Source organism: Schistocerca piceifrons, chromosome 3 (genome assembly GCF_021461385.2).
Source record: "Schistocerca piceifrons isolate TAMUIC-IGC-003096 chromosome 3, iqSchPice1.1, whole genome shotgun sequence".
NCBI lineage: Eukaryota > Metazoa > Arthropoda > Insecta > Orthoptera > Acrididae > Schistocerca > Schistocerca piceifrons.
Genome location: NC_060140.1, coordinates 649,621,139 through 649,759,737, shown reverse-complemented (window position 1 = coordinate 649,759,737; position 138,599 = coordinate 649,621,139). Strand labels below are relative to the sequence as shown.

Sequence of the window (138,599 nt, the reverse complement as noted above, 5' to 3'; positions counted from 1 at the left end):
TTTTCGAAATACGTGAAACTGTATGCCTCAAAAACAACCGCAGCTAAGCCTATTATTAGACGTATGCTAAATAACTACTTTCCGTCTGTTGGGAAATCGCAGGCGATCTTATCAGATAATGCAACCAATTTTACATGCCATGCTTGGAAACAATTTCTATAAGAGCAGCAGGTGAAACAAATTTTGATATCCAAATATAGCCCACAATCCAACCCGATAGGAAGAGTTTTTCGTGAATTGAACATGTTTATGAGGAAGTATGTAGCCAACAAACCGTCTAAGTGGATTGAATACTTAAACGTTTTTGAAAAGGTAGTAAATAATCTTCCGATTTACGAAACAACAGTTACACCGTCGGAATTAATATATAATTGGAAAGAAAACAATGAAAGGGGTTAACCCCATCTCATCTGTTCCAAGACAACCAGAAGATTTAAATGAAAAGGTAAGACAGGTATTGATCTCTATTACAGAACAAGCTCAACGCTGTAGGAAACATTTTGACAAACGGCTACATGGTGTTACCAGATTTGTGGTTAGAGAAATAGTATTACTTAAGACCCACTTGAAATAATCTCTATCAGCCAAAAATAACATTAAGTGGCAAATAAGATATACTGATCCGTATATTATTGTACGTATTCCTTATGACAGATGTTATTTACTTGCATATCCTCACAATGGTAAAATCAAAGGACTCTATACACATACCATGTTTAAGTATCACACTTTATATCTATCTATGCACACGAGTGGAATAAGTAAACTATGGTAAAAAGAAGAAATACAATTAGGTTAAAGTAGGTATATCTTCCTATGCAGCTACGTGAATCAGAGCATTTCACTACTTCTGTTTACATTTGTCAGTGATTGTGGACTCAATACACAAGCAAGCTAGGATATACACGTCAACTGATGACTAGCAATGTCAACATGGGATGTAGCCTTTTTTTTTTTTTTTTTCCACTTGTGTTTCAACATTATAAGGTACAGGGTAAGTTACAGAAAATATTGGACTCTCTAAGGTACATAAGTATACGGTCACACAAGTACATGCCATGTTGCAGAGTGAATTTTTTTTTTTTTTTGACGTGTCCACACCACTAGGATTTATTTATGAATATATCGAGTAATACGATATTAAATTTTTTTTCATTCTCTGATGATGATAAGACTTCTGGTTGCTAAACTCCCATGAACCATGGACCTTGCCGTTGGTGGGGAGGCTTGCGTGCATCAGCGATACAGATAGCCGTACTGTAGGTGCAACCACAACGGAGGGGTATCTGTTGAGAGGCCAGACAAACATGTGGTTCCTGAAGAGGGGCAGCAGCCTTTTCAGTAGTTGCAGGGGCAACAGTCTGGATGATTGACTGATCTGGCCTTGTAACACTAACCAAAACGACCTTGCTGTGCTGGTACTGCGAACGGTTGAAAGCAAAGGGAAACTACAGCCGTAATTTTTCCTGAGGGCATGCAGCTTTAGTGTATGGTTAATGATGACAGCGTCCTCTTGGGTAAAATATTCCGGAGGTAAAATAGTCCCCCATTCAGATCTCCGGGTGGGGACTACTCAAGAGGACGTCGTTATCAGGAGAAAGAAAACTGGCGTTCTACGGATCGCAGCGTGGAATGTCAGATCCCTTAATCGGGTAGGTAGGTTAGAAAATGTAAAAATGGAAATGGATTGGTTAAAGTTAGATATAGTGGGAATTAGTGAATTACGGTGGCAGGAGGAACAAGACTTTTGGTCAGGTGAATACAGGGTTATAAATACAAAATCAAATAGGGGTAATGCAGGAGCAGGTTTAATAATGAATAAAAAAAATAGGAATCCGAGTAAGCTACTACAAACAGCATAGTGAACGCATTATTGTGGCCAAGATAGACACGAAGTCCACGCCTACTACAGTAGTACAAGTTTATATGCCAACCAGCTCTGCAGATGATGAAGAAATTGAAGAAATGTATGATGAAATAAAAGAAATTATTCAGATAGTGAAGGGAGACGAAAATTTAACAGTCATGGGTGACTGGAATTCGGTGGTAGGAAAAGGGAGAGAAGGAAACATAGTAGGTGAATATGGATTGGGGGTAAGAAATGAAAGAGGAAGCCGCCTGGTAGAATTTTGCACAGAGCACAACTTAATCATAGCTAACACTTGGTTCAAGAATCATGAAACAAGGTTGTATACATGGAAGAAGCCTGGAGATACTGACAGATTTCAGATAGATTATATAATGGTAAGAAAGAGATTTAGGAAGCAGATTTTAAATTGTAAGACATTTCCAGGGGCAGATGTCGACTCTGACCACAATCTATTGGTTATGAACTGTAGATTAAAACTTAAGAAACTGCAAAAAGGTGGGAATTTAAGGAGATGGGACCTGGATAAACTGACTAAACCAGAGGTTGTACAGAGTTTCAGGGAGAGTGTAAGGGAACATATGGCAGGAATGGGGGAAAGAAATACAGTAGAAGAAAAATGGGTAGCTTTGAGGGACGAAGTAGTGAAGGCAGCAAAGGATCAAGTAGGTAAAAAGACGAGGGCTAGTAGAAATCCTTGAGTAACAGAAGAAATATTGATTTTAATTGATGAAACGAGAAAATATAAAAATGCAGTAAATGAAGCAGGCAAAAAGGAATACAAACGTCTCAAAAATGAGATCGACAGGAAGTGCAAAATGGCTAAGCAGGGATGGCTAGAGGATAAATGTAAGGATGTAGAGGCTTATCTCGCTAGGGGTAAGATAGATACTACCTACAGGAAAATTAAAGAGACCATTGGAGAAAAGAGAACCACTTGTATGAGTATCAAGAGCTCAGATGGAAACCCAGTTCTAAGCAAAGAAGGGAAAGCAGACAGGTGGAAGGAGTGTATAGGGCGATGTACTTGAGGACAATATTATGGAAATGGCAGAGGATTTAGATGAAGACAAAATGGGAGATATGATACTGCGTGATGAGGTTGACAGAGCACTGAAAGACCTGAGTTGAAACAAGGCCCCGGGAGTAGACAACATTCCGTTAGAACTACTGACGGCCTTGGGAGAGCCAGTCCTGACAAAACTCTACAATCTGGTGAGCAAGATGTATGAAACAGGTGAAATACCCTCAGACTTCAAGAAGAATATAATAATTCCAATCCCAAAATAAGTAGGTGTTGACAGATGTGTAAATAAGTCACGGCTGCAAAATACTAATGCGAATTCTTTACAGACGAATGGAAAAACTAGTAGAAGCTGACCTTGGGGGAAGATCAGTTTGGATTCCGTAGAAATATTGGAACACTTGAGGTAATACTGACCTTACGGCTTATCTTAGAAGCTAGATTAAGGAAAGGCAAACCTACGTTTCTAGCGTTTGTAGACTTAGAGAAAGCTTTTGACAATGTTGACTGGAATATTCTCTTTCAAATTCTGAAGGTGGCAGGCGTAAAATACAGGGAACGAAAGGCTATTTACAATTTGAAAAGAAACCAAATGGCAGTTATAAGAGTTGAGGGGCATGGAAGGGAAGCAGAGGTTGGGAAGGTATTACCACTACAGCTCATGATTTACGTTCCACGTTACAAAACAAAATATAAAAAACGACACCCATGTTCATTGAACAGTACCCATGTTTGTGTATATGTTAGTGTTAAGCAAGAATAAGTACTAATCTGTATATTGAGCAAGCAGTGAAGGAAACAAAAGAAAAATTCGGAGTAGGTATTAAAATCCATTGAGAAGAAATAAAAACTTTGAGGTTCGCCGATGACATTGTAATTCTGTCATTCTGTTGTGATGCCTTGTGTAAGGAGCATAAATGCGTACCATCACGTTTCCGACTTTGATAAAGGCCGGATTGTAGCCCATCGTGATTGCAGTTTATCGTATCGCGACATTGCTGCTTGCGTTGGTCGAGATCCAATGACTGTTAGCAGAATATGGAATTGGTGGGTTCGGGAGGGTAACACAGAACGCCGTGCTGGATCCCAACGGCCTCGTATCACTAGCAGTCGAGATGACAGGCATCTTATCCGCATGGCTGTAATGGATCATGCAGCCACGTTTCGATCCCTGAGTCAACAGATGGGGACATTTGCAAGACAACAACCATCTGCACGAACAGTTCGACGATGTTTGTAGCAGCATGGACTATCAGCTCGGAGACCATGGCTCGGGTTACCCTTGACGCTGCATCACAGAGAGGAGTGCCTGCGATGGGTGCACGAATGGCAAAACGTCATTTTTTTGGATGAATCCAGGTTCTCTTTACAGCATCATGATGGTCGCATCCGTGTTTGGCGACATCGCGGTTAATGCGCATTGGAAGCGTGTATTCGTCATCGCCATACTGGCGTATCACATGGTGTGATGGTATGGGGTGCCATGAGTTACACGTCTCGGTCACCTCTTGTTCACATTGACGGCACTTTGAACAGTGGACGTTACATTTCAGATGTGTTGCGACCCGTGACTCTACCCTTCATTTGATCCCTACATTTCAGCAGGATAATGCACGACCGCATGTTGCAGGTCCTGTACGGACCTTTCTGGATAAAGAAAATGTTCGACTGCTGCCCTGGCCAGCACATTCTCCAGATCTCTCACCAACTGAAAACGTCTGGTCAATGGTGGCTGAGCAACTGGCTCGTCACAATACGCCAGTCACTACTCTTGATGAACTGTGGTATCGTGTTGAAGCTGCATGGGCAGCTGTACCTGTACACGCCATCCAAACTCTGTGTACGATGGGTGGAAGCAGATGCAGTAGTTTCGTAAACGCTACGAACGCTGCACAAAACACTTCACGGAAATGTATTGATCGGCACGTGCGACGTCGCTATCCGGCGGTGTTTGCATGACTACTGGACTCCAAACGGCGCATAGCGTGCCGCCAGCCAGACTCATTGTTGAGCGTGCGGTTGCTTGTAACTGACACATTATTGACTGGCGGCGTGAAGCTGGAAGGCAATTTGAATAGGAAGCAAAAATCTATGTTCAAATGGACGCTCACCATAGTGCAAAGAGGCGTAGAGACTCGATTTCCTGACCTACTAAACAAAGTCTTACTACTACAGCTCATGATTTACGTTCCACGTTACAAAACAAAATATAAAAAACGACACCCATGTTCATTGAACAGTACCCATGTTTGTGTATATGTTAGTGTTAAGCAAGAATAAGTACTAATCTCTGTGAATTTCATTTGTTACATGTTTATCTTGCCCATGATGAGACAAATATGAAACCCAGAAAGAACATTATCAAATAGATCCTGGTGTAAAAGAGGAAGGAAATGGAGAGCATAAGCAACTATAAGGAAGAATTTCTCCCACTTCCTACCCCAGATACCCTTGCAGCCATACAGCCTGGATCGATACACTAAAATATACGACGTTCTTGTGAAACTTTCTTGTTTTCAGCAAAAATGTAACTGCAAAATCATAGAAAAGACTTGTGAAATGTAATGTTATTGTCAACGTGTGATTGAAGATTTTTTTGTATGTAGGAACAATGACACTGTGAATCGTCGTAAAGAACTGAACTATAAATTTGATCTAAAAGACGATGTAATGTAATATCCATGTACTCAATCTAAAAAACAATGTAATGTAATGTCAATGTGTTTGATCTAAAAGGCGATGTAATGTAACATCCATGTATTTGATGTAAAAGATGATGCAATGTAATATCCATGTATTTAATGTAAAGGACGATGTAGTAATTTTTGTATCTATTATGTAAGTATTTTGTGTGGCCTAGTGTGTACGTTTTGCTTACCTTGTTAAGAACCAGTGCCAGCACCAGAACTATATAAACTAAGTGATGAAGAGAACTCCATTAAAGAAATGAACAATGCCATTTAAGTACGTGTGTGGAGGAGTCAAGAATTACCAGTGTGTAAAGTGGTTGGGCTCTTTGCCCAGATTTTGACATTTCTTCGGACAGTTCACCCAAGGGGGCAATGTAAAGGAATTATATAAAAAAATTTTATGAACATATAGAAACTAGTTCAACTGCCAGAGATTAATGCGTAAAGCAGTTGCTGAACAAAAGAAGCTTTACGCCCTTCGTTTATTAGTTTTAGAATAAGTTACCTTTCGCTGTTATCCTGTGCTATAATTTAGTGACAAGACGTGTTGTGCCATTTCTTACTGATAAAATTGGGTTAACTAATGAAAGTGATTTTGAAGCAGAGCAATTGCGTCTTTTGTGATGCCATGGGTCCCAGCTCCTGAAATTCTGGAAAATTATTACTATTATTTTAATTTTATGCAGAGAATTTGGATGGAGGCGACGATCTTCACGGCGACGCTGCTCAACAGTAGAGGTAGCCGTACGTGAATGTGTTCATCTTTTTCCTTTCGTGGCCGCTATCGTCAATTTAAATATATTTACTGCGACATTCAGAACCTGCTGTCTTTCTTTTCATTTAATTTAGAAGCCCACGCATTTACGTTCTGAGATGAATAAATGCATTTAACTGTAATTCTTTTTATCCAGACCACGGGGGATGATTGCACTCAAAATGTACGTGCCTCCATCCCGTTCATATGTTCGCATACATTTGAGTGTGTATAAGCTTAACTATATTTAAGACTCATTTCCTACTCAGTATTAACGCTTTTTTTTACCTCTCATTCGCGAATGTACGTGCCCTCTTATTTGATGTAGTCAGTAGGCCGTATTCTTTAATAACATTATTTGTAATATTCAGTGGCTCTAGTGTAGCAGGGGATACAACCTGTCGGCTTTGAACAATGACGTCACAAGTCGCCAGAGTTCATGTATTACAAAGATGAAAGAGCTGAGGAGAATGTTGAGAAACAAAGGAGGGTTGTATCCCCTGCTACACTAGACCCGTTTATTTCGTCTCCGCTATTACTAACATATAGTAGTATCAGTTTATTCTATCTCGTGAGATTTTTTTTTAAAAAGCCAAAAAACACTTATCAGCTACTGAAGCATCTGTATCTTCTAATGGGTGCGGGAGTTCCGACTCCTGGGGAGGTGGGTGGGTGTGAGTCGGAACTCCCGCATCCATTAGAAGATACGGGTCTAGTGCAGCAGGGGATACAACCCGTCGGCTTTGAACAATGACGTCATTCCTTAGTCATAGATCGTGATGTCTTCACTTCGAGGCATAGATAATAAAGCAGTTCTGTGTTCTAATAAGCACTATCATTAAAATAATTGAATGTTAATGTAAAAGCGATCGCTTGATATTCGGTACATCATTAAACGTGTGATTTAATTAACTTAATTGTTTGTTTTTTATTCGGCCGGTACTTAATATTTTTCGTAATGATATTGAGGTAATGTGGATTGTGTTTTTTGGCTTTAAAAAAAAAAAAAATCTCACGAGATAGAATAAACTGATCCTACTTTATTCAGCAATCAATAAAAAAACTAAACTAACACATAACAGCTTTTGCTGTTATCTTTCCATTTCGTTTTTTTACTGATTGCTTAATAAAGTAGGATCAGTTTATTCTATCTCGTGAGATTTTTTTTTTAAAAAAGCCAAAAAACACTTATTAGCTACTGAAGGGAGCTACAACACTAAGAAGAATCGCTTCTCGGCTTTTGACAAGATCAATGTTTATCTGTCTCGCATTCCTTTGTTTCTCAACATTCTCCTCACCTCTTTCATCTTTGTAATACATGGTCTCTGGCGACTTGTGACGTCATTGTTCAAAGCCGACGGGTTGTATCCCCTGCTGCACTAGACCCGAAGATACAGATGCTTCAGTAGCTGATAAGTGTTTTTTGGCTTAAAAAAAAAAAATCTCACGAGATAGAATCAACTGATCCTAAGATACAGATGCTTCAGTAGCTGATAAGAGTTTTTTGGCTTTAAAAAAAAAAAATCTCACGAGATAGAATAAACTGATCCTACTTACGAATAGGTGGAAATACACGTACGTTACATTTGCAACCTGTTTCATTATATGTTTTGATTGTTTATTTAACCTTTGTGTTTCACTTGTCTTTTGCTGTTATATTTTAGTTTAGTTTTTTTATTGATTGCTTAATAAAGTAGGATCAGTTTATTCTATCTCGTGAGATTTTTTTTTAATAAGCCAAAAAACACTTATCAGCTACTGAAGCATATTGGTGGAATAAGAAAGTGAAAAATGGTAAAATAGTGAAATATAGATAAACGATCGCTTTTAGATTCACATTCAATTATTTTAATGATAGCGCTTATTAGAACACAGAACTGCTTTATTATCTATGCCTCGAAGTGAAGACATTACTATCTACGACTAAGGAATGACGTCATTGTTCAAAGCCGACGGGTTGTATCCCCTGCTACACTAGATCCTATTCAGTGGTTTAGTTTCCACAATTGATCTTTGCCTGTGTCGCAACAGCGCTTCACGCGAAATATTTATTACGCAACATCCAGAATAAGTTTTATTTCAAAAATTCGACAACCGACTGAATAAAATTTTTTCTAACAATAACAATAGCAAAACATAATACGCATTACAGGTGCAAGAAATTAGTATTCATATGGAGGCTTTTAAACAGCAAAACAATAATATAAGAGGACATGTTACAGCTGCAAGAAATTAGGATTCATATGGAGGCTTTTAAACAGTTTTTTTCCTTTGTTTTGTTTATGAGCGAACAGGAGAGGAAATTACTAGTAGGGGTACAAGTTACCCCCAACCATGCACTATACAGTGGCTTGTCAAGTATGTTTATAGATGTAGATTTAAAGGTGGCACTGATGGTGTCATTGAACTGGGGCCCTTAGAGAGACCCTTTGCTATTTTATTCAATGTTTCAATGTTCCATTCCCCTGTACTCGTGCCACAGGAGAGCACAAAAAAGGAAGGATGAAAAAATATTAACAACTTTACCTGCTTTGGATGATGTTCAAATTTTGCCAAACGGTTTTGAACAGTCCCTAGTGATTCCACCCTGTATGCCAAAGCAAACCCTGCAGTCATGCTACATTGCAAAGGGGTAAGATCATGTTCAATGTGTTTGCAGCCCTGTAATGTCCTTAGAAAAGTGTTGAATAATTAGGGGGTGTCAGCAGTGGTAATATTTGTCAAGAACATCATTCTGTTGTTCATCACATTGCAAACAGTCATTTTCAAATAAAAAATGTGTGAAAATACCAGTTAGATTTTACACAGAGTACGCGATGGAACTTGCCGCCCTTCTTGCAGCGGTGTACTGTAGGTCTCTAGAAGAGCGTAGCGTTCCAAAGGATTGGAAAAGGGCACAGGTCATCCCCGTATTCAAGAAGGGACGTCGAACAGATGTGCAGAACTATAGACCTATATCTCTAACGTCGATCAGTTGTAGAATTTTGGAACACGTATTATGTTCGAGTATAATGACTTTTCTGGAGACTAGAAATCTACTCTGTAGGAATCAGCGTGGGTTTAGAAAAAGACGGTCGTGTGAAACCCAGCTTGCGCTATTTGCCCACGAGACTCAGAGGGCCATAGACACGGGTTCACAGGTAGATGCCGTGTTTCTTGACTTCTGCAAGGCGTTCGATACAGTTCCCAACAGTCATTTAATGAACAAAGTAAGAGCATATGGACTATCAGAACAATTGTGTGATTGGATTGAAGAGTTCCTAGATAACAGAACACAGCATGTCATTCTCAATGGAGAGAAGTCTTCCGAAGTAAGAGTGATTTCAGGTGTGCCGCAGGAGAGTGTCTTAGGACCATTGCTATTCACAATATACATAAATGACCTTGTGGATGACATCAGAAGTTCACTGTGGCTTTTTGCAGATGATGCTGTGGTGTATCGAGAGGTTGTAACAATGGAAAATTGTACTGAAATGCAGGAGGATCTGCAGCAAATTGACACTTGGTGCAGGGAATGGCAACTGAATCTCAATGTAGACAAGTGTAATGTGCTGCGAATACATAGAAAGATAGATCCCTTATCATTTAGCTACAAAATAGCAGGTCAGCAACTGGAAGCAGTTAATTCCATAAATTATCTGGGAGGACGCATTAGGAGTGATTTAAAATGGAATGATCATATAAAGCTGATCGTCGGTAAAGCAGATGCCAGACTGAGATTCATTGGAAGAATCCTTAGGAAATGCAATCCGAAAACAAAGGAAGTAGGTTACAGTACGCTTGTTCGCCCACTACTTGAATACTGTTCAGCAGTGTGGGATCCATACCAGATAGGGTTGATAGAAGACCTAGAGAAGATCCAATGGAGAGCAGCGCGCTTCGTTACAGGAACATTTAGTAATCGCGAAAGCGTTACAGAGATGATAGATAAACTCCAGTGGAAGACTCTGCAGGAGAGATGCTCAGCAGCTCGGTACATGCTTTTGGTAAAGTTTCGAGAACATACCTTCACCGAAGAGTCAAGCAGTATATTGCTCCCTCCTACGTATATCTCGCGAAGAGACCATGAGGATAAAATCAGAGAGATTAGAGCCCACACAGAAGCATACTGACAATCCTTCTTTCCACGAACAATACAAGACTGGAATAGAAGGGAGAACCGATAGAGGTAGTCAGGGTACCCTCCGCCACACACTGTCAGGTGGCTTGCGGAGTATGGATGTAGATGTAGATGAAAATGAATGCCCAGAGAAGGGGTGGTTTCATTGATGCCCTTTATGCTACTTCCTGGGATCTTTCCATGTCAGTTCTGAGCAGTGTTGTGTTTGAAATGTTTCCCTCCACCATCCACGAGAAACCCATGTGATTTCAGTGCTAGGAGCCATGGTTCTGACCTCCATTCCATCATGCGACACACACCCACAGTGGCATTGGGTAGAGTTGCTGTGAAACCTGGTACCAATGTGACATTATTAACACGTCTTATAGCTCACATGAACTTCCGAGCCGTGGCCTTTTTTGCACTTGTCAACACCTTGCTGTTTGAAGTGTCACTGAGTGCAAAGGTGATGTTGCTGAGTGCCACACTTTTGCAGTATTACAAAGGAAGGCTTTAAGCAGCTCTGAACAAAATTTCAAACTTTTGCATTTTAATGGAAGACAAGTACAGGGTTTCAAAAAGTGGTCCTTTAATACTGCTGCACAATGTATACTTACTTTTACTTTCTCATTACCAAGGTATTACATACACTTTTGGAACTGTGGCTGTTAGCAATTCTCCATTATTGCTAATTCAGACTGATTGCTGGTGGGGAATCATTTCATCAACTAGCAACATTGATCATCTGATTCCAAGTTGCATCTAATAGTTACCCACCCAAAACAAACAGCTTTGAATATTTAAACTGGCTCCAACCCCTGGTTGATCAAAATTTCTCCATCACACTGTTGTGCTTTCAGACATTGGATGCCATCCACATTACACTAACATTCCATATTTCGTACTCCTTCAACAGAAATAGACATTCAAACTATGGATAGTCCAGGGTGGAGTAACAACAATATGGAAAGGATAGATTGCTTCTCACCACATAGAAAAGCATTGGGTTACAGTCAGCCGTAATGGCAAAGGCTGCTAAAATATTTAAACTTTTGAACAAAGTTTTCCTTCCAAAGCAGGAAACACATACACATTCACACAAGAGTAACTTACATGCGCATGGCAGTTGTTTCTGGGCAGGGTAGTGGGAGTAAGGAAGAGGCGAGTGGCAGGAAGTGGGAGAAATAGCAGGGAAGGCTTGTACGAAGAAGCTAGTGCTGCCTGTGGGAGCATTCAGGGATGTGGTGAGGACAGGATAGAATGTGTGTGTGTCTTTTCTACTTCAGGAGAATGACTTCCAGGTTACTCATGATAATTGGCTGCATCAGAACAATTTATTTATTTGCTAACAGTTTTGGTCAATGACCATCATCTGTCACCTGAATCAACATTAAAAAACAAAAATGACAATAAAACCTCAATGTATAAAACCATATAGACACAAAAATACAAAATGTAATATACGAAAAATTGGCTAACAGAAGTCACGCATCAATCATCTACAACCATAAAGTCACATTTGCTATCAAAATCATGAATAATAACACAGAATAACAGTATTTTCCCCACATCAGCAACCTTCATCATGGACACGCAACTGGAAACTGGACGTGTGCAGCCTTGACATAAAATGATTAACCAAAGTACACGTAGCCTCAAAGATAATATCACTGATGAAAAATATTATTTAAAGGCAAGAAAACATTTTATTAGCTTTGTAATTACACCCTGGATACGAAAAAAACACATTTACTGTAAGAAAATACACAGAACTTACACACAAGCCAAGGATAAAGATATTGACAGCAGAGTCATGGAGCAGCACATAAATATAGACGTCAAGAAATCTTTTCTTTTCTTTTAACACTTCCTCCAAAAGAAAAAATCATGAAATTATTGCTTTGTCTCTTGCATGCCAATTTCTGAACATAGAAAATTAAATCGAACTCGTTCAAGAGGTTTCGTCAAAATATCTGCCAACTGGTTGTGTCCATCAATGTGTTCCAAGAAAATCTCACTGTTCAGATATCTTTCACGAACATAGAAATGTCGGACCTCTATATGTTTAGAACATCAATGATATTCTGGATTTTTTGCCAACTTCAATGCACTAGCATTGTCAATGTAAAGAACTGGAGGCTGCCCCGACATTTCCACTAATTCTGATAGCAGACGACGTAACCATACTAACTCTTTTGCTCCTTCACTAGCTGGAATTATTTCCGCCTTGGTTGTGGATGTGGCCACTACTTTCTGCAACTGACTTGTCCATGACACTGCACCACCTGAGTACTTTGCAAGAATTCCAGTTGTTGAGCGCCTTGTCCGGTTATCACCTGCGAAATCTGCATCAGCGTAAATCTTTAACTCTTCTTTTTTATTATATACAATTCCAAAATTTAAGGTCCCTTTCAAATACCGGAAAATGCGCTTTACTCTATTCCAGTCTTCAGTGGTTGGTTTCTCCATAGCTCGAGCAGCTTTATTGACTGCAAAAGTGATGTCTGGACGAGCTACTGTTGAAAGGTACATGAGACTACCAATTGCTTCACGGTAGGGTACAGATGACGAAACTTCCTCGTTTTGATTATTGTCCTCACGTCCAATAGGAGTTGAGATTGTATTGCATTCTGCCATTCGAAATCTTTGCAGAATTTCTTCTGTGTATTTCTCTTGACTTATCATTATTGCTCCATCTTCATATTGCTTTATTTTTATGCCAAGAAAATTGTCAAGATTGCCAGTTGTTATTTCGAATTCATGTTGTAAAACATCCATAAAAACAGCAATTTCTTTCTTGTTACTGCTGACAATAAGGCCATTATCAACGTAGATTGCCACATAAAGGCTATTTCCATTTTGTCTACGATAAAATAGGCATGGGTCTGCATCACTTTTTGAAAAACCAGCTTTCTTCATGAACTCAACAAAACGTTTGTTCCAGCAACGTGGCGCTTGCTTCAACCCATAAAGACCTTTTTTTAAGAAACATACTCGGCCTGTACCATCTTCGAAACCTTCTGGTTGTTCCATATATACTTCATCTTCAAGTATTCCACTCAAAAAAGCTGTCTTTACATCGAATTGTTCTAGCAGCATTTTCTTTGAAGCAGCTACAGCCAACAGAGTTCGTATGGTGTCATAACGTGCCACAGGGCTAAAGGCGTCGTCATAATCAATTCCTGCTTTCTGAATACAGCCTTTTGCAACCAATCTGGCTTTAAAGCGAGTACCTCCATTGACTGCGACCTTTCGCCGTAGAACCCAGCGGTTTTGCAATACTTTGGCATTCTTCGGACGGTCAACCAGCACCCAGGTATTGTTTTCCTTAGGTGATTGAAGTTCTTCACTAATAGCTTGCATCCATTCTTCCTTCTCGTTTGACTGCAATATTTCTGAAAAACAGTTTGGATCTTTGTATTCAAGTGCATCAACTTTTGTTGCCATACAAAATTCACCACTTTCCATCCAGGTTGGTTTTCTTCGTTGTCTTTTATTCTTCTGTTTCTCTTCATTAGAAGATTCAGCAGCTTCTGCTTTTAGAAATTCTGTTAATTCTTTATTTTCTTCAGATTCACTCGACTCTTGACTTTCTCTAGAATTGAGAGTGCCAATTTTTTCTTGAGTTTGGCTTCCTCCAGAAGTGTACAGCCTAGGAGATTTACATTGGTCATCTTTAGATGAATTCGGATCATTAAATTCTTCCCGAGGGACTTCAAATTCAACATGATCACTATGTAAATCACAGACAATTTCTGGCTTAAATTTTACATCGTGGCTCAACACCACTTTTCTTTTAGATGGAATCCAAACTCTGAACCCATCTTTGTCATTAACATATCCAACAAGTCGTCCAAACACTGCCTTATCATCAAACTTGGAACGGAATTGTTTGTTAATGTGAACATAGCAGCCTGTACCAAAAATTCTGAGATGATCAAGTCGTCCTACTGGTCGATTAAACCATAGTTCATAAGGGGTTTTATTTTCAACTGAAGATTTTCCAGTACGATTTATTAGGTAGACTGCTGTGTTACATGCCTCTGCCCACAACCCTTTAGGTAATTTACTCGGATTTAGCATTGACCGGGCAGCTTCAACAATGGTCCTATTTTCCCGTTCAGCCACACCATTTTGTTCAGGAGTGTAAGGAGGAGGAATCAGTAGCTCCATTCCCCTGTCTGCAAGCAGTTCACTGACATTCTTATTGTTAAATTCTTTGCCACCATCACATCTAAATTGTTTGACAACATGTCCATTAGTTCGTGCTTCATTTAAAAACTGCTTAAGCACAGTACACACTTCACTTTTGTGTCTTAAAAAGAAAATTCGATGAAATTTACTAAAATCGTCTTTGAAACATACATAATAATGCTTGCCTCCAAAAGATTTCGTGCTCATTGGTCCATTTACATCCGCGTAGATTAATTCACCAGTACTGGTAGCGCGTATTGTTCGTGTTTTGAATGGCAGCCTATGCATCTTTCCAACCGCACAGCTGTCACAAAATTCACTCTTGGGATCTTCCACATTAATGTTCATTCCTTTTAAAATATTCTTCACATGTTGTTTATTCTGATGACCAAACCTTTCATGGTATACTTGCAATGTTTCAGATGAAGTCATCAAGCTCATACGATTCATTTTTGCATTTCTAACAACATGCATGTTCAACACATAAAGTCCATTTTTCACATAACCTGTCATAACAATATTGCCACTGACTTGTTTTCGAACACAGACATTATTATAACTAAAATTAGTACTGTAGCCTCTGCAGGCAATGGCTCTCACAGAGAACAGATTAGCACTTGCATTCTAGCATTGTACCATATATTGTTTCGTCGGATTTGGATGTAAACTGTTCCTTGAGGCCCAGTCGTCAGGTCCTTCAAGCTTATCAATGCTGACCTTATAATCGCCGCTAGCAGTCATGTTTCTTTACAGACATACGCTCATTTCAAATATTGTTTTAATTAAACTGTGTTGTTTGCCTTTACATGTGTACTGGGCCCATAACCTGATGAAAAATATTATTTAAAGGCAAGAAAACATTTTATTAGCTTTGTAATTACACCCTGGATACGAAAAAAATACATTTACTGTAAGAAAATACACAGAAGTTACACACAAGCCAAGGATAAAGATATTGACAGCAGAGTCATGGAGCAGCACATAAATATAGACATCAAGGAATTTTTTCTTTTCTTTTAACAATCACAAAGATGTCCAGTCAGTATTAACCATGGCACACAAAGATAAATTTAAGATAAAGCAACCATAATTACAGTTGCAATAAAGACATAAGTAATATTTGTATAAAAGGGGATAATGGTCTGACCACTTGATCTCAAGCATCAATTATCAAAAACATTTACTTTTTCATGTGCAATTAATGTTATACGCCAATCACAATGTCCTATCCGTTTCATATGCATTTATTGACAATAATGTAACCTGTGACAAAAACCTTTAAAATGTAATTAAAACAAAAGCACCAATAGCATGCATTATATATGATTTCTGAGTACAATACCTCATTATCTCATGTGTCCCAATAGACAGGGAATCAGGAACAAATGATTAAGGTTGAGTCCCAGTACATTACTGAGAAGCTATGTCATTATGGATGTAAGAAAAACCTAACTGTGGTCCAGTGTTAATCAATACAAGGCACATAGTGTTAAAACTCAACATTTTTAATAAATGGTATCTTAATGTTGGTATACAGAAAATTTGTCAATAAATTTAATGTCCATTTATAGCACATGGCTAAAATAATGTAGCACACAACATCAACCTTATAAACAACCAGGAATTATATGGAACACATATCACAAGAGGAATCCGTATACAATTCTAAAATGTGTAAGATCAACATGGAACATCAAACAAACAGCAAATGAGCTTGCAATAGTTACACAAAACTAGGGAGAACCATGGTCATCTGGTTTAGGCAATTGAACACTGTATAGAATGGGACAAAGCATGTGAACAACAAATGGATAACTTAAGTAGTGGATTTTGGGAAGTGACTATAAATTAAAAAATATAAAATCAATTTTTGACTATTACAACTCATTGATACGCTTAAATAACTAATGAACAATGTTGTGCAATGATGATGGGAGACACCATCACAGCAGAGACAAGAATCCCTCAACTCCAATAAGCCATACTGCCATCATAAAGCAATCCTATTAAATGGCATATATATACGTATAATCCCAAATTTTACAGGACTAACCAGAAGGGGTAATATAACTCATCAATATGAACTGTATATGATGGTATCAAAGTGAAATGTAACACTAAAATTACCAAATAACACATAATGGGTAGTGCACATACGTGATAATGGACCAGGCTGAATAACAACTATCACAATTCCTTGAAAGTCTCTTAGTCATGCAGCCAGATTGATTGATCATTGTAGAACTATTTTTTGGTGGCATAACATACTATCATCATCAGGTTACTCTTGCTGACTGACATCCTGGACGAGTGGATGCCATATATATACTGGGCATCTCCCCCTTCACTGACTCCATGTGTGGATCACATGATGTACCAGCCATGGTAGTGGGGGTAGCTGGCACTCAGGAGTCGAATTACGGTCATCTGTCTGCACTCCACCTTCGCCGTGCTCAGCATTCCATTTCTGCTGCATCTGAAGAATTTTAAGAGCTGGAGCCCACACCTGACTAAGTTGAAATCCATTGTCCTTGTTGATTTTGCCAGGGACTGTATAGTTTGATCTTGGTTCACACTCTTTTGCAGTGTCACACATGAGTCCTGAGGAGCAAGGAGGTCATACACAGAAAGTACTTGGGTAATGTGACAGAAGTTCACTGCACTGACGTGTGTTGGTGATGGGACAAGCATTGCCGTCTACCCCGGCGACGTGTGTGTCTGCTGTCTAAGTTTTGGAGCTCTGTGTTTCATTCATGATAAGAAAGCTGGAATAGTGTGATTTCTCCTGTGTGATGGGTTGCAGATAAGAAGACACAACACTGAACACAGCTGCAGTTAAAAGAATTTTAACAAGCCGTTTGTGATTCTCCTCACAGTCTGATCACCTCCTTTTGACTTCTTCATAAAACCATGTGATCTGTGGTACATCTAATTCCGTAGCCTGGCAGCCATGGATGTGGTACAGTTGGTTACCATAAGCAGCAATAGGGTTTGATGTCTGTGCATCTGTATTTGCCAATGGCTGTTGTGTGTATTGTGGTGCGGTACCTATGATGCCAATTATAGATTCTCTGCTGTGGTGTGTGAGGGTTACACATGTCAAATCCAGAGAGAGGTGGAAGTGGCAAAGAAAGTCTGGCCCCAAGACAGGTTCTCTGACCAAAACCCACCATGGTAAAACATCATGCAACCCTGGTTGACAGTTCAAGCGTCAGTTCCATAAATCACTAAATCATAATAAGATAATTGTTTGCACAATAAAAAGCTGGATGGCTGGTATATGCCACTCCATTGGAGGGTCCACATTGGGGAGGGGGGAGGGCGCATGGTGATCACTTCTGAACCAATGTCATCGAGAAAGAATTGGTTGGTCAAACAATCCTGTAAGTAGAGTCTGTCACCTCACACGGAATTGGGACAAAACTAGTTTCACCCACATATCATGATTTAATGATTTTAGGTGACTTGGACAAGTACTGTGATTTGGGGCACCTGTTCATCTACTGCAGATCATGTTCCAATTTTGGATGACTGCACAGTGGTGGGCAGTTGCATGCTTTGTCACCAAAGTGTGCATGGAACCAACACTGGCAAGACCTCACCTGCTTGCCTGGGTATGGATTGTTGTTCATAGCTGGAGGAATGTTCATTTTGACATCACTACTCTCATTATGGTTGTTGGTGGCATCATCCTCAGTAGTGCCTGTGACCATTTGGGTTGGCTTGACTGTCTGCAGCACTGTGCCATGGTATGATCCTCAGCTGTGGAGCTGGCTGTTATTATAATAGAGTTAAAAGCCTTTAAGGCATAATTAATTTTCATTTCATCACTTCATCCTCATGCAAAATCACAGCCATCTGTATCTCTGTATGCGTGGCAGAAGCTTGACAAGCCACACCACAGCATCCATAGTGCATCATTGGCATCAGGGTCAAGTCAGTTAATGTCTGGAGGTGTCTCCAGAGCTGAGATGTGTCTTTGGGTCTAATCATTCATTGCAAATGGCTTGACTTACTGGTAGTTACCGCTCTGGTGTCTTGGCTAATAGTCAACTGGTTGTGTCTGCATGATATCACTGATGATGAGAGATTGCTCACTTATGTGGGGCAAGTGACAAACTTGGAGTTGTCAAAAATGCTGTAGTTCTGCAGGATGCATTTGATCTGGGCAAAAATTGTGCAGTTTCAGGTGAGGTCCAGGTTGAACAAATGCTCCACAGAAATTATATTGTAGATATGGTGGCACGTGAGGTTGGAGAGCTATGGCAGATGAGCTTTCTGAGTCCAGTCTGAGAATTTTCTCATGTAAGCATGCTGGCTGGGCCACACATTACATTGTGAGAGGGCACAGGTGGAATGTTCTTGATGCAGATGGTCCACGAAAACTGGACACTGTGCCACTGTGTCTGTCTGAAACAGTCTGTGGAACCATGTATTGAGGATATGAGAATTAGTTGCAATCATTACCAAAATCATCTAGGAATGCAGCAGTCTTCACACATTGTCTACACGCACAAGGGTTGTTGTTGTTACCCACAGTATAAGATGTAAAAACACCACTTTTGTATTTCACACCTAATGGTGCCAGTTCCTGCTGGTTTGAAACACTAAAAGAAGTACCATAGACATCATTGTTTTGTAACCATAATTTATTAGGACTCTAATTGTGCGATGGCTCCATTGTTGGAACTTGAATGATGAGGTGGAGTACACTGAGTAACGATAGTAGCTGCTGATGTGCTCTGCAGTGTCATCAATGTGGTGTATCTGTATAGGATGGCAGAAAAACTAAGGCAGCTAGTGTGGATAACACACTATTTACTAGCAGCTCTGTGATACAGAGGAAAGTTAGTAAATGCACAATTTTTTTCAGAGAGAACTTACTCAGCCAAACATAGTCTCATCACAGCACTCTCATCTCCGACCAGATTTTCCTTCTCTACTGCTACCATTATTGACGTTGGAGCTGCCAAAAGCTTAATGATTGCTTGTATAGCTTGTGTTGTTCTCTGCATTATTTTTCATTTAAAGGAATCCTGGACTGAGATTATGACGCATGTGTATTTATACTTTTGATATGTATTATTTCCATCTGTGATGATATCATGATGTTTGTTTCTGATAAAGAGATTTCGTTTTAGAAATATTTATTGTTAGTCTGGCCTTATTGTATGTGTCTATGATTTTTCTCACCATGCACTCTATATTATAGTCATATGTACCCAATATAATTTGATTGTCATTGAACAGTTAGCTGGATTGTAAACCACATCATGTCTAGGCCCATTGCTTCACAATTTTTCATCCATTCCTTAACAACTTAGATAAGACACATTTTAAACAATGTAGCTGCTATGCAGCACCATAGTCTGAGGCCTTTGGTTGGTTGTGTTACTTGAGAGATTTCCTTTTCTGTGTTGATTCTCATATCTAATTCTCCATAAACTTTTTTAACTGTGGGAACATATATCTTAATTATTTACTCTCACTGAAATATCAATACAGATTATTTAATGGGATGCTGTCATATGTTTTTGTAAAGCTATGAAAATCAAGAGAAAGATTTTGGTAAACAGAAAAGATAATGAGGGTGTCATAATTCTCTATTGGTAATGTTCTTCTTATTAATACCAAAATTAAATAAGAAGAATGAGTACTATGGTTCTCCTTCCTATTGACAATGAGTTTATTAGTGATGGATAGTGGTGTGCCAAGTGTGGCATTATTTTTCCTTGGATAGTGGTGTACCAAGTGTGGCATTATTTTTCCTTTGACACTGAGGTTGGCACTACTCTGGATCGACATGTCACTGGACAGTGATGATGTGCCCTCTCTGGCAGAAGAAGTAATATCTGGTGATGCCAAGTGGGGAAAGGGAGTGGATTGTAAGCTGCGTTGCAAGTTTATCATTGATTGTGGAGGATAGCAGACTGCAGAGAAGTTTACTGCGAGCCGAAGCTGGCTTGTTGTAGGGGAGGATGGATGACTGCAGTCGAGCTGTCCTGTGGCATGGTGAGCAGAGCACAAACTTCGAGTTGTGGAATGTATGGCTCACCAAAATCATTTTAGATACAGGGTGATATGACAGGGTTGGTGTGTGATTATGAACAATTGTGCTAAGAAAGATAGTGCCTCAGCAGGTATTCATAGAAACATTGTTAAGTACAGACTTTCATACCTGATTTTGTTAATATGACTAGACAAAGAGAATGATTAGGTGAGTTTGGATACAGACTTCACATCATTGTGGTATTCAGTCCAAAGACTGGTTTGATGCAGCTCTCCATGCAGTAAACTTCTCTGCAGTCTGCTGTCCTCCACAATCAATGACAAACTTGCAACACAGCTTACAGTCCACTCCCTTTCTCCACTTGGAACCGCCAGATATTACCTCTTCTGCTAGAGAGGGCACACCAACACTGCCCAGCGACATATCAAACCAGAGTAGTGCCAACATGTGTAAGCCTCTTCATCTCAGAGTAACTACTGCAACCTACATCTTTCTGAATCTGCTTAGTGTATTCATCTCTTGGTCTCGCTCTATGAGTTTTACCCTCTACACTACCTTCCAGTACTAAATTGGTTATCCCTTGGCATCTCAGAATGTGTCCTACCAACTGATTGCTTCCTCTAGTCAACTTGTGCCACAAATTCCTCTTCTCCCCAATTCGTTTCAGTACCTCCTCATTAGATATGTGATCTACCCATCTAATCTTCAGCATTCTCCTGTAGCACCACATTTCAAAAGCTTTTATTCTCTTCTTGTCTAAACTCCTTATTGTCCATGTTTCACATCCATACATGGCTACACTCCATAAAAATACTTTCAGAAAAGACTTCCTGACACTTAAATCTATACATGATGTTAACAAACTTCTCTTCTTCAGAAATACTTTCCTTGCCATCACCAGTCTACATTTTATATCTTCTCTACTTTGACCATCCTTAGTTATTTTGATAGTCAAATGACAAAACTCATCTACTACTTTAAGTGTCTCATTTCCTAATCTAATTCTCTCAGCATCACCTGATTTAATTTGACTACATTCCATTATCCTCATTTTGCTTTGTTGATGTTCATCTTATATCATTCTTTCAGGACACTTTCCATTCCGTTCAGCTGCTCTTCCAGGTCCTTTGTTGTCTCTGACAGAATTACAATGTCATTGGCAAACCACAAAGTTTTTATTTATTCTCCATGGATTTTAATTCCTAGTCCAAATTTTTCTTTTGTTTCCTTTACACTTTGTTCGATGTACAGACTGAACAACACCGGGGATAGGCTACAATGCTGTCTCACTCCCTTCTCAACCATTTCTTCCCTTTCATGCCCCTTGATTCTTATAACTGCCTTATGGATTCTGTACAAATTATAAATAGCCTTTTTTTTCCCTGTATTTTACCGTCCACCTTCAGAATTTGAACGACAGTATTCCAGTCAACATTGTCAAAAGCTTTCTCTAAGTCTACAAATGCTAAGAATGTAGGTTCGCTTTTCCTTAACTTAGTTTTTAAGATAAGTTGTACGGTCAGTATTGCCTCAAGTATTTCTACATTTCAGTGGAATCCAAGCTGATCTTCTCTGAGGTTGGCTTCTACCAGTTTTTCCACTCATCTGTAAAGGATTTGTGTTAGTATTTTGCAATCGTGACTTATTAAACTGGTAGTTCAGTAATTTTCACATCTGTCAGCACCTGCTTTCTTTGGAATTGGAATTATTATATTCTTCTTGAAGTCTGAGGGTATTTTGCCTGTCTCATACATCCTGCTCACCAGATGGAAGAGTTTTGTCATGGCTGGCTCTCCCAAGGCTATCAGTAGTTCTAACAGCATATTGTCTACTCCCGGGCCCTTGTTTCTACTTAGGGCTTTCAGTGCTCTGTCAAATTATTGGCACAGTGTCATATCTCCCATCTCATCTTCATCTACATCCTCTTCCATTTCCATAATATTCCCCTCAAGTACATCGACCTTGTACAGACCCTCTGCAGACTCCTTCCACCTTTTGGCTTCCCTTCTTTGCTTAGGACTGGATTACCATTTGAGCTCCTGAAATTCATACAGGTGGTTCTCTTTTCTCCAAAGGGCTCTGTAATTTTTCTGTAGTTGGAATCTAACTTACTCTTAGTGATACATGCTTCTACATCCTTACACTTGTCCTCTTCTGAGCATGGTAGTGCAGTGGTTAGCACACTGGACTCGCATTCAGGAGGGTGACGGTTCAATCCCCCATCCGGCCATCCTGATTTAGGTTTTCCATGATTTCCCTAAATTGCTCCAGGCAAATTCCGGGATGGTTCCTTTGAAAGGGCACAGCCAAAACCCCTCCTCGTTCTTCCCTAATCCTATGAGACCAATGACTTTGCTGTTTGGTCTCTTCCCCCAAACAACCCAACCCAACCTTGTGCGCTAGCCATTACTGGATATCCAGCTGGAATACACTGCCGAATAACTGGCACCACACAGGGAAGCCGTACCGTACACTGCATGCAAACAAGCTCCACACATCCCTCACACAGTGAGATGATCTATGGCCAATCTCCCACTACTGTATAATGATCTTGATTGTTCCAGGAATGCAGCAGCAGCAGCAACTGGGACACATCGCCATCGCTTGTCATGGTAATGATGCAGGATACCTATACTAACAAATCCAACCTTGCATGAACTATCACAGCTAGTAAGCCACTACTGCTCTGACTACCCATCCCACTGTCGCAGAGGTTTTTTTCCCACGGCACGAGCCATGGCACTTTTTTCCCTCTGCTCTTCAAATCGCTACCCTCACTCGCATTTCGTCCACTATCTATCACCTGATGGACCATGTTAATGCGTAGCCTTACCCAGACGCACGGACAACATCACAGCCCAGCATCCTGTGATCCACTTACTAGACAACTAACATGTTTACGGAGGTGACAGTAGAACTTTTGGTTTGGTCACCACGTTGGTGCGGGCGTGGAGGGGCCCCATCTCTATAGCCATTCCTGCTTAGCCATTTTGCACCTACTGTTGATCTCATTTTTTGGATATTCATATTCCTTTTTGCCTGCTTTATTTACTGCATTTTTATATTTTCTCCTTTCATCAATTAACTTCAATATTTCTTGTGTTGCCCAAGGATCTCTACTAGCCCTCATCTTTTTACCTACTTGATCCTCTGCTTCATTCACTAGTTTGTCTCTCAAAGCTACCCATTCTTCTTATGCTGTATTCCTTTCCCCTGTTCTTGTCAATTGTTTCGTAATGCTCCCTCTGAAACTCACTACAGTCTCTAATTCGTTTGGCTTATCCAGGTCCCATCTCCTTAAATTCCTATCTTTTTGCAGTTTCTTCAGTTTTAATCTGCAGTTCATAACCATTAAGTTGCGGTCAGAGTTCACATCTGACCCTGGAAATGTCTTACGGTTTAAAAGCTAGTTCCTAAATCTCTGTCTTACCATTACATAATCAATCTGAAACCTTCAGTGTCTCCAGACTTCATAACAGACTGTTTAATGTGACTGGTCATAAAGCATGTTTGGTAAACTCTTAAATGCAGACTGTTTGTTACAGAGACTAGCCATAATACATTATTGTCTATATTCATGCTGTTGTTGTGATCTGATTCGATGAGCTATCAACACTACTCTATCCTGTGCAAGCATCTCCATTTCTGAATAACTACTGCAACATACATCCTTTTGATTTGCATCTCTTGGTCTCCCTCCACAATTTTTAACCCATTCACTTCCCACCAGCAGTAAATTGGTGATCCCTTGATGTCTCAGAATGTGCCCTATCAACTAATCTCTTCTTTTGGTCAAGTTATGCCACATTTCTTTTCTTCCAAATCCTGTTCTGTATGGTACCTGAGGACAATATTATGGAAATGGGAGAGGATGTAGATGAAGATGAAATGGGAGATACAATACTGTGTGAAGAGTTTGACAGAGCACTGAAAGACCTGAGTCAAAACAAGGCCCCGGGAGTAGACAACATTCCATTGGAACTACTGACGGCCTTGGGAGAGCCAGTCCTGACAAAACTCTACCATCTGGTGAGCAAGATGTATGAGACAGGCAAAATAACCTCAGACTTCAAGATGAATATAATAATTCCAATCCCAAAGAAAGCAGGCATTGACAGATGTGAAAATTACTGAACTATCAGTTTAATAAGTCACAGCTGCAAAATACTAAGACGAATTCTTTACAGACGAATGGAAAAACTGGTAGAAGCTGACCTCGGCGAAGATCAGTTTGGATTCCGCGGAAATGTTGGAACACGTGAGGCAATACTGACCCTAAGACTTATCTTAGAAGAAAGATTAAAGAAAAGCAAACCTACATTTCTAGCATTTGTAGAATTAGAGAAAGCTTTTGACAATGTTGACTGGAATACTCTCTTTCACATTCTAAAGGTGGCAGGGGTAAAATACAGGGAGCGAAAGGCTATTTACAATTTGTACAAAAACCAGATGACAGTTATAAGAGTCGAGGGGCATGAAAGGGAAGCAGTGGTTGGGAAGGGAGTGAGACAGGGTTGTAGCCTTTCCCTGATGTTATTCAATCTGTATATTGAGCAAGTAGTAAAGGAAACAAAAGAAAAATTCGGAGTAGGTATTAAAGTCCATGGAGAAGAAATAAAAACATTGAGGTTCGCCGATGACATTGTAATTCTGTCAGAGACAGCAAAGGACTTGGAAGAGCAGTTGTATGGAATGGACAGTGTCTTGAAAGGAGGGTATAAGACAAACATCAACAAAAGCAAAACGAGGATAATGGAATGTAGTCGAATTAAGTCGGGTGATGCTGAGGGAATTAGATTAGGAAATGAGACACTTAAAGTAGTAAAGGAGTTTTGCTATTTGGGGAGCAAAATAACTGATGATGGTCGAAGTAGAGAGGATATAAAATGTAAACTGGCAATGGCAAGGAAAGCGTTTCTGAAGAAGAGAAATTTGTTAACATCGAGTATAGATTTAAGTGTCAGGAAGTCGTTTCTGAAAGTATTTGTATGGAGTGTAGCCATGTATGGAAGTGAAACATGGGCAATAAATAGTTTGGACAAGAAGAGAATAGAAGCTTTCGAAATGTGGTGCTACAGAAGACTGCTGAAGATTAGATGGTTAGATCACATAACTAATGAGGAGGTATTGAATAGAATTGGGGAGAAGAGGAGTTTGTGGCACAACTTGACAAGAAGAAGGGACCGGTTGGTAGGACATGTTCTGAGGCATCAAGGGATCACAAATTTAGCATTGGAGGGCAGCCTGGAGGGTAAAAATCGTAGAGGGAGACCAAGAGATGAATACACTAAGCAGATTCAGAAGGATGTAGGTTACAGTAAGTACTGGGAGATGAAGAAGCTTGCACAGGATAGAGTAGCATGGAGAGCTGCATCAAACCAGTCTCAGGACTGAAGACAACAAGAACAACAACAATAATTGTACTTCCTCTTTTGTCACATAACCTACCTATCTAATTTTCGGCATTCTTCTCTAACAACTCAATTTAAAAGGTTCTATTCTGTTCTCATCTGAACTGTTATCATCCATGTTTCACTTCCATATAGGGCTACACTTCAGATAAGTACCTTCAGTAAAGACTTCCTAACACGGAAATCTATGGGGTGATTCCACAGTGATGTTGCAAACTTTCAGGGATGATGGAAAAGGACAGATGTATTAATATGTGTTAAAGGATACAGGTCTGAAAACAACCGAGTAGAAAGTTATAAGTGAAAATAGCTCTGATACCTCTGACAGTGGAGTTCATGTACAAGTACTGTTATTGCCAACACTGTTGGGTAGGCACCTTTCCGAAGTGGTAGCTCAGAAAAAAAATATCTAATAAACTTTGACTCTAAAATACATACATTAAGAGTTATGAGCACTTGTTCATGTACACTACAGTGAAACAAATCTCTTCTACTGAACAAGTGCCAATAGCTCCTAAGGTATGCATTTTAGAGTCCATATTAACTTGACTTTTTTCTTTGTTTTGATCCATAATACCACCTCTGAAAGTTGCCTACATGGCAATCTTAGCAACAACAGTACCTGTACATGTATTCCACTGACAGAGGTATTAGAGTGATTTTTAATCATAATTTTCCACTCGGTCATTTTCAGACCACAGTCCCTTAGCTCAGATTGATGCATTTATCTTCTCCATCATCCCTGAAACTTTGTAATATCACCACAGAATCACCCTGAATATTCAAAGTTATCGTATTGCTATCCTTCAGAAACACTTTTCTTGCCATTGCCAGTCTAAATTTTATATCTTCTTTATTTCAGCCACCATCAATTATTTTGCTGCCCAAATAGCAAAACTCATCTACTAATTTTAGTGTCTTGTTTCCTAATTTAATTTGCTCAGTATCACTTGATTTAATTTGACTATGTTTCACTATTCTTGCTTTGCTTTTATCAATGTTCATCTTACATCCTCCCTTCAAGACACTGTCCATTTTCTTCAACAACTCTTTCAAGTCCTTTGCTGTCTCTGAAAGAATTACAGTGCCACTGTCAAACCTTAAAGATTTTATTTGTTGTCCATGAACTTTAATTCCTTCTGCAAAATTTTCTTTGGTTTCCTTTATTGCTTGTTCAGTGAACAGATTGAATAACACCTGGGATAGGCTACAGCCTTGTCTCTCTCTCATCTCAATCATTGGTCCCCTTTCATGCCCCTCAACTCTTATAACTACCGTCAGATTTCTGTACAAATTGTATTTAACCTTTTGCTCCCTGTTACCTTCATAATTTCAAAAGATGTATTCTAATTGGCATTGTCAAAGGCTTTCTCAAAATCTGCAAAAGATATAAATGAATGTTTGCTTCTCCTTAACTGATCTTCTAAGGTAGGTCATAGGGTCAGTACTGCCTCACATGTGCCTAGATTTCTCACGCAAGGATCTCAGTAGGTCTGGGGGAATGTCATCTACTCCATGGGCCTTGTTTCGACTCAGGTCTTTCAGGGCTCTGTCAAATTCTTCTTGCAGTATCTTATCTTCTGTCTCATCTTCATTTATGTCCTCTTTCATTTTTATAATGTAACCTACAAGTTCATTTCCCCTGTTTAGTAGTCGGGCAGATAAAGCCTGGGAAGGCCACTGGAGTTGATGATACACCTGCACAACTCATCAAATCCATTGCAGAAAAATTACATGACGAATGGTTTCATGTTATACAAGTTGTATATGAAACTGGGGAGCTCCCAACAGACAATAAAAAAGTATCAAAGAAAACTTCTGCAAACAGATGTGAACAATATAGGGCCCTCAGTTTGGTAACATGCCTTGAAGATATTGACCTCTATCATTCTAAGGCAGATCGAAGGCAGGATAGATGCAATGGCCACAAATGAGCAGTTTGGTTTTAGAAGAGGTGTAGGCAATGAAAAACAATACTCTGCTTATGATTAATTCTTGAGAAAAGACTACAGAAGGCCTTCATCAACTTCAAAAATACATTTGATGGGGTTTGATTAGATTAGATTAGTTTTTCGTTCCATAGATCCGTGCTGAGGAGACCCTCGTGGATGTGGAACGTTTTTTTTTTTTTTTTTTTTTTTTTTTTCTTTTTTTTTTTTCTTTTTTTTTTAAAAAAAGCTGAAATAACAATACTAATAGTATGAATATATACAATACATCATTTGTTTCTATTAAAAAATTTGTCAATGGAGTAGAAGGAGTTGGCGACTAGTAAGTCTTTCAGGCTCCTTTTCAACTGATCTTTATTTGTAACTAAATTTTTTATGTTTGCTGGCAAATTATTGAAGATGAGTGTTCCTGAGTAGTGGACCCCTTTTTGAACTAAGTAAGTGCTTTTAAGTCCTTGTGCAGATCATTTTTGTTCCTGGTATTGTATGTATGAACTGAGCTGTTTGTTGGAAAAAGAGATATATTATTTAGGACAAATTTCATTAAGGAGTAAATATACTGAGAGGCAGTAGTTAGTATACCCAGTTCTTTGAAGAGGTTTCTACAGGACATTCGTGAATTTACTCCACAAATAATATGTATTACACGCTTTTGGACTCTGAAAACTTTTGTTTGACTTTAAGAGTTACCCCAAAATATTATACCATATGACATTATGGAATGAAAGTAGGCAAAGTATGCAAGCTTTTTCATTTTTATGTCGCCTATGTCTGCTAACACTCAAATTGCAAATACAAATTTGTTGAGGCGTTTCTGCAGTTCTGTGGTGTGCATTGGTACATTGGTGACAGCTTTTTGAGAAGCTGAGAGAGATTAGCTTAAAGTATAAGGACAGAAGAGTTATGTAGAGATTGTATAGAGAAGAGATGAGTGTGATAATATATGGAGAACATATTAAGAAGGGTGTATGGCATGGATGTTCACTCTCTCCTGTCTTGTCCAATGAATACATTCAGAGGGCAATAGATGAAGTTAGGGAGAAACTAGGAGCTATAGGAGGAATTACAATTCATGGTAAGAAAGCTGACATGCTAAGATTTCCTGATGATATCACCATATTAAATGAAGATGCACAATAATTAGAAGCAACGCTGGACCAGATGGAAATCACCCTCAACTCTTTCTAAAATATGAAAATTAATAAAGGTAAAACAAATCTTAGTGATGAGTAGACAAAATACGATTGCCCAACACTCACTCAACAATGAGCAACTGGAATCCATTGGATCTTTTGCTGACCTAGGGAGTAAAGTTACATCAACGGGAGATCAAAGAAGGATATTGCAAGCTGAATCCACCAGGAGAAAGTTGCTTTTAACAAGAGAAGAAATCTTTTCACATCAGCAGCATCATATCTCAGGAAAGACCTCTTAAAGATGTTTGTTACCACAGAAAGCTCAAGATTTGCTGGGTAGACAAGATATGAAACAAAGGGAAGCCTTGTCTGCTGAATCTCATCAAACACAAAAGGGACACACAGGTTGGCCATCCGTGAGACATGGTGATATCATCAGAAGAATGCAAGATGTTGCCTGAGACTAGAATATATCAACCACATTATGGAGGATACCAAATGCTGCTCTCAAGAGGGAGACTGAAGTCAGAAATGCATGGTGAGTTGCTGCTAACCAACCTGATGGTTGAAGACCAAATAAGAAGAAACCCCTCTAAATACTCCTTCCATCTTTCCCTTCTTTGCTCAGTACCGGTTTTCCATCTGAGCTCTTGATGTTCAAACAGCTGCACTTCTTTTCTCCAAATGTCTCTCTAATTTTCTTATAGGTGGCTTCTGTCTTTTCCGTATGGAAAATCCATGTTACATATTCTTCTATATCCTTATGTTTGTGCTCTAGCCATTCCTACTTAGTCATTTTGCATCTCTTGTCAGTTTCATTTCTTGCAAGTTTCCTTTCACCTGCTTCATTTGTTGCATTTCTTATTTCTTTCTTTCGTTACTTAAATTCAGTATTTCTTGTGATACCCAAGGACCTCTACTTTTTCTTTGTACCTATTTGATCCTCTGCTGACTCTACTATTTCATCTCTCAAAGCTATCCATTAGTCTTCTACTGTATTCCTTTCCCCAGTTTCAGTCAGTCACTGCTTAATGCTCCCCCCTGCATCTTCCAACAACCCATGGTACTTTCAACTTATCCAGGTCCCCCCCTCCTTAATTTCCCATCTTTTTGCAATTTATTCAGTTTTAATCTAGAGTTCATAACCAATGAATTGTGCTCAGAGTCTACCTCTGCTCCTGTAAACATCTTCCAATCTAAAATCTGGTTCTGGATTTTTTTTTTGTTTTTTTTTTTTTTTTTAATCATTATACAGGGTGAACAAAATTCACGCACTTGGGCTTCACAGCACAACTCCTCACAAGCCAGGGGTAAAAAAATGTCTCTCAAAAAATTTTGTGCGGCAGAAAATGGGCATTAAAGAGTGGCAATCTGGCAACACTGTAACCACACGTATGGTAACTTCTGTCAGCACATAGTCCTTGTGCTGTACAGTTGGTGCAATGGATAGAGTTTTGAGTTAGCATGCAGCAGGTCAATGATTCGATCCTGGGTTGAGGCCTATGTTTCTTATTTGGTAAATGTAGTGCAGGTGGTACGGTATCTGGCATCTTGGTCGTCAACAGCAATTGCAGCAGCTCCTCTAGAAAGCACTTGCACTTATATGCTACAATCTTAGAAATGGAAGATTGGTCAGCTTTGAAAGAAGCCCTTTTCATGTCACGGAATTTCACCATTATGTCATCCACTAGGTGTGAAACCTATTTTCTTTGTATCCTTCTCCAGTGGTCTCAGAGATTAGTAGCAACTATTATTCTTGCCTCGTTCAGGTCCATACATTTCATTAGGGCCTTATGTTACCAGTAGGACTACCAATTTTCTTTGCGAATAATGTCCAAACTCAGTTACTATTTGTGTGTGTTATCACCATGGTCCCATGCCCTTCAACACTGAGTCTGGTAAACGCATGCTGTTTAGCATGTATTTCAATGCATTATTATTATTATTATTATCATTCTATCCAATCAATTCCATATGTGGCATACAGCAGACCAGTGCTTAACAGTATTGGTTAAAAACAGTCTTGGTTGCGATTTTAGCTTTTTATTTTTCAACTACGCATTTCGCTTTATTAAGGCGTCTTCAGGTTGATCTTAATTTGGTATTTCTTAGAACAATCCTTTAGACAGTGTAGCCAAAGGGCATCGTCGAATACATCAGGCCAACATTGCCTTCGTTAAACTCAGTAAAAAATTTTCTAGAGGGATGCGAGTGACTCCAAGACCTGCATAACACGTTCCCATTGACAGGAGTGAGTGAACGGGAATGTGTTATGCAGGTCTTGGAGTCACTCGCGTCCCTCTAGAAAAGTTTTTACTGAGTTTAACGAAGGCAATGTTGGCCTGATGTGTTCGATGATGCCCTTTGGCTACACTGTCTAAATGATCGTTCTACGAAATACCAAATTAAGATCAACCTGAAGATGTCTAAATAAGGTGAAATGCGTAGTTGAAAAATAAAAAACTAAAATTGCAACCAAGACTGTTTTTAACCAGTATCATTCTATCGATGGTATTGTGGAAACATCACGTCTAATACCATTAGGGATACAGTGTAATTAGAAACAGAACATTCCACAATTCGCGATGTCGGTATGAATCATGCGGAACAATATCTGTCAGAGGGATAATGCACATTACATGGAACAGGCGCAGATTTAGCATCTCAGTATTGATATTGTTTTTGTAGTTATTCTGTCCTACGAGGGGTCATTTGCTTCAACTGTCTATTTCTTATTTGTCTAACCACGTTTTTGTTATGTTCAGAGTTACAAAATGTTTAAATTTAGTATACATGTGACCTAAGAAACAGTTTATATTACAGTATGAAATGTCAGAATGAAATTAGCAAATAAAAAAATGCACCCCAATCCAGGACTAAACCCATGACCTCCTGCATGCTAACACAAAACTCTATCCACTGCACGAACTGTGCAGCACAAATAGTATGTGAAGAAGAAGGTAGTTACCATACATGTGGTTACAGTGCTGCCAGATTGCCAATCTTTAATGTCCATTTTCTGTTGGATGCACTCACTGGACAAAGTTTTGCAACAGACATTTTTACAAAATTTTGCGACAGACATTTTGATAAAATTTTGCGACAGACATTTTTTTACCTCTGGTATGTGAGGAGTCACACTGCGAAGCCCGAGTGCATGAATTTTGCTTCACCCTGTATAGTCAATCACTACTCACTTTCCAGTGCATCCAGGTCTCTTCCATGTATACAACTTTCTTTCATGATTCTTAAACCCAATGTCAGCAATGATTAAATTATGCTTTGTGCAAAATTCTATCAGGCAGCATCTTATTTCATTCCTTTTTCTCAGTCCATAACCTCCTACTACTTTTCTTTCTCTAGCTCTTCCTACTACTGAAATCCAGTACCCCACCACACTAATATTTTCCTTTCCCTTAACTATCTGAATAATTTCTTCTATCTCATGGATATGTTCTTTCAATCCCTTCATCATCTTTGAAGCTTGTTGGCATAGATAATGCACTACTGTGATGTTGGAGCTAGTTGGCATAGATACATGCGTTACTGTGGTGTGCGTTAGCTATCTTGGCTACAATAATGCATTCCTATGCTATTCATAGTAGCTTTTCCCTATTTCTATTTTCTTATTCATTATTAAACCTGCTCCTGCATTGCCCGTATTTGATTTTGTATTTATATGTCTGTACTCACCCCATCAGAAGTCACATTCATCCTGCCACTGAACTTCACTACCGCCCACCATACCTAACTCCAACTTATCCATTTCCCTTTTTAAATTTTTAACCTACCTACTGCTCTGATTAAGGGATCTAACATTCCACAATTCAATCCATAGATTGTGTTTTGTTTTTCCTAAGTAGTCCCTACCCAGCAGTTCACATGGGGCACCATATCACCCCTGGAATATTTTACCCAAGAGGATGGCATCATCATTTAACCACACAGTTGAGCTGTATGCTCTTGGGGAAAATAAAGGCTGTTATTTCCCCTTGCTTCCAAACATTTGCAGTACCAGTGCAGTGAGGCAATGATGGCTGATGTTACAAAGCCAGATCAGTCAATCATCCACAGTGTTGTCCCTGCAGCTACTGAAAAGTCTGCTGCCCCTTTCCAGCAGCAAAACATTTATCTAGCCTCTCAGCAGATACCTTACTGTTATGGGTGCGCCTGTCCTCTCCTGAATATAGGTTTGATGGCTTCCATGATAAGATGGCGCCCGGTACACAGTGTAACGACACATCGCTCTGCCACAAAAAGGAAAAAACTATCAGTTCTTTGTGTAAACAGTGCAACAAGTGTGTAATGAAAGGTATCTTATGTGTAAAGTGCAATTTCTGGGTGCACGAAAAGTGCGCAAAAGTAAGTCTAAAACTCATAAACGACGATTCTCCGTGGACATGCCCAGTACGTTTACAAAGTGAAACAACCTACCTAGAAAATACGATCAAATCAAAGGACGAAATAATCAGACTGCTGCAAAGTGATATTAAATCGCTGAGAAGTGAAATTGTGTCTCTTAAGGAAGTAAATGCGAAGTTACAAAGTGATTTGGCACCCTGTATTTGTGGGAATCCAGTACCAAACACGGAAAAAAAACTGTGAAAATTATTGTGTGCAGTGCAATCTATGAGTCCTGAGCCTAGTGTGGAAAGGAACAGTGAAAATTATCATGGGCAAAATACAATCAAAAAAGACGCAGGGTTTTTAAACTGTGGAAAATCTGTAAGTAAATACAGCTGGAAAACAGTGACATATAATAAAAGGGTAAAACGTGAAATTGCCTCACAAAAGCAGAGTAACAAAAAGGAGATCTTTGTTATTGGCGATTCTATATTAAAAAATGCAGTTTCACGAAACTGTGAAATCGATGTTCGCCCTGGTATCCGACCTCATCAGCTCAACAAACATTTTAAAAATCTCTTAAGTGCAAAACAGTCTACAACTAAAAATGGAAACGATTCAAAGACCAATTAAAAAGGTGTTTTTATTCATTCTGGGACAAATTCAATATGAAGCAGCAGTAAGGAAGAAATTGTAAGTGAGACAAGAAACATCATTCTTTCAGCCAAAGCATTGTACACAAACTCAAGACTGGTTATAAGTGGAATTCTGCACAGAAGGTCAGTAAGCAGTTCTTATATAAGCAACATAAACAGTGCAACGAACTCGGGACAATATTCGTTGACCCCAACAAATTTTTAAGTGATAAATGCTTGGGAAAGGATGGCGTGCATTTAAACAGACTAGGCTCAATGAATTTCAGTAAAATGGCTACAGACATCTGTAAAATCATCAAGAACAAGGGAAACTGATATCGTGTGGAGGGGGTGAAAATTCAAAAATGAAAATTGAAAATAAAAAATATCTTCCAGGCAGAAATTCCAGTATAAATATAAGTACTAAGGATAGTAAGTTTCAGAACTCATGTTGAACTCCAAACCTGACGGTATTTCATCAAAATGTACAATCCCTATAAACGAATTTCAAATTTTGTTGGAAAATGACATGAAAAACACCTCTGTATTATGTTTTACTGAACATTGGCTTGACAAAGAGAAACTTCATATGCTATGCATTCCAAATTTTGTATTGGGTAGTTATTTTTGTCGTAAATTGTATAAACATGGTGGTAGTTGAATTTATGTTAAAAATAGCATAAATTTTAAATGTGTGCCGTATGTAGAAAAATTATCCATAGAGAAAGATATTGAGGTAAATAGAATTGAAATCACAGACGAAAAAATTGCTATAATTTGTCTATACAGGGCGCCAACTGGCAATATTAACATTATGTTAAAGAACCTTGAAAATATCTTCCTCAAGACTACACAAAAAAATAGAAAACTAATTATATGTGGGGATTTCAACATTGACTTTGCAAGTGAGTCTAATCAAAAAACTGCTTTACTGAACCTCTTAGCAACTTTCAATTTAAATGCTACTATAGAAATGCCAACACACATAACAAAAACCTCAACCACAATCCTTGATCAAATATTTACAAATGTGCCCTTGAAACATACAACACAAACCCACAATACAGGCTTTGGGGACCACACAGCCCTAGAAATTAGTATAAGATTAGGAAAACCGTTAGTTCAACTGAATGTCTAACTACTACATCTAGGAAGTATAATGACCCGAATATACAACATTTCCTTAACTATCTGTGTAAAGAAACTTGGGTAGACATCTATGAATGTGAAAGTACAAATGAAAAGTTCAACAAATTCCTAAATAGTTTTACTTATTATTTTGAACTTTGCTTTCCACTCCAGAAAAAGACAGTCACAAAAAAGGATCTGAAAATAAAATGGGTCACAACAGGGATACAAATATCTGTGAAGAAAAAGAGACTACTTCATGAAATATCTAGACAGCACACCACATCCCCAGTATTTGATTCCTATTCTAAGAATTACAAAAAGATTTTAACTAAAGTCATAAAAGAAGCAAAAAAAAAAAAATGGCAAATAGTTCCTTCATAGCAAATGCACATAATAAAATGAAAGCCATATGGGAGATTGTAAGACATGAAACAGGAGTAAAACGGAGAGAATACCATAATATCAAACTGAATGAAAACACTTCTGTAATATCTGATCCCCAGCAGATAGCAAATAATTTTAACTCATATTTGTCTGAAGCAGCTGAGATTCTGGTGAAGCAAAACTTTCAAAATGCTGTCACTGCAAATCAGATTAAAACTATCCCTAGTAACAAGTGTCTCTTCCTACACCCAACAGATGAACAGGAAATGCTAAACACAATAGGGGAGCTAAAATCAAAATTTTTCTCTGGTACTGACAACATACCAGACCATATCATTAAAAAATGTGCACCCTTAGTAGTTAAGCCCATGGCAGACATATGCAATAGTTCACTTTCTCAGGGAATCTTCCCAGAAAGACTAAAAATAGCTAAAGTAAAGCCATTGTTCAAAAAAGGTGAAAAAACAGATAGCCTATAACAAATTATAGGCCAGTCTCTCTACTATCTGTTTTTTCTAAAATAATTGAAAAAACCTTTTATAAAACACTCGTAGATTTCATTGAAAAAAATAAACTTTTCTCAGCTACACAGCATGGTTTCCGAAAATGTAAATCCACTGAGACAGCTATTATCAATTTCTTAAATGAAGCTTTAAATGCATTAGATAAAAAAGAACACATAGCAGCAATATTCCTAGATCTTTCAAAAGTATTTGACATCATTAACCATGGTCTATTGCTTAGAAAGTTAGAAAATGTTGGTGTCAGAGGCCCAGCCTATGAATGGGTAAAGTCATATCTACAAAACAGACACCAAATAGTTGAAGTCTTGGACAAAGAAGGAAAAAATTGAACTTCCTATCAATCAGAAAAACAGTGTGTTAAATATGGTGTGCCGTAGGGTTCTGTACTGGGACCAATCGTGTTCTTGCTGTTTGTAAATTACTTGGAACCATCCAGCCCTAACTATAAGTACATTAAATATGCCGATGATACAAATATACTTATCAAAGGAAAGACCCCAGAAGAGCTCCAAAATGAAATAAAAAAGAGCACTACACATGTATCAAAATGGTTTGCAATGAACAACTTAATAATAAACACACATAAAACAAACACTATGCATCTACACACAGTGCAGAATAAACAGCCTTTAACTGCAACCATAGAACTGTTAGATAAAAGACTTGAAATTGTAAATAGCACCAAATTTTTGGGAGTTTGGATCCAAGATGACCTAAGATGGCAGAAACACACACAGCACCTATGTAGTAAGTTAAATACAATTTGTTATAGTATAAAAATTCTTGCTGGATGCACATTTATGCAAGCCATAAAAATGTGTACTATGCCCAAGCAGAATCACTACTAAGATATGGTTTAATTTGCTGGGGAAATTCACCACCCAGCAAAAGCTGTTTTATTGCACAAAAAAGAATTATAAGAGCCATGGAAGGCTTAGCACCTCGATCTTCATGCAAACCCTCATTTAAAAATCTTCATGTTCTTCCATTACCATGCCTATATATCCTAGAAACAATAATGTTTATAAGGAAAATCGTAGATGAAAATAGCAATATTGCTCCAAAAAACCAAAATATCCATTCATACAACACAAGGAATAATCAAGATTTACATATGCAGTTTTCACATACAACACTAAAACAAAAAGGACCCTTGCAAGCAGGAAAAAAACTGTATAACAAACTACCTAAAGAAAGTAAGGCAATAACTGGCATGCATAAATTCAAAACTGCAGTGAGTGACTACTTGCTACAGAATTGCTACTATAGTGTTGATGAATTTTTATGTACAATGTAAATATGTGAAAAATTTTAATATTTTATACACTTAAGGCCAAAATAAGAAATGTGTACATGTAGATTTATTTGTGTATTATATGTGGTCTATTACATATATGTGCGTGTCTGTATAATCAAGGCCAAAAGTATGAAATGTGTGAGAGTAAAATTTATTTGTGAAATGTTATTCCCATATGTTAGTGTTATATTGCTATATATTGAAAACCATACAACAGTTTTTTCTGTTAAACTTTATTGCAAATTATTTGACTTGTCCCACATCATTATGTACCCCTGTACAGTGTATGATTCACAGGACCAATAAATATACAATAAAATACAATACATTAACTGTATTACTGAGGCACACAAACCACACCAGCATGGTGACATCCATGGTTCATGGGTCATGGTTGATGGGGTGGGGGAAGGACATTAATCTTTATACAGGATTGCTGTGTTCTGTGTCTAGTTCTGAATTGCTACAGGTAAATCACAGCTTTGTTAACTTTCATGAACACTATATGTGAGGATGTTGACTGATTGTACTGTATCAAGATGGATGTTAGTGGCAGCCAACTGAAATGGCAAACATCAATACTCTTTCTAAAAGGGAAGCTACAGTTTTTAATTGTTACAACTGTGTATGTGTAACTTTTGATCAAGGTTCAATAATAATTTTTGAAGTCTGGTTTTTGATGTTGACGTATCACTGTTTAGCTTATTTAACTGTTCTCCATTATATTATCGATTTTAAGTATGGGATTTTAATTCTTATTAACATTTTTTTAAATTCCTTTGGTATTGTCAGGAATTGGTGGACAGAAAGCCATTAATCTATAAATGTTGGAGCATAGTAGTTTGCTCACTGAGATCAATCTGTGTCTGAAAAATGTTTATCTTTTCTTACAATACTTGTAGTAAAAATAAATGTATGATTACTATTTTGGTAACTCAAACAGCTGACTATCCCATCCTTTAATCCTACTGACCAGTACCACCACAGTGTGAATACTGTGTTACTATCCAGCTGTATCAGTACCCTTACAGAACTAGGAGTATTGCTAAGAAAATAGGGGCATTCATGCATAATTGTGTGCATGTGTGTGGGGAGGGGGGAGTGCATTGTCCTTCATTTAATTGCTACATACAGAGAACTGGCGTGGATCTGATTGCCTTTGGTAAGAGACAACATGCACAACTGTCAGAAGCATCTGTCTGACCACAGCAGTATTCATTTAATCATGAAATCTCTCATGTGTAGACTATAGCTTTTATGAGTACATTATATTGAAAGATATAACTGCATTGTTTAAGTATGTACCATTGAAACAACTACTAGCAATGTGAGTCATTGTATCTTTAATATAAGTATGAAAATGAAAGAATGCTCATTTAGTATATTCCATCAAATGACACAAAGCCACACAAATAAAAAGCACTAACTTCTACACGGTACAGTCATGGTAATGTGACGACCTATCAAAAGCCTGAGTAACGGCTTTTTGCATGAAGGACAAGAGTCGATGAGGTTCTGAAGGTACCAACAAGGATGTGAAGGCATTCCAACACCAGTGCCATGGCTAGCTGCACTAGGCTTCTAGGATCCATGGTGTGAACAGCCCGATTGAGGTGGTCTGACAGATTCTTAACTTTAAATCCAGGGAGTTTGGTGGCCAAAGGAATATGGTAAATTCATCCTGGTGCTCTTTGAACCAAGCATATTTCTGTTGATCTATTGTGTCTTCCTAAATCATGAGATCACCCAGGGAATGCCACAAAACATTCCTCAGGCCATAATACTCCATCCTCTGATGTGGACCCTTCTGACAATTATTGCGGGGCCATTCAAAGCCAACGGCAATCTGTCCAGTGGAGCATGGAACATGAAACATGATTTGCCTGAAAGAACCACCTGTCACCACTCACTGCACATCTAGTTGTGGTAATGGCATGCAAATTCCAACCTTCATCCTATATGAACAGCAGTCACTATTGGTCACGAAACAGGTGTCTGCTGCGGAGACCCATATGCAGCAACGTTCACAGAAGGATCATTGAGGAGACACTGTTGGTAAACCCTTGGTTCATCTGGGTGGTCAGCTGCTCAGCAGTTGCACATCTACTCGCCTGTACACATCTCCACTACCAGTGGTTGACATCAGTTGGCGATGGGTGATGGTGGCCATTTTGGTACCCACAATTTTTGGTCAAATTGAAACGGTTCACACGTCTACAGGAACAATATCTCACCAACTGAGTACAGTTAAGTGTTCAAGGACCACAGACTAGCTTTCCAACTAGGAATAGATGTCAACAATCGATGTTGGAAGGATGCAGTTGCTGCTGTCATAAGCCATATAATCAACGGCAATTGACATTTCCCCCTATAAAATGGGTTGTGATTGCCAGAACTAAACATGGAAACGTATTAGTAAAAGGTGACATGAGCTACAGAATGGACACTGGTGAATTAAGAGGGATATATAAACATGGCAAAACCTACTTGTCCATGGAAACAAATGAGATGCCGAAGGAGAGTGTAGTTTCTCTGGCTGCAAGTTGAGGATTGATGTCCCTCATGGGTTGGGAGTTGATGCCGCCAAAATAGGTGTGGGGAAAACAACAAGAGGAGGGCCTCCAACCACCAGGAGAGATGGTGTAGCTAAGCACCCTGAGGCCCCGATGTAGAAGGCACAAACTGTTGCTGACAGGTTGATGTCATGATCGTCATCATATGTACAGGATGCAAATCATAATATTTCTTCTTGGCCTCCTAAGTAGGTCAAGAGTCCTATATTCTTGGACTTCCTTTTCTCTTTGGAAGATGATACAGTCTGGTGAACAGGGGAACTGTGTTCACCACAGTTGGCACAGACAAGAAAAGGGGCACAAGGAGCATTTTTATGCAACCAATGTCCACCATCCCTACAGGCGCAGCTGACATTATAACATGAAGAAATGTGCCCAAATCCCATGCATTTGAAGCACTGCATGGGAGGGGGGACAAACGGTTTCAGATCATATCAACACACCATCACCTTGACCGTTTCAAGTAATGAGTTGCCTTCAAAGGCCAAGATGAAGGCCCCAGTATCAAATCTGTTGTCCTTTGGTTCCCAGTGGACACGGTGGACAAAATGCATATCCCGTTGCTCCAAATTGGAGCACATAACTCGTCATCAGTTTGTAAAAGGCGGTCATGGTGGAAGACTTATAGGGGGCGGTGATAGTTACAGGTAAGTCACCCAGCATGTCATAGGCAATGTAATGGGACAAGAAGGTTCCTCAACAGCTTTCTTGGTCAGCGCAAAAGATACACAGCTGTTAAACCTTTTCTTGTTTGTGAATTGTAAGGTGTTTGTTTATCTAGTATCTTCATACTTTTTTTCTTTCTTTTTTTCCCGATGAGTGACACAGGAAGGAATAGACAATGATGGCAGCCTTCACCACCCAGTCAGCCATAAGAGTATCTGGTCAACTTCGCCATCCAGTCAGTGGCAATGGGAAGAAGACAAAGAAGAAGATGAAGAATAAGACAAACAAGACACCTTGTGCGTTGACTTCCGACTGTGATGTATTAAAGGAGAAGATGAAAAACAAGACGTCTTATATGTCATCTTCTGACTGCTACAATTTGGAAAAAAAGGGGGGGGGGGGGGAATGTCAAGTAATTTTGCATTGTATAGAGTCAGCCTATGTTTTGCTCCTAAGTCAAGATGGTTGTTATATAGTGTATTGTATGCCATGAGCAGTCATTACTTATGTTATTTGGCTCATGTTGTGTGAGGAGAATGAAATAAAATTATCAAGAAGTGTGTAGAGTTTCTATGAAGAGTTTTCACTTTTTTATGTTTGATATCATCTGAATATCTATTAAGAGGCAACAAGGTTTTTTTTTTCCAAATGTGAAGAATTTATATAAAAGTAAAGTCAATTCATTCACCATACAGTTGGCCATGAACAGCATCTTTGACATTTGTCGCAGTTTCTTTAAAATGAAATTAGCCCTTACTACTGCAGTCTGTAAAAATAGATTGCACCAGAATATTTACTTGATTGACATTTTAATTTGAAATTTAGACTGTAAGTGGCATTTGGAGAGTTTTTTTTTTTGTGTATAATAATTTTGACATATTCTGTAAACATGAAGTCCAGAGGTAGTGTAACCCGCTGATTCACTCAGGAAGAGAATTTCTGGCAGAGAGAGCTTATGCAAATGCTTGTGAAAATGGGATATTAATTAAGTCAACTGGACTTCAACAACATGTACAGTGAATGAAAATTAAAAAGAAGAAGCCCATATATACCTATGTCCCACACTATCTCGAAATATGTCTAATTATGTATGTATATTGATTTTGCTAATAGTCTGATGACTCGCTGTCGAAGATAAATATAGGTTTTGAGGTACCCATAGCACTGAAAGACATAATGTAGAAAATCTGACCTACATCACTGACGTTAAAATCATCATACTAAGCTGGAACACTTATCTCTTATCTATCCACATACAGACTGCAAAAACCCACTGAGTCTGCATAATTTAGATAAAAATTTCTTCAGAGCTAGTGTACAGTAGCCTTGTGGAGGTTTGTACTGCTGTCAAAAAGTTTATACCATATGTCACACACAACTTCTGCTAGACTTATAGAGCACATACCCCTGCAGAAAAGATCATACAACTACAGTGAGCAGTACCCACTACTGAGCAGGGGATGCAGTTTTAATCAGAATTCAACCACTTTTCATTTTTTAAATTGCTTCTACTTCCCCAAACCTGTCCTCAAAGTGTTCAATAAAGAATAATGGCTTTGTGGCCATAAAGCAGTCCAAGAGCAAACTAAGTATTGTGGGAACATTTCCCTCACTGACTCTTAGCCCTACATTCCTCCCATCATACAGCTAGGGAAAGAAACCTTGTGGGATCTTATCTCACTGCATTATAGTAATTCTTTACTTCAGAAGAGACTGCTGGGGCTGTGCAACCACCAGCACAAGAAAGTATATGCCGCCTTGGTACCACTCCCTCCAAATGAAGGCTCTTTCTATGTGTGCCACCCAACAACAGCAGCAGCAGCAACAACCTGGCACACTAAAAATTGTCGAGTCCTCATGCCCCAGCCACGACAGGCACATTCTCCTTGGCATGTGCGGAGTGCTTCCATCTAAAGCCCCCGTACTGTTACTTCGTGACCTCTGCCCTCCCCCACAATGGGATGAGTACCATGTTGGGTATTGGTTGTAATACTCTTGCCAGAAAGAAAGGGTGAAAGACAGAAAAGCACCAAAAGTGGAATATACACTGCCCTGGATGACCTTCATGATACGATCTGCGCCTAAGCAAAAATTTGGAAGAGTAACGATAGGTTAAACGGGGAGCATGTAGTGAAGGGTGAAAAGTTTTCTAAAGTGCCAAGAGCTGACCACTGAGCACCAAAGGGAGTCCCAGGCTTACACTCAACTGCTATACAGGGTGAAACAAAATTCGCACACTCAGGCTTCGCAGCGCGACTCCTCACATGCCAGTGATAAAAAAATGTCTCACACAAAATTTCATCCGGGAAGCACATCTGGCAGAAAAAGGACGTTAAAGATTGGCAATCTGGCAACACTGTAACCACAAGTACGGTAACTACCTCTGTCAGCACGAATTTGCCATCCTCTGCAGCTGGCACAGTGGATAGAGTTTTGGGTTAGCATGCAAGAGGTCAAGGGTTTGCTCCTGGGTTGGGGCACATTTTTTTATTTGCTAATTTCATTCTGACATTTCATACTGTAATATACACCGTTTCTTGGCTCATATGTATCCTAAATTTACAACATTATGTAATGCTGAACATAACAAATACGTGGTTAGACAAATAAGAAATAGACAATTGGAACAAATTACCTGCAATAGGACAGAATAACTACAGAAACTTATCAATTTCAGGATACTAAACATGCTCGTACAGTATAATATCGCAATATCTACTTGTCATTTATACTACATGTAATATGAGTGCTCAGATGTCGCACATTAGCAAACAGTGATAATAATAATGTCCATATTAATGACCACATGACCTTCACAACAGAACACGTTGCCCTCAGAACAACAGATGCTCAAAGTGACCTCCTGCAGTCCAAAACATTGTGCAGCCCACCGGATCATACAGCTCTGGACCCTTTGCACCAAAGCTGCGTCCACAGTAACAAGAGGAGCATGAACACACACTACCAATTCTTCCACATTTGTCGGCAGAGTAGAGTACACATGCTCCTTCAGGTGTCCCCACAGGAAGAAATCCAGGTCAGATGAATGCGGTGGCCACACAACTGGACCTCAACGACCGAGCCGTTTCCCTGAAATGTTCTGCCACACATTAATTCCAGAGTTGGAGGTGCAGCATCATGTTGGAACATGTAGTGGAACATCTTCCAGTGCATCAGACAGATAGTTTGAGAGGAATGCATGATACCTTTGTGCAGTCAACTGGTAAGGCAACATGTAGGGACCCAAACACGTCACCCAAAATTCAGGTCCAGACGCTGATACTAAAATGAACTTGATATCCACGGTCGCAGGTGACATGTGGGTTAACCTCTCACCAATGTTGGGCATTGTACATATTGAAGACACCCTCACGGGTGAATGCTGCTTCATCTGACCATACTACAGTGTTCACGAAGTCATCGTTGGCTTCCTGTTGTTGTTGGAACCATTCACAGAATTGCATCTACTGACGGCAATCTGCAGGATGAAGGTCTTGCATGAAAGGGGTGCAAGCCAAGCTCATGCAGAACGTTAACGACCGTCCATAGCGAGACACACAGCTGCTTTGCTACACTACATGTACTTCACTGAGGTTCTTGGTGTATGACCTCTAGAACGTCTTCCTCAGTAGCTGGAGTATGGCGAGTCCATGGATGACCTCTGTCACACGATGCTAGAAGGAGAGAACCTGACTCCTGAAGGCGCAGCTCCAGACGACGAAATACATTTTTATCTGTATTGCGTTGACGAGGATATCTAGCAGCATATTCATGAGTGGCAACACCTGCCTGGGTATCAGATGCACCAAGGACCAGAAGTATATCAACATATTCCTTGTTTCTGTATGCCATACGTCTGCCACACTGGTTTAGAGGTTTATAATAAGAAAATTCGATACATGTACGCTTGTACATTGGAGTCTGTCACTGGTGCGTTACTCCACTCGCAACTAATCCCTTTCTGGTGAACAGGACATACAGTACAAACATGCCATCAGTCCTGCGTAATGTTCCACGTGACGTTCATTACCCCTCCGACAGATACTGTTCTACATGATTCAACCCGACACCCCTAATTGTGAAATGTTTGGTTTCCAACTACACTGTTTCCCTAACAGTAATAGACGTGATGTTTCCACAATCTCATTGACAGAATAATGTTGTTGTTAAGGTCTTCAGTCCTGAGACTGGTTTGATGCAGCTCTCCATGCTACTCTATCCTGTGCAAGCTTCTTCATCTCCCAGTACCTACTGCAGGCTACATCCTTCTGAATCTGCTTAGTGTATTCATCTCATGGTCTCCCTCTATGATTTTTACCCTCCACGCTGCCCTCCAATACTAAATTGGTGATCCCTTGATGCCTCAGAACATGTCCTACCAACCGGTCCCTTCTTCTAGTCAAGTTGGGCCACAAACTCCTCTTCTCCCCAATTCTATTCAATACCTCCTCATTAATTATGTGATCTACCCATCTAATCTTCAGCATTCTTCTGTAGCACCACATGTCGAAAGCTTCTGTTCTCTTCTTGTCTAAACTATTTATCGTCCATGTTTCACTTCCATACATGGCTACCCTCCATACAAATACTTTTAGAAATGACTTCCTGACACTTAAATCTATACTCGATGTTAACAAATTTGTCTTCTTCAGAAACACTTTCCTTGCCATTGCCAGTCTACATTTTATATCCTCTCTACTTCGACCATCATCAGTTATTTTGCTCCCCAAATAGCAAAACTCCTACATTCCATTATCCTCATTTTGCTTTTGTTGATGTTCATCTTAAACCCTCCTTTCAACACACTGTCCATTCCGTTCAATTGCTCTTCCAAGTCCTTTGCTGTTTCTGACAGAATTACAATGTCATCGGTGAACCTCAAAGTTGTTATTTCTTCTCCATGGACTTTAATATCTACTCCGAATTTTTCTTTTGTTTCCTTTACTGCTTGCTCAATATACAGATTGAATAGCATCAGGGAGAGGCTACAACCCTGTCTCACTCCCTTCCCAACCACCGCTTCCCTTTCATGTCCCTCGACTCTTATGACTGTCATCTGCTTTCTGTAAAAACAGTAAATAGCCTTTCGCTCACTGTATTTTACCCCTGCCACCTTCAGAATTTGAAAGAGAGTATTCCAGTCAACATTGTCAAAAGCTTTCTCTAAGTATACAAATGCTAGAAACGTAGGTTTGCCTTTCCTTAATCTTTCTTCTAAGATAAGTCGTAGGGTCAGTATTGCCTCACATGTTCCAACATTTCTAGGGAATCCAAACTGATCTTCCCAGAGGTCAGCTTCTACCAGTTATTCCATTTGTCTGTAAAGAATTCGTGTTAGTGTTTTGCTGCTGTGACTTATTAAACTGATTGTTCGGTAATTTTCACATCTGTCAACACCGGCTTTCTTTGGGATCGGAATTATATTCTTCTTGAAGTCTGAGGGTATTTCGCCTGTCTCATACATCTTGCTCACCAGATGGTAGAGTTTTGTCAGGACTTGCTCTCCCAAGGCCGTCAGTAGTTGTAATGGAATATTGTCTACTCCCGGGGCCTTGTTTCGGTTTAGGTCTTTCAGTGCTCTGTCAAACTCTTCACACAGTATTATATCTCTCATTTTTGAGACGTTTGTATTTCTTTTTGCCTGCTTCATTTTCTGCATTTTTATATTTTCTCCTTTCATCAATTAAATTCAGTATCTCTTCTGTTACCCAAGGATCTACTAGCCCTCGTCTTTTTACCTACTTGATCCTCTGCTGCCCTCACTGTTTCATCCCTCAAAGCTACCCATTCTTCTTCTACTGTATTTCTTTACCCCATTCCTGTCAATTGTTCCCTTATGCTCTCTCTCTGAAACTCTCTACAACCTCTGGTTCTTTCAGTTTATCCAGGTCCCATCTCTTTAAATTCCCACTTTTTGCAGTTTCTTCAGATTTAATCTACAGTTCATAACCAATAGATGTGGCCAGAGTCCACATCTGCCCCTGGAAATGTCTTACAATTTAAAACCTGGTTCCTAAAGCTCTGTCTTACCATTATATAATCTATCTGAAACCTTCTAGTATCTCCAGGGTTCTTCCATGTATACAACCGTCTTTCATGATTCTTGAACCAAGTGTTAGCTATGATTAAGTTATGCTCTGTGCAAAATTCTACCAGGCAGCTTTCTCTAACATTTCTAGGCCTAATCCATATTCTCCTACTGTTTCCTTCTCTTCCTTTTCCTACTGTTGAATTCCAGTCACCCGTGACTATTAAATTTTCGTCTCCCTTCACTACCTGAATAATTTCTTTTATCTCATCATACATTTTGTCAATTTCTTCATCTGCAGAGCTAGTTGGCATATAAACTTGTACTACTGTAGTAGACGTGGGCTTCGTGTCTATCTTGGCCACTATAATGCATTCACTATGCTGTTTGTAGTAGCTTACTCACACTCCTATTTTTTTATTCATCATTAAACCTACTCCTGCATTACCCCTATTTGATTTTGTATTTATAACCTTGTATTCACCTGACCAAAAGTCTTGTTCCTCCTGCCACCAAACTTCACTAATTCCCACTATATCTAATTTTAACCTATCCATTTCCCTTTTTAAATTTTCTAATCTACCTGCCTGATTAAGGGATCTGACATTCCACGCTCCGATCCGTAGAACGCCAGTTTTCTTTCTCCTGATAACGATGTCCTTTTGAGTAGTCCCCGCCCGGAGATCCAAATGGGGGACTATTTTACCTCCAGAATATTTTACCCAAGACCATGCCATCATCATTTAATCATACAGTAAAGCTGCACGCCCTCGGGAAAAATTATGGCTGTAGTTTCCCCTTGCGTTCAGCCGTTCGCAGTACCACAACAGCAAGGCCGTTTTGGTTAGTGTTACAAGGCCAGATCAGTCAATCATCGAGACTGTTGCCCCTGCAACTACTGAAAAGGCTGCTGGCCCTTTTCCAGAACCACACGTTTGTCTGGCCTCTCAACAGATACCCCTCCGTTGTGGTTGTACCTACAGTACAGCTATCTGTATCGTTGAGGCACGCAAGCCTCCCCACCAACTGCAAGGTCCATGGTTCATTGTGAGGGGGAAGGGGGGGGCGACAGTATAATAATAATAATAATAATAATAATAATAATAATAATGCATTGAGATACATACTAAACAGTAGGTGGTTACCAGACTCAATGTTGAAAGGCATAATTAGTGGGGCCATGGTGATAACACACACAAATAGTAACTGAGTTTGGACATTATTCACAAAGCACGTTGCTAGTCCTACAGGTAACGCAAGGGCTTAACAAAATGTGATGGACCTGAACGAGGCAAGAATAACAGTTGGTACTAATGTATTGGACCATTGAAGGAAGGTACAAAGGAAACAGGTTTCGCATCTAGTAAATGAAGTGGTGTGAATAAATTGAGGCCCACGACATAGAAAGGGCTTCTTTCAAAGCTGACCAGTCTTCCATTTCAACGGTTGTAGTATGTAGGTGCAAATGTTTTGTAGAGGACCTACTGCAATCGCTGTTGACGTTTAAGATGCCAGATACCGTATCAGCTGGACTACATTTACCAAATAAAAAAAAAAAAGCCTCAACCCAGGATTGAACCATCGACCTCCTACATGCTAACCCAAAACTCTATCCAATGTACTCACTGTACAGCACGACAAACGTGTGCTGACAGAGGTACTTACCATACAAGTGGTTACGGTGTTACCAGAGTGTCACTCTGTCACTTTTTCTGCGAGATGTACTCGCTAGATGAAATTTTGTGACAGACATTTTTTTATCACTGGCATGTGAGGAGTCGTGCTGCGAAGCCTGACTGCGTGAATTTCACTTCCCCCTGTATAGTTTGGGTGCTCATTTTAAAGTTCATAAAACTTCAGATAAAGTTTTTGGCTGTTGCTACATGCCAAGCTGAGCGCTACATCATTATTGCCTACTCTACCTGCACTCTGTAGCCTATTTTTGTGCTGGGGTTACCTGAGCAGCCTACCTCGCCCTCTGACCAATATTTCTGGAATGCTTTCCGTGGTGTCTCCTTCAGTCACACCCAGACAAACATTCCTGTAAGGTAAAAACTAGTTTCTGACTTTGAAGCTTTCTGTGAATTTAGCACTTGGCACAAATCTGCACATATGTGAAGATGGCTTTTCTTTCAAAAGTTTCTGATCCAATTTTGGAAAACAATGCCAATAGTTACTAAGAATTTAAATTTTTTGGATTCAGAAGGACTATCAATTACATCTCTTATCGAAATGTACAAATGTAGTGTTAGACCTGCAGATGTAGGTGGCTTATGTCTGTTACTTTCAGAATGTGTGGAGGAGTTACCACTTACTTCAACACTGTATTCTTCATCCTCACTATAGTTGTTCATGGGTAACGCCATGATGTCTTCCTCAGCGCAACAAGACATCTCATTTTCTTTGTGGAACTGATGATGAGAGACAAACTATAATGGCAATCCTGATGAACAGTAAGGCATAAATCAAAGTCAAATACAGCAAAATGAGATCACAACTCACAAGACAGAACTGTGCAAAGCTACTGGGACACAAGGGAGAAATTCTGCTGAATGCTTAAATTCATCAAAAGCACTCATGTACCTAAGTGGTGGCACATCCATACTTATCATTAGCACTCAGGTGTCAGTGATGACACCAGAGCAAATTCATCAGCAGCAACGAAAGAAAACCCAGAGGCTGCATTTTAACTAGTCAACAGCAACTGTGGATCAGTGACGCATGTGTTAATTCATCAACAGCAGTCAAAGGGTTGAAAACATAAACAGAACTGCAGTCACCCTTGTACCTCATGAAATCTAGTACCAGTTTGCACATGATCAATAACAAGAGTGGCAGTTAGTTCCAACCCTGGGTTTGGGTCAGCAGTTGCCCCATACCAAGTGCATCTAGCACATGTCTCACACAGATTCCAAATGGCCTTGTTACTCATGGACAGTTTGTGAAAACTGGTTCATTTGAAAGGCAAGCAATGATTTAGTAGGCTGGCAAATTTGGTATGCTGGAGATATTAGACACCTGACATTACCATGAGGAGTTACTACCAGATTATTAGTAGTGCCTCCCCAGCCTTAGCACAGAGGCTCAGTGTGGGGAAGGAAAGGGGGGGGGGGGGGGGTGAGAGGCTGATCTTGCAAGCTACTGCGGGCAGCCCAACTTCTCGTGGAGGACAGTGTCACAAAGATTTTATGATATGTAGGCCTTGCCGAAATGTACAATAGGCAACCATAATCTAGACATCTTACAATAGCTTTATAAAACTGATGTCTTCCAGTTTGTGGTTTTCTGTGTAAACCCTCACCCAAGACCTGTGGCTGTTGTTTCTACAACACACTTCTCAAACTTCCTGACTGAGCTGCAACTGGTTACTTGCTGTTTTGGCATTAGAAGGAGAACGAAAAAGCTGCAAAACTGTCCACAGATAACAAGGAATGGATTGGCTCACTACTGTTGGTGTTGTGCCATTTATGGCAATGGCAGAGAGGACTTATTTAAAATACTACAGTACCTTGAGTGACAACCATTCTTCTGTCACATCAAGCAGAGTCATCTCGCATGTAAATAAATAAAAAAATAAAATAAAAAAAAAAAAAAAAAAACCACTGGGGTGGGACAAATCAAATAAACAGAAACAGCCAGCCACTGAATTACCGTTGATGGGGATAACCCTTGAGCACATGTGTGTATGTATAAAGTGCACTAAACACAAATTAAATTGTTTTGTATTGTTCCAATGTTGTTCCACAATTGCAAACCCATACCTATTTCTTCATTATTGCTTCAGTTAACATAGTGATAAACTGTGTTGTCATATATCCAAGTGAGCAGCAGCAGTACCGTATTTTACAGACTATAAGACACACTTCTTTCTTGAAAAAGTTCAGATGCTTCTTATACTCGAAATTAATATAAAAATGTCCAGTGTTTGACTTAAAATTCCTGCCAGTCTTAAAAATGGCCATATATTTGATGCTGCTGGAAATCTCTCTCTATCTGGCAACAACTGCAGTCTAAGGCACCCGAGAGCTTGAATTGAAAGTGATTTGTGTTATTGGTAACAGTACAATATTTTTGTTAGTAGGGGAAAAAATATATTTATGTGATGTGGGCTACAAATTGAAAGTAATAGCACATTCAGGACAACGTGGAAACAGACCAGCCGCGTGGCATTTCGCTCCTCCATTAACAGAAAAAAAACATTCTCAGTTGGCAGGCTTGTAAGGAAAAACTGAAAAAAAAAATGAGGAACAGTAAATGTGCAAATAGAAGATTGAATGCAAAACGGCTACAAATACTGCAATGGATTCAAGGACAACATCAAAATGGCATTGGAATTAATACAAAAATGATTCAAATACATGCTGATAAGCTAGCACTACAGTAGAATTTAACAGACTTTAAGGGTAGAGTTGACTTGTGATACAGGTTTATGAAGCGTCATGGACTTAGCATGCAAAACAAAACCAAAATATCTGAAAAAATACCACAGTAGAATTTAACAGACTTTAAGGGTAGAGTTGACTTGTGATACAGGTTTATGAAGCGTCATGGACTTAGCATGCAAAACAAAACCAAAATATCTGAGAAAATACCACATGAGTTTGAACAGAAAACATTATCTTTCCATCACTTTTATTATTGAATATTAAAAGAAAACCAGTGTGGAAGTAAGCCAAGTAGCGAATATGTACGAAACTCTTCTAACATCTGATGTGTGCCAAGTTACACAACTGTTGCAATGAAAGGTGCAAAAACGACAAATAAAAAAATAAGTGAGCATGAAAAAATGCATTACACTGTTGTCCTTTAATGTTTTGCTACCGGTACTAAACGTAATCCAATGATCATTTTCAAATGCAAAACAATGCCAAAATCTTAAGAAATACCACCAGGTGGTGATGTTCACATACATGAAAAGGGTTGTATGGGTGAGGCTCGTATAAAATTATGGATTATCAGAGTGTGGGAGAAAAGGAAAAGTGCTTTATTAAAGAAAAGTCCTATTCTTTTGCTAGACCAATTTAGCAGTCATTTGAAAAATTCTGTGAAAGAGAAACTGAGACAGGAAAATACAGAGCTTGCTGTTGTTCTGGAAGAACTTACTTTACAATTGCAACCTCTTGATTTCTCAGTAAATAAACCATTTAAAGTATATATGAGAGAAATGGAATGAATGGATGATGGAAGGAACCCAACATGAATTTACACCAAAGGGAGCTTTAAAACAACCTACAATCAAACGTGTGTCAGTGGACAAAACAGTCGTGGTCTCGAATGAGAGAAGAGATTTAACAATAATTTTTCAAGAAGTGTAGCATAAGTAAAGCTCTCAATGGCAGTGAAGATCAAGAGGACAACAATGATGACGAGGAGGAGGAGGAGGAGGAGGAGGAGGAGGAGGAAGAAGAAGAAGAATACAATCCTAGCAAGAAAATGACCCACATTACGAGCTAGCAGCTTAATCTCACAAATAGGCAGTTGTCTATGAGATAATGAGCAATTGAATAAGCAGCCAGCTTTGATCTGATGCAACTGTGCTGTTTACTGCTTCGAGTGGGTCATTACTGTGGGAAAAAAGCTTTCAATGGCAACAGAGTGAAATAATGAAAGTTTATTTCATTATTGTTTAATTAAACAACACTTTATTGTATATTATGTTAAGTTTATTTTACCATCATGTAGATCAAACAATGGCTTTCCTCTTAAACGTTTACCTTGGTGACATAGAAACAGCTATTCTTCACATGTATGCAAAGTATGCTGTGTGACCACTCACGTTATGAAAATTGCTGCCCCCCCCCCCCTCCCCCAATTGTTAAGCAAGTATAATGTGTTTCCAAGTAGGATCACATACATCTTATCTACATAAAAAAAACTATCAAATATTGTTTTTGAGCCTGTGGTATAGCAGACTCCATAAGGATCATTGATACATCCTGAGCCCACACTAAAAATAGCTGTAAGGCTTTCTGGTCTTTATTATCAAGATCATTTGCTAAAAACAAAGTTTCAGCATATATGATCATTTCCTGGTTTGAGGAGGAATATAAAAATTGCCTTCCTCCAAGAGCTGGAAAATGTAATGTCTGCCACATTTTGTTAAAAATTTGTAGACAGATTTCTTTGGGTTTGTTGTCAAGGATCTGAAGCACGTTGCACTTGATATAGCTGTGATCATGAGCAGGACCTCAAATGACAGACAGTGCTGAACCCAGCTCCCACATGGAGATAGGGCAGTTATCAGACTTACAATTGTTGAATCTGAAGGCCATCTCACCCTCTGTACATGGCAGTGTGGTACTAAATACAAGTAGGCATGGCTGCAGGTGTGGAGAAATGGACTGCCACCACCTTGCAGACATGTCTAGGTGATGCTTGGAGATAACTTTCTTTCAATACAGCTGTTATATGGACCAATTGAGTTTTCTGGAAATCCTTTTGGTGGCATCCCTTACTTGTGATGAGTTAATGGAGAAATTGATGTGGTCCAAGAATACTCATTGCTCTCTTTTACAATTCATTGGGCATTTCCGCTCGTAACCCAAAGGCTGTATAGTTCTCTGCAGTTGTTCAGATTTTGTAATGTGAACTCTTGTTGCAGTGTACAAATACATCCAATGGCTGAACAGCATCCAGCTAGTCTTGTTGTTCAACAATTTTGGCAGCTTTATTTCTGCTACTGTTCATTCTTTTACATTTACTCAGATTGGGAAATCAGCAAACGGTCACTTGAGTGCACATTATTGGTTACTTTCCATTGAACTCTCTCTCTCTCTCTCTCTCTCTCTCTCTCTCTCTCTCTCTCTCTCTCTCTCTCTCTCTCTCCAAGGATTGAAGAGAAAACTGGCAGGCCTAGGTGAACAACGTACCCATAATAGAGGTGAGAATTTATGGTGTACACTATGTTGTAGAAAAGTTTGGATTAATGTCCCATCAAGCTCAGATCAGGGTAATATGGGAAAGGAAATCAGTTGTGCACTTTTCAAAGGAACTATTCCAGCATTTAACTACTTTTTTCCTGTACTCACAAGACTGTTTTTGAAGCACAGCCCACATCATTATGGACCACCACCAGCTTGCACAGTGCCAACAAGGCCACTGTTTTCCAGCTATCTAGTGTCAAACTGATATGGTCACGAGCCCAAACACCCTCGCGTTGGTCATCTGGTGGCATAGACCATTAATCCCAAATTTTGCTGTTTTGTCCTAATGGATACATTGATCATAAGTCCCATGTTGGCACTGACAACTCTACTGAAACACCTCTGCTCTCAGTCATTAAGTGAAGGCTGTTGGCCACAGCATTGTACATAGTGAGAACTAATGCCTGACATGTGGTATTCTTGGCACACTCTTGACACTATGAATCTCAGAATATTAAACTCCCTAATGATATCCGAAATGGAATGTCCCACACATCTAGCTCCAACTACAATTCCATGTTCAAAGTCTATTAATTCCCATCATGTGGCCACAATAATGTCGGAAAGCTTTTCACAAGAATCACCAGAGTACAAATGACAGCTCTGACAATGCACTGCCCTTTTAATACCTTGTGCATACAATACCATTGCCACCTGTGAATGTGCATATCGCTATCCCACGATTTTTGTTACCTCAGAGTAAAGTAGCACAGAGAAAGAATGGGTGGTGAAGCCACACAGCTAGTTCTGTGAGAACTTCAAAGCCCAAAGTCATTAGAGGGGCAGGCATGGTGAACAATGAAGCTTCTATCCGTCTGTAGAAACTTGCAACAAAGATTGAAACTTGCAACAACAAAAACAACAAAAAATGTGATCTGGTAAAGCATGTATTTCTTAGAAGTGCACCAGTGTTCAACTACCTACCAATTCTTGATATGTTCAGAATGGCTCTATATAATGGCAAATGTTCAAAGAAAAGTAGCACAATCTGCCGCACATTTTAATGGAGTCCTAGATAAAACACAAAACTTCAGATGGAGAGCTGGAGAAAGGGCATAAGATAATTTGAGCCATATTGTTATTACAATTATGAGAACTTACTACACTGAAATGTAGTAAACATTTCTAATTTTGTTGAATGTGTAATGATAGGTTAGAAAACTTAAAAATGTGTACACAATATAGAAAACTGTATCACATACAGGCTTACAACCTTAAAGTGAATGTGTCTTTATTTTGATAGGAAACTAGAGCTTGTTGTGTAGAACACGACAGCTGTATTTATTTATTTATTTATATCCTTGTTATTCAGAAATAGCCCAGTAAATTGGCATAACAACAACATAAGTACATTTTGTATATAAAACAACAAGTAAAAGAGTAAGTACAGTTCTTTGATATATTATTAAGCACCCGACCGTTATATACTGAGATCATGAGAGATAAAGACAGTATCTTTAGTTAACATGAGGAAGAAGAAAATATGTAGAGAATCCAACTACTGGACATCCTGTCGGTTCATTTGGCAGTGAACCAGAAGAACCTGCAATGTCGACATGGGTGTACTTCATTGGCTTGTCAGAACCAATTCCATTCTGTAAAAGAAGCAACACACACTGAGTGCAATGCAAATTAAAGAAATACTACAGTACTACAGTTGTGTTATTGCTAGCATCACATTTTTATAAAGTAGCACCGTAAAAATAATTTTTAAATTATTTACATAATGTTTGTCAATTCTGTCAGAATCCATTATTCTGATCATAGTCACCTATTTTAATCATACTTCACCGCATCTGTAGTATTAATGTCTTTAGTATTAGTGTCAACATATCATATTCACAAATAAGTGTTCAAAGTGTTGCACAAGCTTTTACAGCATAGTCACTACAGTTAATTTAGCAGAAATTAAGAACATGTCACTATAAAAGCACAGAAAAAGTTTTTCATGTCTTTCTGCTTGGAACAGCAATAGTCACATCTGACTCAACACAGATAAAAATCAAAATTTTGCAGATTAAACTGCTGAAGCACTCACTTTATCAAGCCCTGACACCCTCAGAAGAAAGGCTGCTGGAAACTGATGCCCCCTTGGAGTCCGTGATGAGGGTTCATTGTTGCTCTGGAGCACATCAGCCACTTCAGCTTTATCTATATATATATCAAAAAGAAAAAAAAAATGGTGTCCATCCTTGGCATCAAGAGGAGCTGGCACTACTATCAGCTAGCATTTTAAATATGTACGGTTAGTAGTAGTAAGTATGAAACAAGCACACACTAGCAAAAGTTTAGTGTTCTAACAAATTTACATTTTTTGTTGGCTGTCCTGTAACATGAATAACTGAATAGGCTCAAACAAAACTCAAAGTTCCATAACTGATTAGTCAAAGCGTTACTTTCATCCTTGAGATATTCTCGCACAGTTCAAATAGACAGATAGTGTCTGCAAAAGCCACATATATATAAACTCCCCTCCCGCCAAGCCAGTCGACTCCCCTCCCGCCAAGCCAGTCGACGCCCCTCCCGCCAAGCCAGTCGACGCCCCTCCCGCCAAGCCAGTCGACGCCCCTCCCGCCAAGCCAGTCGACGCCCCTCCCGCCAAGCCAGTCGAGTCCCCTCCCGACAAGCCAGTCGAGTCCCCTCCCGACAAGCCAGTCGAGTCCTGCTAAGTCAGTCAAGTTGAAATTATCATGCCTGTTAAATTTAGTGAATATTATGTTAAAGGTTTCATTTCACTTACATATTTGTGGTAAAATGTATGCCTAATATTATCATTTGCTTATTTCTTTGTTTTAATTTATATGGAGAAGAGAATGGTGAAAAAATGGAAATGAAAAGACACGATAACTTCTTTATACACACATCGAAAAAAGTTTTGCATCACCCCGGTTCTCAGAGCTCCTTAAGATAGACATTGATTGTGGATATTGTATCACAGACACAGTCCCTTTGACTGTTCAGAGATGTCACTAAACCCATCCAAAGATGTAAATAACCATGCATGAGCAGCACCTATTAGACGGAGGGGGACAGCCGATCAATTCCAGTCATTCCACCAGGAAAGGGGTACACGGCTAGTGTTATCTGTAGTTCAACCATGCCTAGATGGTCAATACCGCAGTTTGATCGCGTCCGCATTGTTACTTTGTGCCAGGATGGGCTCTCAACAAGGGAAGTGTCCAAGTGTCTCAGAATGAACCAAAGCAATGTTGTTCGGACATGGAAGAGAGAGAGAGAGAGAGAGAGAGAGAGAGAGAGAGAGAGAGAGAGATAGGAACTGTCAATGACATGCCTCGTTCAGGCCGCCCAAGGTCTACTATTGCAGTGGATGACCACTACCTATGGATTATGGCTTGGAAGAACCCTGACAGCAACGCCACCATGTTGAATAATGCTTTTTGTGCAGTCACAGGATGTCATGTTATGACTCAAACTGTGCGCAACAGGCTGCATGATGCGCAACTTCACTCCCGACGTCCATGGCGAGGTCCATCTTTGCAACCACGACACCACGCAGCGCGGTACAGATGGGCCCAACAACATGCCGAATGGACCGCTCAGGACTGGCATCACATTCTCTTCACCGATGAGTGTCGCATATGCCTTCAACCAGACAATCGTAGGAGACGAGTTTGGAGGCAACCCAGTCAGGCTGAACGCCTTAGACACACCGTCCAGCGAGTGCAGCAAGGTGGAGGTTCCCTGATGTTTTGGGGTGGCATTATGTGGGGCCGACATACACTGCTGGTGGTCATGGAAGGTGCTGAAAATGCTGTACGAAACGTGAATGCCATCATGCTCATCTTGTGAATGACTTCCTTCAGGATAACGACATCAGCATGTCCTCCAGACATGAACCCTATTGAACACACCTGGGATATATTGGAAAGGGCTGTTTATGGATGACATGACACACCAACCACTGTGAGAAATCTATGCCGAATCGCCGTTGAGGAGTGGGACAATCTGGACCAACAGTGCCTTGATGAACTTGTGGATAGTATGCCATGACGAATACAGGCATGCATCAATGCTAGAGGACGTGCTACTGGGTATTAGAGATACTGGTGTGTACAGCAATTTGGACCACCACCTCTGAAGATCTCGCAGTATGGTGGTACAACATGCAATGTGTGGTTTTCATGAGCAATAAAAAGGGCAGAAATGAAGTTTACGTTGTTCTCTATTCCAATTTTCTGTACAGGTTAACTCTCGGAACCGAGGTGATGCAGAACTTCTTTTGATGTGTGTACTTTAAAGTAGGGCTTCACTGAAAAGGTGCTTTGCGAGCAGGCAGTGAGTGCAGGCCAGTGAACAGTGAGTAATGTATCCCTCCACCGTCACAGGGAATAAGGGCAGAAATCGATCCTAAGGGAAATGCTTGGAGAAATGCTAAGACTGTAACATTCAGCTGTGTGCCTGTGAGATCTACATTTTGTAGAGCCCTAGAGAATATGCAACAAATTCTTTACACAGATTTTGCAAGTTAACTCTGAATGTAGTCTCCATAACCTGTGTGTGATGCATGACTGTCATGTTTGATGAACATGAAATTGTTCTGCCTGAAGTAAATGTTAAATGTTAAGCCACAACTACCAAGTACTGTATTCTTTTATTAAATAACCATGCATTACAGGCCACAAATACATTGCTAAAAGTAGTGCAATTTTGTAGCTCATCTGAATGGTGCATTCACTTTATTTTTCTTCCCCTTCTTCCTCCTCTTAGAGAGCTTCCTTTAAATATTTGTTTACGTTTTCCATTTCCATATTCTTTGACACAGTAAGATGTGTAGTGTGTTTGTAAACTGAGCTTCCTGGAAGAATTCAGCATCTTAGAATATGCTAAACATCATGTGAACACATCTTTTGGTGTAAAAGATAATGTATCTCACACAGTGGATTGAAGAACGAAGACATTGTTGATGTTACATGATGCCAACTTGCCCTGTTGATATTCGATGGCACTGCTGTCAAAACTGAACCACCTCTACTTAGCAGTTGTTGCTAATCCTTTATTGTCAAGACAACATGATGCATGGTCATTTCCTTCACTCCCCACCATGCCGCAACTGTTCTGCTTGTGATCAAGAGGGTGAGCTGGTGCAACTACTCACACAAAAAACAGCGATTCATTAAGCCCTGTTTTACAGGATCACTTAATGACTATTTTACAGTAAACAGAAAGATCAAATAAGAAACAGAAAAATAGTTTTCAGAGACAAAGGTATATTTGCCAATCCAAAATTTAGAATCACATAGTGATGTTGCTGGGAGGGTTAAGGACAACTGGACATTCAAAAATTAATTATTCCACAAAACTAGAAGAGAAAGAGTGACATGCATTTTCCTTCTTTCTCTCCACAACATTCACCATGGTAACCTCACTTTGCACTCTTCCTCTATGTCGCAATACACACAGACTATACAGATACTTTTACTAGACTATTGAAATCTGCCCTCTTAGTGTTAATTTGCTTTGTCACAAAGCAGGATTTTTCCCGCTGCTCAAATGTATGTGTTCCAAATCTCTGATACTTCACCTGTGCTTGTGAGTAGTTCATACATATTCCCTATACAGTGAACTTTGATTTTCCTCTGAAGTTGAAATTTTTCTTCCTAGAAGTTACAACGTTTCCCTTTACAGCCACTCTGATTCATGGTAGCAATTCTGACTTATCCTATTTGATGCTCACTTTGTTTGTTGCTAATTAGTTACATCATCATTTGCATTTCTGTGTTTCCTTCTGTCATTAAATCTTTGAATTGTAACATTTACTTGATGATGATGATAGTTGGTTTGTGAGGCACTCAACTGCGTGTTTATCAGTGCCTGTACTAATTCCCAATAGTTTCACTGTCCAGTCTTGCCACTTTCTCAAATGATGATGAATTGATAAGAACAACACAAACGCCCAGTCCTCAGGCAGAGAAAATCCCCAACGCAGCTGGGAACTTAACCCGGGATCCCATGATCCAGAAGCAGCAATGTTAGCCACTAGACTCACAAGGTATAGACTCACAGTTTCGCTGTTTTACCTGTGCCTTCTTACAGCTTACATTTCAGTACATACACTCCCTGATTTTATAAAAGTGTATGCCATGTTTTGGATACATATAACTTTTAGAAATCAGAAAATTTAAAATTCAAGACAACATTTATCAGAATACTACTCTATATTATAACCTAACAGGAGCCATATTTATTTTGATTGATTTCCTATTTATTTATTTCACTAGATTATAATTTGAATCTGCACTTGCAGCTTGCTACTTTTTTATGTCTTACAAAGGGAAGCCACAACATTTGGATCATGGATTTGCTTCAAACTGCAAGAGAAGTTTTACACATCAGTAATGTACCGGTGTGTTGTGGCCCTGAGCTTGGGATAGTGGTGGCCGTGGTTAGCATTGAAGCTCCATAATCGGTGGATTGATGGATGGAATCCTGCTCACGAAGTAGTTTCATATCAGCGCACACTCCACTGTAGAGTGAAAATTTCATTCTAGTTATATATTGTCATAATACACAGAAATATATGAAATCAATGTGGTGGCTGCTCAATTTGCTTCTATCAGCCAGTCACAGCACAGGACTTGTGATATCATGGAAACATTACTATTTTGTCTCTCAAACCCACATATGCACCAGATTAAACACACACAAAACATTAAACATCTCAAGTTTAGAGCTGAAAAAATAAAAATAAAAAAATTAAGCTTGCAACCAAATTAACACACACTGCATTAAAGATTTCTCTTAAATGTGTACAGCTTGTTTTGAATAGTGTCAAATGTGACTTGGACAGATAAATGTCCTACCTGCATATCTTATCTTTCCATTAGTTTTTGTTGTTATTTAGCAGCTGGGTATGAAATGGAAAGGAGACACAGTATGTAAAGTTTTGGATACAGTGTGATGTGGGCTTCCTCACTGAAATCTTGATTTGTCTGCTCTAGGGTAGTTATGATGAGTAAATGTTGCAGCCTTCCCCAATTTGGAAACCACGAAGTGTGCCAGCCTTGAGGGGTACTATTATTTGCCCACACTGTGGTTGGAACAACTTATCAGTGCCATATTCTGTTCCTGTGTATCTGTGGCTTCACTCTCTCAGGTGTGATTTGTGTGCCAATTTGTGAAAAAATGCGATATCAGTGGGAAAGGATTGTTACCATCCATATTTAAGCCCTCCATTTAGTATGCTAAATAACAATTGCTTCTTATCACTTATTAATGCACATTTTGCTTACCTTACTTTGTTTGTTTACTGATGAAATCAGTTCATCTCCCCTTCTGTGCTTTAAATGGTCTATGATCAAGTCATCAAAAAATCTTACAGAATTGACAAAACTGGAAATGAAAAACTGTCTAAAACACCACCTAAACAAAATTAAACATTGATTAATGTTACATCAAAGCATAATAGAAATATACTGAGGCAAAGGTTTGATAGCAAAGTTTCAGCCACTCCATTTTTTCCTCTTGATGTAAGCAGCAGACTGTGAAAATAGTGTTCAAGTTGGTAGGATAACCTTAGGCTCTGCCAGTTAAGCCTTCAGGAGGCCCCATGACAGCTGCACTTTGTACAAGCCACATACCCCCAACCTCCTACTGGCATTCTAGGGCACAGTTTTAAGACTAGCTACTGCCTGTATAAGAAACATCAGCCAGTGTCAACAGTTCCAAAAATACTGACTGCCTTCCAAAACACTGACTGCCCTTATTTGTTTGAGAAATAAAGGTATACCTCGTTATGCACAGAATCATTATCTGCATTTTCATACACACACTGTTTTAGTTTTAAGTCCAGGTCTGCTATTTACTGATAGTACACGGAAGCAGTAACGCATTCACACATCATCTACTGTGTTTGTCGAAATGTGGATTGTCAGTTCAGGTCAGCAGAGCTGCGAAGTTGCACTTGACAGGGCATGTGTTTAAAGAATACAGGGTAAAAGGAAAGAAAGCGTGCCTATCGAGGAAAAGATAAGAGTACAAAGATCATTTTCATCAGAAATAAAGTTAGAAGTTTTGGGCTGCTACAGGAAAGGTGAGCATATTGTTGACATTCAGCGTGCTTTGGGACTTTGTGAATCCATTGTGGGAACTATTCGTGACAATGGGGAATCAGTTTGCTGTTAACTCTTCAAATGACTTAAGTGTGCCTAGAGTGACCAAACCTCACTCAGGGACAATGCAAATAATGGAGAAAATGTTAAACCACTGTACTGAGCACCATGACCAACAGTATATGCCTCTCCCTGGAGCTGCTATTCAAGCTAAAACCAAGCGCTTGTATGCAGATGTAACAAACCTTTCTCACTCACATCAAGTTGATTTGAACACTTCAAACATCATTTTGGATTTGACAACAATAAAATTACAGTAGAGGCAGCTATGGTAGATTAAGTTAGAGCTGAAGACTTTAAAAGGAGGTTTAAAGAAACTGCAACAGAAAAATGCTGTACTGTGATGCAGGTTCTCAACCCTGATGAAACGGGTTTATATGGAAAAGAATGCCTAGCCACACATTCATTTCTACTGATAAGAAAACAGCACTTGGATTCAAGGCTGCCAAGGACCAATGCACCCTTCTTTTTGGAGGAAATGTTGCAAAGGATTGGAAATTAAAACATCATCTGATCTATTGCTGTCAAAATCCTAGGGCAATAAAGGGCTGTGAAAAAAGCAGGCTGGAAATTCATTGAAGATGGAGTAAAAATGTTAGATGACTTCTGCTATTGTCAGTGACTATTTTTTTTAACGAACTGAATAGAGAATGATAGGTCTACTGTGAGAAAGGAAAATTCCCTTTCAAAATTCTTCTCCTCTTTGTTAATGTCTCCAGCCAGCTACATTTCATTACTGATTCAAATCAAAACACTGCCACCTGTTTCTGCCCTCAAACACTATATCTATCCTGCAACCCATGGACCAGGGAGTTATTTCTACATTCAAGGCATACTATCTAAATGAAACTTTTTCAAATTTTACAGAAGAAAGGGATTTGAGTGACGTACTTACCAACAAGTTTTTCTGGCAACATGTTAATATTAAGATGGCAACTGATGCTATTACAGATGTATGGACTGGTACCACTCGAAACTGTGTGAATGGGTTATGGAAGAAACTTTAGCCCAATGCTGTGTCAGTGCTGGAAGATGAAGTGATATCACCATTGCAGCAGGAGAAATTGCGGACGTGGCACAGCAGATTGGATTTGCTTATGTCTATGAAGAGAATGGCTGTGACCTCTGACACTTTGATTCTGAAGATATGAACAATGAAGAATTGTGTGTACAGAAATCCATTATGAAAACTGATTTGACTATAGAACCATCAGACTCTTCTGATGTAGATGATGCAGAGGCTATTTAGCTTGTAGATGGACTTAATAACAATGATTTTAGTATATTACTGCGTGTTTCAGTATTAAAATTTTACGTGTATTAATTTTGCATTATCATGTGTTTCAGAAAGATGTAATAGTTATCTCTGGTAAAAGTACTAAGAAACACTGCTATAATCTCAGCCCGCATTTTTCATTTAAAAAGACTCAGTTTACATGAACACACCCCCCCCCCCCAAATGAACCATGGACCATGCCGTTGGTGGGGAGGCTTGTGTGCCTCAACGATACAGATAGCCGTACCGTAGGTACAACCACAATGGAGGGGTACCTGTTGAGAGGCCAGACAAACGTGTGGTTCCTGAAGAGGGGCAGCAGCCTTTTCAGTAGTTGCAGGGGCAACAGTCTGGATGATTGACTGATCTGGCCCTGTAACACTAACCAAAACGACCTTGTTGTTGTGGTACTGCGAACGGCTGAAAGCAAGGGGAAACTACAGCCGTAATTTTTCCCGAGGGCATGCAGCTTTACTGTATGATTAAATGATGATGGCGTCCTCTTGAGTAAAATATTCTGGAGGTAAAATAGTCCCCCGTTTGGATCTCCGGGCGAGGACTACTCAAGAGGACATCGTTATCAGGAGAAAGAAAACTGGCGTTCTACGGATCGGAGCATGGAATGTCAGATCCCTTAATTGGGCAAGTAGGTCAGAAAATTTAAAAAGAGAAGTGGATAGGTTAAAGTTAGATATAGTGGGAATTAGTGAAGTTTGGTGGCTGGAGGAACAAGACTTTTGGTCAGGCGAATACAGGGTTATAAATACAAAATCAAATAGGGGTAATGCAAGAGTAGGTTTAATGATGAATAAAAAAATAGGAGTGTGAGTAAGCTACTACAAACAGCATAGTGAATGCATTATAGTGGCCAAGATAGACACGAAGCCCACGTCTACTACAGTAGTACAAGTTTATATGCCAACTAGCTCTGCAGATGAAGAAATTGACAAAATGTATGATGAGATAAAAGAAATTATTCAGGTAGTGAAGGGAGACGAAAATTTAATAGTCATGGGTGACTGGAATTCGGTAGTAGGAAAAGGGAGAGAAGGAAACGTAGTAGGTGAATATGGATTGCGGGTAAGAAATGAAAGAGGAAGCCGCCTGGTAGAATTTTGCACAGAGCACAACTTAATAATAGCTAACACTTGGTTCAAGAATCATGAAACAAGGTTGTATACATGGAAGAAGCCTGGAGATACTGACATATTTCAGATAGATTATATAATGGTAAGAAAGATTTAGGAAGCAGATTTTAAATTGTAAGACATTTCCAGGGGCAGATGTCGACTCTGACCACAATCTATTGGTTATGAACTGTAGATTAAAACTTAGGAAACTGCAAAAAGTGGGAATTTAAGGAGATGGGACGTGGATTAACTGACTAAACCACAGGTTGTACAGAGTTTCAGGGAGAGCATAAGGGAACAATTGACAGGAATGGGGGAAAGAAATACAGTAGAAGAATGGGTAGCTCTGAGGGATGAAGTAGTGAAGGCAGCAGAGGATCAAGTAGGTAAAAAGTCGAGGGCTAGTAGTAATCCTTGGGTAACAGAAAAGATACTGAATTTAACTGATGAAAGGAGAAAATACAAAAATGCTGGAAGTGAAGCAGGCTAAAAGGAATACAAACGTCTCAAAAATGAGATCAACAGGAAGTGCAAAATGGCTAAGCAGGGGTGGCTACATGACAAATGTAAGGATGTAGAGGCTTATCTCACTAGGGGGTAAGATAGATACTGCCTACAGGAAAATTAAAGAGACCTTTGGAGAAAAGAGAACCACTTGCATGAATATCAAGTGCTCAGATGGAAACCCAGTTCTAAGCAAAGAAGGGAAAGCAGAAAGGTGGAAGGAGTATATAGAGGGTCTATAAAGGGGCGATGTTCTTGTGGACAATATTATGGAAATGGAAGAGGAGGTAGATGAAGATGAAATGGGAGATATGATACTGCGTGAAGAGTTTGACAAAGCACTGAAAGACCTAAGTCGAAACAAGGCCCCAGGAGTAGACAACATTCTGTTAGAACTACTGATAGCCTTGGGAGAGCAAGTCCTGACAAAACTCTACTATCTGGTGAGCAAGATGTATGAGACAGGCGAAATACCCTCAGGCTTCAGGAAGAATATAATAATTCCAATCCCAAAGAAAGCAGGTGTTGACAGATGTGAAAATTACCAAACTATCAGCTTAATAAGTCACGGCTGCAAAATAATACTAACGCGAATTCTTTACAGACAAATGGAAAAACTGGTAGAAGCCAACCTCGGGGACGATCAGTTTGGATTCCGTAGAAATGTTGGAACACGTGAGGCAATACTGACCCTACAACTTATCTTAGAAGAAAGATCAAGGAAAGGCAAACCTAGCATTTGTAGACTTAGAGAAAGCTTTTGACAAGGTTGACTGGAATACTCTTCCTTCAAATTCTGAAGGTGGCAGGGGTCAAATACAGGGAGCAAAAGACTATTTACAATTTGTACAAGAACCAGGTGGCAGTTATAAGAATCAAGGGGCATGAAAGGGAAGCGGTGGTTGGGAAGAGAGATGACATTGTAATTCTGTCAGAGACAGCAAAGGACCTGGAAGAGCAGTTGAATGGAATGGACAGTGTATTGAAAGGCAGATATAAGATGAACATCAACAAAAGCAAAACGAGGATAATGGAATGTAGTCTAATTAAATCAGGTGATGCTAAGAGAAGTAGGTTAGGAAATGAGACACTTACAGTAGTAGATGAGTTTTGCTATTTGGGGAGCAAAATAACTGATGATGGTCAAAGTAGGGAGGATACAAAATGTAGACTGGCAATGGCAAGGAAAGCTTTCCTGAAGAAGACAAATTTGTTAACAACGAGTATAGATTTAAGTGTCAGGAAGTCGTTTCTGAAAGTATTTGTATGGAGTGTAGCCATGTATGGAAGTGAAACATGGGCAATAAATAGTTTGGACAAGAAGAGAATAGAATAGAGGCTTACGAAATGTGGTGCTACAGAAGAATGCTGAAGATTAGATGGGTAGATCACATAACTAATGAGGAGGTATTGAATAGGATTGGGGAGAAGAGGAGTTTGTGGCACAACTTGACTAGAAGAAGGGATCGGTTGGTAGGACATGTTCTGAGGCATCAAGGGATCACCAATTTAGTACTGGAGGGCAGCGTGGAGGGTAAAAATCGTAGAGGGAGACCAAGAGATGAATACACTAAGCAGATTCAAAAGGATGTAGGCTGCAGTATGTACTGGGAGATGAAGAAGCTTGCACAGGATAGAGTAGCATGGAGAGCTGCATCAAACCATTCTCAGGACTGAAGACCACAACAACAACAACAACAACAACAACAATACATGAACTCAGTAGTGTGGTGATTGTGCGGAATGTAACTATCATGTAAAACATGATTCACCTCTATTCAAAATGTGTCTTGATAATTCAAATTATGTAATACATTATTAAGAAATTTATTTTAATATATATTTTGGGATGACTTCGCCTCTGAGCCTTTAAATATGAGGTGTGCCTGCCCTCAGGGACATGGTAGCAAGGGATAGAAAGAAATCTAGGTACACTCACTGTGTGTTCCTGGGAAGGAAACTGCGAAGGAAACAGACTACCGCATAGTAGGTTTAAAACAAAGCAGGGCACTACAGATGTAGATATGATGAATGAAACAAATTTGGCTGTCAGCAGGGAATGCATAAAACCTTCAAGAGATTTATATAATGATCTTTCTCGAAAACCCAAAGAAATTATGGTCATTTCAAGGGCCATCAGTGGCTTTAAAATTCGTGTCCAGACACTTACTGATGAGACAGAACTGACATGAAGCAGCAAAGTACAAGAAATGCTGGACACCTTTTCCAAATATTCCTTTGCAAACGAACGTCCAGGGGTATAGTCCCAATTTAATTTATGCTCCACTCTAAAGGTGAGAGGAGTAGATATTGGTGCTAGTGGCATTGAAATGGCTGAAATCACTAAAATTGGAGACAGTTCCAGGGCCCAATGGAATGCCTATCAGATTATACACTGAATTTTCAGCTGAGTAGCTCCTCTTTTAATGATAGTGTACTGAAGATCCTCACACAAAGAGCTGTTCCCACTAATTGGAAGAAAGCATCTATCTACAAAAGGGTTAGCAGGAAGTTATTCACGAAACTACCATCAAAAATTTTTGAAATCCATTTGTTGCAGAATCTTAGAATATATTCTGAGCTGGTTCGAGTAGCACTGACAATGTCAAACCCAGCTTGAACTTTTCTCACATGGCATCCTGCAAAGCCATGGATCAAGCAAACAGGTAGATACAGTATTTCGTAATTTCCAAAAAGCATTCGACTCGGTATCAGACTACACTTATTTTCGGATGTATGATAATGTGGGGTATCTAGAGAAATTTTTGACTAGATTGAGGATTTCTTAGTAGGGAGGGTGCAGCATATTATCTTGGAGGAAGATTTAATCAAGAGATGTATACGAAACTTCAGGTGTGCCCCAAGGAAGTGTGTTGGGAGACTTCCTATTCATGTCTTATATTAATGGCCATGCACACAATATTAATAATAAACTGAGATTTATTGTAGATGATACAATTACCTATAATGAAATACTGACTGAAAAAATTTGCACAAATATTCAATCTAATCCTACACACACACACACACACACACACACACACACACACACACACACACACACACACACACAGAGAGAGAGAGAGAGAGAGAGAGAGAGAGAGAGAGAGAGAGAGAGAGAGAGACGTCTGGTGGCAAACTTAACACACACACGCGACTGCAGTCTCAGGCAACTTTAGCCACACTTCGACTAAGCATCTCCGCAATTTGGTGAGTGGTAACTTTCCTTTTCACAAAACTGTTACATTCCATCCTGGATTTTCCATTGTTGGAGTCACAATCATAGGTACTTCAAGATGTAGATGTTCAGTGGGAGATTGCTTACAAATCACTTGTGTGACCCATCCTAAATATTGCTCAAGTGTGTGGGACATGTACCAAACAGGGCTAACAAGGGTACTGGAAGCATACAAAGAAGGGCAGCATGAATAGTCACAGGTTTGTTGGAGCCTGGAAGAGTATTACTGACATGCTAAGAAAACTGAACTGGCTAATGGTTGAAGATAGATGAGAACAATCTCATGAAAGCCTAAATATGAGGTTTCAAGAACCAATTTTAAGCAGTTGCAAGTATTTCTACTCCAAACTTGGGTGCTATGCAGAGAAAGCAGCTACTCGGGTAGCAAAATAAAAGCACAAACAATGTGAAGCTCACATGTATCATGACTCTCACCCACCATGAAGTTCCAAGTGATTAAAAAATAAAATAAAATAAAATAAAAGAGCAGCTGACTCCCTTATGAAAGTATGTTAAAAGAACAGACCCACAACATTACAGATGAACATCTTAACATCCATTCGCTGCAAAATTACTGAGCACATTATAAGTTTGAATATAATAAATTTCCTTGAGAGGGATAAGTTTCTACCTGCAAATCGACATTGATTTGGAAATTGTCACTCATGGGAAACTCAACTTGCCCTTTCCTGTTAACCATGAATGATGGACAACACGCAGATTCCATACTCCTAGATTTCCACAAACTGTTTGGCACAGTGCCACACTGCAAGCTTAATGAAAATACAAGCATAGGGAATAGGTTCCCAGACCTATGAATGGCCCAAAGACTTTTTAAGCAATAGAATGTTGTCCTTGATGGTGAATTCACAAGGAACAAATACAGTGTCAGAAGTGCCGGAAGGGAGTGTGATAGCACTGCTCTTGTTCTCTATAAAAATAAAATATTTGAGAGACAGTTACTATCTGTAACTGTTTGATGTTGATGCTGTAGGGCATGAGGAAGTTTTGTCACTAGGTGAATGTAGAAGGATAAGGACGATGCGGGTAGAATATCCATTTGGTGCGAAGAATCTTAGCTCACTTTATGTGTGGGTAAAATGGAAGTAATGCAAAGTAGGAAAATAATCCTGTAATTTTCAAATGCAGTGTTAGTGGTGTGATGCTTAATATAGTCACGTCAATTAACTATCCTGGTGTAATGTTGCAAAGAGAGATGAAATGAAATGAGCACATATGGACAGTTTTAAGAAAGGTGAATGGTCGATTTTGGATTATTAGAATTCTTGGAAAGTGTGGCTTGTCTATATAGGATACTGCATATAGAACATTAGTGCAGCTCAGTCTTGAGTAATGCTCCTGTGTTTGGGGCCCCCACCAGATTGCATTAAAACATATCGAAACAATTAGGAGGCGTGTTGCTGGATTAGTTACCAGTAGGTTCAATCAAAATGTGAGTATTATGTAAATGCTCTATGAACTCAAGTGGCAACCTCTGGAGGGAAGACGACATTCATTTCGCAGAACACTATTTAGAATGATCCTACTACCATCAACATACATCTCGTGGAAGAACAACGAAGACAAGAGAAAACAGATCTTTTAAGGAAGAATATAGACAGTCATTTTTCCCTCGCTTCATTTGCGAGAGGAACAAGAAAGAGAATGATAAGCAATGGCACGAGGTGCCATGCGCCATATGGAGGCCTGTGAAATACATACAGGGTGTTTAGAACTGATGGTCAATATTCTGGGATATGACATAAATATCATTCAAAAGTAAAAAGTCAAGTAAATATGGGATTTAAAAAGCATACCTTAAGTGCTATAAGCAGTGGCAGTGAAAGAAGAGGACAGTACAATGCTCTTTGTGGAAGCACACAGGGACAAGGTGGAGAGAGGGTGGCGCAGCTAGGTGCAATTGGGAGGCTAGATGCCAGGGTGTGTGTGTGTGTGTGTGTGTGTGTGTGTGTGTGTGTGTGTGTGTGAGGGGGGGGGGGGGGGGCAGAATAGGAGAGATAAAGACTATGGGTGCACTAGTGAAGTGGAAGGCTGTGGAGTGGGAACAGGAAAGGGAATAGGTGGGTGAACGACTATGATTAATGAAGACAGGCCAGGAATATTATGGGAATGTAGGATATATTGCAGGGAGAGTTCTCATCAGCACAATTCAGAAAAGATGGTGTCGGTAAAAGGATCCACATGGCACAGGCTGTGAAACAGTCATTAAAATGTAGAATGTTGTGTTGGGCAGGTTGCTAAGCAGCTAGGTTGTCCAGTTGTTTCTTGGCCACAGTTTGTAGATGGCCATTTATGCGGACAGACAGCTTATTGGTGGTCATGCTCACATAGAACAAAGCACAGTTGTTGCAGCTTAGCTTGCAGATCACATGACTGGTTTCACAGGTAGCCCTGCCTTTGATGGGATAGGTTATGCTTGTGACCAAGGGGTGTGAGCCATGAGGAGGGAGTTTGGAGCAAAATTCATGTAGGTTCAGTGGGTGGCAGAATATGGGCTGTCCTACCTGCTATTCTCCCCACCCCTCCCACAGTGGCATTCCACTGTCCATAGAACTTACACAATATCCTCTTCCACCCCTACACAACCCCTGCTCCGAACCCCTTGTCTCATGGCTCATATATCTGAATAGACCTAGATGCAAGACCTGTCCCATACATCTTCCTACAACCACCTACTCCAGTGCGGTCACAAATCTCACCTATCCCATCAACGGCAGGGCTACATGTGCAACCAGTCATGTGATCTATAAGCTAAGCTGCAACCACTGTGCTTCATCCTACGTGGGCATGAAAACCAACAAACTGTCTTTCCACCTACAAACTATGGCCAAGAAACACCTGGAACAACGAGTTGCTGAGCAAGCTGCCCAATACAACATTCTTCGTCTTAATGACTGCTTCACAGCCTGTGCCATCTAGGTCCCTCCTACCAACACCAGTTTTTCTGAATTGCACAGGTGGGAATCTCCCTGCAATTCATCTTGTGTTCCCATAACCCTCCTTGCCTCAACCTTCATTACTCATTGTTCTTCACCTACCCATTCCCTTCCCTGTTCCCACTCCACAGCCCTCTATTCCACAAGTGCACCAACAGTCTTTTTACTGCCCTCCTTTTGCACCTCCCGCAGTCTAACCTCTTTGATTGCACCTGGCTGTCCTCCCCTCTCTCCACCTGGTCCCTGCATGCTCCCACAAAGAGCACTTTACCATCTCCCACAGGTACTTTGTTCTCCCTTCATCTCCCTGCCCCAGCTACCCCCACCACCCAAATTGCTTCCCCCATCATGTACAGCTGCTCACAGTCTGGTCCCGGCAATCAAAAGTGGTCATTTGTGTGTGAGCTGCATTTGCATAAATGTGTGTGTGTGTTTGTTGTCAATTTCAGAAGAAAGCCTTCTGACAGAAAGCTTATTTGTTCAGTAGTCTTTTGTTGTGCCTGTCTGCAACTCAGCACCTCCGCTATATGTTGAGTAGCAATCTATCATTTTCATAATATTGTCATTATCCCATCCTTTGCAATGCGATTTTTTAATAAACATCACTGTATAGAATGTTTAAAAGTGTTATTTCAACAAAGTAAATAAATACCGAATTTAGAATATTAGAAACTTTTGTCAGTTATTAAGTAATCAAGAGCCACTTATGAATTCAATTTAAATAACACCAGTATAGGATTTGCTACCAGAATGGATACCTAATTCATGTGACCAAGTGCCATTTTTAACTGAAATGTCAGGTTATCAAAACAAGATCCCAGAAAAAGACTCAGTGGCTGTAGTACTTCTAGAGCAGCTTATAAAAAAAAATAAAAAATTATTCCAATTTCTTCCCCAGAGTCTTATGTACAGCATTTTCTAAAATCCTGCTCCTTCTTAAAGCAGAGTTCTTTGGTGTACAGTGCCCGTGATTGTAGTTACTAATGACCCATAAACACACTTTGGTAGTGACTTACTGCAAAAAAGCCTTGGATGCTGTTAAATGTCCATATAAAAACTCTTCCCACATGCTACTTTTATTCTGTTTCCTTATAGATTTTTCTATTAATTCTTTGGTTTCATTAATCATATTTTCCCTCACACACTGCAGAAATATATTTACTTCTTTTTTAAATACCTTATGCTCTTGAACAAAGAAATGATGTGGGGAAAACTGCCTTGCATCACTGTACCTGTACACACTCTGATATTTTAAAAGTTTGCAGTTTTCAATTTTTCCTCTTTCTTGCTTCCTGAAGAAAAGCTAAAAGAACTTCAATGTTTCTACTACAATGTGGAGTTTCTTTCCTTGATAGCTGCCTCACAGAACTATATTTTAGTGAATTCTGTACTCTGGAGAATGTTGACTTTTGCGAGGAGCATTCCACTAAAGTACACAAAGATTTTTCACTTCATCGATCTGCCCACACAAGAAAGGCCACTACATGCTTACAACTAACAGCTGAAGCTGTACAATCATGGTACTGGCAACTTAGTATTTTGCCTACGTTTTCATTCACAACCAAAATAGTACAATACAAACTGCACCCACTTCATGTTCAGGGCATATCTTGCATTTGACAGTACGAATACCATTGTCATGATGCAACTGAACATAGCCCACAGCATCGTCTCCAGAGAATTCTCTTGAGGCCTTTTATAAGAAAAATAGAAAGTAAGACACAAATGAATTATAAACATGGGCTGTGAATGGGCATTGATTTAAATCAATGGGGAAAGTTGAAAATTTGTGCTGGACCAGAATTCGAACCCAGGTCTCCTGTTTACTAAGCAGACACACTGACCACTAAGCCATCCAGACACAATGGTCATCACAACTGCATGGACTACCCTAGCACATCTACCACCAGACTAAAATTCTCAAGTTATCCACAAACTACTACACTGTAGTGATTAGCAGTTGAGAAATCAGGTCTGACACGAGGCGTGCAGTTGCGATGACCATTATGTCCAGATGGCTTAGTGGTCAGAGCATCTGCCTAGTAAGCAGGAGACTCTGGTTCAAATCCTGGTCCAGCACAAATTTTCAGTTTTCTCCATTGATTTCAACCAATGCCCACTCACAGCCAATTCTGTAATTCCTTTGTCTCATAATTCATAGTGGATGCTGGATCAAAATGGTGTCTATTCCTTCATACAGATCCAAAAAACAGACACCTCATGTACAAAAAAGAAACATATATTGTGTTGGAGAATACATGTATTCTAAAGACATATCCATGGCATTTCAGTTTGTTACAGCTTGCTACCAATTGCATAAAAATGAAAGTATTTTCTTATTCGTGTGCTTCACGGCATAATTTGTGGACATTATATGCCACAGTACAAATAGGCAACCCACAGAATGAAAACCGAAGAGTCTAATTTCAAATTCTTCGATACATACAATAAGTAGAGAGAGGTGTTAAACCAGGAAGCTAACAACTAACAAAACAGAGTGAACAAAGAAGAGAAGCAGTGAGAGAGACCACTGGAACTGTAAGCACAGAAACGACCCTAGTAAGTAGCAACAAAAACAACTGCTCTTTACTTGTCACTTTAGAAACAATGCTTGATGAGTCAGTGCCATACCTTTAATGAATTCAAAGTCCTCCCGTCGAACAGTGCTAATTTCAATCATATCACCAACAGATTCCGATACAGCTTGCAGTTTCTGTGCTGACTGTTCTTCCCTGGCAGGTCCATTATCCACCAGAACCTAGAAATAATGTGAGACAAACTCATAGCTGCCACCTAGTGCATAGTGAGAGGAAGGCAAGAACTGACAAAAAAATGAGGATGGAGAGGAAGAGGGGGACAGGAATAAGAGCCACAAGAAATCTGCATATCTTACCAGCACTAAGATTTGTTTTGTCAGTAAATACAATTCATTTAAATGATAACACATACCGTGTAATTTTCTCCATATGTCAGAACAGCATGTCCAGTAAGAGTTGCTATTGTGAAAAGATGTGGATTCACTTCATTCATAGCTATTTCTCTCATCTGTAAAAGTAAAGCAGGAATATGTGACATTTTATCCTTTTAACATGCAGCAATATCATACTTAAAAAAAAAAAAAAAAAAAAAAAAAAAAATTATGCTTGTAACAATACTGTTCAACTTAAAAGTGAACTAGACGTAGAAAAACAGAATTGAAGATTCCAATTTCTTCTGTTCTTGATATTCCATTCTCATCTACAAACTTAATTTCACAGTTGCGACCAATAAACAAGTCCCACAGCTTTACTTTCTGTACTTTTCTGTTACCTTAAGTTCAGCTTTGATATGATAGGTAATTTTTCTTTCTAATATATGATTAACTAATATAACATTTACTGTTGTTGTGGTCCTCAGTCCAGAGTGATTTGATGCAGCTCTCCATGCTACTCTATTCTGTGCAAGCTGCTTCATCTCCCAGTATCTACTGCAAACTACACCCTTCTGAATCTGCACAGTGTATTGATCTCTTGGTCTCCTCCTACAATTTTCATCCTCCATGCTTCTATCCATTACCAAATTGGTGATCCCTTAATGCCGCAGAACATGTCCTACTAACCGATCCCTTCTTCTAGTCAAGTTGTGCCACAAATTCCTCTTCTCCCCGATTCTATTCAGTACCTCCTCATTAGTTATATGATCTACCCATCTAATCTTCAGCATTCTTCTGTAGCACCACATTTCTAAAGCTTCTAATCTCTTCTTGTCTAAACTATTTATCGTCCATGTTTCACTTCCATACATTGCTACACTCCATACAAATACTTTTAGAAAAGACTTCCTGACACTTAAATCTATACTCAATGTTAACAGTAGTTCTAACAGAATGTTTTCTACTCCCAGGGCCTTGTTTCGACTTAGGTCTTTCAGTGCTCTGTCAAATTCTTCGCTCAGTATCACATCTCCCATTTCATTTTCACTTATGTCCTCTTCCATTTCAATAACATTGCCCTAAAGTACATCACCCTTGTATAGACCCTCTATATACTCCTTCCACCTTTCTGCTTTCCCTTCTTTGCTTAGAACTGGGTTTCCATCTGAGCTCTTGATATTCATACAAGTGGTTCTCTTTTCTCCAAAGGTCTCTTTGATTTTCCTGTAGGCAGTATCTATCTTACCCCTAGTGATATATGCCTCTACGTCTTTACATTTGTCCTCTAGCCATCCCTGCTTAGCCATTTTACACTTCCTGTCGATCTCATTTTTGAGACGTTTGTATTTCTTTTTGCCTGCCTCATTTACTGCATTTTTGTATTTTCTCCTTTCATCAATTAAATTCAATATCACTTCCATTACCCAAGGATTTTGACTAGCCCCCTGCTTTTTACTTACTTGATCCTCCGCTGCCTTCACTATTTCGTCTCTCAAAGCTACCCAATCTTCTTCTACCATATTTCTTTGCCCTGTTCCTGTCAATCGTTCCCTAATGCTCTCTCTGAAACTCTCTACAACCTTGGGTTCTTTCAGTTTATCCAGGTCCCATCTTCTTAAATTCCCACCTCTTTGCAGTTTCTTCAGCTTTACTCTACAGTTCATAACCAATAGATTGCGGTCAGAGTCCACATCTGCTCCTGGAAATGTCTTACAATATAAAACCTGGTTCCTAAATCTCTGTTTATTTACCATTATATAATCTATCTGAAACCTTCCAGTGTCTCCAGGCGTCTTCCATGTATGCAACCTTCTTTCATGATTCTTAAACCAAGTGTTAGCTATGATTAAGTTATGCTCTGTGCAAAATTCTACCAGCAGCTTCCTCTTTCATTCCTTATCTCCATTCCATATTCACCTATTACGTTTCCTTCTCTTCCTTTTCCTACTATCAAATTCCAGTCCCCCATGACTATTAAATTTTTGTTTCCCTTTACTATCTGAATAATTTCTTTTATTTCATCATACATTTCTTCCATCTCTTCATCATCTGCGGAGCTAGTTGGCATATAAACTTGTACAACTGTGGTAGGTGTGGACTTCGTGTCTATCTTTGTTACAATAATGCATTCACCATGCTGTTCATAATAGCTGACCCATGCTCCTATTTTTTATTCATTATTAAACCTACTCCTGCATTATCCCTATTTGATTTTGTATTTATAACCCTGTATTCACCTGACCAAAAGTCTTGTTCCTCCTGCCACTGAACTTCACTAATTCCCACTATATCTAACTTTAATGTATCCATTTCCCTTTTTAAATTTTCTAACCTACCTGCTCGATTAAGGGATCTGACATTCCACGCTCCGATCCTTAAAACGCCAGCTTTCTTTCTCTTGATAACGACATCCTCCTGAGTAGTCCCCGCCCAGAGATCCAAATGGGGGACTATTTTACCTCCGGAATATTTTACCCAAGAGGACACCATCATCATTTAACCACACAGTAAAGCTGCATGCCCTCAGGAAAAATTATGGCTGTAGTTGCCCCTTGCTTTCAGCTGTTTGCAGTACCAGTACAGCAAGGCCATTTTGGTTAATGTTGCAAGGCCAGGTCAGTCAACCATCCACACTGTTGCCCGTGCAACATTTATTAACCATGACAAACTTACCCTACATAAAACATCTGCCATCACCATACGTCCCTCAGCATCAGTATTCCCGACACGTAAGCGAACTTTGCTCCGGGATGTTATAACCTCATCAGCTACGTAACAGTTCTCACCAACACTATTTCGTGCAAGGCAGAGTGCTCCAACAATCTTTGTAGATTTAGGTTTCAACAGTGCTGCAACCTAAAATTAAGAAGAATAAATGAATATTTTAAAATAAGTTCAACAATTATGATTTATTCCACCAAGGTATTACATTTCAGTATTTTTTTCACATCTGAATTTCAAAACACATGCAAGTTAGCTGTCACAAAAATGGAAAATAAAAATAAAACTAGGATCATAATATGAGTATGGCTTTTCACAACATTTGTAAATGTTACTATTATTCTCAAACTGAATCAAATGGTTGCCAATAAATTTAATTGGAACTTAATTTGGTGGCTATTCCCAACTAAAATACATATGCAGGAATGTAACAATATTATGAAGAGGATAGTTGCTTCTGACCACATAACAAAGATGCTGAGTCGCAGATAGATACTACAAAAAGGCTGTCACAAAATAAGCTTTCGGTCAACAAGGCCTTTGTCAAAAATAGACGACACACACACACACACACACACACACACACACACACACACACACACACACACACACACTCTATGAACAGCAGCAGTGCATGATGGGAGAGGCAACTGGGTGGGAGTAAGGAGGAGGCTGGGGCAAAGAGGAGGAGGGGTAGTAGGGTAGGGGTGGGGAACAGTGACGAGCTGCTGGGAAGCTCACAGGGACAAGATGGGGAGAGGGTAGGGCAGCTAGGTGCAGTCCGGAGCTGATGGAGGTCGGGGAGAGAGCTGTGGGGCAGGGTAGTGGAAAAGGAGAATAGTAAAAAGTGTGTTGGCGGAATAGAGGGCTGTGTAGTGGTACAATGGGGCCAGGGAAGGGACTGATGGGTGAGGACAGTGACTAGCGAAAGTTAAGGCCAGGAGGATTACGGGAATGTAGGATGTACTGTAGGGAGAGTTCCCACCTGCGTAATTCAGAAAATCTGGTTTTGGTGGGAAGGATCCACAGGGCACAGGCTGAGAAGCAGTCATTGAAATGAAAAATGTCATGTTGGGTAGCATGCTCAGCAACAGGGTGGCCCAGTAGTTTCATGGCCATAGTTTGTCAGTGGCCATTCATGCAGACAGACAGCTTGTTGGTTGTCATACCCAAATAGAATGCAGCACAGTGGTTGCAGTGTAGCTTGTAGATTATAGGACTGGTTTCACAGGTAGTCATGCCTTTGTTGGGATAGGTGATGTTTCTGACTGGATCGGAGTAGGTAGTGGTGGGAGGATGTATGGGACACGCCTTGCACCTAGGTGCAGTACAGCGATATGAGCCATGAGGTACGGGGTCAGGATTTGTAGGGATGGACAAGTATATTGTGTAGGTTTGGTGGACAGTGCATTATCACGGTGGGAGGGGTGGGAAGAATAGGGGGCAGGACATTTCTCATTTCAGGGCACCATGAGAGGTAGTCGAAACCCTGGTGGAAAATGAGTATCAGTTGCTCCAGTCCTGGGTAGTATTGAGTTATGAGGGGAATGCTTCTCTATGGCTGGACAGTTAGACTTTGGGAGGTGGTGGGTGACTGGAAAGATAAGGCTCAGGAGATTTTGTTTTTGTACAAGTTTTGGGAGGATATTTACGGTCTGCAAAGACCTCGCTGAGACCCTCGGTATATTTCGAGAGGGACCACTCATCACTGCAAATGCAACAACCATGAGTGGTTAGGCTGGGTGAGAGAGACTTCTTGGTGTGGAATGGGTGGCAGCTGTGGAAATGCAGGTATTGCTGGTGGACAGTAGGTTTGATATGGACAGAGGTACTAATGTAGCCATCTTTGAGGTGGCTTGTTGGGTTGAGTAGGACCAGGTAAAGCCAATAGGATAGAAGCTGTTGAGGTTCTGGAGGAATATGGATAGGGTGTCCTCACCCTTGATACAGATTGCAAATATGTCATCAACAGATCTCAACCAGTCCAGATTGCAAAGATGTCATCAATGAAACTAAACCAGGTGAGGGGTTTAGGACTCTAGGTGTTTAGGAAGGATTCCTCTAGATGGCCCATGAATAGGTTGGCATAGGATGGTGCCATGTGTGTGCCCACAGCTGTACCACAGATTTGTTTGTATGTAATACCTTAAAAAAAAAAAAAAAAAAAAAAAAAAAAAAAAAAAAAAAAAAAAAAAAAAAAAAAAAAAAAGGAAGTGTGGGTGTGGATTTAGTTGGTCATGGTGACCAGGAAGGAGGTTGCTGGTTTGGAATCTGTCAGGCTAGGTACTGTTCAATCGCGGTTAAGGCCATGGTAATTAGGAATGTTAGTGTAAAGGGAGGTGGCGTCAATAGTGTCAAGCAGGGCACTGTGTGGTAAATGGGCAGGAACTGTGGTGAGACAGTGGAGGAAATGGTTAAAATATATTGTGTAGGTTCGGTGGATGGCAGAATACCAACTAGATGCAAGACCTGTCCCATACATCCTTCCACCACCACCACCACCACCACCACCTACCCCAGTCCAGCAATAAACATCACATATCCCAAAAAAGGCACAGCTACCTGCGAAACCAGTCATGTGATCTACAAGCTGAACTGCAACCACTGTGCTGCATTCTATGTAGGCATGATAACCAACCAACAAGCTGTCTGCATGAATGGCCACTGAAACTGTGGTCAAGAAACAAGTGGACCACTCTGCTGCTCAGCACGCCACCTCATCTAGATCTTGATTATTAAGACTTATTTTAATTTTTTTGAGATTTTGACTGTTTTGTTATGAGATGGCTCATAAGCGGTTTTGGGCTGGACACGATTAAACTATTAAGCCCAATACAGTCACAGAAAATGAACTTGTATGTGACTAGTGGTGCTATTATAAATATTTACATTTCTCCTAAGTTTAATGAGTATAGCAAATTGCAAACTTTACTTGATGCTTTCAACGGTCTGAGTATTATGTAAGAATTGGTTAGTATAACAACTATTTTTCATTTTGTGCATTGCTTTGTAAACAGCTGTACACTGCACATGTAATTTTGAGAACACAACACATGCATTTCTACACATGTCAAGATGCAAATTCCTCTGAAACTACAGAACATGGATCGAGGTAATAAGTAAAACTAATTTTCTAATTTTGAGCACCATGTTTTCACAACAACAAAGGTAGATCAATGATGAGGTCATTAGAGATCAAGATCCAGCTGTGACTAGACAAGGATGGGTGCAGGAATTTGGCTATGTCCTTTTAAAAGGAACTATTCTAACAGTTTTCTTAAGCAAGTCACGGAAAACCTGCTGTTGGTCATTTTAATTTTCTGCTCGCTCTGCATAACAACTATATTGTTTGTTTCCATCTGTGTAACTACCAACAAAATCTCAAAGAAATAAACACATTTTAAAAATAAAGGTTTATTTCTATTTTTCATCAATTATATCAAAACCCTGCAAAAAAGAGCAAAAAGAAAAACTGGTGTCACAAGCAACATCTAAGGCAGAAATTTGCTTCTTTGAACACCCATGCTTTTGTTGAAATTCAGACACTGTTATCACTATTTACTTGCGCTTTTCCTTGTTTTTGTTTCCCTTTAATTTGATGCTTCGCATACTCACCTGCATAAATCCAGCAACAGCAGCTGCTCCACACTTATCTCTAGACATTCCTGCCATAATTCCTCCAGCTTTAATATCAGCACCACCTGTGTCATAGGTTATTCCTTTACCCACCAAGAGCAGGGTTTGACTAATAGTATCCCCTGAGTCATATGTCAAGTAAATAATACGGCCCTTGTGTCTCTCTATTACTGTAAAGACAGAAACATTATGAGTTAATATATTTATTAGGTCATGTTGTTTATAGCATTATAAAGTATTCTCCCAGCAGGAGGAGGACAGTTAATTGTTAAACAGCTACCACAATTTTAAAAGTATGTTTCCTCATTGAGCATATTATTAACCCCCAAAACACCCAAAAACATGTAACTCAAATGAAACTGTACCAATAAGAATGAATTTGTTGAGACAAAAATCAACAAAGCACATGCGGTCTCTTTGGGAAGAGCGGCAGTCCACTTAATGACCAAACAAAATTACGAAAGCTCACAATCATTTTAAATTAACAATATCAAAAGGAATATTAACTTGGAAAATCTGTAAAATTACAAGAAGCTGCATTTTAGTAATTGCAAGTACTGCTGACAAATTTACAAGTAGAAAAACCAACCAGGGGGAAAATGCTCCTTTAAGAGCACAGAAAAGGCTAGTATGTTCCTCTTTAACCCTAAAGCGGATACGCCTACGTATAAAGTGTGCCAACCACAAATAATATTCTCTTGTACCATTCCACTGTTGTTTTACAATTGCAAGCTCATACCTATTCCTTAAGCAACAATATAAGATAAACAGTGAGATAGGCGAGAAAAAATTTACAATTCGTACAAGAAAATGACCCAGATTACAAGCTAACAGTACAATCCCACAATGAGGCAGATGTCTACCAGATAATTAGTAATCACATAAGTGTTTTGCTGAGATCTGATGCAATTGCACTACTTAACGCTCTGATGGGTCATTACTGTGGGGTAACGTCCGTACTTGGTAACAGAATGATACAACAAAGTTTAATGTTGTTATTGTTTAATTAAACAGTGATTTGACTGATACAATGTAATTTTATTTTACCACTGTTTAATTAGACTAACATTACACTATGCTTTTGCTCCTACATGTTTACCTTGGTTACATAAAGACAGGTGTTCTTTATACGTGTTCAAAGTACGCCGCATGCCTGCCCGTGTTCTAAAAATCGATGCAGCCACTCGAGGGTTAAAAGAGACAGAAAAGTGGGGAACCAGTTGCTTCAATCCACATTCTGCCTTCCTCACTAAAAATTTTTGCATGTGGATGGGTGACCGTCCAGTCTGCTGAATGCTGTTAGCAAGCGGGGTGCACTCAGGCATTGTGAGGCAAACTGAGGAGCTACTTGATTGAGAAGTAGTGGCTCCAGTCTCAGAAACTGACATATGGACAGGAGAGCCCCTCCACATCTGCATCCAGTGACGCCTATGGGCTGAGGATGACACGGCAGCCTGTCGGTGCCGGTGGGCCTTCATGGCACGTTCGGGAGGAATTTAGTTGTTTAGTCTCTCTTCATACTTGTTCCCTCCTCTCACTGTCATTGCATGTGTCTCTCTCCCCTCAATGTCTCCCTTTTCTCCCGTTGATTTACATTATAATCTACTGCCACTGTCACCTCTCTCCCTTACACTGTCTCCGTCTGTCTTTCTTTCCTACTGTCACTATCTCCAACATAAGCTGGCAGTTCAAAATGTCTGAGGAGTCCAACACAATTTTTCCCCTACACTCACTTGCTTAAAGTTTCTGCCAAAAATGGGCTTGCACTATACCTACATGTTAATGTTTGGTGGTCTGGGAGGGGACAGACCCCCCAACCTTATGTATGGTCTCCATTCACATAGTTTTCAGCTTCACTGTTGCCTTCCTCTTTTGCTGACATTGCTATCTGCATCCTCTCTCTCTCTCTCTCTCTCTCTCTCTCTCTCTCTCTCTCTCTCTCTCTCTCCCCCCCCCCCCCCCTTTCACTGCCACTTTCTCTCAGACAATCACTGTCCCCTCTGTTGCCAGCCAGCGTTCTTTTCCAGCAGAAGAAAGCTGAAATACGTTAGCATACCAAAATTTTTGTTAAGGAAACCAAAATGAGGATTGAGACAGTTTTTTCCCCCACTTTTCTGTCAGGGTCTTTTTAGAGAGGGACACATTTGCCTTTTTTTATGCTCTGGCAGAGGAATTTTTCTGCTGGTTTGCTTCTTCTCCCTGTTACAGCACTGTGTGCTGCATTTTTAAATGCCATTTCATGGGTCAGTGAAGTTTTAACAGTTTATTTATCTATTTCAACACATTTGTATACTTTGTCACATATAAAGAACAAATTAAGTACACATAACTAAATCGTTTGCTTCACATTTTTATTGGATATTGTGCTCATCAATTGCAATCCCCCTGACTCATGATGTGTGTCTTAAAAGAGTAAAAATGTGGTTAGAAATGGTTTACTGAATTTGCGGTCTTTCCAGTTCACATAATTTTTGGCAGTCATTTTCAGTTCTTTTCATGTATTTTAAGACCCTCTTTAGCCAATCTTTTCTTACTACATTGCAACTTTGGGCATATCTGTGTAGGTGTGAAGAGCTCATTATACAGAGACAGAGCATCAAAGTTCTACTGGCGAAAAAAATGCTGATTAAAAACATAGTTTTGTGACATCAGAACCCTTGCAGTAATCCTACAATCCTTAATATGTGTTGACTATGTCAATTAAAATTACATTTATGCCTCAGATTGGATATTACGTGCTTATTTTATGTGCATAAGTACAATAACTTTGAACCTTTGGATCTCAATAACGAATAAAGATAACGAAAAAGTTTCAAAGTTCCTTGAGAATATCATCTTAAGAACATATAGCTATTGGCCATCAAGGCGACAGACACACAAACGCACACACATGAAAAAGCAACTCACACACACACGTGACTGCACCCTCTGGCAGCTGAAGCCACACTGCGAGCAGCAGCAGTGAATGATGGGAGAGGCAATTGGGTGGGGGTAAGGAGGAGGCTGTGGGCACCCACATGGCACCATCCTGTGCCAACTTATTCATGGGCCATCTAGAGGAATCCTTCCTAAACACCCAGAATACCACACCTCTTACCAGGTTCAGATTCACTGATGACATCTTTGCTATCTGCATCAGGGTGAGGACATCCTACCCACATTCCTACAGAACCTCAACAGCTGCTCCCCCCCCATTTGCTTCACTTGGTCCAACTCAATGCAACAAACCACCTTCCTAGATGCTGACCTCCACCTCAAAGATCAGTACCTCTGTTCATATCAAACCTACTAACCACCAGCAATACCTCCACTTCAAAAGCTGCCACCCGTCCCATACCAAGATGTACCTTCCATACAGCCTAGCCACCCATGGTCGTCACACCTGCAGTGATGGTTGGTTGGTTGGTTTGTGGGATTAAAGGGACCAGACTGCTACGGTCATCGGTCCCCCTGCAGTGATGAGCGGTCCCTCTAGAAATATACCGAGAGCCTCAGTGACGCCTTTCCAGACCGTATTTATCCTCCCAACCTTGTACAAAAACAAATCTCCCATGCTTTATCTTTCAAGTCATCAACCACCTCCCAAAGTCTCACTGTCCACCCACAGAGGAGTATTCACCTCGTAACTCAGTACCACCCAGGAATGTAGCATGAATTACATTCTCCGCCAGGGTTTCGACTACCTCTTGTCATGCCCTGAAATGAGAAGTGTCCTGCCCAGTATCCTTCCCACCCCTACACCTCAGTCATGTTCCGCTGTCCAGCAAAACTACACAATATACTCATCCATCCCTACACAACCCTTTCTCCCAACTAATTACCTCAAGGCTCCTATCCCTGTAGTAGACCTAGATACAAGACCTGTCCCATACATCCTCCCACCACCACCTACTTCGGTCTGGTCAGAAACATCACCTATCCCATCATAGGCAGGGCTACCTGTGAAACCAGTCACATAATCTACAAGTTAAGCTGCAACCACTTTGCTGCATTCTATATGGGCATGACAACCAACAAGCTGTCCGTCCGTATGAATCGCCACCGACAAACTGTGGCGAAGAAACAAATGGACCACCCTGTTGCTGAGCACGCTACCAACATGACGTCCTTCATTTAAATGAGTGCTTCACAGCCTGTGCCATATGGATCCTTCCCACCAACACCAGCTTTTCTGAACTGTGCAGGTGGGAACTCTCCCTGCAATATATTCTGCGTTCCCATAACCCTCCTGGCCTCAACTTCGTTAGTCATTTTTGTCACCCATCTAGCCCCTTACCTGTTTCCATTCCAGCACTACACAGCCCTTATTCTATCAACACACCCAGTCTCTTTACTTCTGTCCTTTTCCACAACTCCTGCCCCCCACACCACCACCACCTCTCCCCTGCCCACCGTCCAACCTCCCAACTGCACCTAGCTGTCCTCTCATCTCCACCTTGTCCTTGCATGCTTCCCAGAAGCACTTCACTGTCCCCCACCCACTATCCTGCTATCCCTCCCCCTCCCTGCCCCAGCCTCCATCTTACAGCCCCCTCCCACCCACCCCAGTTGCCACTCCCATATGCACCGCTGCTGTTGCTCGCAGTGTGGCTTCAGCTGCCAGATGCTGCAGTCAAGTGTGTGTGTGTGTGTGTGTGTGTGTGTGTGTGTATAGCATCATCTATTTTTGACAAAGGCCTTGATGGCTGAAAACATATATTGTGACGGTCTATTTGTTGTGCCTATCTGTGACTCAGCATCTCAGCTGTATGGTGATTAGCAATTTTCCTTTTCATAATATTGTTACATTACATCCCAGATCTTCTGTTGCATTATAGAAGTGACCATCCCCAAAACCCAGAAATCATGCTTTTTTCAAGGTTTTCTCAGGAACCAACCATGAACAAATGATGCTTGTATAAGCTACCTAAGGTCCACAACCATAGACCACACCTAAAGAAAAAGAACGAATTGATTTGCTCAATTTGCCTGGGTTGGAGGAAGTGTGTAATGTTCAAAGTATGCCTGCTCTCCTGATAGGTATACAAACTGTTGCTAGGGTACGGGCTATCCAAAACACTTACTCCTTACCTCTGAGCAATAGAACCCAAGTATGATCCTGAAAAATTACATTTTCGCAAGCAGCTCTTTTGGAGCATATGAAGTCTCTTTAAAAAATTCCGGAACATTCGTAATTTTGCACCAATGGTGTGCTGGAGCAAAATGCAGTTGGCTTCCCTGCACACACCTATGTTTAATGTGTAACTGCTGGAATTTTCACTGCTGTATGTCTGTTAGTTATTGTTCAGTGCTATATTGAGTAGAATGTTATGTCGCACAGTCTGTTAATTTCAAGCTGGCAGAGTTAGAGGAGCAACATGTCTGCATTAAATTTTGCGTGAAACTCAAAAACTCCTTTACAGGGGCACACTAAATGATGCAGAAAGCCTACAGTGATGGGTGCTTAAACTGAACTCAGCGTTTCAAATGGTTTACTTCGTTTAACAATGGCCACACGGAAGTCAAAGATGACCCTCGTTCAGGACGCCCTCCGACGTCTACCAACGACGCTCATGTCAGGAACATCAATGAAATTGTGCATGCCAATCAAAGACTGACTGTCCAAGAGATTGCAGAAGAATGTAGCATTTCAGTTGGATCATGTCATGAAATCCTGACGCAGCATCTTGGAATACACTGGCTTGCCGCCAAGTTCGTCTCACGGCTCATGAGTGAAGACCAGAAAGACCTTCGTCTCACAATCTGTGAGGAGCTTTTGGATAGTGCGAATGAGAATGAGATGTTCCTTACGAGAATCGTAACTGGCGATGAGACATGGGTCTACAGTTATGATACTGAGACCAAGGTTAAATATCCACAAAGGGTCAGGAAAGATTCTCCAAGACTAAGAAACACTCATCAGATCAGGTCAAATGTCAATTCCATGCTGATAATATTCTTTTACTTTGAAGAATTGGTTCATCATGAATTCATACCATAGGGACAAACTGATAATAGATGGTACTATCGGAACGTGCTGCGAAGCCTGCAAGAAATCAGACAAGTTGAAGAATTCTATGAAAGTGACAGTAAAGCTAAGATAGAATCAATAAAACGAATTGGTGCAGTAAAGGGAGATCTGAAGGAAGTAAGAACAGCCACTTTATATACCAGACGAAGAATTACACTACGTGATCGAAAGTATCTGGACACCTGGCTGAAAATGACTTACAAGTTCGTGGTGCCCTCCATCAGTAATGCTGGAATTCACTATTGTGTTGGCCCACCCCTAGCTTTGATGACAGCTTCCATTCTCACAGACATATGTTCAAACAGGGAAGGTTTCTTGGGAAATGGCAGCCCATTCTTCACAGAGTGCTGCACTGAGGAGCGGTATCAATGTCGGTCAGTTAGACCTGGCACGAAGTCAGCATTCCAAAACATCCCAAAGGTGTTCAATAGGATTCAGGTCAGGACTCTGTGCAGGCCAGTCCATTACAGGGATGTTGTTGTTGTGTAACCTCTCCGCCACAGGCCGTGCACTATGAACAGGTGCTCAATTGTGTTGAAACATGCAATTGCCATCCCCGAATTGCTCTTCAACAGTGTGAAGCAAGAAGGTGCTTAAAACATCAATGTAGGCCTGTGCTGTGACAGTGCCACTCAAAGGCACAAGGGGTGCAAGCCCCCTCAATGAAAAACACGATCACACCTTAATACAATTGCCTCCAAATTTTAGAGTTGGCACAATACATGCTGGCAGATGACATTCACCCTACATTCGCCATACCCACACCTTGCCATTGTATTGCCACATTGTGTACCGTGATTTGTCAAACCGCACAATGTTTTTCCACTGTTCAATTGTCCAATGTTTATGCTTCTTACACCAAGCAAGGTGTCATTTGGCACTTATCAGCGTGATGAGTGGCTTATGAGCAGCCACTTGACTGTGAAATCCAAGTTTTCTCACCTCCCACCTAACTGTCATAGTACTTGCAGTGAATCTTGATGCAGTTTGGAATTCCTGTGTGATGGTCTGGATAGACGTCTGCCTATTGCACATTATGACCCTTTTCAACTGTCGGCGGTCTCTGTCAGTCAACAGATGAGGTCGGCCTGTACGCTTTTGTGCTGTAGGTGTCCCTTTACATTTCCACTTCACTATCACATGGGAAACAGTGGACCTAGGGATGCTTAGGAGTATGGAAATCTTGCGTACAGACATATGACAAGTGACACCCAATCACATGACCACGTTCGAAGTCCGTGAGTTCTGCGGAGTGCCCCAATCTGCTCTCTCACGATGCCTAATGACTACTGAGGTCGTGGGTATGGAGTACCTGACAGTAGGTGGGAGCACAATGCACCTAAAATGAAAAACATATGTTTTTGAGGGTATCCGGATAATTTTGATCATATATAGAGTATTAGGCAGAAAATCCATGACCTGACAATTGTCCTGCCAGAATACCAAGAAGACTGAAACAACTTGGTCTGACAAGTGAAAAAGAACCCAATCTGAGAGAAATATAGGCACAAAGGAAAGGTAAAACAAAACTCTGGAAATGCCCTTTGCTGTACATCATGTGGTCCAGGGGGTCCAAAACTGAATAAAAATATATTTCATTGAACTGACTACAGTGCTTCAGTATAACTCACAAGAAACTGCAATTAAGAGAATTACACCATTTGAAAAGTTTTTATTAAAAAATTTAAGAAATACCAGTAGATGTGTCATGCAACTGATTTAAGAACTACAATACCAACAAACTCTCACAATTTCGAAGTCATATTGCACACAAGAACATTGAAGTGCGCACACACCATTATCAGTATTTCAATTTGTACTTAGATTGTGAACATGTGACTGCAGACTAAGGCCATGTAAGCAAATAAATAATGGGGCAGGAGGGTGCCGTTTGAAACAAACTCCATTCCAGAAAGTCAGTCATACTGTTTTCCTTTTCTTAGCAGAACATCTATCCTCACTGAACTTCATATGGTTTCCCCATTCTAACTGTGGAATAGTGGTGTCTGATTTGTTGTTGGGAGATATGATCTGTCTGTTTATTGATGCAATTACCCAGTTAAAATGTTTTCTGCAGCCACTCGGGCTGCAAACTATTACACCTGGGAAAGCAAGTGAAAATTACCATTGTATTGTACTGTACTGTACTGTACTGTACTGTATTGAATTGGGGACCTAGAAACGACGAAGAGGCATTGTCTCCGCCATAACCCTCAGTGGTTCACAACCCCACAACAGGCTACAGCAATCCACTCACCCCAGTGTCGCCCCCCCCCCCCTTTCACCCCGCGAATGTCTCATACCAGAAAAGTGTAACATCAAATGTTTTCATAGTAAAGTAATTATGGTGTATGCGTACTTGGAGACAGTGTCTGTGCAGCAATCGCCGACATCGTATAACTGAGGCAGAATAGGGGGAACCAGCCTGCATTTGCCGAGACAGATGGAAAACCACCTTAAAAATCATCCACGGACTGGCCGGCACACCGGTCCTTGACACTAATCCACCAGGCAGATTTGTGCCGGTCCCACCCGGAAAGCAATGTGTTATATTGCACAGCTAACCGGGCAGGCAAAATTACCCTTTGTCAAATACAGATAGTCATTTTATAAAATTCCTTGCCATTTTCATGACATTCACCCTACTTTATTCTCCAGAAGTTGGCTGAGAAACTTGGAAAATGTAAAAATATAAAGGTTTTAAGTAAGAAGAGGGGACTGGGGGTGGGGGGGTGTCCTGACTCCCACGATACCCCCTCCTTCGATCAAGTGAAGCTGAGAGTCACAGGGCAGGCACACAAATTCTTCTGCAGCATCTGCAGTTCAACACAGCAATCTAAAGGTGTGCAATGTTATTTGGACTGGAGCATGTGAGGCATACAAAATAGAGAGATGATGAAAACAGATAAATTTTCACAGACATCACACAATGGCAAAGCAGCAACACTAAAATCTAGAGTTTAAACGGGAAGAGGGACTGACTTCGCAGATACATTTCACATTAAGTGGTCTAACGCAGTGCAAGTCATGTTACAAAGAACCTCTACACAGAGTAGTTCAGTTGCCCCTACAACTGTTGTTTTATGTAATGTATAATCAGAGATGGGCAAACCCATTCATCCTTGGGAACTAGTTCACTGGTGATCGTTCTTTTTTGGAACCACTCATTTTTGCTTGTTCACTGTTCATTTGTCCATGGTATATAGTTCTTAATAAAAATTGAAAATTAGTGGCATAGGTGACCAAAGGATGGAGGGCGCCCAGAGGGTGCACTTACCTCCCCCCTGGAGACTGGAGTACAGTGTTTTTATTCATTACATAATTCTCACACACCTGTAGAAGTAATTTCCTTGATTTGGCAAAACCTCCCATTTAGCCAACTGTAGCTTTATATGGCTAATTGCAGTGAAATAATACACGGTGGCACACAAAAAACCAGACCCAAGTACAGACTGCTCCTCAATTACGCATGATTTGTTGCCTGCCATGAGCAGATATAACAACACATAGATAAACATGTAATAATTAGGCAGTAAAGAAATAACAAATAAACTAATGCAGACAACAGCTTATAAATGATGGATGACGATCGACAGATTAACAATGAGCAGTCTAGTACTTGGGGCCGATTTATCGTATGCACTCTGTACAACAGAAAGAATACTGTAGAAGTTATCATATTCCTTTACAAAATATGACACGAGACACTCGATTATAGAGCGTAGGCTTCATTTGATTGTAAGATGGTCTGCCTTCCATAACAATGAAAATACTGTTTTACCTTGGATCGAAGTATTGTTATGGAGTTGCATATGAGGCATTTCCTCGCTGTTGTGAAATCAGATTCCCTGTCACAGTCTTCTTAACATAATCAGCAATAGCTAAACATAGTGCTTTCTGGAGAATTTTTTTGTTTAACAGAATGCCGTGTGCATTCTGCTATGCCTTAAAATTTGTTTTCTGCTTTATCAGTTTTGAGAAGGATTAGTTAAAGGCTATTTATGACATTCATTTTGTTTATAAACAATAGTATTCTCATATATAATTGTTTCTTACTTCAGATTTTTCACTTTCGGTACCAGGTTAATGTTTCTAGTATTTGATAAAAGTATCTTTTCTAAATATTTTACTGATTTATTTCCTAACTTATGGTTCATTTTCTTCAAGACGTGTCAAATGTAATTGTAAAATGATATAACTTTAGGATATTAACTTCAATAATGTGTCACAATAGAATCATAATAATACGACAGAATGGTTTACTTCAAAGAAGATAATCGTGGACCTTGCATACCTTATAAGTATCAAAGTAATCTACGTACGTATAACAAATATGAACATTACAACAAAAATAATCAATTATTGATAATATAATAAAAATGGATAGATAAAAAATTACTCACCGAGCGGCGGCACGGGAACAAACACACAAAAAGATTTAAATTTTTACAAGCTTTCAGAGCCAGTGGCTCCTTCTTCTGGCAGAAGAGTTGAAGGGGATCGAAGAGGGGTGAAGGAAAAGGACTGGAGAGGTTTAGGGGAAGGGTTGCAGTTCAGCACCCTGGGTCAGGGGAGACTTACCAGATGGGTTAGAGTTTAAAAGTGGAAGACAAGGAAATATGAAACACAGATTACTACTAAAACATCACACGAGTTAATAAGATTGGAAAGCTAAGACAGCAAAAAATAGACATGTCAGAAAATGAAAGATGTAGGAAACTAAGATGGAGTGAAGAAAGGAGTAGTTACTGTGAACAAATACCGAGATGGCAGGAATTAACGTAAATTAAGGCCAGGTGGGTGGCAAGAACCAAGGACAAGTTTTCTAGTTCCCACCTGCAAAGTTCTGAGAAACTGGTGTCTCGGATAAGAATCCAGATGGCATGTGTGATGAAACAGGCACCGATGTCTTGACTGTCATGTTGTACAGCATGCTCTACAACAGGATATTGTGTTGCCTGTATACGACCTCTGTCTATACCCTTTCATCCTGACTGATAACTGGCTGGTAGTCATGCCGGTGTAATAGGCCGAACGGTGTTTACATAACAGCTGGTATACAACATGTCATTTCACAGATGGCTCTTCCTTTGATAGTATATGATTTGCCAGTTACAGGGCTGGAATAGGAGGTGGTGGTAGGGTGCATAGGGAATGTCTGGTAGCAGGCATGGTCACAGGGCTAGGAGCCACAGGGTAGGGAGATGGGTGCAGGAGCAGCATAGCGTCAAACAAGGATAATGCGGAGATTGGGAGGGTGACGAAAAGCTATTCTAGGTGTGGTGGGCAAACTCTCAGACAGAACGGATCTCATTTCAAGGCACGATTTTAGAAAGTCATCGCCTTATTGAAGTGATCTTATGATGTTTTTTGGAGGGATCATCAGTATCAGGATTGGATGTGATGACCCAGGAAATCTGCTTTTTAACTAGGCAGTTTTGATAACCACGTCCAGTGAAGACTGAAGTGAGAGTGGTGGTGTATTGCTGTAAAGAGTCTGTGTCTGAACAAATACATTTGCCTCGAATGCCAAGTCTGTAGCTACTTCGAGAAGGCCAGGACTTTCTAAAATCATGTCCTGAAATGAGATCCATTCTGCCCGACATTTTGCCCATCACATCTAAAATAGCTTCTTGTCGCCCTTCAAATCTGCGCAATATCCTTGTCAGACTCTATGCTCCTTCTGCACCCATCTCCCTACCCTATGGCTTCTACCCCTGTGACTGTACCTGCTGCAAGATATGCCCTATGCACCCTCCGACTACCACCTGTTCCAGCACTGTAACTGGCAAAATGTATACTATGAAAGGCAGAGCCACCTGTGAAATAACACGCCATATATCATCTGTTATGTAAACATTGTTCCGCCTTTCACATCAGCATGACTACCACCCAGTTATCGGTCAGGATGAATGTATACAGGCAACATACAATATCCTGCAGTAGAGCGTGCTGTACAACATGACAGTCATGATCTCAGTGCCTGTTTCAGCACACATGCCATCTGGATTCTTATCCGAGACACCAGTTTCTCGGAACTCTGTAGGTGGGAACCAGCACTACATGTCCTTGGTTCTCGTCACCCACCTGGCCTTAATTTATGTTAATTCCTTCCATCTCGGCATTTGTTCACAGTAACTACTCCTTTCTTCACTCCATCTTCATTTTCTGCATCATTCATTTTCTGATTTTCTATTTTTTGCTGTCCCTTTCCCACCTATGTTACATACATTGCACTTAGCTTTTCACTCTTATTAACTCATTTCATATCTTGTCTGGTGCAGTCCCCAAAAATCAGTCTTTCCTTCTCATCCTGTCTGGTAAGTCTCCCCTGACCCAGGGTTCTGGGTGACTTTTCTGAACTAAGCCCTTTTACCTAAACCTCTCCAGTCCTTTTTCTTCGCCCCTCTTCTTCCCCTTCAACTCCTCTGCCAGAAGAAGGAGCCACTGGCTCTGAAAGCTTGTAAAAATTTAAATCCTGTTGTGTGTGTGTGTGTGTGTGTGTGTGTGTGTGTGTGTGTGTGTGTGTGTGTGTGTTCCCCTTCCGCCGCTTGGTGATTAGATTTTTTATCTGTACCTTTATATTAAATACGAATATTGAGTGGATACAGAGAAATAATGATTTTTTTGTATAGTGTCCAACTATTAGTTCTGGTGGCATTTCATATCTCAAAAGTGATCAATTAATTTATATCAGAAATGTCTCTCTTAGGGTCTTTGCCCTCTTCCATGGAAAATTTTCTGCAGAAACTCTTGACAAGTTGTATTGTATGCTACAAGCACTATGTTTTTTAGAGTATTGGATAAAAATTGTAGAAGAAATTTTTTAAAATTATAATTCATAAATGTCTTTCTTTCATGACACACAGTAATTTCCATCAAAAAAAGGATTACAGGTAATGCAAAAATTGTAATATTTGAATAAATATTTTACATTCTCTAAACTCAAATGGCTCAGACATTTTCAAAGCATGAGCTATTTAGAGAGAGAGAGAGAGAGAGAGAGAGAGAGAGAGAGAGAGAGAGAGAGAGAGAAACAAAAAAAGAGGTAAGTTGGTGACTCAAGCAAACAAAAATGAGATTAGAATGAACTCAAAGTAGTCAGACTGTCCTGTAATTCCTCCAAAGGATACATTAAATTTTAAAATTTTATTTCTTTTAACAATTTGTAGAACACCTATATTCAAACTTAAACATTAGCATTGATAAATATAATTTGTGAAACTTCCGATGGCCCCAATCGACTCCTATTATCAGACAGTGTTTGTTCTGCTTTCGAAAATATCCTCTCTCAAGATGCTGAACTCACTGTTACACATAGCCTATTTAGGGCCAATGAATACAAATATGAGTAAAGAAGTTTCCTTTGTTCCCACCATAACAGACTATCACCGTCCCTCAGGAGAAACATCTCGGAAAAGTGCTTGTCCATTTCGAATACAGCCACAGCCTTAGAATCCAAGTTTCTGTTGTTTTTGCCCCTTCATGATCAAAGCCTTTCCACAAATTAAAATTTGTTAATGTCAGAAAAGATGAAGATGATGAAGGTGGAAGTCCATTTGAAGAGGAAGTTACTGAAATATATTCATTAGCTTTCTCTTGTGCTAATAACTGATGAACTTCACTTACAGTTCCATCTGGTTGGCTGGTTTAAAAGAGGGGGGAAGGGATCAAACTATGAGGTTATTGGTTCCTTGTTCCTAATAAAACAATGCCTCAAGTGTGAGAATAAAACAGACGAGACGTATCATACAAAATGGAAAGAAAGGAAAAACCATACGAACGAAGAAAAGGCAACGAACACTAAAAGGGACAAAAGAGGACAAGAAAACAACAGAGAGACACTAGAAACAGAAGAGAATATAACAAGAAAGCAGATTACAGTGGCTGTCCGACCACGAGAATAAAAAGAAAAAGCCAGCCACTCTGCAACACATTAAAACTTCCACGCTGAAAGCACTCTAGGGTGAAGGACACACAGGGACAAAGGACATGAACTAAAACCTACATACAAGTATAAAACCTACTCTCACGGATAAAACGTAAAACTAAAGCTGCTGCTGAGGCATCATTGCTCAACACCAAAGGCAGGGAGCTGGAATAGTTAAAAGCCCACCGATGAGCGGCTGAAAGTGGGCAGTCCAGCAACTGGTGGATGACCGTCATTTGGGAGCCACAGCGACACAGAGGTGGGTCCTCGTGACGGAGTAGGTAATATGCATTAACCACATATGGCCAATGCAGAGCTGGCAGAGGACAACTGATTCCCTGCAAGAGGACTGCATGGAAGACTTCCACATATTCGTAGTCTCCTTATTGACACGCAGTTTGTTGTGTGTACTGTTATGTCATTCCATCTCCCAAAGCCAGAAAACCCTGCAGTGTAAGACAGAATGCAAGTCAGCTTCGGAGATGCCCATCTCCAGAAGTGGTTTCCGTGTTGCCAGTTTGGCCAGCCTGTCGGCAAGTACATTGCCTGGGATTCTGACCTATCGTGGAGTCCACACAAGCACCAACGAACGACGGGACCGTTCCAGGGCATAGATGGACTCCTGGATGGACACTACCAGAGGGTGGTGAGACTAGCACTGGTCAATAGCTTGTAGGCTGCTCAATGAGTCAGTACACAGGAGAAATGACGAGCCAAGGCATGAGCGGATGTGCTCAAGAGCACGAGACATGGTCGCCAGCTCTGCAATGAAAACACTTCAGCCATCTGGCAAGGAGTGCTGTTCAATATGTCCACCATGAAAATACGCAAAGCCTACATGACCATCAGCCATCAAGCCGTTGGTGTAAACCACCTCAGAGCCTCGGAAGATGTCAAGAATCTAGAGGAAGTGACAGCCGAGAGTAGCGGGGTTAACAGAGTACTTAGGGCCATGCAAAAGGTCCAGACAAAGCTGTGGCCAAGGTGCACACCATGGAAGCATACATGAACGGACTGCAAGTAGAGGTGGTAAAGGGAAGGACTCCAGTTCGGAGAGAAACTGCAATCGTCAGACCCGACCTGGGCTGCCAACGCGGGAGATGGACTGCTGCGAGCGGGAGAATGAGATGGTACTTCAGATGCTCAGGAGAACTAAGAATGTGTGCAGCGTAACTGGTGAGCAGTTGTGCAAATCTGATCTGCAATGGAGGAAGCCCAGCCTCCACCAGTATGCTGGTCACCGGACTCTACCTAAAAGCTCCTGTTGCTAGTCGAATCCTGCAGTGGTCCACAGGGTCAAGTAATTGCAACGCTGAGGGGCACTGCCAAACCATAAACCACACTCCCATGGTCAATTCAGTATTGGACAAGGGCTCTGTAGAGCCACAGCAGCGTGGAGCGATTGGCACCCCAATTGGTGTTGTTCAGGCAACGAAGGGCATTGAGGCGCAGCCAGCACTTCCAGTTAAGCTGACAAAGATGAAGAAGCCAAGTCAACTGAGTGTCAAAAACCAGTCATAAGAATTGACATGTCTCCACTACAGTGAGGGGATTATCATGAAGGTCAAGTTCTGAGTCTGTATGAACGGTACGACACTGACAGAAGTGCATGACACACGACTTTGTGGCTGAAAACTGGAAGCCGTGGGCTAGAGCCCATGACTGTGCATTGTGGATGGCTCCCTGTAGGTGCCGCTCAGCAACACCAGTACTGGAGCAGCAGTATGAAATGCAGAAATCATCTGCATACAGAGATGGTGAGACTGAGGGCCCTACAGCTGCTGCTAGACCGTTAATGACCACTAAAAAGAGACAGACACTCAATACAGAGGCCCGCTGGACGCCATTCTCCTGGATATGGGGGGAACTAAGGGAGGTACCAACTTGGACACGGAAAGAACAAAGCGACAGGAAGTTTTGGATAAAAATCGGGAGCGGGCCCCAGAGACCCCACTCATACAATGTGGCAAGGATATGATGTCGCCAGGCCATGTCATATGCTTTATATTATAAGTCAAAAAAGACGGCAACCAGGTGTTGGCATATGGAAAAGGCTGTTCGGATGGCAGACTCGTGGGACAACAGATTCTCAGTGGTAGAGCGATCCTGGCAGAAGCTGCCCTGACACGGGGCCAGGAGGCTACATGACTCCAGGACCCAACTCAATCACTGACACACCATATGTTCCAGCAGCTTACAAAGAACGTTGGTGAGGCTAATGGGCCAATAGCTATCCACGTCAAACAGGTTCTTACCAGGTTTGAGCACCGGAATGACGGTGCTATCACATCATTGTGATGGAAAGACGCCGTCACACCAGATCCAGTTGAAGACGACGAGGAGATGCCGCTTGCAGTCAGGTGAGAGATATTTAATCATCTGACTGTGGATCCAATCTGGCACAGGAGCTGTGATGGGGCAGTGTGCAAGGGTGCTGAGCAGCTCCCACTCTGTAAATGGAGCGTTATAGGGCTCATTGTGGCGCGTAGTGAACGCGAGAACCCTCCCATCCATCCACCATTTGAGGACACCAAAGGCTGGGGGTTAATTCTCCGACGCAGAGGCACAGCGCTTTGCAAAGTGCTCGGCAATTGTATTTGCATCGGTAGACAACATGCCATTGATGTGAATACCAGGGATACCCGTTGGGGTCTGGTACCCGATAAGACGTTTGATCTTGATCCAGACTTGGGAAGGTGATGTATGGATTCCAATGGTCAAGACATACCTCTCCCTACACTCCTGTTTCCATCTTTTTATAAGCTGGCGAATGCGAGCACGGAGCCGTTTAAACGATATTAAGTGCTTTAGGCAAAGGTAACACTTATGTTGCTGTAGAGCTCACTGATGCTCTTTAATGACCTCAGCGACTTCCAGCAACCACCACGGGACTGAATTTCGCTGGGGGCACCCTAGAGAATGAGGTATCGCATTTTCCGCCGCAGAAATGACCGTAGTGGCGACCTGGTCAACTGCCACATTGATGGCACCATATGGGGGAAGAGTCAACGGTGACAGCAGAGGTGAAGGCTTCCCAGTCTGCCTTGTCTACAGCCCATCTGGGTAAGTGTTCCCCAAATTTCTGTAACACTACATTGAAAGGTTCCTATTCTTTTCTTGTCTGAATAGTTTCTCATCCATGTTTCACTTCCATACAAAGCTATATTACAGCCAATTACCTTTAGAAAAGACCTCCAAATACTTTAAACTGATTTTCGGTGTTAACAAATTTCTATTTTTCAAAAATGATTTTTTTACTATTGCCAGTCTGCAGTCAATATCCTCTCTATGTTATAGTACTTTTCAATCTGATGCTTACTGTGAACCCTCAACCACGGACACGGTTATTTATTTTTCTCCAAATCATCACTTAAAACATAAGAAGGCAGTTTTTCATTCATTGCTTCAGCACTTCCATAGTATTTCCTTATCAACTCAAGCACCAGATCATTAATATAAGGTTAATACAATGTATCATACTTCAAATGGTAATGACTTGCACTTTGTCCATAAAACAGATACAGAAATAATGAAAAAGAAGGAGGTATCCTGAATTTGAAAAGGTTTTTTTTCACTATGTTAACACAAATGCAACACAACAAAAGTAACAAGAATTTCCCATCATCTCCCTTACTCCAGCTTCTTCTCTGAAAGGATAGATAAACAACTGACAAAGAGCAAAACAGCTCCAGCTTTTTTTGTTCCACTGACCGAAGGAACCAGATACAGCCACTGCAATCAACCAACTAGTAGTCCATATAAAAATGCAGGTATTTACTCTATTACATGTAACAACTGTCCAAAACACTACATAGGATGAATAGGCAGAGTATTTGGTACATGATTCAAAAAACGTCATAATGGAAACAGCTCCAGATCTGGATTAACTACACATCTATGAGACGACCAACATTCTATTAGAAGTCCTCAGAATAAGTTAGAAATACCACATAAAGAAGGTAAAGGTAATATTTTAAATGCAGTGGAAGAAAAACAAATTAAAAGGCCCATTGCGCAGTCACCAGACTATTCGTTTAACAGTTATACAGAGCTCAAACAACTGAATATTAGCAAACTATGATTACTTACAACCAGTAAATTAGGAGTTTCTATAGCTTAAGGCATTTTGATTGTGTTACACAGAAGGCTGGTCTTAAAGAAAGAAGAAAGATTGGGTTTAATGTCCTGTCGAGATCAAGCTCATTAGAGATGGAGCACAAGCTCGGACTGTGTCAAGGAAAGGGAAGGAAATTGGTCATACTCTTTTGAAGGAACCATCCTGGAGAGATTTAGGAAGATCACAGAAAAACCCAAATATAGATGGTCGAAAATGGGTTTGAACAGTCATAATCCTGAATGTGAATCCGGTGTGCTAACCACTGCACCACCTCACTCAGTGAGACTCCAGCACCTCGTGCATAGTGCCCTCCCAGACTGCTGGTCAGTCTGCTCAATTCTTGCGGCTTGTGCATGACGCTGCACCCTCATGACAGGCCATTAGTTAGAAATGGTCTACATACTGATATTATGGGTCAGATGTTGCAACCATTTTCATTGATTAAGGAGGTGTACTGGTTTCTAACAACAGCACCAGCAATCAGTAAGTTCACTTCTGTATGTTTATGCTGGCTGCAGTATTAAACCTGATCTAAGCTGATATTATAGTTACCACCTTACAATAGAAGTTTTATTATAGGGCCACTCACATTATCTGTATGAAACATTTACAAGTTACAACAGTAATGTTTTCAATTGTACAGGGCATCTGCAAATTTTATATTCAACGGGATTGGATTTAAGGTTAGTTTAACTAATTTTTGGGTGGATAAATTGCTTGTTTTTACCTAGACATGAAAGGTGGTCACATAATTTGAAATTCTGCAATTGCTGAGGATACTGTGGGTCAGTGTCGACCATTATACCTTGTCAATAGTGAACTACAACAGCTAAATGTAACAGGTAATGTAAGTAAGTCTGCAACACACCAGTATATGTTCAAAATCATTATGCAACAGTAGCCCCTTATCAGACGTTCATAACACAACCACTTTATGTAACAATTTAACCCTCGAGCGGGCGCGCCATTTTTCATAACACGAGCGGACGCGCGGCGCACTTCGTACACATGTATAGAACAGGTTTCCTTATGTTACCAAGGTAAGTCAAGTATGATAAATCACATTTTAATCTTAGTTTATTTAAACAAGGAGAAAATAAACTTACATAATATAAGCTAAACTACTGTTGTATTAAACAATGATGAAATAAATTTTCACTATAACTCTCTTTTGTCAAGGACACGTGTTAAAGAGACAGTAATAACGCATTCGAAGCATTAAGCAGTGCAACTGCATCAGATCTCAGTCAGTTGCTTATTCAATCACTAATTATCTCGTAGACAATTGCCTCGATGTGGGATTATGTTGCTAGTTTGTAACTGGGGTCATTTTTTTAAACTGATCATAAAGTTTTTTCCCGCCTAGCTCGCTTTGTATTTTATATTGCTGCTGCTCACTTGGACGTACGACAACACAATTTATTGCTCTGTTACCTGAAGCAATACTGCAGGAATAAGTATGGGTTTGCAGTTGTGAAACAAAACTGGAACCGCACAAAATCATTTTATTTTTGGTTGGCGCACTTTATAAACAGGCGTGCCCACTTCAGGGTTAAGCATATTGGTTAATCCAATTCTAATCTCATGGTTTTTTTAACTATTCGATTCACAAATAATTTATTCTGACTACATAAATACATTTTCACTATAATAATAGTATTGGTAATTTTTTATACAGAGATGTGTCAGAAGATGCAACTAAAAATGTCGCAAAACCAGTGATGTCAGTCTACAAGGACATCAATAAATATAGCTATAGTGGATTAACAAGGTTTCATTCATTTTAACATCTATACTTTACTGCTTGAAAGTTCCATAAACTATGTGTATCTATCATAGCCCCTTCTTTAAATTAGATTTACAAACACAGGGCTATTACAAATGATTGAAGCGATTTCATAAATTCACTGTAGCTCCATTCATTGACATATGGTCACGACACACTACAGATACGTAGAAAAACTCAAAGTTTTGTTCGGCTGAAGCCGCACTTCAGGTTCCTGCCGCCAGAGCACTCGAGAGCGCAGTGAGACAAAATGGCGACAGGAGCGAGAAAGCGTATGCCGTGCTTGAAATGCACTCACATCAGTCAGTCATAACAGTGCAACGACACTTCAGGACAAAGTTCAACAAAGATCCACCAACTGCTAACTCCATTCGGCGATTGTATGCGCAGTTTAAAGCTTCTGGATGCCTCTGTAAGGGGAAATCAACGGGTCGGCCTGCAGTGAGCGAAGAAACGGTTGAACGCGTGCGGGCAAGTTTCACGCGTAGCCTGCGGAAGTCGACGAATAAAGCAAGCAGGGAGCTAAACGTACCACAGCCGACGGTTTGGAAAATCTTACGGAAAAGGCTAAAGCAAAAGCCTTACCGTTTACAATTGCTACAAGCCCTGACACCCGATAACAAAGTCAAACGCTTTGAATTTTCGGTGCGGTTGCAACAGCTCATGGAAGAGGATGCGTTCAGTGCGAAACTTGTTTTCAGTGATGAAGCAACATTTTTTCTTAATGGTGAAATGAACAGACACAATGTGCGAATCTGGGCGGTAGAGAATCCTCATGCATTCGTGCAGAAAATTCGCAGTTCACCAAAAGTTAATGTGTTTTGTGCAATCTCACGGTTTAAAGTTTACGGCCCCTTTTTCTTCTGCGAAAAAAACGTTACAGGACACGTGTATCTGGACATGCTGGAAAATTGGCTCTTGCCACAACTGGAGACCGACAGTGCCAACTTCATCTTTCAACAGGATGGTGCTCCACCGCACTTCCATCATGATGTTCGGCATTTCTTAAACAGGAGATTGAAAAACCGATAGATTGGTCGTGGTGGAGATCATGATCAGCAATTCATGTCATGGCTTCCACGCTCTCCCGACTTATCCCCATGCGATTTCTTTCTGTGGGGTTATGCGAAAGATTCAGTGTTTAAACCACCTCTACCAAGAAACGTGCCAGAACTGCGAGCTCGCATCAACGATGCTTTCGAACTCATTATGGGGACATGCTGCGCTGAGTGTGGGAGGAACTTGATTATCGGCTTGATGTCTGCCGAATCACTAAAGGGGCACATATCGAACATTTGTGAATGCCTAAAAAAACTTTGAGTTTTTGTATGTGTGTGCAAAGCATTGTGAAAATATCTCAAATAATAAAGTTATTGTAGAGCTGTGAAATCGCTTCAATCATTTGTAATAACCCTGTACAAATACATCAACTCACCACTTGCTGCTCTATTGACAGCGGCGAACAGTGGATACTCTTGACACAGAACACTTTCATCACTCACTGTCTCAATACATATCTGTGTATTTCCTTCGAACAGCTTGCGCACATACTCCTCTACTCGTGGTGCAGCCATACGCTCCGGATCTCCACCACCAATGTCTCTAGCAGTCCACCTGGATTAAAAATTTAAAACATTTCATGTTTTTATTAAAAGCTGAATTTTTAAACTGTTTAACTTTATAAAACAGTGTAAAATGATGGTACAGTTTAAGCCGGGCATAGCAATTTCTCAAGACTGTTTCCCACTTATTAGAAACATGTTGTCTTACATTGTGCACCTAAATGAAATTTGTTTGATGATCTAAAGAAAGTTTAAATTAACAACAGTAATAATAGCTTTCATATAATACTAACTTCAGTTTCAAGAAATAGAAGAGGCTATTACAGAATGTAGATAAGTGCTCCAATGCAATGAACACATCCACAAGCGAACAATTTAGTTTCATTTAAACAACTCCATGTGAAAGAAAGGTTTTTAATTAAAAAATGAAGAAAATAATTTTTAAGGTAACACATCTCATCTAGGAGGGAAACCCCTCCCACCACCCCCAATCTTCTCAAATATGGGCATTTGTGGCCATCTTTCTTCTACAGAAATCTCTAAGGGAGACATTAGCACATACCTTCTAAATATTTCTGAATATGCAGTTGCACACTTCACAGAAATGTCTGCATCCAGCAGTTACAAGCAGATCTTTACCAATCAGTGATGCGCAGTAGAATGCAGCTCTATCATTTTGCTGTCACCATCTAGACTCTTAGAATCTTATAATGTCCCTTTTTAATATGGTTTTTCAAGACCACTTTAAGTTATGTTGAGAGGTCAGCCAGCTAATATAAAATGTTGGAAATAATGGTTAATAATCAACTTCATTGTTGCTTGAAATCTAAAAAACTTCTTCCTCAATCCCAATGTCATTTCCGAGAAACACGGTCCACCGCTTTTACCCTAGAATCAGCACTCCACAATGCTTCTGCACACCACTGACATCTTATTGTTGTATTCTTTGAACTTCAAAGATCATACAATACAATATGGCATTACCATATGTTATCCACATTACACAAATGAGGTTATCACAGCTGCATGCTAATTTTTATGGAGGAATTTTTATTGTACACTGCTTCAAGTCCAAATAAGCACAAGAAAAAGGGAAAGTAGGGTGTGAGGGGAGTGGCAGGGGTACAGTGATTAGTAGTAATTACTGCCAATTTTGCTATAGCAATAAACAATATTGTAAATGCTGTGGAACTTAGTCTCATTGGCGCTACTATACACTGATGATTTCTGCTTATACTACAGCTCTATGTCATTACAGATATCATCTTCAGACTTGTATGAAAGTCGAGTGACTGGGCACAATATGATGGGCATTTCCTCTCACAAGCTAAATACAGTGTCATCTTTTTATGTACAAGATACTTAGTGTCAATTTGGACTTCAAAAAGGTCACTCCATAGAACATGCTATTTTCCGTTCACAATTCACAATATAAAAAAATTTAAATGGCAAAATATTGCCAAATGGTATTTTCTGTGGTGTATCAAAAGCATTTTACTGTGGTGTTCACAGTATTCTCCAAGAGAAGTTCAAATGCCATACATATTTGAATAATCCATACATATTTTTTCTCCAAATTTAAGGACAAAAAACTGGGGTATGCAGATTAATTGAAATAATGTTGTATTGCTTTGCCTCCAACATTAGATCCTATTATACTACTATAGAATTGTTGTGGCCTCAGTCTGTGACTTGTCAATTGCATGTCACAAGTGAAGTGTTAACAGAGTGTTAACTTATTAATTAGGGCTACAAGTTCTCATTATTGTTCATACACAGCTAAAGAAAAAGTTAAAATTATTGAAGAACCAAAGACCATTGGAAACCGTACAGTGGGAAGAAAATACGATGAGAGTGAGGGTTGTATTTGCAAAAAAACCTGGCTTCAAGAAGCAATTGGTAATAGCTGAGCATTTCCCAGCCGAAACGCAAATCATCTGTACCTTGAAAAAGGCTGTACGATTATGTAGATGAGAAGCAACAACATGGATGTGCAGTGACTAGTGAAATGTTTAAACACTCAAAACATTGGCTTTAGCCAAAGAACGAGGCATTACCAGTTTCAAAGTTAGCCAGGGCTGGCTATCAAGATTTTTCATTAGAAACTATTAGGCTTCTAGAACAAAACAATCATCATTCAATGGCTTTCAATTGATTACAAGGATACAGTCGTGAATTTTCATCACTATGTGACAAAATGTGCACCATGAACATTCCTATACATTATTGCAAATCGGTAATGTGGATCAAACACCAGTATATTTTGAGATGCTGCTTGACAATACCATGAAAAGGTAAGGTCAATTCAGCATCATGATACAAACTAGCAGAAATGAGAAGCAAATGCATACAATGATGGTGTGTGCATATTTGCATGGGTGTGCGTGTACTACCACATTATGTGATATTTAAAAGGCAAACTATTCCGAAAATGTAAGTGAAAGGCATATTGGTGAGAGCAAATCTGAAAGGGGGCCAGACAACGACATTGTGGTTGACTGGGTGATGCACATTTGGCAGGGGCAGGGTGGGGGAGGCGGGAGAGGGGCGGGGGAGATGGGAGGGGGGGGGGGGGGGAGATGGGAGGGGGTGACCAATGCTTGTCTTCTGAAATGGTAAAGATGCATGTTGTAATAGTAAAGCTGAGATATGGAGAGTTGAGCAGGACAGACTAGTCAAAAGAGCCACATTAAATCAAACCAGTTTTCTGACTTGACAACCACAACACACCTCGGAAGCTACTGAAAAATGAACTAAATGCTATCTGTACTGTTCACTTATATAGTATTCCTGCTGTATTTGTAAATAGTACCTGAAATACTGAAATATCTGCATGTAACATTTTGTTTACACTATGTATCACTTGACACATTCAACACTTTTCCCGTACGCCTAATGGGCGCACATGTTTCGGCCGTGTGGACGGCACCCGCATCCCATACAGGCACCGCTTTTTCGGTCACTGCAAGGTGTTTTTCATTGCACAAGGCTGGCGGCTGTGAGATAACTGCAGTTGTTCATATTTTGTCCACTAAATGCAACAGCAGTTGATGAGTTCTGTGTATCACTTGCATGAGTAGAATATCTGTCAGTGTAGTGATCAGTTCTTTGACGACATTTTCACTTGTCGCACAATCGTAAATTTGCATTCTGAGGAAAAATGACAGGAGCTTCTGGGAAAGTGAAGTTCTGGACATTTTATTCAGAGAAACTGACTCTGATACTTATGTCAGTGATGATGAAAGTAATTACGAGTGAGAAAGTGGTTCGAGTGATGAATCAGGTAATAGCTTCCCCCCCCCTTCATTTTTGATACTAATGTATATGAAGAATTTGTAAAGAAAACACTTTTTTTTTCTTTTTATCTAATTGTAATTATAGTTTTCCATTAGATGAGGAGCTGCAATGATCAACAAATGTTACAGCAACAAATGGAACTGTAGGTCTTACTCAACACAGTGCTAAGACGGGCAGGAACACGGCACACAGCCTCAGCTTCCAGTATCTCAGTACCTGGAGCCGCTTGTTTGCGAACAGGAACCGATGTTTACGACTGTACTTTAAACTTTTTTAGTCGCGGTGTTATCCGAAACAAAAAGACTGGGACAAACAGATATGCAGGTACAAAAATTGCCGCAATGAAACAGCAAAATGAAATAAAAAAGAACATAAACTATATATATATATATATATATATATATATATATATATATATAAAAAAATAGAGGGAAACATTCCACGTGGGAAAAATATATCTAAAAACAAAGATGATGTGACTAACCAAATAAAAGTGCTGGCAGGTCGATAGACACACTAACAAACACAAACATACACACAAAATTCAAGCTTTCGCAACCAACGGTTGTTTCGTCAGGAAAGAGGGAAGGAGAGGGAAAGACGAAAGGATGTGGGTTTTAAGGGAGAGGGTTAGGAGTCATTCCAATACCGGGAGCGGAAAGACTCACCTTAGGGGGAAAAAAGGACGAGTATACACTCGCGCGCGCGCCCACACACACACACACACACACACACACACACACACACACACACACACACACACACAAAAGCAGACATATTCAAAGGCAAAGAGTTTGGGCAGAGATGTCAGTCGAGGCGGAAGTGCAGAGGCTAAGATGTTGTTGAATGACAGGTGAGGTATGAGTGGCGGCAACTTGAAATTAGCGGAGATTGAGGCCTGGTGGATAATGGGAAGAGAGGATATATTGAAGGGCAAGTTCCCATCTCCAGAGTTCGGATAGGTTGGTGTTAGTGGGAAGTATCCAGATAACCCGGACGGTGTAACACTGTGCCAAGATGTGCTGGCCGTGCACCAAGGCATGTTTAGCCACAGGGAGATCCTCATTACCAACAAACACTGCCTGCCTGTGTCCATTCATGCGAATGGACAGTTTGTTGCTGGTCATTCCCACATAGAATGCGACACAGTGTAGGCAGGTCAGTTGGTAAATCACGTGGGTGCTTTCATACGTGGCTCTGCCTTTGATCGTGTACACCTTCCGGGTTACAGGACTGGAGTAGGTGGTGGTGGTGGTGGGAGGGTGCATGGGACAGGTTTTACACTGGGGGCGGTTACAAGGGTAGGAGCCAGATGGTAGGAAAGGTGGTTTGGGGATTTCACAGGGATGAACTAAGAGGTTACGAAGGTTAGGCGGACGGCGGAAAGACACTCTTGGTGGAGTGGGGAGGATTTCATGAAGGATGGATCTCATTTCAGGGCAGGATTTGAGGAAGTCGTATCCCTGCTGGAGAGCCACATTCAGAGTCTGATCCAGTCCCGGAAAGTATCCTGTCACAAGTGGTGCACTTTTGTGGTTCTTCTGTGGGAGGTTCTGGGTTTGAGGGGATGAGGAAGTGGCTCTGGTTATTTGCTTCTGTACCAGGTCGGGAGGGTAGTTGCGGGATGCAAAAGCTGTTATCAGGTTGTTGGTGTAATGGTTCAGGGATTCCGGACTGGAGCAGATTCGTTTGCCACGAAGACCTAGACTGTAGGGAAGGGACTGTTTGATGTGGAATGGGTGGCAGCTGTCATAATGGAGGTACTGTTGCTTGTTGGTGGGTTTGATGTGGACGGACGTGTGAAGCTGGCCATTGGACAGGTGGAGGTCAACGTCAAGGAAAGTGGCATGGGATTTGGAGTAGGACCAGGTGAATCTGATGGAACCAAAGGAGTTGAGGTTGGAGAGGAAATTCTGGAGTTCTTCTTCACTGTGAGTCCAGATCATGTAGATGTCCTCAATAAATCTGTACCAAACTTTGGGTTGGCAGGCCTGGGTAACCAAGAAGGCTTCCTCTAAGCCACCCATGAATAGGTTGGCGTACGAGGGAGCCATCCTGGTACCCATGGCTGTTCCCTTTAATAGTTGGTATGTCTGGCCTTCAAAAGTGAAGAAGTTGTGGGTCAGGATGAAGCTGGCTAAGGTAATGAGGAAATAGGTTTTAGGTAGGGTGGCAGGTGATCGGCGTGAAAGGAAGTGCTCCATCGCAGCGAGGCCCTGGATGTGCAGAATATTTGTGTATAAGGAAGTGGCATCAATGGGTACAAGGATGGTTTCCGGGGGTAACGGATTGGGTAAGGATTCCAGGCGTTCGAGAAAGTGGTTGGTGTCTGATGAAGGATGGGAGACTGCATGTAATGGGTTGAAGGTGTTGATCTACGTAGGCAGAGATACGTTCTGTGGGGGCTTGGTAACCAGCTACAATGGGGCGGCCGGGATGATTGGGTTTGTGAATTTTAGGAATAAGGTAGATGGTAGGGGTGCGGGGTGTCGGTGGGGTCAGGAGGTTGATTGAGTCAGGTGAAAGGTTTTGTAGGGGGCCTAAGGTTCTGAGGATTCCTTGAAGTTCCGCCTGGACATCAGGAATGGGATTACCTTGGCAAACTTTGTATGTGGTGTTGTCTGAAAGCTGATGCAGTCCCTCAGCCACATACTCCCGACAATCAAGTACCACGGTAGTGGAACCCTTGTCCGCCGGAAGAATGACGATGGATCGGTCAGCCTTCAGATCACGTATAGCCTGGGCTTCAGCAGTGGTGATGTTGGGAGTAGGATTAAGGTTTTTTAAGAAGGATTGAGAGGCAAGGCTGGAAGTCAGAAATTCCTGGAAGGTTTGGAGTGGGTGATTTTGAGGAAGAGGAGGTGGGTTCCGCTGTGACGGAGGACGGAACTGTTCCAGGCAGGGTTCCATTTGGATAGTGTCTTGGGGAGTTGGATCATTAGGAGTAGGATTAGGATCATTTTTCTTCGTGGCAAAGTGATACTTCCAGCAGAGAGTACGAGTGTAGGACAGTAAATCTTTGACAAGGGGTGTTTGGTTGAATCTGGGAGTGGGGCTGAAGGTGAGGCCTTTGGATAGGACAGAGGTTTCGGATTGGGAGAGAGGTTTGGAGGAAAGGTTAACTACTGAATTAGGGTGTTGTGGTTCCAGATGGTGTTGATTGGAATTTTGAGGTTTTGGAGGGAGTGTAAATGTATTAAAAGGAGTGGTTTTGTGGTGGCAGATTATGAAAATGAGGCTAACAATTGTCTGACGAAGAAATAATGACGTTAAAACTTGTGGGAAGCGGCTAAAAATTATCAGTGATGTGGGAAAAACGGAAATGGAAATAAAGCGAAAGTTATTAGCACTAGCCAAAATGGTTGTTTAATAGGTGAAAGGAACTGTTTGTGAACTAGAAACGGTGGATTTTATAGCAGCGGTAGTGTTGAAAGCGGAAAAAAAAAATTTTCATAATCTGCCAAATACATTTACACGCAGTTTTTTCGAAATTTTCCCGAATTTCTCCACCGTTTAACGTGTTTTGTCGGCAACACAACCACCTAACCTTTGTACACATCGTTGTCTACCAACCCAAGTTCACCACAGGATCAACATAGCCCAGCTTTAACCAACACTTTTTCGCCTTTTTTCACACCAGATCTCCAGTTACTTTCTAGTTCACCTTTATCTCTCCCCATATACTTTTATTTTCATTTTCATTTCAGCCTCATGTTACACTTTCCACCTTCTAATACCATGTCACCCTCACAACGACCCCATTAAGTTTTATTTACATTCCCTCCGCAAACATGCCTTCGCCCTAGCCAGATTACGCTCCCATATTTTATTTTCTCAGGCTTGTCTGACATTTGGCATTACCCCCAAAGGCCTCACACTTAAGTTCCCATCTCTGGCTGCAACCCTTCTTTCCATCAGTCCCTATACCAGTTCCAAACTGAACAATCCTTGCCCTCACCCACCTAATCCTTCACCTACACATCAACTCAGCCAATGAACACACCCGTCATCTCCTATCCTTAATAAAAGTCCTCAATCTTTCCTCTCCCACATCCACACCGGCTGTTCAGAGCATCCTCCTACAGGCCAACCGCATATTAGAAACAGCATGCCACCCTCCACCTCAAAAAACTATCCAATCTCCTGGTTTCCCACCTCCGGAAAGGCAACTCACTCACCCTTGACAACCTTTCCAGCAACCTCAACCTCCTCTCATTGCACACAAACCCAGTCTCTCCCATCTACTCAACCTCCACTTCCAGCTCCACTCCCTCCAAAACCTCAAAATTCCAATCAACACAATCTGGAACCACAACACCCTAATTCAGTAGTTAACCTTTCCTCCAAACCTCTCTCCCAATCCGAAACCTCTGTCCTATCCAAAGGCCTCACCTTCAGCCCCACTCCCAGATTCAACCAAACAGCCCTCGTCAAAGATTTACTGTCCTACACTCGTACTCTCTGCTGGAAGTATCACTTTGCCACGAAGAAAAATGATCCTAATCCTACTCCTAATGATCCAACTCCCAAGACACTATCCAAATTGAACCCTGCCTGGAACAGTTCCGTCCTCCGTCACAGCGGGACCCACCTCCTCTTCCTCAAAATCACCCTCTCCAAACCTTCCAGGAATTTCTGACTTCCAGCCTTGCCTCTCAATCCTTCTTAAAAAACCTTAATCCTACTCCCAACATCACCACTGCTGAAGCCCAGGCTATCCGTGATCTGAAGGCTGACCGGTCCATCGTCATTCTTCCGGCGGACAAGGGTTCCACTACCGTGGTACTTGATCGTCGGGAGTATGTGGCTGAGGGGCTGTGTCAGCTTTCAGACAACACCACATACAAAGTTTGCCAAGGTAATCCCATTATTCCTGATGTCCAGGCTGAGCTTCAAGGAATCCTCGGAACCTTAGGCCCCCCTACAAAACCTTTCACCTGACTCCATCAACCTCCTGACCCCACCGACACCCCGCACCCCTTACCATCTACCTTATTCCTAAAATTCACAAACCCAATCATCCCGGCCGCCCCATTGTAGCTGGTTACGAAAGGCCCCCACAGAATGTATCTCTGCCTACGTAGATCAACACCTTCAACCCATTACATGCAGTCTCCCATCCTTCATCAAAGACACCAACCACTTTCTCGAACGCCTGGAATCCTTACCCAATCCGTTACCCCCGGAAACCATCCTTGTAACCATTGATGCTACTTCCTTATACACAAATATCCCGCACGTCCAGGGCCTCGCTGCGATGGAGCACTTCCTTTTATGCCGATCACCTGCCACCTTACCTAAAACCTCTTTCCTCATTACCTTAGCCAGCTTCTTCACTGACCCACAACTTCTTCACTTTTGAAGGGCCAGACATACCAACAATTAAAGGGAACAACCCATGGGTACCAGAATGGCTCCCTCGTACGCCAACCTATTGGACGCTCTCCGTATTTGCCTGGATGTTTTCAATCAAGTCAAATCACTTCCCTTTCAGTGAAAAATCAGTTTAGGAAACAGGGTAGAGACGTCCGCAGGAGGCAAATCAGGGGAATATGGTGGTTTGTGGAAGCACAGGAATTTTGAATTTGGTGAAAAATTCAATGATGGAGATGGCATGATGAGCCGAAGCACCCAACTCCTGTCTCTCCACAATGCAGGCCTTTTCTTCTGCACCTTTTTGTGCAAACGCTCAAGGGACACATTTGTAGTATTCCTGGTTAATTGTCTGTCCTCCAGGGGTAAATACATGATGCACAATACCGGTAGAATCGAAAAAAATCACCAACATAGTCTTCACCTTCAACCAACTTTGCCATGCTTTTTTTGGTCGTGGTGAACCTGGAGTCCTTCCACTGCGAAGACTGCACTTTGGTTTCAGAATCATATCCATATACCCACGATTTATCACCTGTAATTACCCAATTTTAACAAATCTGGGTCATTTTTAGTCCAGTCAGTCAGATCTTGGGCACACTTCAAGTCGGTATTGTCTCTGGTCACTTGACAACACTTTTCGAATGAATTTTGCAGACATTCGACACATGTTCACATCTTCAGTTAAAATTGACTGAACTGCATAGAAACTTAAATTAAGTTCATCAGCCATCTCCCTAATTGTAAGTCTACGATCAGAGCGCACTAAATCATGAACTTTCACAACATTTTCATTCGTTTTTGAGCGTGGAAGACAGCCGGACCATGGTCCATCTTCAAATGATTCCGCGGCCATTTTTAAATCTGTTGAACCAGACAAAAACATTTGACTGGCTCATACAATTATTTTCAAAAGCTGTTTTTAATATTTCGTATGTCTCAGAAGCTGATTTCACAGTTTTAAAACAAAATTTCATACAAACTTGTTGCTCCATTTTTATGTCCACTTTCCCGGAGACAGAATCCAGCAACGAGCCCTAACAGACCCCACACACAACCAGCTGCCACAACGAACTGAATAAGGAAACACAGTTTCCCTGTCAGCGTTCAAGGATAAGGCTATGACTCACTCCCCAGCCCCCATGTTCAGTGTGAAAACTGTTTAGATGGCAGACCTCTCCCTCGTCCTGAATCGGTAGAATTCGGTAAACGTCGGGAGCTTCGGTAGGCACGCAGTTTTCGACTGCTGCGAACATTACGTAGCTGACTGTGTTGTGCAAAGTAGCCATTGTCATCTGCTTCATTATTGTTTTGCGCTGTACTGTTTCTGCGTTGTTTTTTATTGTGCAGTTGTGCTAAACATTATCAAAATGAGTGAAGAGGCAGTTGCTGGCCCATCTCGGGAGTCGCCAACAACCCCCTACCGGTAGGGCTACGGTTAGAAGGAAACCAGTATTTACTTAGCGATGCTCGCAAAATTATATTGCGTTGTGATTGAATGCTGTGAAAGGGAAAGGGAGCAGAAAAAACTGCTTCACCTCATTTACAAATCTTCAGTGACAGCTGCTACATACACAGGACAAAGCATGCGTAGCATTGGAAGATTCAAACAGTTTTCCAAGAATCATCGTGGCGTATCACCACAAATGCCTGGCAAGAAAAGGTGAGTTTCCATTTCCGTGAACAAAATATCTGAAATGGAAACGCACAGAGGGGCAGACGTACATACATATATTCATTTTTTATATATAGAGATTGACAGTTACGTTATACTATATGACGTGTCTAAGTATATTTAAGTTTTATAATTAATAGTTTAACATTGCGGGGGGGGGGGGGGGGGGGGGGGAAAAAAAGAAATTGCAAGCAGTGGGAATCGAACCCAGGTCCGCTGCATGACAAGCCTCTATTTAATCAATTTGCACTACACATGCTACAATGACCTAACTGTTGAAACATTGTCCAGTTACTCTTTTTGGGCGTTCAGAGAACAACTCACCAAAGTTTCATTGCAATCAGATGAATGGTTTGTGAGCGCATAGTAGGACCAACATACATACATTCATATATATATCGGCTCCTCACCCCTCGCCAGCCAATGCTTGCTTCCTCCTCTCCCCCGCACTCACCATCACAACTCTGCCGTCCTCACAGTTAACACACTGTACCTGACCTGCCCGCCTAACTAATACGCAAGTAGCGGATCCCATTCTTAAAACTTTCCAATCACACCTCATATAAGACTATATTTTTCCTAATCTATAAAGTATGGAGTTTCAAATGATGCCTAGAAAATGTGCCTTTGAGGCCGTTTGTTATTGTACACTTACTTCATTAAAGTTGCTTGAAAATCGCCAGTGCACCTGCACAGTCAAGGCGCATACATAGCAGTGTGGAATGTGTTAATGGTTGTAGTCTTAAGATTAGTTAGGATTGCATATTCAGTTGATTACCTCCCACTTTCGATGGCAACAGCATTCTTAATGGACTTCATGCAGGTCACAGCTACCAACCACTCCAATATTTTTGACCTTACTGCTTTTACTGGGCACATCTTCACGTAGCTGAAGAGGCTTGTGACAAGGAAGGTAGATTATTTATAATGTACTATTCTTACAACTAAATGAAAAATACTCTGGAATATATATTTAAAAAGTGAAAAAAAAGCTGTTGTGCACTTGCCTTCAGGAGGTGTAATTCTAAATTTCGTCAATAGAAACAAAAAAAGCACAATTACAGTTTTCATAAATGGTGGGTTCCTGTCATCCTGGGGACCTTAAGTGTCCTGCCTCTCCCTTCTAATCTTCCCCAACCTACCCCTCTTTCCTCCCTAAGGAAGAGACTAACATTCTGAAAGGTAGGGAGGCTTTTTTTTTTTTACTGTATATGACTACTGGGAGTACATAAAATTTTCTCTCTAGAAGGTAATTGATTGCCATCTTTCTACTTCTAATTTTAATTTTCTCAAGTGAAATTTTCCTCTGGCATGAGTTCTTATATGGCAAATTAAAAATATTCAAACTCTTCTTTTGAAATGACATACTAGATTTTCAGTAGCTACTGCTATGGTTGTAGTTTAATAAATAGGAAATATCACATAACTGGGATTTAAATGAAAACATAGTTACTGTCTATGCTGGCTTATATGGAAGAACAACTACAGTGGAACCTCTCTTTTACAATTTTCAGGGGACTTTTAAAAAAGTGATACAAATTGCAGGACTATGTAAATGGTGGGAAATTACTTTTTTATGCACATACATTATTTATAAACTTCATGAATACATTGGTAGTTGATACTTTTTGATGAAAAAATCCAGTATTATAGCTTGTTTCAATTTCTTGTGGAGGTTTTCCTATCATTTCTTTTAGTTTATCAATACAATGTGAAATTTATAACGGGTAGCTAAAAATCCACTCAACAAGCAGCAGCAGTAAAACACACATATACAAGATATTCAAGTTTGCAAGCTTACAGAGCCAATGGCCCCTCCTCCCTAGCAGAAAAGTTGAAGGGGAAGGAAGAGGGGTGAAGAAAAAGGACTGTTTGAGGTTTAGGAAGAGGGGTAAATTTGGGAAAGTCATTTAGAACCCCAGGTTAGGGGAGACTTATGGGATGGGATGAGAAAAGAAAGACTGATTGCTTGATTGATGGGGACTGCACTGTACAAGATTTCAAAACCTGAGAACTTAAAGGTGGAAGATAGAGTAATATGCAAGAAACAGATTACTGCAAAGACATCAAGCAGAGTTAATAAGAGCAGAAATCTAAGTGCATTGTATGTGATAGAGGTAGGGGACAGGGAAAAATAGGCAGAATGGAAAATAAAAGAGATAGAAAAGTAAAAGGGAGTGGAGAAAAGGAAAAGTTGCTGAGAAGAAATACTGAGACCGAAGAAATTAACATTAAATTTAGGTCAAGTGGGTTGGTGAGAAACCACGGATATTTTGTAATGTCACTTCCCACCTGTGGAGTTTTGAGAAATTGTGTCTTGGGGAAGAATCCAGATGCTACGTATGGTGAAACAAGCACCAATGTCACAAATGTCATGCTGTAGAGTATCTTCTGCAACAGGATATATTGTGTTGGCAGTGTACACCCTCTGTCTATGTCAACCCATCTCAACTGGAAACTTGGTGGTGGTCATGCCAATATAGAAGGCCCAGCAGTGTTTTACATAACAGCTGATATAAGATGTGTCGTTTCACAGGTGGCTCTCCTCTGATAGTATATGTTTTACTAGTTATAGAACTGTTATAGGTCATGGAAGGATGATACATAGGGCATGTCTTACAGCAGGAACAGTCACAGGTGTAGAAGCCGTAGGATAGAGAAGTGGGTGCAAAAAGAAGAGCATAGAGTCTGACAAGGATACTGTGGAGATAGGGAGGGTGATGAAATGCTGTGGAATTTATGTTGTCCTACATCAAAAATATAGCAGAAAATCTGGAAGTGATGAAAGACCTGAACATATGTTACATACTTGTAAATGTAAAACTTTAGGGAAGAAGTATATCTAACTTCAAATAAAAAAACTTACTACATTGTGCACTAAAAATAATTTTTAAGAAAAATATTCCAGATACAGGATATCAGTTGGCCACAGGTGATTACAAGAAGATGGCAAGACCCATTGACAGATTAACAGGGTGCTGCAAAATGAATATACAGTTCTAAAGCTTCGTAAGCATTTATTACATTTTACTTACAATTATAAATAATACAGCACATGACAGAGCAAACTCAAGCAGTTTTTTTTTGGCACACCTGTGCACAAATGGAAGAGTATGGAACAACAGAGTGACCTAAAGGATGTTTGAACAAGTGGGTCTTTCACACATAGCCCCACGAAATCAGTTCAAAAGGGCTCGTCATGGATTAGAAAATTCCAGTGACATCTTTGTGTGGGATTTTAAGAAAAACACTTATAACTCAGTTCTTATTGTTTGCAATTCTTACAAGCTCTAAAGCATGCAGACTACAAGCCATGTCCTCTGCAATAGCCTTTTCTTTCAGGAGTGCTAGTCCTGCAAGTTTTCGCAGGAGAGCTTCTGTAAAGTTTGGAAGGTAGGGAGACGGAGGTACTGGGCGGAATGCAAAGCTGTGAGGGATGGGGCATGAGTTGTGCTTGGGGTAGCTCAGTTGGTAGAGCACTTGCCCGCGAAAAGGCAAAGGTCCCGAGTTCGAGTCTCGATCTGGCACACAGTTTTAATCTGCCAGGAAGTTTCATATGAGCACACGCACTGCTGCATAATGAAAATCTAATTCTGGATGCAGACTACAGTTTATGTTCCAAATTTGCATATGAAATATTTCTGCATGACAAAGATTCTCTGTGTCATGTTGTCTTCAGTGATGAATTGACATTTCACCTAAATGGAAATGTAAACACACATAAAGTGCATATCCAGGGGTCAGCAAATACCCATGAGATGGACAGTTTGTGATGAGACTCTTACAAACTGAATGTTTTTTTGTGCTATATCCTGGCAGAAAGTTTATGGGGCCTTTCTTTTTCTGTGAAGGAACTGTAAACTGGTGGTTCTTATCTTGCTGGCTACAGCTATGGCTCTTTCCTCAATTGGAAGAAGCTGAACTACAGAACTTTAATTACCAGAAAGATGGTACAGCATCTCACAGACATAATTCAGTACGCAACTGGGTTAAACAACGTTGTACCCAACCACTAGATTGGCTGCAAGAGGCTGGATAATAGAGTTTGTTTTCCATGACTTTTACATTCTCATACAACCAGACACCACGCAATTTTTGACGTATTTTCATAAATGAGTATGTGACTCTGCAACCAGCTGATCCAGCTAACTTAAGAAAACAGGACTGAAACAGTTGTTGCAACAATTATTCCAGCCTTGCTTATCAAGATTTGGGAAGAATTTGTGTGTCAAATCAGTGTGTGACGAATGGTGTTCACATTGAACACTTAAGAAAAACTCTGAGTTGCTCTTTCATATAATGTATTATTTATGATTGTAAGCTGAATGTAATAAATACTACAAAGCTTTAAAACCCCTATATCATTTTGAAATACCCTGAATATTCTATACATGTCACCATGAAGTTAAATGTATGTATATACACAGTGGCATAATATAAACTTTGTAGTACATGATACTGAGTGGAATGTGAAGATAATTTTAATTGTGCTGTCAGGTAATGATGGGAACAACAGAATGAAAACCATCAATTCATTCAATTGTAGTTTTAACATTGGTTGGGACTATTCATTCATTCATTCTTTTGCATGAAGTCTGTCTGTAATACTTTTCATTCATTGAAACTATAGGAATGGTATATAACCAGACTACACATACGGCTGAGAGGTAGACCTACCCCAGGATAAGTGAAGACATCTCAGGGGCATACACCAAAGTTTAAAATTAGCATTGAACATATTTATTTCATTGTGTTCTGAATAGACTAATTCTTCTTTTCATTATTTTAAACTGATTGACATACTGCTATTGATTACGTAGGTCCACATGCTGTTAATGCACTACTAATGATGCTGATCTTTACAGGCACATCAAGAAGAAAGGAATACCGCCAAATTTTAGCGACTATTTGCATTATGTTTTACTGAAAAGGCTTGATGATGTTCATTATTAAAAATCATTTTAATCTTGCCTTAAATACTTATTCTATCATTTTTTGTGTGTAGAAGGTAAATATGTTGTGCAGAAAATGACACTAGCGGCTACATACATACATATCACACTCATTCACACAAAGTTTTATACATTCTACAGCCTTTGAAAAGTAGCAGGTATACATACTTCTCAGGCATGATGATATTCATATATTGATGCTTCAGTTTCACAGTTAAGCCTAATTCTAACAATCACTGTAAACGGCCTGGACACCATGTTCACACTCCTTTGGACTGCTGTAAGGTAAATGTTATGTCATCTGTGCTGCCATCCAGGACAGCATGAGCAGTGGAGAGGTGACATGTATCATCCGCTACTTGTTAGCAGCAGGTGCTCACTAGTTCCTGCATTTGCCTGCTCTCCTGGTTGGCCAGAATGTAGTGTGCTCCATTCTGAGTACAGGCAGGCAAATTTTCGGAGGAGAACGGGAGGGAAGGGGGGAGGGGAGGAGAGGAGGTTAATATAAGCAGTAACCTTTTGCTCATACAAAGTAGTTCTCAGCACGTGTAGCGTTCACAGTTCCTACAATATCCAGCAATGGTCTGCTGAGATTTCCTTAATGTGTAACACATAAAATGAAGTCTCTCCCCCCCCCCCCTCCCCACCCCCCCCACCCCCCAACAACAAATATTTTTAGAAATATTACCTTTTATTAACCTCCTGAAATGGGATACATTACTTGTCTCATAAAAAGTTGACAAACCTAGCCATCCTTCACATATAACAAGAAAGTCTGAAAGAATATATAAGTGAAATCACTCTCAATCAGAGACTGAGTGAAAACGTTCATGTAAAAGACATAAACATTAGAGACCTGTGTCAGCTGGTGAAGTGAAACATAAACACCTGGAGAGAGAAAACAAAGCTGAGCAGTGAAACAATTCACTGGCAATTGGCTGTCAAAACCAGATGGTCGTTTCATCGCTAACTGTCAGGTATTATCATTGCCAACATCTCAGGAAACTGGGTTGTAGTCCGAAAGACGCACCGACAGAGTGTTTAAATTATGACTGTATTAAATTGTTTAGGTTTTGCTATTAATTCCCAACATAACCACTACTTCAGAAATCAGTAAGTATTCTGAAGGGAAAAAAAGTAGTCATACACCACCTGATATCTCTCTGCAAATTGAAGTTAGTGTGGGCTGTTTCTGTTGACTTTTTTAACAATACATTATCTCAAACATTTCCAAGTTCACACATTTTCACAAGAGGTGTCATATCTGTGACAGTCTGAAGGTAATTTGTATATTATCCAGAATAGGTGCTACTGTATCTCTTGTTTACCATCACCAAATACACTTCCATTCCGAATAAGATGTGCATTTCAGCATAACGAACCGCTTTGTTCAGTTATGCAACTATGAATGACACAAATTGTAGTTACAGTTAGGTTGGTGATGTTGGGAGGCAAAGCATTAGCAGCAAGAGTTGGTTGATCTTTTACTACTTCTACTGGTTCGTGACTAGGGAGACTAGAGCTCAGCTTTTGCCAGTGTCATCATATCTCAGTTACAAAGTTTTCCCTCCTCCTTGTTTCATTAACTGCAAATGGTGGCAAAGTAATAATTGTGATAATGCAAAAGCAACTGAGAATTAACATTCCAAAAACAGAGAATTTGAAGGGACCAACAAAAATGTCCTAAGCAGTGTGAAAATATCAATTCTGGGATGTAAAAGTGGGGTTATACTGCATTTCTATTAGGCAGTGTGTGTTACACATTTCTTTAAATTTTATGTCTGTTACAAACATACAAGCTAGGATAGTATTTAATATGGTACGTATACAAGAGAACAGCTCAAAAGTCAGTGAAGTGGTAGATGCAACGTAGTTACAAGAACCAGGATAGGTAAAAATGATGAAAGCTACGACTCACAACAACATGTAGCTGATGATAATTTCATTAGCTCAGCAGCCTAATTAACAAAATGTTGATTTGATATACTAAGTACAGTCAAGAAATAACAATATGCATAACATGAAACAATAGCAGCTTATCTATATTTTTTTTGTCCCTCCCCCCCCCTTCCCCGTATAGAAGTCATTGCATTAAGTCAGCACAGAGTGGGAAAAATGAAACTCAACTTTCTAAATTTGAACAGTGTACTCCATGTAGCCAGAATGAAATATTTCTTATAAAACCTCAGCATATTCTAAAAATTCCCATAACTAAATGTAACTAATCTCAGGGACCAAATATCCAGTACAGAAAACAAAAGTTTTGTGAAAGTCTGGAAACTGTTTATTAAAATGAGCTCCGTGATGAAGATTCTCATGCACACTTGTTCATTCTGAATTAGACTACTGTGTTAAGATGTCAGTTTAACTGTTTAAATGAATAGCATATTTTTAAAAGTTGGTGTGTTGAGCTAAGGGACCTAAATGATGATATAATGTTGATTTATAGAATCACAATGAGAATGAAAAACTGAGCATTTCCTACATAAATCTGAGTGTTTAGTAGAACACCTGACTTTGACTTAATAAAAAGATTTGTTTTCAAATTAAATTATTCTGAATCTACCAGAGAAAATGCTTGGTCAGCTACCTGTATTGGAAATATTTTAATGAGTTATGTATTTGAAGATGCATATAACTTTTGTTTGTATTTAGGCATTTCTGATCATTCAGCATTATTCACTGAGCTGCCTAGAGCAAGTAGGGAAATCCTATGTAAAAAAAGTCTACATAAAAAGTACTTCATTGAAGAACATCTGATTTTATTTCCTAATAAACTGAATGTGACAGACTGGCATTATGACCAAAATATTCCAAGCACTGCAAATTTTGAAGCACTTTTAAGCATTTTTCTAAATATTAACAGCAGCTAGGTTAAGGAATTGAGATATAATAAAAATGTTGACTTTGTTGAATGTTAAATGATACAAAACTACACTAAAGTTATGAAGGCAGCAAAGCAAATGACAAATAATGAATTATTTCTGAGACATCAGAATAACTCAAAGGCAGTGTGCTCAGTTGTAAAATCTGAATTAACTATTGAAGGCTATAGTCCTGAAATTTGTAAAATTATGCTTGAAAATGAGATTGCTATAAACACAGCTGAAATGTCAGAATGCTTCAAGGAGTTCTTCACGAATGTAGTGAAATCATCAAATGTTAATGCTGCAGATTACGAGAACAGAGTATATCCCTTCTAAATAGATAAAAAAAGTCTGAATGCCTCACAAAATTTAAAACAGTTTCTGCAATATACTTAGAGAATATTATATTAAAATTAAAAAAGCCAAAAAATCTGCAGGCTGAGATGGGAACATGGCCTTTTCCCAGAGGTGGTTAAGTACACAGAAGTAAAACAGCTATTCAGAAAAGGGTCAAGAGAGAATATGGGAAATTATCATCCCAGCTGTTCTTTCAATCATGTCAAAGGTATTTGTAGAAGCAGCTGCCACCCAGAGTCAAAATTTTATTGGAAAATAAATTTGGCTTTCAGTGAGGAAAAAGAACTATAGATGAATTTAACAAGTTTGGTGCCAAGATTAGCACATCATTGGACAATAAGAATAAAGCTGCAGGAATCTTTTACGTCGCAAAAGCCTTTGACTCAGTAAATCGTGCACTTCTAATCTATATACTTGAAAGGCTTAGCTGTCCCTCAGAGATCTATTCTAGGACCTACTTTGTTTTTATTCTACATTAATAACCTATATGTGGACCAGGGGTAACGTCTTTGTCTAGTAATCGTAACATCCTGGGTCCCATGTTCAAACCTTGGCACTGTTTAAATTTTGAATAAAAATCATCAGCAATGGCAGCGGAAGACCTGCAACATAAGATGTCAACCTCATTCTGCCAATGGACTTGTCAGAGTGTACAGAGGAAAGAAGAAAGGTTCAGGGCACACTCTTGGACATGGGGTGGGAAATTCCCCATAAAAGGCAGGAGAATCAGCGATGACCAACAGCATGAGGATGCAAAAGGCAATGGAAACCGCTGCATTAAAGACACATATGTATCTAAAGTGTACGTGGCCTGTAACTGAAAAAGTATCATCATGATCTCTCCACTGGCAAAAAATTCCAGCCTAGCCCCCATTTGGATCTCTGGGAGGGAACTGTCAATGTGAAAGGGTAATGTTCTATGAGCAGGTTGAGAATTTCAGAAATTTGAACATAATAAAAAAGATAGAAAATCTGAAAAAGGAAATTTAATCGAAACATAGTGCAGTGAGTGAAGTGAAGAAAGACAACAAGGATTTCTAGTAAGACGAGTATAGGGTTCTATCAACAGCAGTGGAAAATGGTATAATGGGAGTAGGATTCATTATGAATACCAAGGTGAGAGACTGAATTACTGTAAACAGTACAGTGATGGGATGGTCCTCATCAGAATCTACAGTAAACCAATATCGACGACAACAGTTCAAGTATACAAGCTGGTTTTACAAGCAGAAGATGAAAACACAGAGAAAGTTTACAAGGACACTGAATGGGTAATTCAGAAGGTAACGGGAATTGGAAAGTAGTTGCAGGGAAGAATTGGTAATGGGACAATATGGGCTTGATAGTAGGAATGAGGGAGGAAAATGACTTAATTGAGTTATGCAATAAATTTCAGCTAGAAGTACAGAATACTCTGTTCAAGAATCACAAGAGGAGGTAGTATACTTGGAAAAGGCCAAGAGATATGGAAAGATTCCAGTTGGATTGCACCATGAGCATAAATCAGATAGTAGATTGTAAAGCATAACCAGGAGCAGATATACATTCACATTATAGCTTAGTAATAACGAAGTTTGAGAGACTAGTCACGAAAAATCAGTGCACAAAGAAATGGGATACAGAAGTACTGAAGAATGAAGAGACACACTTTAAGTTCTCTGAGGATGTCGATACTCTGATAGTGAGTAGCTTATTAGGCAGTTCAGTTGAGGAGTGGACAACTCTAAAAAGGGTATCACAGAAGTTAGAAAGAAAATCAGAGGTACAAAGAAGGTAACTGCAAAGAAATCACTTCAGTTGATCAATGAAAGAAGAAAGTACAAAAATATTCAGGGAAATTCAGGAATACAGAAATACAAGTCACTTAGGAATAAAATAAATACTGTAAGAAGTGCAAGGAAGCTAAGACGAAATGGCTGCATGAAAAACGCAATGATATCGAACGAGAACTGATTGTCAGAAGGGTTGACGCAGCATGTAGATAAGTCAAACAACCTTCAGTGAAATTAGAAGCAAAGGCAGTAACATTAAGAGTGCAATAGGAATTACACTGTTAAATGCAGAGGAGAGAGCACATAGGTGGAAAGAGTACACTGAAGGCCTCTATGAGGGAGAGGACTTACCTGAAGTTGTGATAGAAGAAGGAACAGGAAATTAAAAGGATGAAATAGTGGATCCAGTATTAGAATAAGAATTTAAAATGCCTTGGATGACTTAAGATCAAATAAAGCAGAGGGGATAATTAACATTCCATCAGAATTTCTCAAAACATTGGGGGATGTGGCAAAAAAACAATTATTCACATTGCTGTATGGAATGTATGAGACTGAAAATATACCATCAGACTTTTGGAAAAACATCATCCACACAATTCAAAGATAGCAAGAGCCAACAGGTGCAAAAACTAATGCAGAATTGGCTTAACAGTTCATGCATCCAAATTGCTGATAAGAATTATGTACAGAAGAATGAAAAAGGAAACTGAGGATCTGTTAGCTGAAGATCACTTTGGCTAAAACCAGGGAGGCAGTTTGATGCTGCAGTTGATAATGGAAGCAAGACTGAAGAAAATCAAGACACATTCATAGGATCTGTCAAACTGGAAAATGTGTTCAACAATGTAAAATGGCACAAGATGTGTGAAATTCTGAGAAAAATAGAAATGAATTATAGGGAAAGACAGGCAATATAAAATATATGTAGGAACCAAGAGGAAACAATAAGACTGGAAAACCAAGAACGAAGTGCTTGGATTAAAAATAGTGTAAGACACAGATGTAGTTTTCACTCCTGTTGTTCAGTCTGTATATCAAAGAAGCAATGGCAGAAATAAAAGAAAGGTTCAACTGTGGTATTAAAATGCCAGGTGAAAGGATATCAGTGATAAGATTCGTTGGTGACATTGTTATCCTCAGTGAAAGTGAAGAAGAATTACGGGATAATTTGAAGTCACATTGACTATTAATTGACTGTGACTGTTTCGAAAGTATGAAACAGTTTTCAAATACCACTACTATTCACAAAATTTGTTGACAACTAAATTATTTATTTAGTGACATGTTTCAAGGATTACACTTCATCCTCAGGCTATATTGGCATTACAAAAACATTTAACACATGTTTGTACAGATATAAGCTTCTCGCAGAATGATCATAGCAGTCATGTAAAGAAATTTTAATATCTGTATAAACATGTGTTAAGTGTTTTTGTAATGACGAAATGGCCTGATGATGAGTTATAATCATTGAAACATGTCACAAAATAAATAATTTGGTTGTCAACAATTTTTGTGATTGGTAGCAGCATTTGAAAAACTTTTCATAGAATTACAGGATTTGTTGAATGGAATGAACAGTCTAATGCATACAGAATATGGATTGAGAGCAAATCAAAAGAACACTAAAGTAACAGAAGAAGCAGAAATAGAATAGCAAGGAACTTGGGGATAATGAAGTAGACACAGTTAAGGAATTCTGATATCTAGACAGCAAAATAACACATAATGGACATAGTAAAAATGAGATTAAAAGCAAACTAGCACTGACAAAAAGGGTATTCCTGGTTAAGAGAAGTCTACTAGTATCAAATGTAGGCCTTAATCTGAGGAAGAAATTTCGGAGAATGTATGGTTCAAGCACAGAATTGTACAGTAGTGAAACATGCACTGTGGAAAAACGGGAACAAAAGAGGTTCAAAGAATTTGAGATGTGTTGCTACAGAAGAATGCTGTAAATTTTGTGGACTGATAAGGTAAGAAATTAAAGAGGTTCTCCACGGAATGTCAGTAAAGGAACATATGGAAAACAATGACAAGATGAAGGGACTGGATGATAGGACAGCTGTTAAAACATCAGGGAATAATTGCCACTGCACTTGAGAGAGCTGTAGAGGGTAAAAACTGTAGAAGACAGAGATCGGAATACATCTGGTGAACAATTGGGAAAGGAGGTTGCAAGTGCTACTATGTGATAAAAAGAACCAGGTAGAACACTGATGAAAAAAACTACACATCAATACAAACGTCCCATTGGTTTTATTTGTGGATGATACATTTGCATTAATTGAGGACCATAAGTCAGCAAATATCGTGGTCTGCATCATCAATACAATAAATCCTCTCGAAGCCCGGTTTCAGCTTAGGGCCTAATAGTTTAATCGTGAACACCCCAAAAACCCTTATGATCCATTTCAGAACAAAACAGTCAAAATCTCAAAAAATTAAAATAAGTCTTAATATTCAAGATCTAGATGAGGTGGATTCTGTAAAATTTTTAGAATTAACCCTAGATAAGAATTTCAACTTGAGTATATAGCAAGCAAATCAAACAATGGAAGCTCCAAGAGGAATATCAAAAATGTTAGGAAAATAATGATTGCTACTTACTGTAAAGATGATATGTTAAGATGCACACAGGTGCCTGTCTGCAACTTAGCGTGCCATCTTTATGGTAAGCACCAGTCTGTCTTTTCTTTACGTCATTAGTAAACTAATGATGTAGCTTTGCATTTGACAGATATCAGGAAAATCTCATACAACAGTTACTTTCTATTAGTTGTAAGGTATGGTGGCGTCTTTTCAGCAAATTCGAGTAACATATTAGCACCATTAAAAATACAGAAAAAAATCATTAAAAACATGTGATGTACAACCAAGGAAATTATGTCACCCATCATTCAAAAATCTGGAATTATTAACAGTTCCCTCCATCCATACATATGACAGCATTTTTTTGTACAGAAACTTAGAATTACTCGAGGAAAACTGTTTCTATCACTCATATAATAAGAGAAATAAAGATAATTTTATGCCAGCTGCTCTTCATTTAAACTTATATGTTTAGGCTGTCTAGTATATGGGAATGAAAATTCACAACAAATTAAAAGGGAAGAACATTCCGGGTATGAATCAAGATTCGCTGAAAAACCTACATGGCACTCTACATCAGCAATGCTAGGAGATTTCATGAAGGATGAACTGAATATCTGGGCAGGATGTAGTTTATCAATTATTTTCTTGTGTAAATGTTGCTGTATCCTCACATAAAAGTTACAAAGCTGTTTAAGTATTGATCTGTCTGAGTTAGTTTTATAGAAAGTTTTATAGTAGCTGTATTACTTGTTTTGATGTATCTGCTACACTCTAATCAAATTATTAGGATCTGTATGTTATGAGACTAGATCACAATTTGCAATATATTGTATGCAGGTATACCAAAATAATATGAGGACTAGGTAACTTTCAACAACAAATAGTTGATTTTATTGTCTCATAGTTTTATCAGTACACTGGCTCCCCAAAGGAGAGCTTGTGCTCTTTTCAGTATACGTTTGGTTGTTCTGTTTGGATTCAATTTATTTCTACATGAGGGACAAAGGAGCATTTTTGATTTATTGTCTAGAGTCAGAGTTAAGTCAGAGTTATCTTTTAGCCAAAAAATGGTCTAAATTATACGAGACTGCCTTCAAAACATATTTTAGCTTCAAGGTTATAGGTCTCATGTTCCCAACCATACTTCAAATCTTTAGAAGCTATTTAAATAAAATCTACAAAACTGAGACAGTTTTAAGTTTATCTCTTAATGTTTTACTTAGCAATCAGCTATTCTGCAGTTTACAGCTATGTCGTGCACAATTTTTACACACATCTCTGACAAGACTATTTTGCAGCAACCCTTTATTATTTAGTTTTTTTAAGTTTGATTTTTAATGCATATGAGACCAAAGAGAGTGTGTAAAAATAAATAGAGAGGTCTAATGTCATTCATGTTACTACATAGGAATACATTTACATTTTTTGCAACTATAAAGAATTCCTGTCAGTAATGAAAAGTAACAATTGCAACAAAGACCATTTCATCAGCCATGTAAGAGGTTTACTTAACACTATTAAACTCTGATTCAATTTAGCATTAACTTACCACATATAACGCTTTCAGTGCCCCAAGCAATGTAACAAGTTGTACCGATTTTTCTGCCTGAGGTAGGAGAAGCAGAGGTTCCTTTACTCCAGCTTCCAGGGCTCTGTATAAATACAAAAGATCTGTGAATTAAATAGTATCATTTATAAATTAGCTGCCCTTTTGCCCAACAATATGCTGCAATCTGTAAAAGAAAAATAAAACTGCAGGCACATCTGACAGAAGCTACAGAAATTCAGAATGAAATCTATAATGTTGACTTTATGGTACTGAACAGGAGCAGTTTCACATCAACATAATTTTTTCTACTGAACGAGTACTATTTGTAATTCAAATGCTCTGAGAGCCATATCCGCAGCATCACAGGTAACAGTTATATTTTACAATGTCTATCATTAATGGCATTCTTGTCCTTCAGAAATTTCTTTAATTTTCAGGGTTCATATGACTGTTACCAACATTACATTCACAATTGGGATCCTCTCCACCACACTCACAGCCTGCTGGGATACTTGGCTGCAAAGAGCAAAATCCTACAACACCTTACCCTGCTCTTGTGCAATGAGAATTAAAAAATATAATTAATTAATCAAAATAAATTTTTAATACAACATTTTCTTAAATTTGACTACGAAGTACAAAATAATTTCTCCTAGACCCATACAGATTCCTAACCCAATACAGATAGTCCTGATAATTTGCACTTGCAAATTTTTAATAAACAGGTATGACTTGTAAGATTTATAATGAAAAACACTGGGTGCATGCAATGCATAACTGATACATGAATAGTTCACCTCTTAACTATTATCTATTGCATGTGCCCCATGTTTTCCATTATAAATCTTGCAAGTACTGCCACAGCAATTAAAAATTCAAAGGTACCAATTTCCAGGTCTCTTTCTCTATGAGGCTACAAATCTGTATGGTGGTAGGAGAAATTATTTTGTACTTTTTAGTCTGATTTAAGAATGTTTACCATAGAAAAACTGCCAAAAAAAGCTGTACGTTTTCTGAAGTTATTTTATTTAGATGACCAGTTTCGGATCTCATTAATGCCATCTTCAGGCCCCTATGCACTCCATGTGTGGATAGTCAGATACATCTATACTTGCATAACTGAAGCCATCAACATCTGGTTCCTGTGAATTTGTTTTTGGAGTGGTCACTTCAGAGATTTGACAACAAGCCTGGGATGCTCTCCGATATTAACCACACAACATGCCAGTCCTGCAGAGCAGCTGAGAAGTCATGCATTACCCATCTTTTTCACTGCTGCCCAACCGAACACACTGGCAAGAGTGTGAGTTAATATTGCACTGTCACCCAGTTCTGAACTACATTTAAAATTCCAAGTCTCTAGCTCATCGGCAAGTTAATTTAAAATCAATTACAAAGATATGTACTGAACAGACATACAGACAAAAAAGTGACCAAAGATGAGTTGCACTAAATGCACCAAGATCAAACATACTAAGCTTGTACCATAAAAAACATGAAATAACTACAATTACTATATTTGACTGATTTGTGTTTTTCACAGTTATACTTGATGTTTCCTTATAATCACAAATAACTTGTGTTTGCTGTCACAATGCAGCCTACATTTTTCCACCTATGACACCTTGTATGAAGTCTACTGTATATAGACCAAGAAGTAGCAAATTAAATTTTCTACGATTTTTTTTTTTTTTTTTTTACACTAGCTATGTAATTTATAAAAGAAAATGGTTCATTGGCTCATGGATCTCTGCCACTTTACTGACTACCTGTCAGGTAGCCCACTGTGTTGGTAGCAAGATCTGCTCCACAAAGAATGCTGTGAAGTGAACTGTCATGCATACGAAATAAGGTCCATCTCCTACCCCTTCATGTTTCACAGATACATTGAATTAAGATTTCATGCTTTGTTAAGTAGTATCAAGAATGATACACACCCAACATGTTTTGCATAATACTTATACTGTATACAACAACATACAGTACTTTGTAGGATAGGAGGGGAAAACTTTACCAATTGCTACAACTAAAAAATACAAGCAGTTCAAATTCTTCAGACTTCCGGCAATTGGGAACTAGGGAGGCAAGGGCCGAAGAGAAAAGGCACTTCTCATGACAATTAGATACCTGAAGCAAAATGTAGCACCTGGAAGGAAAAAAAGCTAACTAAAATAAGGAAAGTCACATTATACGACTAGTTATTATTGACTTCTTATTCATATTTAAATGTCAATATACTATCAGCGGATTTGCAGTTCTTATTCTAAAATAAAAATACCCTAATGCAATAATAATAATAATAATAATAATAATAATAATAATAATAATAATATATTATTATTATTATTATCATAATTATTATTTTAAGAAACACAGAAATTAAACTAAACGACACAGATGAAGCTGAATCTGAAAAGTGGATATTTTTGTTTTCATAGCTTTGTTAACACTGAATTAGTTCATTTTTTAGTATATCTGTTCTCTCTATTTTTCACAGTTATGGATCATTTGATTACTTGAAAGTAACCTTATACAAACATAACCTCTTTATGCCTTTTTCTGCAGCATCCTCATAGCTCCTAACATCATCGTAGTCAGCATTAAGTGGTCCAACAGGGGAATATACAAGGCGAGCTGCTGGCAGTTCCACCTCTAGAACAGAAACTTTTGTTTCTGCAGCAGCATCAATCTGCCCCAAACAGACAAATGAATTATTAGACATAAAAATATCCTCCCAGGTGCACTCACAGTAAAAATTCCATGTCAGAAAGAGCACAATACACTAATTTATAAGATTAAAAATATAAAACTGATCTGTTTATCAAGTAGTGAAGTGTGTGCTTTCATAATATCTCTTAATTGCAAAATTCATAATATTTTACCTTGGCAAGCCTTTGCAAGGATGTTCTTAAACTGTCTGGGTGTTTTTCACTACCACATTTGGCACCTGACACATAAACAATACCGTCATAGTTCAGCACAGTTAGTGATTCTTCTGCTTTCACAGTGTATGGTAAACTGGAAAAAAATGAACATAAATAAGAATTGCAAATGAACATAAATGAGAACTGCATAGAACAACAATTCTCTTTAGCACTGATAGCAATAAAATGAGTGATCTCACATTCTTAACACGTGCAGAAATAAATAATATTTTTACCTGAAGCATGATTCAATGGTGGTACAAGCAGAACCTTTTTCATAAAATATTTATAATATCTCATGAGAGCTACCATAAAATATTTCCTGTGGGCCACATAATTAAGCCAAGATGTCTGGTCTACAAAACAAATTTTCAGTTTCATCCTCAACAGCAGTCATTGAAGCATCCAAGATTTTATGCATATGTATGTGTGTTGCTTCTTTTTATAAACTGGAAGATTATAAAAAACGATGGGAATCTAGATTACTATCTTGGGTACAGCCAGTCAACCCAGAACTCCACCTTTTTGGCACAAATTGTTTCATCTCGTGTGGCACTACTCTCTGTGGTTCTATACAAACATGCTTAAATGAGAGAAAACAAACCTCTATACGCAGGGTCCACTATGCATCAATCTAGTGTTATACTAAAAGCTTCCTCTCCATACTGTAATCAGGTTATTATATATGAAGTTATGTAGAATTTTCTCTTAATGCTCAGGATATTCAAGTCTCTCAAAAAATTATATTCAAATTAATTTTGTTTAACTGCATTAATACTTAAACACTGATCAACCACAACACGATGACCACCAACCTACTATTGATATAAACCCATCCAGGCGATAGCAGTGTCACCTGGCAAGGAATGACTGCTAGTCGGACACAAGCGTGGTACATGTAGTATCAGAGAGCTGTTCGTCTGTAGAATGGGGAAGGCACACAATCTATCTGAGTTTGGCCAAAAGCAGATTATGGAGGCCTGGAAAGAGCATTTCAGAAACTGTGTGACTTGTCAAGTGTTCAAGGAGTGCTGTGGTGAGTGTCTTCAATACATGATGAAACCATGTCCAGATGTTGTTGGGTAGGGCAGTCACCTCTCATTACAGCTGTCTGAGATCATAGACTGGGCAGACTGATAAAACAGGACAGGCTGTGCACTGTGGCGGACCTAATATCAAACTTTAATGCTGGGCAGCTGGGCAGATTACAAGTTTGTGCACTGGACACTCGTAATGGTTCCAGTGTCAGTAAGTTTTCATGTGCTCATGCTTCATAACTTTTAGCAGTGCTGTACAATGTGCTCTTGAGTTTTATTTTCTGAGGTACATTTTAAATCAAAGTTTCATGTTTTACCTCCATCATTAATTAATTTGTGCATTTTGTACTTTTATGCAGTGTCATCTAATCTGTTCACCCTTTTTTTCCAATAGTGTTTTATTTTCAAAAGTTCTTTGCATTTATTTAGTTAGTCTGCATGTTGCACTCAAAATGTAGAGATAACTTTTGTTATTCCCCTTCCAATCATGTACTGAGTGAGGTGGCTTCTCCAGTCTTGACTTACTAGACTCACATTCAAGAGGACTGCTGTGTGTTCCCCATTCGGCCATCCTGACTTGGGTTTCCCATGGTTTTCCTTGTTGAAAAGGTGATTCCTGGTATGGTTTCTTTGATTAGATCAGGCTGATTTTCTGCCCTGTCATCACTTTATCCTATCCTGTTTGTAAATGTTTCCGACATGCCTGATACTACTGTACCAAATGGTCTATGGATGAATAAATAAGTAAATAAATAAATAAACCAACCTCATGAGACCTTTGTACAGGTTTTTTGGTCTAAAAGTAAAATTCGTGATTTTCACTATTTTTTGTGAAGAAAAAGTATTTTTAATCAGAAAGGACATTAGTGAATATATATGTTGTGAAGCAGTTATCAAAACACTCAGTTTTTTGAAGAGGTCTTTGCAGAAAGTTCGTGAATTAATATAAAATATAACATGCTTCTGTTTTCTGAAAATATTACCCTTGTTATCTTGAATTTCCCAAAAAGATGATTCCATACCTCATTAGTGAATGGAATTAAGCAGAATAAACTAGTTTCTTTATTTTTGAATTGCCTGTAACAATCATGGTTAGACCCTACAGCAAACATAGATGAACCAAGACACTTCATTAATTCTAGACAGTGGGTTTTCCCAATTGAGGTTGTGATTTATCTGCAGTAAAAAAAGTTGACACTGTTCGCTTCTTGCGTTTCACCGACTGTGAAAACCTTAATTTTAAACTTTGTGGAATTCTGTGGGCAGTACTGTACTATATGTACTGAGTTTTGACAAAATTCAATGATAACCCATTTGCATTGAACCATCTGAGGGTGAGGATACTATTTTTTGTTCCTACCCTTGTAACAAAAAAGGCACCTTCTGAAACTGCAACTGAAAGGTCATGTGTGTGTGTATATCAGAAACACAGTACTCAAAATGGAACCTTGTGGGACACCATGTTTTACCGCTTATGTATGTTGGTTGGTTTGGGAGTAAAGGCACTAAATTTCTGGGTTATCAGTCCCAGTCACTTATGTCAGCAAAGGGGTCTCGCAGCAGTTTCGCACAAGTTGTACACCTTCTACAGCGCTCCAAAGTGATCAGTGTGTTCTTTTAAGGTGGTGACTTAAAATTTGTACATTAAGCTTATATTCACTCTGCAGCTCTCTTTATTGGAAGAATTTGCCATAAAAAAAGCCTTATTAAAAATGATAATAACCAGGACTGGACAGATGTTGCTTTGTTTACTTTGAATGCTTTAGGCTAAGCAATTAGCTGTGTGACTTGCTTTTTGTTGGAAGTAAGTCTATTCAGTGGGGGGGGGGGGGGGGGGGGGCAGCTATATGTAAGGTAAACAAACCTAATGCTCAACTCAAATATGAAGAGCATTTCATTAGAATGGAGATGTCTAGACTTAAGTTTTCGGACTTGCAGTACCACCTATATCTTGGACTGGGCTGAATACAGTTCTCTGGCATAGTCCTAACAATTTTGATGGAAGTTGCAATCCCAAGTGCAACAACGTCTGTGACAAACAGATGCAAAACAAAATCTTGGTATTCATATTTTAAATCCAAATACCCAATATTTTAATTTTATTTTGTTTGACTGGACAAAACATGTGAGAATTTTGGCAGAGAAGCTACCCTCAACATGTTACACCCCGCAAATCCTTGCACCTGTGTGCAGCATTTCATGCCTCAAAGTAGCCTACTTTGAAAATATGCATTCAATCCTCAGTTACGGGATAATGATTTGGGGAGTAAGTGCTGGGAACATACAGACACCTGTATGAATATCAAGTCTCAAGCAAAGAAGGGAAAGCAGAAATGTGGAAAGAGTATATAGTGTCTATACGAGGGTGATGTACTTGAGGACAATGTTATGGAAATGGAAGAGGACATAGATCAAGATGAACTAGGAGATATGATACTGAATGATGAATCTGACAGAGTACTGAAAGACCTAAGTCGAAACAAGGTCCCAGCAGTAGTCAACATTCCATTTGAACTACTGATAGAGTTGGGAGAGCCAGCCGTGACAAAACTCTTCCATCTGGTGAACAAGATGTATGAGACAGGCAAAATACCCTCAGACTTCAAAAGGAATATAATAATACCAATCCCAAAGAAAGCAAGTGCTGACAGGTGTGAAAATTACCTAACTATCGATTTAATAAGTCACAGTTGCAAAATATTATCACGAATTCTTTGCAGATGAATGGAAAAACTGGTAGAACCTGACCTCGGGGAAGATCAGTTTGGATTCCATAGAAATATTGGAATACACAAGGCAATACCCTACGACTTATCTTAGAAGATAGATTAAGGGAAGGCAAACCAAATTTTCTAGCATTTGTAGACCTAGAGAAAGCTTTCGACAATGTTGAGTGGAACACTCTCTTTCAAATTCTGAAGGGGGCAGGGGTAAAATACAGGGATTGAAAGGCTATTTATAATTTGTACAGAAACCAGATGGCAGTTATACGAGTCGAGGGGCAGGAAAGAGAAGCAGTGGTTGAGAAAGGAGTGAGTCAGGGTTGTAGCCTATCACCAATGTTATTTAATCTGTATATTGAGCAAGCAGAAAAGGAAACAAAAGAAAAATTTGGAACAGGAATTAAAATCCATGGATAAGAAACAAAAACTTTGAGGTTTACAGACGACATTGTAATTCTGTCATAGACAACAAAGGACCTGGAAGAGTAACTGAATGGAATGGACAGTGTCTTGAAAGAAGGATACAAGATGAACATCAACAAAAGCAAAATGAAGATAAAGGAACATACTCAAGTTAAATCAGGTGATACTGAGGGAATTAAATTAGCCAATGAGACAAAATGAGTTTTGCTATTTGGGAAGCAAAAAATTGATGACTGTCGAAGTAGGGAGGACATAAAATGTAGACTGGCTATGGCAAGGAAAGCGTTTCTGAAGAGGAGAAATTTTTTAACATTGAGTACAGATTCTTTTCTGAAAGTATTTATATGGAGTGTAGCCATGTATGGAAGTGAAACTTTGGACAATAACTAGTCTAGATGAGAAGAGAATAGACATAACTAATGAGGTACTGAATACAATTGGGGAGAAGAGGAATTTGTGGCACAACTTGACTAGAAGAAGGGATCGGTCGGTAGGACATGTTCTGAGGCGTCAAGGAATCACCAATGTAGTATTGGAGGGAAGCGTGGAGGGTAAAAATCATATAGGGAGACCAAGAGATGAATACACTAAGCAGATTCAGAAGAATGTAGGTTGCAATAGTTATTCGGAGACGAAGAGGCTTGCACTGGATAGAGTAGCATGGAAAGCTACATAAAACCAGTCTCCTGACTGAAGCCCACAACAACAGAGTAGAACAGAAAGGTAGTGTCAAAGGCCCTCTGCTGTTCCTGATTTACATAAATGATCTAGGTGATAATCTGAGCAGCCCCCTTAGATTGTTTGCAGATGACACTGTTAATTTACTGTCTAGTAAAATCATCAGACAATCAATTCTGATTACAAAATGATCTAGAGAGAATTTCTGTATGGTGCAAAATGTAGCAAATGGCACTAAACGCAGAAAAGTGTGAGGTCATCCGCATGGGTACTAAAAGAAATCCGATAAATTTTGGGTATATGATCAATCGCACAAATCTAAGGGCTGTCAATTTGACTAAATACCTAGGAATTACAATTACGAACAACTTAAATTGGAAAGACCACATAGACAATATTGTGGAAAAGGCAAAACAAAGACTGTCCTTTGTTGGCAAAACACTTAGAAGATGTGACAAACCCACTAAAGAGACAGCCTACATAACACTTGTCCGTCCTCTGCTGGAATATTGGGATCCTTACCAGGTAGGATTGACGGAGGACATCGAAAAAGTGCAAAGAAGGGCAGCTCGTTTCGTGTTGTCGCACAATAAGGGTGAGAGTGTCACTGATATGATATGTCACTGAAACAGAGGCGGTTTTCTTTGCGGCGAGATCTATTTACGAAATTTCAATCACCAACTTTCTCTTACAAATACGAAAATATTTTGTTGGCACCCACCTATGTAGGGACAAATGATCATCATAATAAAATAAGAGAAATCAGAGCTTGAATGGAAAGATTTAGGTGTTCCTTTTTCCCACGTGCCATTTGAGAGTGGAATGGTAGAGAAGTAGTATGAAATTGGTTTGATGAACCCTCTGTCAGGCACTTAAGTGTGAATTGCAGAGTAACCATGTAGATGTAGAACAAAAACAACTATGGAATAAAATTGTACAACAGACTGCCACAAGAAATAAAAGATGCAAATGATCCCCACACCTTTAGCAAAGCTTGAAAAAATACTTACTAAATAAGAGCTACTAGACTGTAAATGAATATTTAAAATAATTATAGATTGTAACTCAAGCTTCATAAACATTGCACTATGTACAAATTTTGTGATATAATTAGAAAAGTAGAACTAAGTAAAATACTGTAAGAGGAATGTTTATATTAATAAGAAATATTGTACAAACATTTGACGACATCCATACAATGTATATTGCTCTATGGATGAATAAATAAATCAATCAAAAAATTATGGACCCATTTACTTCCAAGAGTGCCAGGAGTGTAGAGCCTACACTATTCCAATATAATCAAACTATAAATAAATAGTATATAAAATGTAGACAGGCAATTGCAAGAGAAGCATTTCTGAAAAATATAAATTTGTTGACATCAAATACAGACTTAAGTTTTGGGAAGTCATTTCTGGAGGTATTTGGAGTGTAGGCGTGTATGGAAATGAAAAACGGACAACAAACAGTTTAGACAAGAAGATAATATAAGCTTTTAGGATTATGGGTGGATGACCACCTGAGATGGGAAAAACGTATAGAAATGCTTAACAAAAAATTAAGCAAGTACTGTTACATATTAAGAGTGCTTAAAGATTGCTGCAATACCGAAGCAGTGTTAAGTGCTTATTATGCGTACATGCATAGTCTACTGAAGTATGGAATAGTGTTCTGGGGAAATACCTCTTTTGCAAAGCAGTCTTAGGCTAGGAAAGAAAGCTTTAAGATTAATAAGTGATGCTGCTTACAGAGCACCACTTAGAGGTATCTTTACGGAATTAAAAATCATGACTTTACCTTCTATATTTATATTTGAAAGCATATGCTTCATTAAAAACCATCAAGTTTCAGTTTTGAATCGTGAGATCCACCATTATCAAACAAGAACAGGGACAACATTCATAGGGATGTGTACAGAAAATCAATATATCAGGACAGTGCTGTTTACAAACCAAAAATTCTGTACAGTGCATAGCCATTCAAAAAAGAACTAAAAAGTCTACTAATAAACAACAGCTACTACAGCATTAACGAATACCTGGAATTTTGCTCAAATCTGTAGGTCTACTTCATAACTCTCTAAGCAAAAAATTCATAGTTATCAACCATACCTAGATAAAACCAGACTTCTTTCATCCATGTGCGTATGTATGTATGTTTGTAATTATGCACCTAGCTTTTCTGCTGTATGTTACTATGCCTAGTTAACTAAAGTACTGGTATTTAATAGTTTTAGTAAAATCAACCAAGGGGTTTCACAAGCTTTTCTTCTATTGGTATGCACATAAGCAGAATAATGTTTAGTTAAAAAGATGTGTTGATACTAATGATAAGATTGTACATGTAATATTTTATACTGTACTGTTCTGTACTTTTACAAGTCCAGTATCATAAATGTGACAATACAGGCACTAAATAAATAACTAAATAGAAGACTACTTAAGATTAGATGGCTAGATCAAGTAACTAATGAGGAGGTACTGAACAGAACTGGAGAAAAAAGAAATTCGTGACATAAATTGACTAAAAGAAGGGATCAGTCTATAGGACACATTCTGGGGTCTAGTGCAGCAGGGGATACAACCCGTCGGCTTTGGACAAGGACGTCACAAGCCGCCAGAGAGCAGTTTACCATTTTCGCTTTTGCTGTTATGTTTCAGTTTAGTTTTTTTACTGATTGCTTAATAAAGTGGATCTGTTTATTCTATCTCGTGAGATTTTTTTTTAAAAAGTCAAAAAACACTTATCAGCCACTGAAGGGAGCTACAACACTAAGAAGAATCGCTTCTCGATTGGCCACTTGTGACGTCATTGTCCAAAGCCGACGGGTTGTATCCCCTGCTGCACTAGTCCCACATTCTGAAACATCAAGGGATCACCAATTTAGTAATGGAAGGAAGTTTGGGTGGTAAAAATTGTAGAGGGAGACCAATATATGAATGCAGTAAGCAGATTCTGAAGGATAGGGGTTGCAGCTGTTATTCAGAGATGAAGAGGCTTGTCCAGGATAGAGTAGCATGGGGAGCTGCATCAAACCTCTCTTTGGACTGAAGACTACAACAACAAATACCAGTAATATAGTGTGATGATATACATATAGCAAGCATATCAGTTGTTCGTACTACACTTTACTCTGCTTTCCTACTAAATTTAGAGCTTTAGCTACCAAATCATCCTCTCTGTGTTCCACAGTGCTAACAATTTCAAACTATGCTGTGGTTTGTACCAGATTCTCAAACTTGACGTCCTTTCGTTGCTTCAAGAATGGGCCTGCAGTACATCACAAAAGTCCAACCTATAGTTCTACCCCCTGCAACAACTTCCGACTACATGATCAAGTCACTTTAGTACCGATTAAAGCCCAGTTAATGTACATTGAAGAGAAGATAGTAGTTGTGCATCAACATATCTTCTTGGGATTTTAACTTCAATTCATCTCAAGTGATATCTGCTTTTACGAGAAACAGACACATTTGCCACACAACTAAAAAGACTTTCTGCATTATCTATTTTCTTGCTAATTAACTCATTAATGGCATGTTAATCTCACAGTTTATTAAACTTTATATATTCACAGAGTAACAGTAGTAAATTTGAGAACTGGTGTTTACAGTTTTGTTTCTGTGTTAAAACTAAGACTAGTCATTTGTGAAAAAACATCAATGGCAATAAGAATGAATGATGGATAGAATTGGGGAAAATTAACTAATTCCTTTATAAGCATTACTGTCCGTATAAATTGAATGTCTTTTAGTGTAATATTGCCACACAGAACATCAAGTGCGTCTATAATTCGCTATGTATTATAACATCTGGGGTTTCTCTAGTTTCGTGCAGTCCATAAAATGTAAATTTTTCATATTAACTGATCTATATAAAATCAAAATCCAACGCTATGCATCACAGAGTCGCTGTCACAGAGGCTAATCACTGCACTTTTCCTTGCAAGTGATATTTTCCTTGGAATAAGGAAGGTGGGAAAATACATACGAAAAAAGTGTGCACGGTAACACGCAGTCATATTCCAACCATAAGCCGCTCTATGTTAAAGCTATAACACTTACTTGGCCGGCTGCATCTTTCTTTCGTGTCGACTGCTTTCGACGCTCTGTTAATGTGCTATCACTCAAGTCACGAGCCTACTTCCACGTCAAAGTTATCTGTTGTGCGATAATGTAAATCAGTAAACACAGCACATTGCTGACAGTAAACACCAGAGCGTCTATACTGGCTGTGGCTTGGAATTTCAACGATGTGTGGATAAATCACATGCAAATGAATGATATAGCGGGAACAGTAAACGGCCTAACGGAAAAGTCAAGAAACTGTACTATATATTGTTATGAGAGGTGAAATCCTATACTTCAGTGGGTTAAATTTTTATGCGTCAGAAATCTGAAAAGATGTTCCAAACCGATGACATTTACAGTGGTTGTAAATGAGTTTACGTGCACTATTCTAGCCACAAGCAAAATGTTCTGTGGCTTTCAGCTCGTTAGTTTGCTTCAGTACTATATGGTCTCAATACGTACCTTTTCGTATGACAGAATATTGTCGTGCATTTCGAAAAGTATCTAGAAGTTAACTTAACAAATTGAGCAGTTGCCGGTTTAGCGAAGAGAGCAGAGAAAATCAGCTGTCGGGCACAATACATTGCTGTAAAACGTGTAATGTTATAAAAAGCTCCGCGTCTTTCTCCCTACATAAGATAAAAATCACCAATAGGATCTTAGCGGTCTAGTTTAACATTACAGATTCCCTCATAATCCAATTCAGACATGCAGATAGTGTATACAGGTATATATTTTTGGTTTTTAGGCTTATC

General features: G+C 39.7%; 1 protein-coding gene across 1 annotated transcript; it reads right to left on the bottom strand.

Moving 5' to 3' along the window:
* Positions 1-54,917: 54,917 nt before the first annotated feature.
* LOC124787828 (putative aminopeptidase W07G4.4) lies at positions 54,918-138,223 on the bottom strand. Its single transcript, XM_047254763.1, is given in 13 exon segments — positions 54,918-55,234; positions 55,678-55,790; positions 73,505-73,631; positions 73,823-73,918; positions 76,458-76,640; positions 80,121-80,311; positions 101,420-101,598; positions 112,670-112,720; positions 112,722-112,789; positions 125,987-126,089; positions 128,530-128,675; positions 128,869-129,004; positions 137,839-138,223. Coding segments are annotated over 13 exon segments (1,545 nt in total). The 5' UTR covers positions 137,853-138,223; the 3' UTR covers positions 54,918-55,096.
* Positions 138,224-138,599: the final 376 nt, after the last annotated feature.